The sequence below is a fragment of the Oryctolagus cuniculus genome, chromosome 4, assembly GCF_964237555.1.
Source record: "Oryctolagus cuniculus chromosome 4, mOryCun1.1, whole genome shotgun sequence".
Lineage (NCBI taxonomy): Eukaryota > Metazoa > Chordata > Mammalia > Lagomorpha > Leporidae > Oryctolagus > Oryctolagus cuniculus.
Window position 1 is genome coordinate 68,944,562 of NC_091435.1, and position 144,179 is coordinate 69,088,740.

General features: G+C 41.9%; 3 protein-coding genes across 13 annotated transcripts; 1 reads left to right on the forward strand and 2 right to left on the reverse strand.

Annotated features, from left to right (window-relative positions):
* Positions 1-4,457: 4,457 nt before the first annotated feature.
* On the reverse strand, positions 4,458-61,821 carry CD200R1 (CD200 receptor 1). Of its 3 annotated transcripts, XM_051858840.2 has the most exons (8): positions 61,067-61,821; positions 56,268-56,325; positions 13,341-13,406; positions 11,843-12,160; positions 11,482-11,730; positions 7,278-7,374; positions 6,692-6,737; positions 4,458-5,940 (listed from the first exon to the last, which is right to left on the reverse strand). In XM_051858840.2, the coding sequence occupies exons 2-8, from the start codon at positions 56,272-56,274 to the stop codon at positions 5,815-5,817; spliced, it is 909 nt and encodes a 302-aa protein (XP_051714800.1). In that variant the 5' UTR covers positions 56,275-56,325; positions 61,067-61,821; the 3' UTR covers positions 4,458-5,814. The 3 variants fall into 3 exon arrangements, with proteins under 3 accessions (XP_051714800.1, XP_008265165.1, NP_001315994.1); XM_008266943.4 differs by lacking the exons at positions 56,268-56,325; positions 61,067-61,821 and adding an exon at positions 39,556-39,852; NM_001329065.1 differs by lacking the exons at positions 56,268-56,325; positions 61,067-61,821 and adding an exon at positions 39,558-39,622 and having other exon boundaries at positions 5,815-5,940; positions 6,692-6,739; positions 7,277-7,374; positions 13,341-13,405.
* On the forward strand, positions 61,135-83,834 carry GTPBP8 (GTP binding protein 8). Of its 9 annotated transcripts, XM_070072110.1 has the most exons (7): positions 61,135-62,328; positions 65,480-65,578; positions 68,772-68,902; positions 69,795-69,894; positions 71,098-71,216; positions 76,814-76,920; positions 77,151-77,255. In XM_070072110.1, the coding sequence occupies exons 1-6, from the start codon at positions 61,987-61,989 to the stop codon at positions 76,869-76,871; spliced, it is 849 nt and encodes a 282-aa protein (XP_069928211.1). In that variant the 5' UTR covers positions 61,135-61,986; the 3' UTR covers positions 76,872-76,920; positions 77,151-77,255. The 9 variants fall into 9 exon arrangements, with proteins under 9 accessions (XP_069928211.1, XP_051675012.1, XP_008265163.1 ...); XM_051819052.2 differs by lacking the exons at positions 76,814-76,920; positions 77,151-77,255 and adding an exon at positions 83,602-83,834; XM_008266941.4 differs by lacking the exon at positions 76,814-76,920 and having other exon boundaries at positions 77,151-77,806.
* Positions 78,253-100,231, reverse strand: NEPRO (nucleolus and neural progenitor protein). The gene is made up of 9 exons (XM_002716700.5): positions 94,767-100,231; positions 92,132-92,286; positions 88,673-88,752; positions 88,196-88,327; positions 87,697-87,774; positions 85,834-86,195; positions 84,763-84,824; positions 81,013-81,269; positions 78,253-78,900 (listed from the first exon to the last, which is right to left on the reverse strand). The coding sequence occupies exons 1-9, from the start codon at positions 95,170-95,172 to the stop codon at positions 78,426-78,428; spliced, it is 2,007 nt and encodes a 668-aa protein (XP_002716746.4). The 5' UTR covers positions 95,173-100,231; the 3' UTR covers positions 78,253-78,425.
* Positions 100,232-144,179: the final 43,948 nt, after the last annotated feature.

A 144,179-nucleotide genomic window follows, 5' to 3' on the forward strand; every position in this document is an offset into this window, starting at 1 on the left:
AAAAAGACATTTTTCAAAAGAGGAAATTCAAACGGCCAAGAAACACATGAAAAAAATGTTCAGGATCACTAGCCACCAGGAAAATGCAAATCAAAACCACAATGAGGTTTCATCTCACCTGGGGTCAGAACGGCTTACATACAGAAATCAACAAACAACAGATGCTGGCAAGGATGTGGGGAAAAAGGAACCCTAATCCACTGTTGGTGGGAATGCAAAATGATAAAGCCACTACGGAAGACAGTTTGGAGATTCCTCTGAAACCTGAATATAACCCTACCACATGACCCAGCCATCCCACTCCTCAGAATTTACCCAAAGGAAATTAAATTGGCAAATAAAAGAGCTGTCAGTACCTCAATGTTTATTGCAGCTCAATTCACAATAGCTAAGACATGGAATCAACCTAAATGCCCATCAAGGGAAGACTAGATAAAGAAATTATGGGATACGTACTCTATGGAATACTACACAGCGGTTAAAAAAATGAAATCCGGTCATTTGCAACAAAATGGAGGAATCTGGAAAACATCATGCTGAATGAAATAAGCCAGTCCCAAAGGGACAAATATCATGTTCTCACTGTTCTGTGAAAACTAACTGAGCACCTAAAAGGAAGCCTGTAGAAGTGAAACTGGCACTATGAGAAACAATGATTTGATCAGCCCTTGTCCTGACTGTCAAGGAACAGCTTCCTATATTATTCTTTTTAGTAATTCTTGTTCTACTTAATACCATTGGTTGAACTCTTTAATTAACAAACAATTATTCTTAAGTGTTTAAATCCAATAGAAAATTGATCCCTGTTAAAAATAAGAATGGGAATAAGAGAGGGAGGAGATGTACTGTTCAACACACACTTCCTTGGACTTACCCATAAGGGTAAAGCTGAAAACTTGCCATGGAACTCCAAATCCCATTAAGTTGGCAGGTACCAATACCATCTTACTAGTTATAGTGATCAGTTTAAGTGTATAACTGATCAGAAAGATAGGATTAAGGGTCAAAGGTATCACATAAATAAGACCAAGTGTCTGTTAATAATAACTGATAGAATTAAAAAGGAGAGAATGATCCAACATGGGAAGCAGGACACACAGCAGACTCACAGAATGTCAAATGCCTTGAATAGCACTCTGGTCTCAGATTCAGCTCTTCAGGTGTTCGGATCCGGCTAAAAAGCCCATGAGAGTGTTTCAGGCATGGAAAGCCAAGATACTGTGCAAAAAAAAACAACCTAAATGAAAGATCTCTGTGAGTGAGATCTTGGTGGAAAGAAGGGGCCCTCAGAGAAGTAGCTACCTTTCTCTGAAGGGAGGAGAGAACTTCTACTTGATTATGGGCTTGTCTAAATAAGGTCAGAGTCTATGAACCCAAAAGGCTTCCGTAGCCTTGGTAGCTCATGGCAAGAGCCTCGGGTGATTACTGACGTCATAATAAGAGTGTCAATTGTTAAGTCAACAACGAGAGTCACTGTGCACTTGCTCTCCATGTAGGACCTCTGTCCTTAATGAGTTGTACTATGAGAATTAATGGTAAAACTAGTCTTCAAACAGTTTTTTATACTTTGTGTGTCTGTGGGTGCAAACTGTTGAAATCCTTCCTCAGTATATAAAGATAATTAAAAGTGAATCTTAATGAAGAATGGGATGGTAGAGAGAGTAGGAGGTGGGACGGGAGTAGGGGTGGGAGGGTGGGTATGGGGAGAAGAACCACTATAATCCAAAAATTGTACTTATGAAACATATTTATTAAATAAAAGCTTTCTATAAAAATTTGATATACTTAACAACAGACACAAAAAGTAGAGATTAAAAGGATTAAAAGAGGTAGACTACAGAAACAGTAACCAAGACAAAGCTCATTGTAAAAACAATGCCACGCCTGTAACAACAGGCACACCTAGGATCCAAACTGTGGATTCTATGCCATTTCCCAAGAAAAAGAACCAGGACTCTTGGGGAAATAGTTTCTTCCAGATTCGAGGCAAAGAAGGTACACAAGGAAACTGGAACATTTTGTTGTTTGGAAAAGCAACGAAAAATGAAGAACCAAATTTTAAAATGGGCAAAGGACTTGAAAATACATTTCTTCAAAGGATGTATACCAGTAGTCAATAGGCCGATGAAAAGATAATCAGCCTCATTAAGCATTAGAGAAACACAAATCAAACAGATACCAATTCCTACCCACTAAGATGTAGAAAAATTGGAACACTTTTGCACTGCTAGTTGGATTATACAACAATATAGTCATTATAGAAAGAGGTGTGCACTTTCTAAAAAAAAAAAACTGCAGTTTTCTTGATATTTCCCACTCTGGTGACCCAGCAAATCCACTTCTGGGCACATACCCAAAAGAACTGAAAGCAGAGGCATGAACAGATATTTGTACACCATGTTCATAGTAGCTTTATTCACAAACAGCCAAAAGGTGGAAGCAACCTGAGATATTGAAATAAAAATAGACATATAATGAAATGAAACACAGCAGAGAGTCTCTATAAATAGACCCACACAGGGGCTAGTGCCTTAGTGCAGTGGGTTAATCTTCCACCTTCAGTGCCAGCATCCAATATGGGCATTGGTTCTAGTTCCGGCTGCTCCTTTTCTGATCCAGCTCTCTGTTATGGCCTGGAAAAGCAATAGAAGATGGCCCAGATACAAGGGCCCCTGCACCTGCATGAGAGACCTGGAGGAAGCTCCTGGCTCCTGGCTTCAGATAAACGCAGCTCTGGCTGTTGTGGACACTTGGGGAGTGAACCAGAAGATGGAAGACCTTTCTCTCTGTCTCTCTCTCTCTCTCTCACTGTCTGTAACTCTGACTCTCAAATAAATAAAAAAAATTATTCAAAAATAATAGACCCATACATGTAAGTGCAAATGATTTTCAACAAAGATAAAGAGACAAATTAGTGATACTGAGATATCCACATATAAAGTCATTCATATGCAATAAAATGAACTTCAACCAATACCTCATCCATATACAAAAATTTCTTTAAAGTGAATCATAAGACTATGTATATAATCTAAAACTATCACACTTCCACGTTAAAACAGAGGACAAAACATAAACTAATACACAGTTTCAGAAGGCAGAGCAATAGTTTCCTGGGGAATGGTGGATGGGGCAACAAGAAGGGTTTGCAGACATGGCTACAAATAAGCATAAGAAAACTTTAAGGGACAATGGGAAAGTTCATTATTTTGTTTATGCTAATGGTTTCACAGGTGTAAAACTGTCAAACTTTAAGCTGTACATTTAAATATGCACAAAATTTAATAAATTGTAGACTTTACATAAGTAAGTTATATATTAATAAAACTATTTTACATATTTATAGATTAAAAATCTACTAATTATGTGAATTATAATGGATAAGTTTCAAATTAGTAGGTGTTGGAAGAGAGAGAAAGAATTAACAAATCCAGGAAAGCACTGAGGAAAAGCTAAAATGAAAAAGAGGGGCATAGTAAATGAGACATATAAAATAATACCGTAAAAACATGACCAAATACATAAGTAATCAAACAAATATGTGTGGTCTAAATGTCCTTATTAAAGAGAAAATTTTCAAATGACATAAAAATCAGCTACATCCTCTTAATTAAAAAGCTATAATTTTTAAAATAAGAGGTATGCCTAAAATGAAATGTCACAGAAGACTTGAAAATAAGGAGGCATAATGTAGGTGAGCGTTCAGTTTCCCATCAAGAAAAGACATATTCAGCTGGGAAGAGTGCAGGTAGCCGACGGCCTCCAGCTGAAAATGCCGTCAGGACCCATTTCAGCTTCTGAGCTGTGGCTGTGATCTTCCAGGGCATTCCTCAGCCAAGATCAATCTTGAAGGGGTATCAAGATTTCACCATCTATCATCTAAAAGACTATTGAGAAGCTATCTTTGTTCCAAGGCTCCGCAGTTGGTTTGGCCAACACTTGGACAGTTCTAATACTGTGATCTGAGATTCTTATTCAATCCTTTTACCCCCCTCTTTTGCTTTCAGATTCATTTCTGAACATCATGGTTGAACGTTTTTCCCTCCCCTACCCTGCTTCCTCCTCCTTTAATCTATCATGCTTGTTTTTGCATTGTCAAGTTAAGACATACTCACAGTTTTGTTCTTCAGTGATATTTAAACATAGAATTGGCCTTGCTAACTGAGCCATATCCCAACCACGGATATATGAAGGATTAACAAAAGTTCAAGGACAGGGTTAAAATGTCTGTTGTACACAACTTGATAATATTTGAATTATGTGCAGATACTTAACTGATTGGGTTTTTTGGTCATGTCAAATGGTTTGATCAAAATAATCATGTACCAACTGTGATAATATTATTTTTACATCTGAAATAAACTAAAAATCTCTTTCAGGATAAAGCCTACAATAACTTAAATGTCTGGAAGAAAGAAAAGATATTAATATAACAAAATAAACCAACTCAGACGGTATAACATGAATGGGTATTACTTTAATTTCCATCATAGTGAAAAAATACTAATGCTTTTCCTGTTCTAGAGAAAACAGATTCATTGTTCCCATAATTAGATATATTTTTCATGATATTAAAAATCCTCTGTATACATAAAACCAATCGTTTAGTCCACATAAAAATGGAGGAGAGAGTCACAGAAATTCCTGGCCACTCTTTTAGCACATAGAAACCAATTCCTCCACAGTGCCTAATTAGCTGCTTACATAGTCCATAGATATTTGTTAGTTGATAAATACATCAGAATAGAATGGACACCATAAAACACAATTCCAACTTGTCACATCTGCAAAACTACTGGCATTAAATATCAACACTTTTAGAGAGATGAATTCAGACAAAACTGACATCCTCACACATGCATTTTCTGTCTTACAAATGACAAAAATATAAACTGTTTTATTAAATAGTGTAATACTTATAATCTTACATCATATTTACTAACTAGTTGATTGAAAAGGGAAAGTGGAAACTGGAGATGTAGAAATAACAGATATTAAAATAAGAGTATAGGAAGAGGCACATTCAATCACTGTTGGAGGGAATATAAATTGATACAATTAGACATATCTTTCAATAATAAAAATACACACCCTTTGATCTGGCAATTCCACTCAAGTAAATTATCCTGCAGATATTCTCTAACAAATGTAAAGAGATAAATCCACAAGAAACATTCTAAGCAGTATAGTTTATAACACAAAACTCAAAACCATCTAAATGTCCAATCACTAGGACTGTGTTTAGTTAAATTATGACATAACCAGACATGGAATTTTATGTAGCGATAAAAAGAATGAGGTAGCTTTGCTTGTGTTGACATGAAAAGATACCCAAGACATGTTTTCAGCATTTTATAAATACAGAGCAACATTACAGTATGTCTCATGCCTGTCTTGGCAGGGATACGTATGTGCCTGTGTGTATGTGTATTATATATACATAAATAGACACATAAACACACCAACATACCATAGGCAATACACTGATCATATATATATAAAAATTTTCTAAAAGGTACATAAGAAACTGTTGATACTTGCTCCTGCATTGTTATTTCTTGAGAAAACTTGGTTTTCATTATTTACTGTATTGCACAATTTGAATATTTTATCATAAGCATGTGCTTTCTTTGTAATAACACGTTCTTCAAAGAAAGAGCTAAGATTCTAAAATTCCAATTGTATTAGGATATAAATGCAAATCCTTTAGAATGTCTTTTTCTTCTAAGGGACTGTTTTGCAATATAATGTTAATATAGATCTTCTGTTCTGGAACTATCCTGATTCATTTTCCCTGGTGCTAATTCCAATGACCTATAAACTATTGAGGCCCATGCCATCAACTTCACTTTGTAACATCTGAGACATCTTTGCCTTGTTTGCAGTATCATAGAGTGGATTGCTCTTCTCTGTGTAGCTGGCATAGGGCTGCATTTCATCCTAAAAAATAATTCAAAGTCAAACTCAGTTTGAAAAGATCAGAAATTGTTGCATAAAATACTTGTGTTTTGTTACAGAAGCTATTTGTGTTTTCCTAACAAGTGCCCAGAAGCTTTAGTATCTGCCCATAGTGCTTATACTTGTATTTTAGGACCGATATAAACATTAAAGAGCAAAGCTTTGTTCCAATATTTTACCTGCTCCCAAAAAACTGTTGTTTACTTAAGTCTCTATGTGAAGCTATAGCTGTGAGTAAGTGGATTGGAAAAAGAACAAAGTGAAATGAAAATTATTCCAAAGCAGAGTCAAAGACATAGTTAGCAGCTGGTTATAAAAGATCAAGGATCAGCATAGTTTTTAAGTCTGGGTAAGAGGGAAATGATGATGACACTATAAGAGGGGAGCCAAGAATTAGAGATCATTTCCTGGGGGAAGAAACATGAATTCAGTTTCTCCAAAGTTTGCCCAGATGAAGCAAACATTTTGTGTATTAGGCTACAGTCACGAAATGAAAATGTGGTTCTGGAATAGAGTATAAATAGTACTTGGTAGACAGCTAATTAAGAAAATGAATGTACTTGACTATTGTAATAGTTGAATCAGAATGTTTGCATTTTTCAACTAAAACATGAATATTGCCACAAATTAAAAATTGTGCTGTTATATTTTTCAGGCTATGTGGCTTAAAAGTTTGCAAATATTCTTTTTTTATTGTTCTTGTTTTTATTTTTGTTTTTTTGGTTGATCTTACCTCCTCAACAGCAGGAGTAGCTTCTGGTTTTTGCAACTTACATTTTCTATAAAAAATAAATTAAGCCCCAGTGAGTGCAGGAAAAACCACTGTTCAGCTATAAAATGAAAAATTAAATAACTACTGACAATTGTGCTTCATTTTGATAGAAGCCATACTGAACCAGAAATGAACTATCAAAAATGAATGAATACTGTTTGTGTTTAAAAAATCCAAATAAGAAAATTCTGGTTATTGGAAAAGAAAGTAAAATTATGCAATAGGAGCACTGTGCAATAGAATATATATGACATCGCATCCTTGGAACATAAAAGGAATTGTAATTACTTTCCCAAATCAAAACAAAATATCATACATCCTCTCAAATTCTTATCCTAAATTGCCTAATTTATCATTTTTGTATGTCTAAATAACCTAGCAAAGTCCCTCCCATCATTCAAAGTAATTCAATTCTGACACCTTCAGCATACTATTCTTGATTATGAGAGGTAGTGTTAGCATCCTAATCTACCCAGTCAAGTCAATATTTGCAACTCTTTTCTAGTTTAATAACACTAAAGAAGAAAAATGACTCATTAGTCCATACCTGTAGATACAGATCAAAAACCAAATGGTTCCTATGACGACCAAAAGAATAGGGAAGATGATATATAGAATATATTCATGTGATGTTCCTTTAGGATCTGTAATTATAGAAACAAATATATATATATATATATACACACACACAAAAATATATAGATTCAAATATGGTAAGTACAGATAATGAGATATCATTCAGTACTAAAAACAGATGAGCTATTAAGCCATGAAAATACATACAAAAACCTTAATGTATACTGCTATATGAAACAAGCCAATCTGCAAAGTTTACATACAGTATGCTTCCCACTATATGACATTCTGGCAAAGGCAAAACTAGGAAAAGAGTAAAATTTGACCAGCGGTTGCCAGGTATTGGAGGTAGAGGGGTGAACAGATAGAACACAGAGGACTTTTAGGACAGCAAAACAGATTTGTGTGATGCTATAAATGTGGGTGCATTGTCATGCTTATCAAAACCCATAGAATGTGCAACAGCAAGAGTGAACTAGACTTTGAATGATAACAATATATCAATATAGGTTCACCAATTAGCATGATATGTCTGTTCATGATAGACAAGATTTTGAGTTCATAGGGGCAAGGGTTATATGAGAATTTTCTGTAGTCTTCACACAGTTTTGCTGTGAATCTAAAACTTCTCTAAAAAATAAAATCCATTATATATAATATGTATAAACCAGATTATATATCTATATATAATATTGTTTAAGGATGTCTCACAGTACATTTCATTGCACATTAATTTCCTATCATTGTAATTTCTGTGATTTCATTTCAAACACTACTGATCAATAGTTCAAAAAATTATTATAATAGAATCTCTTTATCAATTCAGACTCTAGAGTTTCCAGCAAAACACCACCCTATGTCAGGATTTTGACTAAGGATATGGGAATGGTGAATTCCTATAGCATATCTGTGCAATTTAGATCTCTCTGTTAAAGTAAGAGCAAGGTGTTTCTCACTTCCAATATTCAGAAATAACTGAGTTACTATAAGAAAAGTAGTTGGGAAAAAAAAAAAAAACAATTCTGAAGTCATCTTTCTGCCAGGGCACTACAAAAATGAATGTATAGCAGCAACTCTAAAGCATCTATTAGCTGATGACCATAGTGTAAAGTCACTCTGATAAGCACACAAGTCAACAAAGGACTTGCCATCTCTGAGAGGCAGCGGATTTCAAACTGTGCTCCCGGCGTTCCATGTATGTGGCTTGGGGGCAGCAGAATATGGCAAAGTGGAGGCTGAGCAGCCTGGCACCCAGTCCTCCCACCTCCCTTCAACAGCTTATTTTGTTTGAAAAGGAAAGTTTGGTTTTACTGTTAAAAACAGCCAACACCACTGTTTCAAAACTCTCTCAAACTAAAGAGCTCTGCCTTTGGACGAGTACCACGCAAGGAAGACACAGGAGACCTTTGCACTTATGGGAGTTTAGTCTGTATGGTCCCTTCGATTCTGAGAGCCCCTAAGTATGACATTGTACTGTAATACAGGACAGCGGAATGTCAAACACCACTGACAGGATATTTAGTCTTTTTTCAAAGACAAAAAACAAAATACCACTTTAGGAAAGAATATTGAAAGCATTGGTTTAAACACATGGGTTTCATTTCTCCACCTTTTAAAATTACTGAAGAATTAGTAAAGAAAAATTATAAAGCATATACTACAAAGACAAAGAGAACATGGATGAAAATAAGAATAGATGAAAAATTTCCACTGATCTTTAGGTTAAAAATGAATAGAAAAACAAATGACTTACCCAGTGGAATATGGAAAAACCTTAGTGCTCACAGAATTCCAAAAAGTGTAGGAAATATCAAGTACTTAAAAATAGCTAAAAGAGGATTCTGAATATTCTTTCCACAAAGAAATGATAAATATGTAAGGTGAGAGATATACCAATTACTCTATTTTGCTCATTCTATGAGGTATACATGTTTTGAAATCCCTGTGTACCCCATAAATATATACAATTATATGTCAGTTAAAAATAAAATAAATTTTAAAAAGAAATGAAGTTTTGAGTGTCAGCCTAAATAGAGGTATTCAAGGGAAGTTTGAGCTCAGAAAAGTGGGGGGCACACACCAACCCCACATCCCCTCCCAAAACACTGACAGTCAGGCTCATCCCTCCAAGACACAGAAAGTTATTTTCTACAAAACCTGAACAGTCCCAGAGAAAAGACTGTCAGATACTAGAGTAGTTTAAAACATTTATGGAAATGTGTAATCAAAAGATCTAGTTTAGTACAAAAACATTTGAAACCCATACACAGTTTTTTCATAATATACACTGTCTGTGAACTTCTGGAAGACCCTTCACATGCATGGGTATTACCACTTCCTCATTGTGTTGAAGCTAATCAGGTGACAAGCCACACCATCAGATAGTAGGGCTTCCAAACAGCTCTTTAATGTTCACTTTGAAATGAATCAATAGCCAAGGATTACCAAAGCGCTGAAAAAGTCTGGGATATGAAAGAAAGAGATCAAAACAAATATTTGGAAGACAAAAGGAACTTACATTAAAGTAGACACAGGATCAAGCAGAGGATTGAGGCAAAGAGATTGTCCAGGACAATAGCTGTGCAGCAGGTCTAGTTAGCAACCAGGACAGAGTAATCCAAGAGCACGGAAAAACTCAAGAAGAGATGCCTTCAAGAAAAATACTGCAACAGACAGAACACCAAATAAATCTGACCATCTGGAAAATATTACTAAGAGACTCTCTAGCTTTGTCAGTGAGTTTAGTGATAATTCACAATTGCTATATACATTTTTTTTTTTGACAGATAGAGTTAGACAGTGAGAGAGAGAGAGACAGAAAGAAAGGTCTTCCTTCTGTTGGTTTACTCCCCAGATGGCCGTTATAGCCAGAGCTACACCGATCCGAAGCCAGGAGCCAGGTGCTTCCGCCTGGTCTCCCACACAGGTGCAGGGGCCCAAGCACTTGGGCCATCCTCCACTGCACTCCCGGGCCACAGCAGAGAGCTGGACTGGAACCCAGCGCCCACATGGGATGCCGGCACCACAGGCAGAGGATTAACCAAGTGAGCCACGGCGCCAGCCCTGCTATATACATTATTAAGGAAGTGAAATAAAAGCAAAGCAATAATGAAGTTCAAAAAAATCAAAAAGTTGTTCAAAAAAGAAAGCATGAAGTAATTTTTTATTTGCTACTTAATAAGACTGACATAATTCAAATTAATGTGAACACTGGCCATTTAACGAAAAATTGCTCTACTACTGCATATGAAGGATGAGACAAAGAAGAAAGTAATAATGTAAAATCCTCATCTACCATAAGAGGAAGTATATGACAGTGTCTAAATTTGATAAAGAAATAGCAATACGAGTACATTATTCAGAAAAATGGGATTCATTTGAGGAGTTGAATGAGAACAGAATGACAGGGTCAGAAAAACAAAGGCAGAGCTAATATTTTTCAATTAGAGCCTTACAGAGAAATTTGAAGTTAAACTATTTATATCATATTGATTAAATAATATTTAATTATTTTAAAATAATAGCAAATGAGAGTAGAATGCAAACACAGAGTGAAGGAACTAAACAGGGATAAAGTGAATCATGGATGTTATTATAAAACATTTAAGAAATTCCACCAGAAAGAACCTAGAGGAGAAAAGCTTCCCAGACTAGAAGTGCATGGAAGGCAATTTCAAGTGACTTTACCCTTCTAATTAAAAAATAAGTGTTTGTTTAAAATTATACTTTATCCTTTAATTAAAAACCACAAATATTATTTTAGAAGTATACATCTCGGGGCCAGCATTGTGGCTCCGCAGTTAAAGTCACCACCTGGGACACACACTCTCATATCGGTGAGTGAGTTCAAGTCCCAGCTCCCTGAATATGCACATGGGAAGGCAGTGGAAGAGGGCCCAAGTGCTTCAATCCCAGATACTCACGTGGGACACCCAGCTGACTCGAGTTCCAGGGTCCCAGCTTTGGTCTAACGTAGCTTTCACTGTTAGGGGCATTTGGGGATTGAACCAATGGATGGAAGATGCCTCTCCCTCTCTCTCTCTCTCTCTCTCTCTCTCTCTCTCTCTCTCAGGCATTTGGGGAGTGATATATCTCTACACACTCTTTATCCCCTCTTAACATGATTGTTCTGAAAGAATAAAAATATCAAATACAAAACTAGGAGAATTACTAACCAGGAAGTAGATTTTGGGATAAGCTCTTGTTGCCACACAAATGGGAGACAGAGCAGGTCACAGCAGACACATTGCTATCTGGCCAACGGCACGTACTCCAGACAGTCACTGTGCCATTGTCCCAATGTTCTTGCTCAGTGACACAGTCCCCTACTGGGGCCCAAGAGACCTGCGCAGCCGGCTTCCCTGCAACAGCCTTGCACACCGCGGTTCTGTTCTTGACGGGAGACAGCGTCACTTCAGGGCAAACTGCGGAGATTTAAGGAAAAAATCTTACCATCAGGGATATGCAATTTACAGAGGTATTTGTTTTGGTGTCAAATCTAGTGATCTGAAATGCTACATACATGATGTCCCTTACCTGACACTTGGAGGCGATACCCATGATCGAAATTCCCATTAGATGCTGCCATTTGACACCTGTAATAGCCATCATGACTGAGAGCCACTGGGTGGATCTGAAGTCCAGGGTTTACATCAGGTCTGGAGGCCCAGGTGATTCTCTCATCAGTACAGTTGTTTTTTGTGATCTCATTTGTTCCTCCCTTGTAGGATATTTTGCAGATAGGCCTGTCTCTGGGGATTATTTCCCATGTTATTAGCACCACATTTGTCAATGGGATAGGATGGCAACAGAGTACAGCCTTTGTACCCATCAGCACAGTCAGTGAAGTATTAACTGGACACACACAAAAGGAGAATGACAAAGAAAAGCTGTTATGATAAGGCACTTCATGTGCTAAGTTTATCTACAACATAGTACATGGAGCTGTACTCAAAGATTACTTTGCTGCTGACCTTATTCCAGAAATATTGGACTTACATACAAAAATAATATTTGCAAAATACATGTAATGTATTAAAATTAATCCAAACATTAACTAATCTTCTCTGTATTATCTTTGCATTATTACAAAAACAGTAAGTATTGTAACATATGTTGAAATTAACATAGGACTTTTAATATATAGAAATAAATAGGAAAGAAAACAGGATTCCAAATTCTGTTTTAGAACACCAAAGCTATTCCAATAAGGACAATCTCTGGTGATAGACACTATTAGATTTATCTAATTAGTTTATAATCCATGCTCTTCAGGATAAAATGTAATAAATAGTAACGGCATTGTCTCCTTCTAAATTTTGATGAGTGAAAAAAAAAATTGGTAACATCAAAACTACAAATGCCTGTCCCTAAGGGCAGCCTTTCAGACAAACATAAATTTGGAAAACATATAGTACTTTCATTGGAAGTAACTAAGATAGTATTCAAGTTGGGCTACTTAAAAATTTTTATTTTTTATTTAGATGTTACAATCTCACAAAATGAAAAATAATGATGCCTATTGATAAGATATTTTTGTAATATTTATTTCTGAAAAAGGAAGTGTGGTATATAATTTTTTTTAACTTTTTTTCCTCTTTTTTTAATTTTGTTTAAGAAATACAACTTTAGTCTACAGCCATACCACCCCGAACGTGCCCGATCTCGTCTGATCTTGGAAGCTAAGCAGGGCTGGGCCTGGTTAGTACTTGGATGGGAGAAATACAACTTCATGCACTCAATATATACAGATTTGGGAACATGATGCTTCTTCCCCCTCTACCTCCCTCCCACCCATTATACCCTCCTTTCTTCCTCCTTCCTCTTCATTTCCCATTCATATTTTTTACAGAGATCGATTTTCAGTTAATTTTGATACTCATAGGATTATCCCTATACCAGGTAGAGAGTTCACCAAAAACCCACAGGTCACCATATTCTTCAGCTAGTCACAGAGTGGCCTTCAGTTAATGTTTCAACAAAGTTCAACCCTCCATCCCTTCCGTGTTGGGCACTAGATCAGGAAGCACATCACCTTCTATAGGAAGGGCCGAAATGTTCTGTGTCGTCTGCTTTCCATGCATGCATGAAGTACTTGAAACTGGAAGTATTGAGAGAGGGACAAAGGAAACAAATGTCATGAGTTCTAATAGCGTAGAAGCCACTGTTTCTACATTAAGATTTATTTTCTCCTGGAGTTTTTCCATAGAAGAATTTTACCGCAAATGGGTGATATTATCTAATGTGTAGCCTTCGGATGAATTTCCCTTCCTTCCTGCATAGTCACACACATGTTCTCAGATAGTGCAGCTGTGAATTTTGCTCACAGATTGTGTTTCTTTTTTTTATTATTATTTTTATTTTATTTTTTTTTTGACAGGCAGAGTTACACAGTGAGAGAGAGAGACAGAGAGAAAGGTCTTCCTTTACCGTTGGTTCACCCTCCAATGGCCGCTGCGGCCAGCGCGCTGCGGCCGGTGCACTGCACTGATCCGAAGCCAGGAGCCAGGTGCTTCCTCTGGTCTCCCATGCGGGTGCAGGGCCCAAGGACCTGAGCCATCCTCCACTGCTCTTCTGGGCCACAGTAGAGAGCTGGACTGGAAGAGGAGCAACCGGGACTAGAACCTGGGGTGCCAGCGCCACAGGCGGAGGATTAGCCTATTGAGCTGCGGCGCCAGTTACAGATTGTGTTTCTGAACTTGCAATCTAATTATCAGGATTAAATTTTTAAAATATAGTAAAATTCATCTTTTGTAAAAATTAACCCCTGAAACTATAAGCATCATTTAATACACTTGGGTACTTCAGAAAGTTTATAGGAAATAGAATGAAAAGATAAGTTTATTTAGGGATTAAAAATTTTGAAATCCATGCACAGCTTTTTCAGAATATGCATTTTACATGTATCTTTTGAAGACTCTTCATAGAAGCCAACACTTTCCGCAAACTAATATAATGTGTTCAGGAATGTTAGTGGTTAGCTGAGAGATGGCTGGACCACCCAAGTCTCTGATACATCTCACTTGTTACAAAGGTGAATGTCAGTGACGTCATCACTTTAACATAACCAGCTACAGTGGGGGAACTTCATGTAGACGATGCTTGTTTCTGCTAAACTCCGTATTTAATATCTCTCCACACCTGTTCTAGTGTCACCTGTCTCTTCTACAATACTCGAACACTTGCATTTCTGGGCCAAATGAAGATGACACACTTAGATGATGAAAGAGGTAGGATTTCAATGCAAATCTAAGATGCAATTAAATCCATGCTCTTTCCACCACTCCAACTTGGCAAAGATTTAGAGGCAACAAAGAATGTGGCTTCTTTGGAGAACACCCAGAGACTGGATCATTCAGAGCGCCTCATAACAGTGCTCACATCACCATATTCTTCAACTAGTCATAGAGAGGCCTTCACCTGATGTTTCAACAAAGGTCAACCCTCCAGCCTCTCTGTCCTGGCCACTAGATAAGGAAGCACATTACCTTCCATGAGAAGTGCTGAATTGTTTTGTGTCATCTGCTTTCCATGCATGCACGAAATTACTTGAAACTAGAAGTATTTACAGAGGGACAAAGGAAACCAATGTCATGAATTGTAGTAGGGTAGAAGTCAGTAAGACTTATTCCATGTGATACACAGTTAACCATAGCTAAAATTACACAAAAGTCATCACAAAGCCAGCACAGGGAAAAACATGCTAATATCTTAAAATTTACATTCAAAGTACGTTAATTGATTTTCCATTTATGAGATACCACTCTTTGTCAATCATTTTCAAAACACAACTCTGGAGCTGGTGTTGTGGCACAGCAGGTTAAGCCACTCCTGCAACATCTGCATAACATATGAATGCCGGTTCAAGACCCAGCTGCTGTGCTTCTGACCCATCTCTCTGCTAATGCACATGGAAAGCCAGCAAAAGATGGCCTAAGTACTTAGGCCCTACCACTCATGTGGGAGACCCCAATGGAGTTCCAGTCTCCTAGCTTTGGCCTGTCCCAGCCCTAGTCATTGTGGGCATTTGGGGATTGAACTGGCAAATGGAAAATTGATATCTCACTCTCTTTCTCTCTAACTCTGCATTTCTTTTTTATTTTTTATTTATTTATTTTTTGACAGGCAAAGTTAGACAGTGAGCTCTGTATTTCTAATAAGTAAATAAACCGTTACTCTAAAAATAAAACAAAAACCAACTCTGCATCCACCCACCACCCCCTCTGCCCCAGTCATGGAAATTGGTCCACTATGGGTATCCCACATGAGCAGCTCTGATTAAACAGCCTTCTACTGATGTCACTCCCTAAGCAAAGATATTTAACCACATAGCAGTCACTTCACCCAGATGAACAGAGTAGAGCCCCTTCCAAGAATTTTAGAATCTAGGATGGGCATTTAGCACAGTGATAGATATGTCACTTGGAATGCCCACATCCCATAATGGAATGCCCAGTTCCAGTTCCAACTCCACCATTGCCAATTCAGCTTCTTGCTACTGTGCACCCCAGGAAGCAACAGATAGATGATGGCTCAAGTACTTGGGCCTTTGCCATTCATGTAGGAATCCTGGACTGAGTTCTGGTCTCCTAGTTTTGGCCTGGCCCAGCCCTGGTAGCTATAGTCATTTCAGGAGTAAACCAGCAAATGGAAGATATCTTTCTGTGTGTCTCTCTGTCTTTCAAATAAAATAAAAATAAATTTTACTGAAAAGAATTTTAGAATCAGAAATGAGAAGCATTCGCCCACCTCTTCCTTCCTTGTTTTTCCTACTCTATAAAAAAATGGGGAAATGACAAGAAGCAAACCGAAGAACAGAGATAAGCATCCTGTGTGCCTTAACTTTCTAATTTCAGTTTCTGAGACCCACATGCATTCTTCCTCCAGGTTCTGTAGAGGTTCTTAACAAGAACAAGGGTTACATCTGATTTCGAATTTGGTTTCTGAAAAATTACTGCATTGTAGATTTTTTTGAAAATTAATGATGCAGGGGACAGTAGGGAAGAATTGAGATTCTGTCATCAAAAAGTACTCACATTACCCATGAAGCAATGTAATGTTTTTTGAAAGTGAACTTGAGGGGCCATCGCTGTGGCCTAATGAGTAAAGCTGCTGCCTGCAGTGCCAGCATCCCATATGGATGCTGGTTCAAGTCCTGACTGCTCCACTTCCAATCCAGCTCTCTGCTGTGGCCTGGGAAAACAGTAGAGGATGGCCCAAGTCCTTACGCCCTTGCACCCATGTATGAAACCTGCAGGAAGCTCCTGGATCCTGGCTTCGGATTGGCACAGCTCCAGCCATTGAGGCAAACTGGGGAGTGAACCAGAGGATGGAAGACCTCTCTCTTTCTGCCTCTGCCCCTCCTTCTCTCTGTGTGTAACTCTTTCAATTAAATAAATAAATCTTTAAAAAACATTTTAAAAAATTTTAAAAAATGAAAGTGAACTTGAGTTAGTTGGAAATGTATGTTTCAAATTCTAGAATAATTACTTAAAAGTTAAAAAAAGAAATATAACTGATGTGCCAAGAAAGGGAAAAACTTGAATCCTATGAAGTGCTCAGTTACAACCACAAAAAGCAGAAAAGAGTGAGAGACAAAAACAGGAATAACAAAGGGACAAAAAAATGTAAAAAATATATCAGAAATCACTTTGAGCATGAATTGTCTACTTACAAACAGATTGTCCAGTAGATCAAAAAGCAAGGATCCAAATACACATCTAATACAAGAAATTTATTTTAAATATAAAGATACACATAGTTTAAAACTTAAAGGATAAAGGCCGGCGCCGCGGCTCACTAGGCTAATCCTCCGCCTAGCGGCGCCGGCACACCGGGTTCTAGTCCCGGTCGGGGCGCCGGATTCTGTCCCGGTTGCCCCTCTTCCAGGCCAGCCCTCTGCTGTGGCCAGGGAGTGCAGTGGAGGATGGCCCAGGTGCTTGGGCCCTGCACCCCATGGGAGACCAGGAAAAGCACCTGGCTCCTGGCTCCTGCCATCGGATCAGCGCGGTGCGCTGGCCGCAGCGCGCCGGCCGCGGCGGCCATTGGAGGGTGAACCAACGGCAAAGGAAGACCTTTCTCTCTGTCTCTCTCTCTCACTGTCCACTCCGCCTGTCAAAAAAAAAAAAAAACTTAAAGGATAAAGAAATATATGCCATGATAACACTTAAGAAAGTGGTAGTAGTGGCCGGCGCCGCGGCTCACTAGGCTAATCCTCCGCCTAGCGGCGCCGGCACACCAGGTTCTAGTCCCGGTAGGGGCGCCGGATTCTGTCCCGGTTGCCCCTCTTCCAGGCCAGCTCTCTGCTGTGGCCAGGGAGTGCAGTGGAGGATGGCCCAGGTGCTTGGGCCCTGCACCCCATGGGAGACCAGGAAAAGCACCTGGCTCCTGGCTCCTGCCATCGGATCAGCGCGGTGCGCTGGCCGCAGCGCGCTGGCCGCGGCGGCCATTGGAGGGTGAACCAACGGCAAAAGGAAGACCTTTCTCTCTGTCTCTCTCTCTCACTGTCCACTCTGCCTGTCAAAAAAAAAAAAAAAAAAAAAAAAGTGGTAGTAGCTTATTAATTTTGGGCAGAGAAGACTTCAGAGCAAGGAAAGTTATCAGAGATAAAGAGGGGCACTGCATTTCATTATAAGTAGGTAAATTCTCCAAGAAGACATAATTAATAATCCTTAACATGCATGCACCTAACAACACAGCATCAAAATATGGGAAGAAAAAACTAATGGAACAGCAAGGATCAGCCCCTATTACCCATAAGGGCGCCCAGATAGAGTTCCAGGCTCCTGGCTTCAGGCTGGCCCAACCCTGGGATTGTGCCCATTTGGGAAGTGAACTTGCAGATGGAAGATCTCTGTCTCTCCCACTCTCTCTCTCTCTCTGCCACTCTGCCTTTCAAATAGATAAACAAATGAGTAAATCTTGAAGAAAAAAAATAGGAGGAGGAGGAGATGGGGCCACCATTGTGGTGTTGAGGGTAAAGTTACTGTCTACAACGGCAGCATCCCATACGGGCACCAGATTGAGTCCTGGTTGCTCCACTTCCAATTCAGCTCCCTGCTAATACACTTAGGAAAGCAGCAGAAGTTGGCCCAACTGTTTGGGTCCTGCACCCACATGGGAAACCCAGAAGAAGTTCCTGGTTCCTGGCTTCAGCCTAGCTCAATCCTGAGCCATTGTGGACATTTGGGAAGTGAACCAGCAGATGGAAGACCTCTCTCTCTCTCTGTCTCTTCCCCCCCAAATCTGCTTTTCAAATAAATCAATATTAAAAAACATTAGGGGAAATATTTGCAATACTCATATCTAATAAAAGATTGCCATGTAGCATATGTGAAAAACTGATACAACTCAATAGTTTTAAAATTCAATTTTAAAAATTGGGCAAATGATTTTAACCACAATCACAAAAGAAAATATATTCAAGTGGCCAATAGATATATGGAAAGATGTTCAATTTTAATAATCATAAAGGAAACAGATTAAGAACAGTGAGCGAATGATTTCACACTATAATCATGGATAAAATTTAGAAGACTACTAAAAAGTACTGGCAAGAACTAGAACTCACTTATATTACTAGTTGAAATGTAAATGATACAATAACACTAGAGACCTTCTGTCAGTTTTTTTTTTTTAATTCAAATATGTGCTCACCATATAACCTGTCCATGCTAATAACATTTACCTAAGATAAATGAAAAAATATATTTGCACAAGACTTTGTTAAAAAAAGATTTATTTATTTTAAAGGCAGAGTTATAGAGAGAGAAAGAGAAGAGAGAGAAGGATCTTCCATCCACTGGGTTACTCCCCAGATGGTCACAACAGCCAGGGGCCTGGGATTCCACTGGGGCTCCCACAGGGGTGGCCAAGGTCCAAGCACTAGGGCCATCTTCCACTGCTTTCCCAAATGCATTAGCAGGGAGCTGGATTGGAAATGTAGCAGCTGGGACTCACACTGGCATCTATATGGTATATCAGCATGGCTGGGGGGGGCCAGATAAACCCACTGTTCCACAATGCCATCCCTGCCACACAAGATTTGTGCATGAACATTCTTAGTGACTTAATTCTCTGGAAATGATGACAATCCTTTCTACCCTGTTTGTGGTGACTATTCACAGGGGTAGACAACTTTATCAAACTGTAAATTTTAAATGAATGCAGCTAAGTGCACATGTTCTCAATAATGTTGAAAGGGGACATATAAAAATAGTATCAGAAACACCCAGTTTTATTAGAAGACACATCCACACAAATAAAACCAAAACAAAATATAAAAACTTAATACTGAAAATAATGCTACCAAAAAAAATTTCCACCTAAGCCAAAGTCATCAGTAGAAATAAGTATGTTTTGTGATGTTTACTACTAGTGAAACTTCTTACTCACTTGAAGCACCAGAAGTTTCCTCTCCCAAATCATCGTTGTCATAATTTGCCTGAGCAAGCACAAGCCACCCACGCCAGAGGCCTACTGGGCATGACTGTGCAAAGCCACATTCAGGAGAGGCTTCCCCCAATAAGGAAAAAAGAAAAGGCACATGATTCTCTTGTGATGGTCAACAATTTTCATGTACTGGAAAACGCTGTGCTCTGCATGAACTACTCTCTTAAAAAAACACCTGCCAATAGGCACTTCTGAAATTTCCCAATTATCGATAAAAACTCCCAATACAGTAACTGTGAACAACCAAAACAGAACAGAGCCAGGCCATAATTCAGTAATGAGTATTACTGTCAGTATTATGTATTACTTCCAATGTGTGCAGGTGCAAAACAAACACATGAAGATTCCCTGCCCTTTCACTCTTTTGTAGACTTTTGCAGGAATAGAAATAAAGAGGTTAGGAATCTGATACATGAACTTCAAACACACACCCTGAACTTGGCTCAAAATTGTGGGTTCAGAAATGTGGCTATGATTTAATAAAATAATCACATGGTTGCAAAAGATAGTCGTGGATGATAGTTTTGACATTTCTTTACAAGACGTGACCTTCTCTGTGCTAGAATAGAGCAAATTAGAACTCATTCTTATTTCTGGTAAGATCTTTACAACTCATCACCTTTATTGTTATTTAGCATTTACTAAATTTACTCCTTCTAGGGCCGGCGCCGCAGCTCACTAGGCTAATCCTCCGCCTAGCGGTGCCGGCACACCGGGTTCTAGTCCCGGTTGGGGCACCGGATTCTGTCCCGGTTGCCCCTCTTCCAGGCCAGCTCTCTGCTGTGGCCAGGGAGTGCAGTGCAGGATGGCCCAGGTGCTTGGGCCCTGCACCTGCATGGGAGACCAGGAAAAGCACCTGGCTCCTGGCTCCTGCCATTGGATCAGCGTGGTGCGCCGGCCGCAACGCGCCGGCCGCGGCGGCCATTGGAGGGTGAACCAACGGCAAAGGAAAACCTTTCTCTCTGTCTCTCTCTCTCACTGTCCACTCTGCCTGTCAAAAAAAATAAAAATAAAAATAAAAAAAAATTTACTCCTTCTAAAAAACAGAACACAAAATAAATAGTTGAAATCTGAAAACATCCTGACATTTCACATAAGGGAAACCTAATAAAATTATTTCACTCTTCATTTAGTGGTTCAGGCCTTTGGACTTCAAAAACTGTTTTCCCTCAAATTTCCATAACTCTTCAAGGTTCTTATAACATCTACAAAGCTGAACCATTAAGGATTAAGCACTAAATCATTCCTAAAAGCTAGGAAAAATGAGAGGCATGAGTTTTACTCCTTGCTTTGTTTCTTGTTTCCTGAATTTTTCAGGTAGTTATATGAATTTGCATGCTCTCATTTTGTCCTCTGCAAATCGTGCACTCTCATTCTTATCTACTTAAAAATAAGGAATAACTCATAGGGGTCAGTATAATGGTGCAATAGGTTAAGCCACCTCATACAATACCCCCATCCCTTATAAGAGAGCTGGGCCCTGCCATCCATAAGGCAGAGAGACCTGGACGAAATTTCTGGCTTCTGGCTTTGCCTGACCCAGCTCTGGCTGTTGGAGGCATTTGGAAAGCAAACAAGTGGATGGAAGATCTCACTCTGTCTCTCCCTCTCTCTCTGTTGCTCTGCCTCTCAAATAAACAAATAAATCTTTTTTTTTTTTTTTTTTTTGACAGGCAGAGTTAGTGAGAGAGAGAGAGACAGAGAGAGAGGTCTTCCTTTTTCCATTGGTTCACCCCCCCAAGTGGGCGCTACAGCCGGCACGTTGCGGCGGGGGCACAGCGCTGATCCGAAGCCAGGAGTCAGGTGCTTCCTCCTGGTCTCCCATGCAGGTGCAGGGCCCAAGGACCTGGGCCATCCTCCACTGCACTCCCTGGCCACAGCAGAGAGCTGGACTGGAAGAGGAGCAACTGGGACAGAATCCGGCGCCCCAACCGGGACTAGAACCCAGGGTGCTGGTGCCACAGGCAGAGGATTAGCCAAGTGAGCCACGGCATCAGCCAACAAATAAATCTTAAAAGATTAAAAATAAAGAACTCATAAAATGTATTCAAAGCACATTACAGACTGATATATTCAACCTGTTGAAATTAAGCTGTACATTTCTGCTAAAGTTTCAAGGTTTTATTTAAAATGAAGGCAACTTTATGATTGAGATCTTTTTTTAACATTTTATTGAAATACAGCATATATACCAAGAAATATATATGACTGAGATCTTACACAAAGATAGGAAGATTCAACTTATAGTACCAGAGAAAACTTTATCTAGCTACATTAAGCCTATGTCTTTCTCCAGTCATTATTATGATAAAAGCAATATAGTACAGAAGCTTTTTGCCATGAATCTCTTGCCTCTAAAAGCTCAAAATCTAAACCTGAACATTTTAGTTAGTGAGTATTTTTACTATGGTCTATAAATTGCATATTAAAGATATAGATTAGGTAGGAAAAGTGTTAATTTCCAAGACTTCTTAGAGTTATGAATGAATTCAATAAGAAGCTGTGTAATTGGATTGCCTCTTTATTGCAGAGGTCCTGAAAAATGAGATTAATTCTCATCAAATGGGTTAATTATACTCATGTCTCTAATGTAGTGGTTTTTGCAGTATCTGTGAAACAGTGGAATTCTTGATCACCAGCCAGAAGCTTTAGGGTCTTTTGGAGGACAGAGCCTGAATTATCATTTCATTCCTGATACATAATTAAAATCAGTATCACTCTGCAGAAACAACTGACAGTATCACCATATTTCCCCCAATGTTATTTTTAAAAAACAAACAGGGATGGTTGGATAAGAGATCTATATGATCTTCCTCTCTACAAAAGTAACCTGAGGATGAATTATTAGTTGTTTAATGTGTTTTATTTATTTAAAAGGCAGAGTTACAGAGACAGATAGACAAGATCTTCCAAGCACTGGTTCACTCCCCAGATGTCCACAATGGCCGGGGCTGAGCCAGGCCAAAGCCAGGAGCCAGGAGCTTCATCTGGGTCTCCCACACAGGTGTCAGGGGCCCAAGGACTAGGGCCATCCTCTGCTGCTTTCCCAGGTGCAAGGACAGGAAGCTGGACTGGAGGTAGAGCAGCCAGAACTCGAACCAGCACCTACCTGGGATGCTGACATTGCAGGTAATGGCTTAACTTGCTACACCACAACACCAGCACCATTAATTGTATGATAAATATTAAAAGTAAAGGAACTGCTTTATTTTATGCATCTAGCATAGTTACAAGGTTCCCACTGGTAATTTTCATTTGAATAGCACCTGGGTGACCACATATCCATTATATTAAATCTTTGGATGGAAAAAGGGAGGCTGGAAATGACACTAATATTCATTTAATCAATAATAATTAGATATTCTAGTTCTTCTGGCTTCAGTCTGGCCCAGCCCCTTTGGGAAATGGATTAGCAGATGGAAGATATATTTCCCTCGGTTTCTCTGTCTCTCTCTCTCAAATAAATTAAATAAATAATTCTCACTATTTCTAACAAATTAAATAATTTTTAACTCCATAATTATGTGACATTGCAATAGCAATAGAGAAAAATTATGGAAAATGTCCCAGGAGTTACTTATCCCAGAATTGAGATGTTTAGAAGGCAGCCTCTCAGCTCCCAAAATGCTTTCACTTTTGTAAACTGCCCTCCTCTTCAGTATGGACCTACCAACTCACTTCTAACAGAATACAACAGAAGTGATGGAATGTCACTGCTGAGCTTAGGTTATAAAAAAGATGATGGTTCCTGTATTCGTGTGCTCTCTCTCGTTCATCTTGGATCACTGCAAGATAATAAGTATTTGCTTGTGTGAAACTTCTTATAAGCAATAGATAACTAACATAAGATCCAGTGGATGAGAAGCAAAAAAGGAGAAAAAAGCATTCCAAACAAAAGCGCTATTATAAGAAAAGATCATATGGCTACAGGGACTATAAAGTATACTAGCAGTATAGGCTCCATTTTAAGACCCGACTGCTCCACTTCCGATCCAGCTCCCCCCTAATATTTCTGGGAGAGCAGTAAAAGATAGCCCAAGTACTTGGGCTCCTACGTAGCAGATCCAGATGAAGCTCCAGGCTCCTGGCTTTTGTCTGACCCAGCCCTGGCCATTGCAGCCATTTGAGGAGTGAACCAGCAGATGGAAACTCTCTCTCTTAATCCCTCTCTCTCTTTTTCTCTCTCTCTCTCTCTCTCTTGCCCTCTGTATCTGTAACTCTGCCTTTCAAATAAAAACTTTTTTTTAATCTTTAACCACACATACAAGGTACTAACTAAGATCTAAAGATAGGCCAAAGCTAAAGACTCTCAGTTTCTGCTGTTATACTGCCCTCATAAATGATTTCAGGACTGTTTTTTTCACTGGGACAAATGTATCTCTCAACAGAAAGGTAACAGGCAAGAAAAATAATTTGCCATTTGGTGATATGAAATGCAACAGAATTTTTAAAAATAAAACATGTCTTAATAGTCTTATGTTTCAGCTGTCATAAATCCTGGCTTCTAAAAAGGAAAGAAATTAAAATACTAAATATAAGATCTCTTATTTAAACTATTTTGTTATTTTTTTCTTCTTTTTTTTAAACTTTTATTTAGTAAATATAAATTTCCAAAGTACAGTTTATGGATTACAACGGCTCCCCCCCATAATTTCCCTCCCACTCACCCCTCCCATCTCCCGCTCCCTCTCCCATTCCATTCACATCAAGATTCATTTTCAATTATCTTTATATACAGAAGATCAATTTAGCATATATTAAGTAAAGATTTCATCAGTTTGCACCCACATAGAAACACAAAGTGTAAAATACTGTTTCAGTACTAGTGATAGCATTACTTCACATTGGACAACACATTAAGGACAGATCCCACATGAGGAGTAAGTACACAGTGACTCCTGTTGTTGACTTAACAATCTGACACTCTTGTTTATGGCGTCAGTAATCTCTCTAGGCTCTAGTCATGAGTTGCCAAGGCTATGGAAGCCTTTTGAGTTCACCGACTTCAATCGTATTCAGACAGGGTCATAGTCAAAGTGGAAGTTTGCTCCTCCCTTCAGAGAAAGGTACCTCCTTCTTTGATGGCCCCGTTCTTTCCACTGGGATCTCACTCACAGAGATCTTTCATTTAGGTCTTCTTTTTTTTTTTTTTTTCAAGGTGTCTTGGCTTTCCATGCCTAAAATACTCTCATGGGCTCTTCAGCCAGATCCAAATGCCTTAAGGGCTGATTCTGAGGCCAGAGTGCTATTTAGGACATCTGCCATTCTATGAGTCTGCTGTGTATCCCGCTTCCCATGATAAACTATGTTTGTTATTTACACTCCGGAATTTTTCCAAGAAGGAAAAACTATTTTGCAAGCATCTGAAATTTTAGGCTAAAAATTATCTAAATTCATCAATTACAAGTACAAACTTAAGCATGAATAAATCTAAAGTAGAATATTGAGTAAATGAAAAATGTTACCAAAGAATATACACAATGTGATTCCATATATGGATAACACACAAGAAGGCCAAATAGATTTTACTGTTCAGGGCTCCATGTGGCTGTGATAAAATTAAAGAAAAGCAGAGAATGGCCATCACTCCAAAGGAATGATTATTGCAAAAACTGATGGCTTCTTCTAGAGAAGAGATTGGGGAATAAAACAGGTAAGAACTGGCAATAATTTGTTTCCTAACTTACATAAGTATTCACTGTGTAATTATTTTCTTTGAAATTTAGTTATATCATTCTATAGTACAAAGATATACAAGTACAAATTAGTGCTTACTTTGTTATATAACATAATTTGCACAGTTGATCATGGCATATATTTCCTATTCTTGTATTTTAGGAAACTGATTTTCATCTTTAAAGACATTTTATACTAAACATCATCTAGATATTCAATGAACATTATCTTGGGTAAAGATACAAAATTTTAGCAAATACAAATATAGAAAAAACACCAAAATTAGAATAAGAAATAGACTAACATTTTAACTCTTCCATTTGTTATCTTTGTAGGACTGAACAAATAGCAACTTTAGTTGCTTTAGTAGCAGATACCACAGCTCTCTCAAATTCCTAAAGGATGATTATTTATATAATTGAAAATGTGTATTAGGAAAACTAGCTAGCCATTTGGGGAGGGAGATAAAATATGAAGTTAAAATAAAATGAAAAGGTTTAAATCAGAAATGAAAATAGAAGTACTGGAAAGAAGCATGAATGATTTAGTTTCTTTCATCATAAACAGATGACAGAGTGACTAACATCTCGATTTACCAGGATTTAAATATTTTGTGAGACATAGGACAGTCAATGCCAAAGTCAGGGAGCAAAGTCCCAGGCATAGTGGCATAGTTGATCCCTTTAAACAAAGAAACTTTTCTAACCCTGATATAAAACATCTAAACCATAAAGAAATATACTGAGAAGTTGACCTTGGAAAGAATTTAAAACTCGGTATGACCAGAAAAAATAATGATGGCAAGCAAAAACCTGAAGGATGTTTGCCACATTTATGACAAACAAATGCTACTTTCCCTCAAAAAATATATAGAAACCATACAAAACAACAAAAAAGAGATAACCAAAAAATGGGCAAAATATATGAACAGGCTGACAAAAGATTAATATCTTGAAGGTGACATTGTTAGTAACTATACTTCTACTTCTTAGATACAATATAGAAACAAAGATAAAATACCTAGATGGTTTATAAAGAGAAAATCTGAGTATATAAGAAAAGTAGCAAGTTCCAAAACACAAAAATTTAATAATTAATTCAATGGATAGATAAAATTTAGAAAGCAATAAATAATTATGATAAATAATAAATTTGATCCTAGTTTCCAAAACAGTATAATTGTAACAACTGTATCAGTTGGTTAGGGCACAAGGCTAACAAAAACCATTTTGCTGGACATACTTCCTTTCTGCTCTGCTTGTTTTGTTTCTTTGAAGCAGTTACTGTCACATAGTCCAAAACTAGTCCATGGAGACAGACGTGTTCCCTGACCTAACACACATGTTGTGCACACATCAGTCATCACAGGTATGTTCACATGTGCCAAGACATACGTACTAGAATGGTAATTCTAGCATTTTTTAATTCCACAAAAAAAAAAAAAAAAAAAAAAAAAAAAAAAACCTGAAAATAACCAAACAGTTGATCTATAGGGGACTAATTAAATGTTATAAGAGAATATATGTGAAACAGCTTTGAAAACTAAAATGAAAATTTCGTCTTCACTTTTGTCAGCATCAATAAATGTAGACACAATGCTAGGTAATTTATAGGCATCATTTGACTTAATCCTTACAGCTACTCCAGGCACTAGGTCAGGGATTTCAGATACAATGTCTCAATTTTATTATTAATTGACAGCTAATTCAAACTGAGAAAATATTACATGAGCAAACTAAGAGCGTCTGCAAGCCAGACTTAGCCTGTGAGCTGCCAAATTGCAATCTTTTATGTGGAAATTAGGGCAGAGGCCAAAACCAGAGTGTTGAAAACATTTATATTTAAGGCTCTGTTGGAGGTAGTAGATTCAGCAAAAATGATGAAGAAAAGTAGAAAGTAAATGCAGTGCCATAACGCCAGGGAAAGAGATTGCAAGATGGGAGAACTCAAGATCAAAACACGCAGGGAAAAGCCATCAAGTCAGAACTAAGAAGCTTTATGATCCGGTAACAAAAAAAGTCATCGTGACCTTTAAGAGGGCAGCTTTCATACAGAAGTATGAGCGGAAACCAGACTGAACTAGGCTGAGCCGACACAATCAGGGCAACAAGTGTAGGCTTAGTGTTCCAAGAATTCTGACCTTGAAAAAACAGGAGAAATGGTACACCTACTTTATCCCTTCGTATCAACCTTGAAAGAGAAAGATGGGGAGACACCTGGACTGAGGACTGAGAGGGTGCTTAAGAATCATGGAGAACGTAGCGTGTTTGTAGATAGAAATTGGGACCCCTGGAATTTAGAGGAATGAAGGAAGCTAACTGGTAAGTCAGGATTCTAGAGGTACTGCAGGAGAAGAGACAAAAAGCATAGTGAGGGGTTGCTTTTCAAAAGACGGATATTTCATCTCAGAGAGAGCACCAAAAGGGTCTGAATGGGTAGACACAAGAAACACGTTGTGCCCATTCAGGTTGCAAACATTTTTTGAGCATCTGTGTAGCATCAGGGAGCTATGCAGAGCTCTGGGAACGGTGGGGAAAATGAGACAAGGTCCTTGCTCTCAGAAACTTTACCATCTAGGGACATTAAAAAAGTCCTCACTGGATATTGCATAAATCAAGAGGCGAGAAGCCATCTGCTGAATATGAAAGACAACAAGGATAGATTGAATGATGAAGAAACTAAGGAAAACCAAGGATGATGCTCTTAGCCCTGGGTCCTACCAGAATCACCTGCAAAGCCTTGTGAAAATCCAGATGCTTAGGGAGTGCATTTGGCCTAGCAATTAGGATTCCAGTTGAGACACCCGCAACCCATATCAGAGGACACGGATTTGAGTTCCTGCTCCACTCCCAGTTCCAACTTCCTAGATAACGGCTCAAGTGGCTGGGTCCCTGCCGTCCACATGCGGAACCTGGATTGTGTTCCCTCTTGCCTCCAAGCTCTTGGCTAGCCTAACTCTGGTTGTTACAGGCATTTGGGGAGTGAACCAGCAGATAGGATTCATTCTCTCTCTCTCTCTCTCTCTCTCTCTCTCTCTCACTCACACACACACACACACACACACATTCAAATAAATGAATAATTTGTACTGTGCCCAGATACCTATACCATAGAAAAATCTGATTAACTAGGCTTGGAAGGAACCAGTATCTTTAATATTTAACACAGTATCTTTAATATTTAAAGTTCTGCAATCAATTCTGTCTGGAAACTATGTTAAGATTAGTGGCTTGAATCAGTCCTGGGGGAACTGCAAGAAGTAACCAACGACAGAATGGATAGAATGATTTCTTTTTGGAGAATAACTATGATTTCATTATAGGGATCTACCAATATTCTCCACTTGAACATATTTTTCAAAAAATTGTCAATACCACAAAATGGTTTGCATAATCAGATATTCTCATATTATGTAATGAAATCCCTCTGGGGAAACATAGCATTTGATGGTGAAATAACAAAATGGCAAGGAAAAAGAGAAGAAATGACTAAACACCTGAAAATTATATACACAGCACAGAACTGGAAAAACATTTTTACTGAATTTTCTCAAGTGCTACTCTTCAAACACACCCAGGTCCCCCTAACTGATGGGGGAAAAAATGGCTACCTGCTGCTTTCCCCTTGCAGCCATATTTCTTTCTCTTCCTTGCTATCTGATTTCTAGAATGAGTGATCTGTGCCCACAGCCTGTTTCCTCCCCACCCACTCCCTGCTCAATGCCAGCAATCTCTCTGCCCCCACAGCCCTGTTACTCAAACCGTCATTTTAAAACTCATCAGCCTGTTTGGCCTCTTTTCAGTGTTCCTGGGTTGCTTGGCAGGTTTTGAGACGATTAGCCATTCTCCTCTCCTAGAATCTCTCCCTTCCCTTCACATGTGCATTTCCTTCACTGTCCCCTTCCCTGTCTTCACTGCCTACTTGCGTGTCTTCTTAGCACGTGACCCTCCTCCTCCGGCACCTTAACGTGGGTATTTCCTCAAAGTCTCACCTGCTCCTTCTCATCACACCTTCTCCTTCGGGACTTCAACTAGACATCCACACAGGCCATTTCCTCTTGTTTCCCCAACTTGCTCAGACCCTCGCAGAGGCCCTGAGACCTGCTGGAATGTTCAGCCCACAACTCTGCTGCTTGCCATTTCTGCTCATTTTATCTTAAACATCACTTTCTCAGGAAAGCCTTCCCAGTGCTTTAGACCAGATTACATTTACCACTTACACATCCCTAGGTCACCCTAGATTTCTCTTAACCCACTTAACATTATTTAAGTATTTGCGATCATTTATTGAATAGCTCTCTTCCTGATACTCTAAGCTGCAGAGAACAGGATCTATGTCTCTCTTGACAGAGTCTTCCCAGCATATAGCACAGAAACCCATCTGGGCACTCCTTCAAGTCCCAGCTGCTCCATTTCTAATCCAGCTCCCTGCTAATGCACCTGGGATAGCAGTGCAGCATGGCCCAAGTCCTTGGGCCCCTACAGCCACGTGTGAGAACCAGGAGAAGCTCCTGGCTTCTGGCTTCAGTCTGGCCCAGCCTGACTGTTGCAGCCTTTTGGGGAGTGAGCCAGCAGATGGAAGACCTCTCTCTCCCTCCCTTGCTCTCGCTCTCTCTCTCTCTCTCTCTAACTCTGCCTTTCAAATAAATAAATCTTTTTTAAAAATGAAAGAATGTAAGGTGAAAGTTCCTAAAGTCCTTCATACCAGAAAACTCCATACTTCTCAATACTGCCTTACAGTTTCTTCATTGGACAAATGAAGAAATTACTGCCTAAAGACATTAAGGAATATCTTAAAGACAACATAGCCGAGGAGTTAAAATGACTTGGTAGACCATCCAACACGCGGTAGGCATCCAAAACAGAGATAAGTTTGTATCTAGAACTGGGGGAAGGGGAATGAGATTTCATTGAGAAAAGCGAAAAGCACAAAAACATTCTATGTGTGGATGATATTTAGAAAGCAAAAAGGCATTTAATAATTTGATGAATTAAATCTCAAGGACAAAGACAATATAACAAAGTCAGTAACGGCTGGTAATGACACTGTGATATTAAAAAAGAATGGATTAGAAGAAAGTTCCACATCCTCTCTGGCCAAGTAAGCTTCCACAGATAACAACTATAAAGTGACGACCAAAATATGAGAACAACTACTTGAAGCCACTGGAGGGTGAAAGAAGAAGGAAGATTCAGTGTTGACTCTTGAAAGAAGGAAATGGCCCAGAGTTGGGGGTGTAAGTTCCCGTTTTATTGATACTAGGCTCAGAGAGTGCTGTAGTTGGCACCACATTAGGCAGCTAAAACTCTGAAAGAAAAACCACAGTTTTACGTAGAACCAGAGGTCAGCTTTCAGACAAACCCTACACTGAAAAGTGAGAAAGCCAGGAAAAAAAACAGTTCCAAATCTTGCACATAAACTCCACCCGCATCTCTGCTAATCCTAGAAGCAGACCAGCCAAAGCCAAAAGAACTGTCATTTAAGATTCTCTACAGGGAGCGGGAGATGGGAGGGGTGTGGGTGGGAGGGAAGTTATGGGGGGGGGGGAGCCATTGTAATCCATAAACTGTACTTTGGAAAATTATATTTACTAAATAAAAGTTTAAAAAAAAAAGATTCTCTCCAACTGACTCAAATACTTTAAATATATGCAAATGTACTTCAAAAAGGTCATAGAAAATAAAATTAAAATGTTTATTTGATGCAAAAAATTTTGAAATCCATGCATAGTTTTTTCACAATGCAAATTTTCTATGAACTTTTTGAAGACTTCACATACACACACACACACACACACACATACACACAAGGATGCTTCCAAAAGTTCATGGGAAATGGAATTAAGAAAATTAGATCTTAATATTTTAATTAAGATAAGTTTATTTTGGGACAAAATCTTTTGAAATTCATGCATAAAAGGATCTTCAGAAAATTCATATTATGAAAAAATTATGCATGGATTTCAAAATTTTTGCACCAAAAGAAATAATCTTTAAATTTCATTTTTCCATGAACTTTTCCAGATTCCCTTGATGTGTGAGTATGTATGTGTATCAATGAACAAAACATAATCCAAGTAGCATTCACAATTCAAATACAATTATTCAACATACAGCCACAGAAACTAAGAAAAAGTGACCCGTTCTTTGGAGAAAAGACATCAAGAGAGATCAATCTCAAATTGACACAGATACTGGAATTATCAAGTAAGACTCTTTTTTTTTTTAATTTTTATTTAGTTATTTATTTGACAGAGTTAGACAGTGAGAGACAGAGAGACAGAGAGAAAGGTCTTCCTTCCATTGGTTCACCCCCAAAAATGGCTGCTATGGCCGGCACTGCACCAATCCGAAGCCAGGAGCCAGGTGCTTCCTCCTGGTCTCCCATGTGGGTGCAGGGCCCAAGCACTTGGGCCATCCTCCACTGCCTTCCCGGGCCACAGCAGAGAGCCGGACTGGAAGAGGAGCAACCGGGACTAGAACCCAGTGCCCATTTGGGATGCCGGCACCACAGGCGGAGGATTAACCAAGTGAACCATGGCGCCGGCCCCCTCAAGCAAGGCTCTTCGTGTACATATTAAACTGTGCTCAGTGATACAAAGGAGAATACACTCACAATGAATTAAAAAACCAAAAACTCTCAGCAGAGAAAAACACTAGTTAAAAAATAAACTGATGTACTAAAACTGGAAGCACAACATCTGAATGAAATATTCACTACAATGGACATATCAGAAGAGAAGAGAAAGGAGACTGTCGGTGAATTTGAAAATGCAGCAGTAGAAATAATCTCATCTGACAAACAGAAAGAAAAAATTGACAAATAAAAAACATAAGAAGAGATCTGGGGATCTGCAGTGAATCAGCCAAGGTTGTAAAACATACATAACTGGGGCTGGCACCGTGGTTCAGCGGGTAAAGCCACCGCCTGCAGTGCCAGCATCCCATATGGGTGCCAGTTCAAGTCCCGGCTGCCCCACTTCCAATCCAGCTCTCTGTTAGGGCCTGGGAAAGCAGTAGAAGATGGTCCAAGTGTTTGGGCCCCTGCACCCATGTGGGAGACCTAGAAGAAGCTCCTGGCTTCTGGTTTTGGATCAGCACAGTACCATAGTGGCACACTAGGGAGTGAACCAGAGGATAGAAGACCTCTCTCTCCCTCTCTCTCTCTCTCTCTCTCTGCCTTTCTGTAACTCCACCTTTCAAACAAATACATAAATCTTTTAAAAATATATATATAATTGGGCCGGCGCCGTGGCTCAATAGGCTAATCCTCCGCCTGCGTTGCCAGCACACCGGGTTCTAGTCCCAGTCGGGGCACCGGATTCTGTCCCAGTTGCCCCTCTTCCTGTTAAACTCTCTACTGTGGCCCAGGAGTGCAGTAGAGGATGGCCCAAGTCCTTGGGCCCTGCACCCCATGGGAGACCAGGAGAAGTACCTGGCTCCTGCCTTCAGATCAGCAAGGTGTGCCGGCCGCGGCGGCCATTGGAGGGTGAACCAACGGCAAAGGAAGACCTTTCTGTCTCTCTCTCTCTCACTGTCCACTCTGCCTGTCAAAAAAAAAAAAAATATATATATATATATATATATAATTGAGTTCCAGAAGAGAGGAATGAGTCATTACAGATAAAATATTTGAAGAAATAATGATTTAAGATTTCCCAAATTTAGGGAAAACTATAAGTTTAAATTCAAGAAGCTGGATTCCCAAGCAGGATAACGTTGAGCAAAACTACACACAGATCCATTGGATGAGCTGAAGTCAAACAACAAAGAAACAAAGAGCAAATGCTTAAAGTAGTCAGAGAAAAGAAATCAGCATATGCAAGAGTTATCTGCACCCCCATTTTTATTGCAGCTTAACTCACAATAGCTAAGACATGGATTCAACCCAGATGTCCATCAACTGATGATTGAATAAAGAAAGTATGGTTACATACACTATGGAATACTACTCAGTTGTAAAAAAACAAAAATGAAATCTTGTCTTTTGCAACAAAATGGATGCAAATGAAAACCATTATACTTAGTGAAATAAGCCAGTCCCAAACACAGATATCAAATGTTTTCCCTGATCTGGGGGTAGTTAATAGAGTTTCTAAAATATAATGTATTGGAGTGAAATGGACATTTTGAGATTCAATAATTGTTTACAGCCCTTATCTTTACTGTTGAGGAACAGTGTTATTTTCTTCATACTATTTGTTGAACTCTTTACTTAGTGTAGGGTTTATCTTATGAACTGAAAGTAGATCTTTGTAAAAATTAGGAGTGGGTATAGGAGAGGGAGGCGGAAGAAGGGTTGGAGTGTTGGTGGGAAGTATCACTATGTTCCTTTAAATCTGTATTTATGAAATACATGAAATTTGTATACCTTCAAAAAATTTTTAAAAAAGAAAATAGTCAGAAAAAAATAATAGATTATATCCAGGAGAACAATGGCTTGAGTGCCTACTGCCTTCTCATCAAGATGTTGAAACAAGTCCTTAAGGTGCTGAAAGAAGGAAAAAATGTCAACACAGAATTCTATTCCAGCAACAATGTGCTTTAAAAGTGAGAGTGAAATACTTTCATATATAAAAAAAAAAAAAAAAAAAACTAAGAGAATGCCTCACCAGCAGGCCTATACTATTTCACAGGATAAAAGAAACTATTCAAGCTGAAAGAAAATAATGCTATACCCAAATTCACAATGTCAAGAACACTGGAAATGCAACTCTGGAGAATATAGTATGTACCACCCAGAACTGCCTACAAGGAATGAGTCTTTGCTCCTGTTGCTAAGAGCACAGTCAGCAGACAGACTTCCGTTTTCAGCAAATTCGGGACTGCATAATTGCCTTGCCCAAAATCAGATTTTCCCCAGGCAGCCCACATTCAACGACTGAGGGAAACAGAAGTATAAAAGACCAGCCATCCTGATTCAGTGAGGGGCCCCTCCAAAAGAACATGCTATCTCCAGAGTTCTCCATGGGGCCAGCTGAGGGGGCCAGCTGAAATTGCAGATAGACTTCTGCTCAGAAGTAATTTTCTATATGTGAAACTCTATCCCAGAGTCTGATCCCAAGAGAATCTGCAACAGCATTATCATGCAAAGTAGCAGAGTTTTTTTAAAAAGCTTTTATTTAATAAATACAAATTTCATAGGTACAGCTTAATTATCTTTATATACAGAAGATCAACTCTATACTAAGTAAAGATTTCAACAGTTTGCACCCACACAGACACACAAAGTATAAAGTACTGTTTGAAGACAAGTTTTACCATTAATTCTCATAGTACAACACATTAAGGACAGAGGTCCTACATGGGGAGCAAGTGCACAGTGACTCCTGTTGTTGATTTTAACAATTGACACTCTTATTTATGACATCAGTGATCGCCCGAGGCTCTTGTCATTTTTTAAAGAAAAAAAAATCTTTCTTTAAAAACAGAAAAACTTCCAGTCTTGTTTCAATCCTGGAATTTTTCTACACTGCTTTCCTTAAATGCAAATAAGACTTAGATCTTAGAATGGGGTGTCAAGGGAAGACATTTGGTCTTGTGGTTATGATACTGATTAGGATGCCCTCATCCCACATCTGAGTGCCTGGGTTCAAATCTCAGCTCTGGCTCCTGATTCCAGCTTCCCGCCAAAGCAGACCCTGGGAGGCAGCATTGATGGCTCAAGTAGTTGGGCTTCCTACCATCCATGTGGGAACCTGGACTGAGCTTCCAGCTCCAGGCTTGCATTTGGGGAATGAACCAGAGAGTAAGACTCTCTCTCTCTCTCCCTCCCTCCCTCCCTTCCTCTCTCTCCTCCCATCCCCTCTCCTTTCCTCCCCTTTCAAATAAACTAAAACTCTTAAAAAAAAGAAAGAATGAAGTCTAGGTTTTTGTACCTACATGGTTTTAAATTTTAACCAAGAAAACTGTGAAATTATTTGCTTAGCATTAATGAACGAACAACATCATTTCTTTCTGGAAAACAAAATGAACTGACTGTGACTATTACATAAATTATGCTAATGCTTGATTTTTATTATCATTATTATTATTTTTAAAGTAAGAGTTACTGATTTACTTCTTAGGAGCTATCAGCATCACACAGTGCATGGTTATTTCATAACCACGGATCTGCTACCTAATTACAGCCAGGAGATATCAGTGTGACAATGTCAGCAATGACAAGGAAGACAAAAATGCAGTTATGGTTACTACAATTTAATCACCATAAAGATTAAGTGTTCAGATAAAACACGAAACCAAATGACAACTGGGTTATTTTATCAATGAGTACTAATAACTGAAATTAGTAGGAGGTAGCTATGTACTCTGAGCTCTCATTTTTTTCCCATCTCCTTATTACCACCTTCAACTTAGTAGCATCCCTATTTCTATTCATCTTACTCTTCAATTTCAGAAGATATTTTCTCCTATTTAAGGATAAGACCCCAATTTATATCCCATATTACTCCCTTCCCATCTCTTCTGAGATCATGCCCTGTTACGGACACAAAAGAGATCAACATGGCTCCTAGGACCCAAACCCAAACATCTCTAGGCTTTATTCTATTACTTTTTATCTCTATGTTTATTTTCTTTGTAGGATCATCCACTCCACGAGTGATAAATAATTTCTGTGATTTTGCTCTACTTCAAATACCCATAGGAATTTTCCCCCTAGGCATCCTCCCTCCCTATACTGAATATTTTAAAATATATATTTATTTGACAGGTAGAGAGAGATATATCTTTCATGTACTGGTTCACATTGCAAATGCCTGAAACAGCTGGGGCTGGGACCTGGAATTCCACCCAGGTGTCACACATAGGTGGCAGGGACCCAGGTATGTGAGCCATCACCTGCTGCCTCTCAGAGTAAGCATTAGCAGGAACCTGAAATCAGAAGCAGAGCTGAAACTTAAACCTACACATTCCAATAAAAGATGTGGGAGTCCCAAGTGCCCTCTTAACGACAGTGCCGACCCCTGATCCTGAATTTAACATCTTCCACAAACTCCCTTCTCAGCCACCAATGCCTCTCAGTACATCACAGAACTTTCTAAAATGGGAACTAGGCTACCAGCCCTTGACTCCTGCTTTAAAATAAATCCTTTACCAAATGACACTATCTAGCAAAAGGATTCTGTTGCCACATTATTCTAAAAAAAAAAAAATGCCTTTTTATATGGTTTTTCTGTTCCCTGTACAACAGATGGCTCCTCATTGTCTGCTACACAGTGTCCAGATTCCCCTATTTGGCCATCAAGGACCCCCGAAATCCAGCCTTTTTTCCCTGTTGTCATATAATACATGGTCCAGGGTTCTTTCTCCAAATCTCCTTGCTTCTGCTCATATTACACCTTCCCGCCTTTCAATTTCTTTCTCTGCCATCCCTCTTCGATGCAAACACATCATTCAACACCCAGCTCAGGAGTCATCTCCTCTGCACAGACTTCCCCAACAAGACTGGAATTCTACCTTTCTTTAGATTTTTACAAGTTTCATAGATAACTTCAAGATTCACTGATTTTAAATGTTGACCAATGAGTTCACCTTAGCTTTGCTCCTTAATTTAGATTGCTAATAACTTTTAGGCATTATTTTCTATACATGCACTTAAAAAGAGTTCTTATTAAGAACTTCTGATTAATTTATTCATTACTTAGCGGATAGTTAGAGGAAAACGCACCTATAAATCATAATATGTAAACTTGAAACTCTCACAAACTAGAAACGGAAGATAGAACTGAGATTATGAGAACAAACTCCTTCACAATTGCTTTTAATCTCTTTTTTCCATCTTCCACAAAATCTGCTTAGGCTTCCAAATAGCCCTATCTCGATTTTTCTCTCCTCTTCTTGTTACTGCCTGCCCTCTAGTGGAAGGAATTAGCAAATGAGTAAAAATTAGTCCAAGCACAGCAAAGGGGGGAGTCTCCAGTAACTCCTAATTGGAAAAAATCAGTAACTTTTATAAGGGTGAAGTGATTTTAATTGGAATAGAATATATAAGTGGAACATAAGAAAAAATTCAAGAAGACAATAGGTCTTGAAAAGAGAGGAGGGGTAGGCGCCGAGGCGCACTAGGTTAATCCTCTGCCTGAAGCACCGGCATCCCGTATGGGTGCCGGCTGAGTCCTGCCTACTCCACTTCCGATCCAGCTCTCTGCTATGACCTGGGAAAGCAGTAGGAGATGGCCCGAGTCCTTGGGCCCCTGCACACATGTGGGAGACCTGGAGGAAGCTCCTGGCTCCTGGCTTCGGATCGGCACAGATCCAGCCGTTGCAGCCATCTGGGGAGTGAACCAGCAGATGCAAGACTTCTTTCTCTGTCTCTCCCTCTCACTGTGTGTAACTACCTCTCAAATAAGTAAGTAAAGTCTTTAAAAAGAGAGAGAGAGAGAGAGAGAGAGAGAAAGTGGAAAGAGAGGGGAAGAATCAGGGAAGATGCCAGGTATATAGCTGGGAACTTTCCTCTGGAGTGAACAATTTTGGTTGTTTTTCTTTTTCCCCTTCAAATATTTTCTTAATAAATCTTATCTATGAACTGCCATATTGCTTGAAGTTACAGGCAAATCAGTTGACACAAAAGTCAATCAATAAACTGAAAAAAATGCTATGTGTAACACTGAAATATTGCTCTTTTGTGAATTTATGTTGTACAAAATAAGTTATTTCCATTTGAAAGTATTAATAACAAAATGGTTTTTGTAAAAAAAAATAAAAGGACAAATTCAGCCCTGAATTATTTTCTTCTCATTATTCTAAATCATTTCATGATAAATTTATTTTAATATTATTTTTCTCTCTCCCAAGAGTAATGGTGCAACTTGAGATAAACAACTCCTTGTTGTTACCCTGTCCAGCTGAGACCTGCACAGGTTTCTACAAGGGCTTTCTACAAGATCCCAACTAGTGACAGATTTAGATCACTTATGGTTTTTCTTAGTCTACTGAGTTTACAAGTAAGTACTGGACTAACTTCTTTTCAGTGATGTTATGAATTGCAGTTCTCTAGAGAAAAGCCTAATGGTCAGATATTGAGGAAATGGCCCAGCATGCAAATTGCTCAAGTGTTTCATGATGGCTACTGACATGCATTACAACTGAGGGTGACTCTGTCGCATACCAGTAATAGCTAACCTTGAACAAATCATTTCAACTCTCTGGGCCTTGGTTTCTACCTCTGTGAAATGCAGATATCTCCCATGCCTACTTCACTAGGTGGCTCTGTAGATCAAAGGAGAAAAAGCATGTGAAAATTATCAGCAGAAAGGCACAGTAGTAGCACATGGTCGCACCTCTTTGTGGGTGCTCACCGGTAAAATTAACACGTAGAACATAGATTGCTTTGGTGGAAGATAGACAACATTTTAAAGTCACCCAGAGGAGAGAAAAAAACACATTTTCTTCTTTCAATGATCAAACTGTGAAATTTAAACCCAACTATACTGTTCTTTTGCGGCTGCTCCATCTACTCAAAGTGAAACCTGAAAATGCCCTCCCACATCCACTCCTACCAACACTCTACAGTGAAACCAGGACGCCCCCACAGGAGCCCCAAGTTCTCTACGACTCCTACAGGAACCTAGACGTGTTCAGAGTATGCCCTCTAATTCAGAAAGTGTCTCCTAAAGCCCACACATCTTTGAGATAAATAGACACACATCACAGATGTGCCACCATGACTGTAAGAATATTGTGTTAGAAAAGCACCGAGTCATAGAAAATGGTAGAAAGCAGTAAACTTCTTGACTTGTAACACTAGCAGTGCCGACCTAAATGGCTTAGGGATGTTACTCCTTTTCTTTTAAGGTATGAAGATAAAGAGAACCCAGTTGACTTTGACCTACACTGGTATGATTTTAATTGTCCCTGCTTCATCCAAAACAAGGGTGGAAATAAAGTGGTGAGAGAGACAGCTTCTAGCGATGTGCATATTGTAGTAGGATAAAAATCAAATCAATAGAACAGAGAAGAAAATGAGGGTGATAAAATAAAATAATAAATCTTGGAATAACTCCCTATTGCTATGATTGTAATTGGCTCATGCTACCCCATAAGAAAGGCAAGGGAAACTCACAACAGGAGATGAGAACAAATCTTCCATCAATCATTTTCCCAAAGAGAATTCAGACTTACCAGCCACCAAAAAGACGGTTAAAATCAGTAGGAGCCATAAGTCAGAAGTTCTCCAAGGGCAGACCATGTCTGCTTTCTTTTTGTCAGCCCTTCACACGATACTTTTCCTCCATACAGGTGGAGAAGCAGCTGTGAGCATTACGAGGCTCCCTCCGGTCAACTTCTCAGTGCCGAATCCTCTTAGACCATCAGCAGTGAGGCACTCCCTTCCTTCAACACTATGTGTTTCAGCCTGATTAGTAACTTGGGAGAGAAGTAACTCTTCTGTGGAACTTGACACAGCAATAGATTTCCTGTACGAAGCACTGAAGCAAAGACGGAGGAAGCAGAGTGATTGAGCTGTCTTCCAGCTCATTGGTTCTCTTCTCATTTCTGCTGCATACAGATAAACTACACAGAGAGACACTGAATATGCCCAGGATAAACGGATTTGCCTAAACTTGCATTGAAAAAGAAAAAGGGAAATTTATCTATTTTGGTCCAATCCCTGTAAATGTCCCAATCACAGTAACTGCTAGAAGCTTTCTCCAAGTTAACAGGTGTACAACCTTAATGTCCAAGGCTGGATTAGAATATTTCCCCTTGAAAATGCCTTGTGAACTTGCTGTCTATAATGGAAGTCAGTACACACCTCTAGAAGCATTACAAGTGATTTTGTTTCTTATTGTGACTGAAACAAATTTTGTGGCTTTAGTGCAGCACAAATGTACTACCTACAGTCTGGAGATCAGAAAACTGAACTTGATCTTATGGGACTAAAATCAAGGTGACGGCAGTGCAGCATTCTTCCTACAGGTTCATGGGGAGACTCAGCACCTTGCATTTTCTACGAATCACAGGATGCCTGCATCCTTTGGCTTGTGGCTGCCTCATTCTGGCATCTGCTCCCTTGTCTCATCTCCTTCCCAAGAGGGAAGGCTCCTTCTGCCTCTCTCTTATAAGGACCCTTGTGATTCTATAGGGCCCACTTGTATAATTTAGAGTAATCGCCCAGTCTCAAGATCCTTAATTTAATCACATCTGTAGGGTCTCACTGGCCATGTAAGGTAACATATTCATAGGTTTCTGAAATTAGGACATGGACATCCTTTTAAAAAAAAAATGATTTGTTGTCTATTTGAAAGTCAGAGTTACAGAGAAGTGCCAGAGGCAGAGAGACAGAGACAGAGAGATCTTCCATCCATCATTGGTTCACTCTAAATGGCCACAATGGCCAGGGAAGGGCCAGGCCGAAGCCAGGAGCTAGGAGCTTCCTCCAGGTCTCCCATGTGGATGCAGCAGCCCAAGTTCTTGGGCCATCTTCTGCTGCTTTCCCACATGCATTATCAGGGAGCTGGATAGGAAGTGGAGCAGTCAGGATTCAAATCGGCTCCCATATGGGATGTGGACACTACAGGCAGAGGTGTAACCTTCTATGCCACAGTGCCAGATTGGACATCTTTCTCAGGGGGCCATTACCCTACCTACAATTCAGTACTTACTGCCATTCACCTTTGAAGAGTTAGACTGATCTTTTTAACGAGATTACAAATAAACACTCTGTAATTGCCACACCTCTGGAATTTAAACTTTCCAGAAAAATTTTTCTGTGATGTTACTAGTTAATATGCATTTAGATTACATTAACAGGATAGGAATCTCTTTATATGCTAAAAATTTCCTACCCCAAAGCAGTACTCTCCAGGAAGGGGAAGAAAACATTGCAAACAGGAAAAAGATTAAACAGCATGCATTTTTTTTTTCTAAGTTAGCAGTTCTATCTTCCCTCTTAAAAACCATTAGACTGTTTTCTCCTTCACCTTCTCAAGCTTTCCTTTCAGTGAATCAATTTGATTCAGACAGTGAAACCTGGTCCTTACGGGTGTAGAATACTGGGGAATGAGATCTGATAATGGATGGACTATAATAACATCTCTTCTGCCTAACGTTTAACTAGGTGTCAGAAAAATCAGGGAGGAGGAGATAGCATTTAGAATAAAGCACTCTGATTTCCATCACGAAAAGTGGTTAAGACCATGGGCTTTGATGTTCGATAGCTGGGAGACCCAGCGTTAAGTCACTGTGGGGCAATTACCAGGCTCATGATTCTGGGCAAATTTCTTAATCAACTGTACAACTTGGTTTTTCCACTTAATGTTACATTAGCATGGAACTTTTTCTCATCAAAGATTTGTTGATTGTCATTTACTTTATATATATGTTACATATAAATATGTGATATAATATGTAATATATGATATACTTTATATATCTGCATTTTAAATAAAATAAATAAGAATTTAAATTTAAAAAATAATATTCTTAAAATGGGATTGATTTTTTTAAAGGCTGGAAAAAAATATATCCCATGACAGTTAATGGTTATTTTTTATTTTTCATTATAATTTTGCAGATTGTGCAAAAAGAAAACTTTAGAAACAGTTATTTGAGGCTGGTGCCGTGGCTCAATAGGCTAATCCTCTGCCTTGTGGCGCCGGCACCCCGGGTTCTAGTCCTGGTCGGGGCACCGGATTCTGTCCCGGTTGCCCCTCTTCCAGCCTAGCTCTCTGCTGTGGCCCTGGAGTGCAGTGGAGGATGGCCCAAGTGCTTGGGCCCTGCACCCGCATGGGAGACCAGGAGAAGCACCTGGCTCCTGGCTTCAGATCAGCGCGATGCACTGGCCGCAGCGCACTGGCCGCAGCGGCCATTTGAGGGTGAACCAATGGCAAAAGGAAGACCTTTCTCTCTGTCTCTCTCTCTCTCACTGTCCACTCTGCCTAACAAAAATAAAAAATAATAATAAAAAAAGAAACAGTTATTTGAAACTAAATGTGTGCAATATCAAATAAGCAAATAAAACCAGGGCAGAAAAATCAGTAATTACATTTTTATTTTGCTAAATATCAATTCTAGATCTCAATGGCCATATTCATAGTAAATAATATTTGCCAATCTTTAAGCTAATACCCAGACTCTCTTCTAAGAAGTTTATAAATATTGCCTCATGTAGTTATTTGAAGAACCCTATAGTAAATACTATTATTGTCTTGTGTTGAGAAAATGGAATTCAGACAGGTTAGTTAAGTAGTGACAGAGACAGGATTCAAGCCTGAGAAATCTCATTCCAGTATTTCTCTCTTATGACTTGGTTATTTTGTCCCTCCTTTAATCTCTGCTTTTTAATTTTCTATCTTGTCTCCAACACATCACCCACACTCTTAACCCCTCCTAAATCTAATCATTTTTTCACGCACTCTTCCAGATGCACACTCTTACAACTGCATAAACAAATCTTGTGCTATCTCTAACCTATTTGCAATAAGATCACTGCCTGCTGCCCCCTGGAGGTAATTTGGTGAATTCAATACAAATCAATACTATCTAAAACAAATGTTAATGGATCTAAAGGGAGGCATAGACTCCAATACAACAGTAATGGGGGACTTCAATACCCCTTGCATCAAAGAACAGATCAACCAGGAAGAAAATCAAAAAAGAAATATCAGAACTAATCTACACTATGGACAAAATGGACCTAATTGATTTCTACAGAACACTGCATGCCACAGTTGAAGAATACACATTATTTTCATCAGTGCAGGGAACTTTTCTCCATGATACACCATATGCGAGGCCATATAGCAAGTCTCAGTAAATTCAAAAAAAATTGAAATCATGCTGCTTATCTTTTCTGACCACAATGGAATGAAACTGGAAATTAACAACTTAAGAATATCTGAAAAATATGGAGATTGAACAACACGTTCCTGAATGAACAGTGAGTCATTGAAGAAAGCAAAAGGGAAATCAAAAAAATAATCCTGGAAATGAATGAAGACAACAATACAACATATCAAAAGTTATGAGATACAGCAAAAACAGTATTAAAAGGGAAGTTTATGGGGCCAGCATTGTGGCATAGTGAGCTAAGTCTCCACTTGTGGCGCTAACATCCCATATGTGTACCAGTTCTAGTCCCAGCTGCTCCTCTTCCAATCCAACTCCTATTATGGTCTGGAAAAACAGTGGGAGATGGCTCAAGTCCTTAGGCCCTGCACCCATGTGGAAAACCCAGAAGAAGTTTCTGGCTCCTGGTTTCGGATCAGCTCAGCCCCAGCCGTTGCAGCCATTTGGAGAGTGAACCAGTGGATGGAAGACCTTTCTCTATCTCTCTCTCTTCCTCATTTTGTGTATAACTCTCTCTCAAATAAATAAATAAAATCTTTAATAAAAAAGGGAAGTTAATAGCAATTAGTGCCTACATCAAGAAATTGAAAAGATATCAAATAAATGAGCTATCAATACATCACAAGAACCTAGAAAAACAAGAAACCAAACTCAAAATTAGTAGGAGAAAAGAAAAATTAAAATTAGAGAAGAAATAAAATTGAAACCAGAAAATCAATACAAAGGATCAGTGAGATGAAAGCTGATCTTTTGAAAAAATAAACCAAATATACACACCATTGGCCCAACTAACCAAAAAAAAGGGGGGTGAAGACTCAAATCAATAAAATCAGAGATGAAAAAGGAGATGTAACAAAAGTTACCATAGAAATAAAAAGAGTCATCAGTAATTACTACAAATAGCTGTATGCCACAAATTGGAAAATCTAGAAGAAATGGATAGATACCTGGACACATAAAATCTACTAAAATTGAGTTGTGCTAACACAGAAAACCTAGACAGACCATTAACCAAGAGAGAGATGGAGTCAGTAATAAAGACCCTCCAAACAAAGAAAAGCCCAGGACCAGATGACTTCACTGCTGAATTCTAGCAGACTTTTAAAGAACTAATTCCAATTCTTCTCAAGCTATTCAAAACAACTGAAAGGGAGTGAATCCTCCCAAACTCCTTTTATGAGGCCAGCATCACCTTAATTTCAAAACCAGAAAAAGATACAAGAAAGAAAGAGAATTATAGACAAATATCCCTGATGAACATAGATGTAAAAATTCTCAACAAAATACTAGCTAATTGAATCCAACCACACATCTGAAAGATCATTCACCTGGACCAAGTGGAATTTAATCCTGGTATGCAAGGATGGTTCAACATACACAAATCAATCAATGTGATACATCACATTAACAAACTGAAGAACAAAAATCATACAATTATCTCAATACATGCAAAGAAAGTATTTGATAAAATATAATATCCTTTCATGATGAAAATCTTAAGCAAATTGGGTATAGAAGGAACATTTCTCAACACAATCAAAGCAGTGTATATGACAAACCCACAGCTAGCATTCCCACTAGGATCTGGAACCACACCAAGATGCCCAGTCTCACCCTTGCTATTCAATATAGTTCTGGAAGTTTTAGCCAGAGCCATTAGGCAAGAAAAAGAAATCAAATGAATACAAATTGGAAAGGAGGAACTCAAATTATCTCTGTTTGCAGATAACATCAATCTGTACATAAGGGAACCAAAAGACTCCAATAAGAGACTACTGGAATTCATAAGAGAGTTTGGTAAAGTGGTAGGAGCAGGATATAAAATCAACAGACAAAAATAAATAGTCTTTGTATAAACAGATAATGCCATGTCTGGGAAAGAACTTCTAAGATCAGTCCCATTTAAAATAGCTACAAAATACAATCAAACTATGCACACATACATACCTAGGAATAAACTTAACCAAGGAAGTGAAAGGTCTCTATGATGAAAATTACAAAACATTAAAGAAAGAAAGAGAACAAGGCACAAAAAATGGAAAAATTTTCCGTGTTCCTGGATTGGAAGAATTAATATCATCAAAATGTCCATACTACCAAAAGCAATGTAGAGATTCAATGCAAGCCCAATCATACCAATGACATTCTTCTCACATCTAGAAAAAACAATGCTAAAATTCATGTAGAAACACAAGAGACCCAAAATAGCAAAGGCAATCTTAAACAACAAAAATAAAGCCAGAGGCATCAAAATACCAGATTTCAAGACATATTACAAAATAGTTATAATCAAACTAGCCTGGTACAAGCACAAGAAATAGACATGTAAAAAAAAAAATAGACATGTAGACCCATGGAACAGAATAGAAATCCCAGAAATCAACCTATGCATCTACAACCAACTTATCTTTGACAAAGGAGCTAAAATCAATGCCTGGAGAGAAATGACAATATTTTCAACAAATGGTGCTGGGAAAATTGGACCTCTGCATATGGAAGTAGGAAACAATAGCCCTACCTTATACCTTATACAAAAGTCATTTTAAAATGGATCAAGAAACTAAATCTACAACCTGATACTATCAAATTACCAGAGTATAACATTGTGAAAACTCTGCAAGAGGTTGGCAGAGACTAAGACTTCTTGGAAACACCCCAGAAGGCAATCAAAGCCAAAACAGAAAATGCGATCACATCAAGCTGCGAGGCTTTTGCACTACAAAAGAAACAATTAGCAAAGTGGAGAGACAATCTACAGAATGGGAGAAAATATTTGCAAACTATGCAATTAATAAAGGATTAATATGCAAAATCTATAAGGAGCTCAGGAAACTCAACAACAACAAAACAAAGAATCTAGTTAAAAAAGGAGCAGGGACCCAGTGCTGTGGTGTAGCAGGTAAAGCCACCACCTGCAGTGCCTGCATCCCATATGGGTACCTGGCTGCTCCACTTCCAATCCAACTCTCTGCTGTGGCCTGGGAAAGCAGAGGAAGATGGCCCAAGCCCTTGGGCCCCTGCACCCACATGGGAAACCTGGTAGAAGCTCCTGGCTCCTGGCTTTGGATCAGTGCCAGCTGTTGCGACCAACTGGGGAGTGAACCAGTGCATGGAAAACCTCTCTCTCTGCCTCTCCTCTCTCTGTGTAACTCTGACTTTCAAATAAATAAAAAAATCTTTAAAAAAAAGGGGGCAGGGGGAATGACTTGAACAGGCATTTTTTCTAAAGAAGAAATTCAAATAGCCAACAGACACTTGAAAAAATGCTCAGGATCTCTAGCCACCAGAGAAATGCAAATCAAAACCACAATGAGGTTTCACCTCACCCCAGGTAGAATGGCTCTCATGCAGAAATCAGAAAACAATAAATGCTGGCAAGGATGTGGGGTAAAGGGTACCCTAATTCACTGTTTTGGGGAATGTAAACTAATACAACCATTGTGGAAAACAATATGGAAATTCTCAGAAATCTGAAGATAGATCTACCATATGACCCAGGCATCCCACCCCTTGGACTTTACCCAAAGTGAAATCAAAATATGAAAGAGTCATCTGTACCCCCATTTTTATTGCAGCTCAATTGAAAATAGTTAAGATATGGAATCAACCCAGATGCCCGCCAACTGATGACCGACCGGATAAAGAAAAGATGCTATATACACACTATGGAATACTACCCAACTATGAAAAAGAATGAAATCTTGTCTTTTGTAACAAAATGGATGCAACTGGAAACCATTATACTTAGTGGAATAAACCAGTCTCAAAAAGACAAATATTGTTATGTTTTCCCTGATCTGTGATAACTAATAGAGTATTAAAAAATGTAATGTATATGAGCAAAATTGATGTTTTGAGATTTGATTATTATTATTTATAGCCCTTGTGTCTACTGTTTTTTTTTCCTTCTTACTTTTTGTTGAATTCTTTACTTAGTGGAGGGTTCAGCTTATAATTATAAATAAACTGAAAGTATGTCATTGTAAAAATTAAAAGAAAGAGTAAGAAGGGAAGGAGGAAGGAGGGAGGGAGCCTGGGCAGGAGAGAGGGTGGGGTGGGAAGTCTCACTATGCTTCTAAATCTGTACCTATGAAATACATGAGATTTGTTCATCTTATATTTTTAAATTAAAAATGTTTTAGTTATAAATTAATTATTATTTATATATAATTTATTTATATAATAATTAAATTATTAGTCATAATGATTGGATTATTATTTGATTGGATTGGTTGTAATTTTATTGAAATGATTTAACCCCAAGCAAAGCATCCTAAAGAGAGGCAAGTATCATCTGATCACCAAATACCTTAATTACTAAAGTCACAAAGGACCAAAAATTACAAAAATAAATATTCCATGATGACTCAAATGCAAGTACCTGAAATGACTCAGGCAGCATTAATAAATCAATGAGTTTTTCGTAAGTTTCTAGTAAGAGAATATGAAACATGAAAGTCATATCACTCATAGAGTCTAATATCTGCCGGTAATTTCATTCAAATTTCACCATGCCTTTCTCAGGGTAACGACAAATGTTCTATTGAGATATCATGCTTTCTGGGGCCGGCGCTGTGGCTCACTTGGTTAATCCTCCGCCTGCGGCGCTGGCAGCCCATATGGGCGCCGGGTTCTAGTCCCGGTTCTCCTCTTCCAGTCCAGCTCTCTGCTGTGGCCCGGGAAGGCAGTGGAGGATGGCCCAAGTGCTTGGGTCCCTGCACCTGCATGGGAGACCAGGAGAAGCACCTGGCTCCTGGCTTCGGATCGGTGCAGCGCCGGCCATGGCAGCCATTTGGGGAGTGAACCAGCGGAAGGAAGACCTTTCTCTCTGTCTGTCTCTCTCACTGTCTATAACTCTACCTGTCAAATAAAAAAAAAAATCAACCATTGAGGTTTATATCAGAGTATTAGTCTGTTTAAAAAAAGAGAGAGAGATCATGCTTTCATTATATCATTCTTTAAAGCTTTTGTTCTCATATTACGTATTTGACATGCTATCCATCTTTTGTGAGTGATGTCTTCATGTGTTTTCTGATGTAAATAATACGATACTGAAGATTGAATGAATTATAAGGAGTGAGGCTTACTTTAGCTCCTGGTTCTAGCTCAAAGTCTAGCAGCTGCATCTGGTGCCAGCCTTCTTGAGGCAGCACAAGGCATCGGGTAGTCGGACACAGGGTGTGTGAGGATAACTCAGCCAAACTGGCTCCTCTGGCAGATCTTTCTTAGATTAACCTATTAATCACATGAAAAGATGAATTCATTCACTAGTGCAGAACCTCTTAAATGTTCCCCCTAGTCTCTTCTTCTAATATCTCTTAATAGGGATTAAATTTCAATGAGGTCTGGAGGAAACAAACCATGATCAAATAACTGCAGAATATACAGTGTTTACAGTGAGTTATTGGAAAATAATGTAACTTGGTTGAACTCCAATTAGTTAATTTTAAAAGAACATCTCAATTTTTTTCCTAGTTTTGAGAATAGTGCTGTTAGGACTATGGATCCTAAAGTTGAACTTCCTGTATTCAAACTTCAGTTCTGCTACTTGATTTTTTGGCAACTTTTTTTCTGTTGTAGAAGGTCTATTTGATTCTGTTTTCAAATCTACTGTCATTTTTATATTTTATATTTCCAGGAACCTACAAGTGTTAGCCATTTTCAATCACCTAATCCAATTTTTTTTTTTTTTTTTTTGACAGGCAGAGTGGACAGTGAAAGAGATTGAGACAGAGAGAAAGGTCTTCCTTTTGCCGTTGGTTCACCCTCCAATGGCCGCTGCGGCCGGTGCGCTGCGGCCATCACGCTGATCCGAAGGCAGGAGCCAGGTGCTTCTCCTGGTCTCCCATGGAGTGCAGGGCCCAAGCACTTGGGCCATCCCCCACTGCACTCCAGGGCCACAGCAGAGAGCTGGCCTGGAAGAGGGGCAACCGGGACAGAATCCGGCTCCCCAACCGGGACTAGAACCCACCTAATCCAATTTTTAAGGACTCCCATGTTTCAGGACTTCAAGGGACTCAAAGCTAGGTTGCCACCTATACAATAAGTGATACTGTTGTCTACCTCCTCACCCCCTTCCCAAGGGGCTATCAAAAGCCCTGCTAACCTTTCAGCAGCTCTTCTAGATCAGTCAGCAAACATGCTAGGGCAAACTGGTTCCAAGTGCCAGACTAATCAATCATTCCTTTTTCTGGATCCTGACAAGGTAATTCCTTTTATTAAGATTTGTTTATTTATTTGAAAGTTGGAGACAGAGAGAGAAGGAGAGAGATCTTCCTTCTGCTGGTTCATTCCCCTGGTGGCCACAACAGCAAGAGCTGAACAAGGCCAAAGCCAGTTACCTGCTATTCCTAAATGCCGGCCCCCAGGTAATTCTTCATGACCTTGTTATATTGCTGATGTCTTCCAGAAACTTTTTTTTTTTTTATTAATCTAGCTTTTCTACTTTCCTTCAATGGAAGAACTAGTCTAAATTTCTTAGTCTGACATCCACTTATATAAAAGTGTCCTCTTTTAATTCTTTACTTTGCCTTCTCTCTTATTTTAACTCAACGCTCATCTGCAACTTTTTTGTTGTTTGTTTGATTGTTTCTCCTTTAAAATATTTATAGAGGAGCAAGTTTAGAACACCGGCATCTGATATCACAGTGCCTGGGTTCGAGGGCTGGCCACTCCACTTGACATTCATCTGTTAATCCACACCCTGGGAGGCAGTTGGTAATTGATTTAAGTACTTAGATCCCTACCACCCCCGTGAGAGACCAGATTGAGTTCTCCGATCCTGGCTTTGACTTGAGCCAGCTTCAACTGTTGTGGGCATTTGTGGAAGGAAGCCGCAATGGTAGATATGTCTGTCTGTCCACCTCCTTTTGTCTTTCTGCCTCTCAAATAAATCAAAATCTCTAAAAATAATTAGATAAATTAAATATTTCTAGGATTTGGCCATTTCACACAATCTCCATGACATTGGACTAGGGGAGAAATGAGGAGGGATGGAATAAAGACACAAATTCAAAATTATAGTTTTTAAAAAGAAATCACTGTGTAGTATAACTTGAGGGCAGTGGCAAAAAGATAACAGATACCAGAAGCTTAAGAAGCCTTGGGTTTGGATGCGGTTCCATTCATTCACAACTTTCTTCAATCTGTTTTAGTTAAATCTTTATTCTAGTCAGTTGTATCACTGATTAAGTTAATGAGACATAAAAGATCTATGTTCCATGCATGAAATTTAAGAATATTAGAAATCTGAAGTCCTTTACTATTTTTTCCATAAAGTAATTTATTCTGCATTAACATCTAAGTTACAATTTTTTCTTGTCTGCTTTGACTCTTAATTCACATGCTACCAATAATTTTAGAGAGGTTTAATGATGATTTGAAAGTGTATCTAGGGGAATTTTCTGACGATTACTGTTATGATTATCTCACCTTGGGAAAAGAAGAAGTTAGGATTATGAAACTGTTGAAAATGTTTAGATGTTGCATGTTCGGTATCGAGAAAAGGAAGTAGATAAGATCTTTCTTTGATTTACTGTTTCTATATTTTACTTGGCTGAACATGATCAAGCAATTAAACCTATAAGTAGTAGTGCTTTTTCTAACGAATTTGCCCTATGTGTAAATAAACCAATTAAAACTGAGCTCCTGCAGGTGCTCTTTTAAAAGCACATGAGGGCAGATAAACCAGGGAGAAGCTAGCACCACAAGTTGCTCTGTAAACCCTGCTTCTTCAAAATGAGACCTCAGAGCCAATGGCACAGGAACCACAAGCAGCCTTTGGTCTTCAAACGTAAATCACTATTATGATATCCACCACCAGGCACCTCCATTCAGAGGGAGGTAAGAGGGTGTCTTGGGAGGCACTTTTGGGAGAAGGGATGTGGGCAGTGACATAAAGGACATCAATCTTTTGTCTCTGTCCACTGTACATTTATTAAATAAATCTCTTTTAAGAAAAGGTGTTTGTGGCTGGTGCTGTGGTGTAGTGCTCTAAGCCTCTGCCTGCGGCACCGGCATCCCATATGAGCACCGGTTTCTGTCTCAGCTGTTCCTCTTCCAATCTAGATCTCAGCTAACGGCCTGGGAAAGCAGTAGGTAATGGCCCAAGACTTTGGGCCCCTGCACCCACGTGGGAGACCTGAAAGAAACTCCTGGCTCTGGCTTCAGATCGGCTCAGCTCCGGCCATTGCAGCCATCTGGGGAGTGAACCAGCGGATGGAAGACCTTTCTGTCTCTCCTTCTTTCTGTGTATAATTCTACCTCTTAAATAAATAATAAAAATAAAAAAATTAAGATTGCTGGGGCTAGTGTTGTGGTGCAGCAAGTTAAGCCACCACCTATGATACAGAAAAGAGAGACAGAGACAGAGGGAGGACAAGAGAGAGAACAAGAAAGGAAGAAAGAAAGAAAATGTGTTTATAACTGCTTAAATTTGGTTTGCCTGTGTGAGAGGATTTTAAAGAGAGGGAAATAGGGGCCGGCTCTGTGGCGGAGCTGGTAAGGTCACCTCCTGCAGTGCCACCGTCCCTTATGGGTGCCAGTTCAAGTCCCGGCTGCTCCACTTCCAAAACAGCTCTCTGCTAGGGCCTGGGAAAGCAGTGGAGAATGGCCTGCATCCTTGGATCCATGCACCCACATGGGAGACCCAGAGGAAGCTCCTGACACCTGGCTTCAGATCAGCTCAGCTCCAGCCATTGCTGACATTTGGGGAGTGAACCAGTGGATTGAAGACTCTCTCTCTCTCTCTCTCTCTCTCTCTCTCTCTCTCTCTGCCTCTGCCTCTCTGTAACTCTGCCTTTCAAATGAATCTTAAAAAAAAAAAGCAGGGAAATAAACTACCATTACTGCTAAAGAAATTAAGCTTTCCTAGGAACATGCTGTCAGGTACTTAGTATTTATCTTGGGCCCATTTGAAGCAAATAACAACTCATCAATACTGGGACAACAGTACTGATTAGTAAGACTCAAGACACAGATTGGACTTTTTTGGGGGAGTGGCACTAAAATACTTTCTGAGCATTTTTTTACCTCGAATACAATCATATATTCCACTCTTATTCTTTCTCTGAAAGATATTCCCTCTCTTAGAGTATAAATATAAGGCAACTCAATTATTCTGTGAATACATAAATGTGTACATTTATTATTATAAACATTATTCAGTCATTTATTCACTCCCACTTCCTAGATCTCCTTGTTCTCCTCTGGATTTATTCCTCCAAACTTGCTTTAAAAAAAAAAGATTTATTTATTTACTTGAAAGTCAGAGTTACACAGAGAGAGAAGGAGAGGAAGAGAGAGAGAGGTCTTCCATCGACTGGTTCCCCAACTGGCTGCAATGGCTGGAGCTGTGCCGATCCGAAGCCAGGAGTTTCTTTCAGGTCTCCCATGTGGGTGCAGGGGTTCAAAGACTTGGGCCATCTTTTACTGCTTTTCCAGGCCATACCAGAGAGCTGGAGCAGAAGTGTAGCAGCTGGGACTCGAACCAGCACCCATATGGGATGCCGGCACTGCAGGAGGCGGCTTTACCTGTTATGCTACAGTGCTGGCCCCCAAACTTGCCCTTAAAAATGATTCACTATTGCCTTATATGTTTATGGCTCTTTATTTTATCATCATAATTAAGCAATGGCTTATTTATAAAGTTCTAGTTCGATCTTCATTTTCTTCAATACTTTATTCTTTTCTTATACATAGTATTACTACTCAAAAAACCTAATCTAACTGTTGGTGCTTTGTAGATGACCAGCATCCACCCTCTAGAAGCTTGAAGCATTTGCTTTTCACTCTCATCCTCTTAAATGTTAATTTAGTGTGTCTAGGTGCCAGGTTTCTATTGTCTAGTCTGTTGTATGAGCCCTTGACACCAAAGTCTTCTATCTTTAATTCTGTAATTTCTCAGTAATTATTTTCTGAAATATTTTCCTCCCTCCACTTATTTTAAGTGACTCCTATCACATTGATACTAAAATTTCTTTTTTTTTCATCCATACAGCTCTTAATGTTTTCAATCATCAAACAATTTCTTGGAATATATCTAACCTAATCATCCAGCTCATTTTGTTTTTTGGATAAATTAATTCTGCTATTCAACTATTACATTCACCCACTACTTGATTTTATTTTAAATTCTTTTTCCACCAGAGGCAATCACCCTGATTTCTTCTAGAATGATTTACTTTACCTTTCTGTTACCGCACCTGTAGGTTCATATAATGTGAGTCCAGGAGATCATTTCATAATGGTAGATCAGCTACCTTGGCAAATAACAGATACTTGGAGAGAAGAGTGAAAGAGTGAAAGTCTGAGCTCTGACTTGTACTAGGCTAGGCATTGCAAGGGTGCATCAGAGCCTGCGAACCACCCGGCATTGCATTCAGTCCCGATCATTCACGTTCCCTCCATCCAGGAGATCTTGCTTATCAGCCAGCCGCCTAGCACTTCTATACCTGGCATCATTCCTTTCTAGAAAGAAATCACAAGAGACACTTTGTACTTGATTGCCCAGTCCATGGAGGAGAGTTGTTTAGAAGGTTGGAGATGTTCCAGGATCTAGCTGCACCCAGTTCCAGCTAAATAATCCAGGGTTCAACCTACAATGTGCTGTTCACACCAGGTCAATCACTACATCCATGGCCCTGCTTTTCAGAGGCCCTGTACTTCACCTCAAGTGACTAAGGCAGCCGCTTTGATTACCATCTCATGCAACACATAGAATTCAAGTTCTCCCATGCTCTACTGAAATGACTGGAACAGCCCTGTGGTACTTTTATCAAAACTCTTAAGAAATCATTTTATTTAGAACAGAACCTGTAATATAACTTTACTGTAGTTGATAAACATCTCATTTTTAAAGTGTTTACCTTGTAATCTCATGTGCAGAAAAAAGCTAACATAGCAGGCCAGTGACTACTGTCTTTGGAAAGTTCTTTTTACAAGATTGGACCTGGGCTGGCTCCTGAGAACTCGACTGGTAAACAGTTCCTACACTGATAGATAACTTCACCTAAATGTTTAAGAAAGGCTCACTGTGCCCAAACCGTACAAACAATGTAGTTGATACTGAACTTCCTTCTGAGAATCTGGAATTTCGTGACTACAGTCAGTCACATGGGCACCAGTTGCCTACATGACCAGCCTGAAATGGACACGTGTTCTCCTAGGCTCGGCTGAGCTTTCCTGGTAGATAACATTTCACATGTGTTGTTACCAGGGAGTGCTGGCAGAATTGTGTCTTTTGCAACACCATGCTGAGAGGACTCTAAACTTGTGCCTGGTTTCCTACAAACTTCTCCTTGAACACCTTTTCCCTTTGCCAAATTCACTTTGTAACCTTTTACTGTGGTTATCATGGATCTCCATGAATACAATGAGATGCTAAACACTGTGTATTCTCCTGGCATATTATCCAATTTGGGAGCTTGTCTTGGAGAGACCTGACATATACAACCTGTGAATGAGGTTGAAATCTGAACAGATATCAACATAGGGTACCTATTGTAGACTGCTGCTGCCTCATCTCTTCAGCATGACAGAGAGTACACCATTCATTTCCAAAATGACAATGAGATATAAGTTAGAGGTATACAGTAGTATCTGTGGTTTCAATTTCCATGGTTTCATTTATTCATAGTCAACCATAATCTGAAAATACTAATTGGGAAATTCCAAAATTAAACAATTCATGTTTAAATTATATATTTTTCTGAGTAGCATCATGAAATCTCATGCTGTTCTACTCTGTCCCACAAAGAATATAAATCATCCCCTTGTTGGGCATATCCAGGCTGTATATATTACCTGCCAGCTAGTCACTCAGTAGCCATTTTGGTTCTTAGAACAATTTTTGGGGTACAGAAGTCATTGTGTAAATAAGTGACCCTTATTTTACTTATTAATGGCCCCAAAGTGCAAAATAAGTGAGTACAGAAAAATTCGAATCTGCCAAAAGAAACAAGAAAGTGATTCCTTTAAATGAAAAGGAAAACATTTTATCATAGGCATGTATGTATACTCATGGTTTCAGGCATTCACAAAGGGAGACTACTATATTTTAAAGTAAACTTGCCTACCAAAATAATTTCGCCTAATAGGTAATAAGAATTAAAATTTTAATTGATCAGTCAGAACAGCAAAATCCATGCTTTTTCCCAATGACATTTAAAAAAAAATACCTGACATAAGGAGTGAGCGTTTAGCCTAGTAGTCAAGAAATTGTCCTACACTGAAGTGCCTGGATTTGATTCCCAGCTCCAGATCCTGATTTCAGTTTGCAACAGTGCAGACCCTGGAAGACAGCAGTGAAGACCCAAGAAATTGAGTTCTTGCCTCATTTGGGAGAGATCAGGACCGAGTTCCTGGTTTCCAGAAATGGGAGTGGGAATTGCTGAACCAGTAAATAGAAGCATTCTTTTCTCTCTCTCTCTCTCTCTCTCTCCTGCTAAAATAAGTAAAAAGTTAAAAAGAGCAAGGTATAAAAACTGATAACTGTAACTAAAATGAAAACCATGAACTGGGACAGGTATTGTGGTGCAATGGGTTACGCCACTGCTTGGTATACCTACATCCCATATCAGAGTGCCTGTTCAAGTGCTAGCTCCTCCACTTCTGATCCAACTTCCTGGCAATGCAGATGGGAGGCAGCAGATGACGGCTAAAGTACGTGAGTCCCTACCACCCATGTAGGAGGCCTGGATGGTGTTCTTGGCTCCTGTCTTCAGTCTGGAATCAGGTATTTGTGGAGTAAACTAACAGATGAATGATCCCCATCCCCTCTGTCTGTCTCTGTTTCTTTCTGTCATTCTGCTTTTCAAATAAATAAATAAAGCTTTTAAAATACACACACATACAAAGTTAATGTGGTAAAGAGTGTTCTAGAATATTTTAATAGCCCTGGTATAGTAGAGACTCAAATATACAATTACAAATGAGAAAAATTAAGACTACTTAAAGCAATTATTTTCTCTCTTTTGATAAAAAAAAACAACCTGGAGGGAAGTAAATCTTTACTCCTCCTCCAGAACCCAAATATTTTAAGAACTCACCTCTCATATATGAGTAATGTCTGATAGTTGATCTACAAATCTCTTTAGAGAAAGGTTCCTAGAAAAAAAAAAAACAACTAAAATTGAAGATATTCTTTAAAGATATGATATAAATAAAAATAATATGTAATAATAAATAGTATATAGTAATAGTATATAATAAAGATTAATGAGATACAAATGAAACTCAGTGATTTGATGAGTTTCCAGAGAAGACCATGGGAAATATGTCTCTGCTACTTCTTAAGTAAATCTCAATAATAATGACCTACACCCTAATAAAGAAATTTATTATGGACAAGTCATAGGTCATAATATATGTGTGCCACAAATTTGTGTCAATGTGCGAGGTGCTGTGTAACGTAAATTTTTACAAAATGTTTCACAGAAAACTTGAGAAAAATAAACTAAATGCATTTTGATTTTGTTATTACAAGTTATTACAATAGAAGAAATTTAAGTTATATGTAGAAGGTTCTCACGTGTCACCTTCACATAAAGCCTATTCTTGCTTCCTTTTCTTCTTAATACAAGAGTTTGGAGTTTCAATCTGAATGTGAATAGTTTATCCCTAGTGTGCAGAGCAACTCTTGGCAAAGCAGGTACTCAAAAAATGTCAATTACTGTTGTTAAGACAGGAGGAAAGTGATGGTAGGAAAAGGGCTTATATAAATTGGCCACTGAAACCTAAACCATTACCTCTCCCTACATCTAGAAATAAGTTTTCCCAGTATTTCTGCCCTTGCTTCTGTCAGAGCATTCAAATCATGTCTAGGCTATGATGACAGTTAAAGCTGTGTATATGCTGTGCTTGCTGACTTCTGTTGTCTGCAATTCTGTCTACCTAGCTAGGCCTGAGCCACTTCCTTCATGTCTTAGTTGAATTTCCTAAACTTGACACCTGTAGCACTTGGATACAAACTGGAAACATCCTGGTTACAATGGCCATTCATTACTAGTGGTAGATATCACAAAAGGAACAACTGAGATGACCCTAATGGTAAGGTGTCACTGATCTACTTACCTTTTTCCGGTTCTCAATACCGGAACATGACAAAGGAAAACTATGGCATTTATGTCAGATGAATTTTAGCAATAACACATCATTTCTAAAACCTGTGTGTGAAGTATGTTAAACTTGTTCAAGTTGTGTTGTTTAAATTTGTTAAGTTTGTGGTTAAACACCTCCTCATCTGTCAAACTAGAAGGCACCTTTCTCATAAGGATGACTGACCACAGACACTACTGAATGGTAGAACATGCCAAGGGATTATCAGAGGAAAGCATTCCAGACAGAAGTGTACAGACAGTGGCAGCACAGTGTATGGCTTGTTTGAAAAACAGAAAGGAAGCCAGTGTGGCCACAATGGAGTAACCAAGGAAGAGAACAGTAGGCAATGTCAGATAAGTAAGGGTGGGAAGAGCATGATCATGGAGGGCCTTTCAGATTAGTGCAAGGATTTTGACTTTTCTGTGAATGAGACAGGAAGCTGTTGAAGGTTTTAAGATTATGTTTCAACAAGACCATGGTTGCTGCCGTGCTGAGAAAATACTAAAGGAGTCAAAAAGCAAAGGTATGTGACCAGTTTGGAAGACACCAGGTGGGAGACAATGGTGACTTAAGTCAGGGTGGTAGCAGAGGATGTGCTAAACAGTGTCAAATTCAGAGCATGTTTTGAAGGAAAAGCTATCAGCATTACTCATGGATTGAATGCAGGATTGAAGAGAAAGGAATCGAGAATTGCTTCCAAGAGTTTTGGGTTGGATCAATTAGATAATGGAGTTGCCTTCATTAAGATGGGAAAGGCTGCAAAAATGACAGATTAGTGGAGAATGAAAAAATACCAAGAATTCATTTCGCACATGGTAAAACTGAGATCTCTATTAGCATGGCTTTCTAGTCCATGGTCCTCACTTTCCCACCCTAGGACTAAAACTGCTCCCAATCTTAGCTCTGACCTAGCCCTGATATAGGAGGCTAGATCCTGACTCCCAGTCTATATCTATTGTCTGGGGTCCTATTGAAACTGTGGACAATAGCTGGCGCCGCAGCTCACTAGGCTAATCCTCCACCTAGCAGCGCCGGCACACTGGGTTCTAGTCCCGGTCGGGGTGCCAGATTCTGTCCCGGTTGCCCCTCTTCCAGGCCAGCTCTCTGCTGTGGCCCGGGAGTGCAGTGGAGGATGGCCCAAGTCCTTGGGCCCTGCACCCCATGGGAGACCAGGATAAGCACCTGGCTCCTGCCATCGGATCAGCGTGGTGCGCGGCCGCAGCGTGCCGGCCGCGGCGGCCATTGGAGGGTGAACCAACGGCAAAGGAAGACCTTTCTCTCTCTCTCTCTCTCACTGTCCACTCTGTTTGTCAAAAAGAAAGGAAGGAAGGAAGGAAGGAAGGAAGGAAGGAAGGAAGGAAGGAAGGAAGGAAGGAAGAAAAGAAAGGAGGAAAGAAAAAAACGGTGGACAATAAAGCATCCTCCTCCTCCTCCCCTTGCCCAACAGCAAGTTTCCCTTACCCACCTTAAGTACTAACAACCCCTAATAGTTATTCACCAGCATGTTGCATAGTAACCTCCTGCCCCATAATCGTTGTCTTTGCCAAATTTCTTTTTTTTTTTTTTTTTTTTGGGGACAGGCAGAGTTAGTGACAGAGAGAAAGGTCTTCCTTCCATTGATTCACCCCACAAATGGCTGCTATGGCCGGTGCACCACACTGATCCGAAGCCAGGAGCCAGGTACTTCCTCCTGGTCTCCCATGCGGGTGCAGGGCCTAAGCACTTGGGCCATCCTCCACTGTACTCCCTGGCCACAGCAGAGAACTGGACTGGAAGAGAAGCAACCAGGACAGAATCCGGCACCCCAACCGGGTCTAGAACCCGGGGTGCCAGCGCTGCAGGCAGAGGATTAGCCTAGTGAGCCGCGGCACCCTCCTGTCTTTGCTAAATTTCTTCTGAGCTCTTAGGAGGGTCCCTGATTAAAAAAAAAAAAAAAAAAGCCAAGAGAGTAACCTCCTTGATCTGCTCCAAGATTGACTCAGGTGGACCTGAGGGTTCCCTTATGGCCCATGATACTGCTAAACACAGCCCTAATGATGTCGTGGTAGCCAACATTGAGCCTGTAGCATATGTAGAAGCACGGACTGTGAATGTGCATGCCCAGGGGACTCTGCAAACCCCCTTTTTTGCCCTTCCTACAGTGTCCCATCACCTGGTTACAACCAATTATGTTTCATTAAACCAAACACCATAAACTCCCCAACCCTTTTTGAATGAGATCTATTAGGGCCGTCCTTAATCTCCTTATTTGGCTACTTTGTAAATAAAGCTTCTTTTTCCCACTCTACTCCTCTCCGCGCCCCCCAAAAAAAGTGACTCCTGGTGTTTGATTCCCTGTGTGCAAACAGGGCAAGTCATCGCTCAGCAACATTTGTTCATAAAGACAAGACCCCCAGGAACCAAGAAACTGCCCACAACCAGACAGATTCAGAGGATGGCAGAACCCAGAGTCCTATGACAACATCCATCTACCCCACTTGAGACCTTTCCATACTGATTTGGTGGATTTTGATAACTCCCTTTAAACTCTACAGTTTCTACTGCAGCTCTGCAGTAGGTTAGTTCTCTTAGGTAATTCCTTGCAAGTCTAGCTTTCCTTTCTCTCACTCGTAGATCTCGCTGCTATCAATGTTTCATCTTTGGCCTTCTGCCTGCTTCAAAAATTAGAGAAGAATTTGATTCCATGTGTCCAAGGAAAACGTAGGCTGTTATTGACTCCAAACTCTTCCTGAACTTTTGTATACCTGATTTTTACATAGGTGCCTTTAAAAATGAAGCAAAACGGGGGAAAGATAAATAAATAAACTACTAAGCAACATTACTAGTCATATTTGTTTCTAGGGGACTATCTGTCTGACTTCCCAATCTTTGCATTACAAAACAATTTATGTTGCAGAAACTGTCCTATCAAATGATTCCAAAATGATTTGTCCTGTCAAACAATATTCAAAATGACTCATGATTCAAAGCTATGACTTACAAAATGAATACTATGGTGTCCATTAATCCCTCACCACCTCTAAAACACCTCTCAAAATTGCCAGAAGTCCTTTACCATCTATTTTGTTTCCAACCCTGGGGCTCTATGTTCCAAAAAATAAATTGGTACATATAAAAGCACTTCCAATGTTTATTAATTACACAATAATATATGTCCCCCAAACTCCTGGGTGTACATAATGTGTTTTATTATAGGGGAGTAAAACTAGGGAATGGAGGGGAGGCTCAAAGCTTATTGAAAAATAAGCAAAATTAGTTAATCAGCAGCAGATGAGGCTGCTGTATTAGTGCCCCTCATTAGTTCTAATCATTAATTTTCATCATTGTATTTATTCAATAATTGCCCTGTTTAATTATTGAACAACCTGGGAAATTGCTCAGGAAGCCATGAGTTACTGTTCCTTTTCTGTTTGTTGCTGTTTTGGAAGACAGTATTTTTTTCACACAGTACTTCGTGGTTTTTTTGTTTGTTCTTATTTTTTTTACATTTATTTCCCCAAAGAAACCTTTTATTTAAGGAATACAAACTTCATGCATTTCATAAGTACAACTTTAGGGATATAGTGGTTCTTCCCACCATACCTGCCCTCCCAACCTTCCTCCTCCTCCCTCCCATAATCCCAATCCCGTTCTCCACTAAGATCCATTTCCAATTAACTTGATATAGAGAACAAGTCTATACTAAATAAAGAGTTCAACAATTTGCACAAAAAAGAAAAAATAAATAAATAAAAACATACATACATACCTGTTCCTCACCAGTCCAGACAAGGGCTGTTCAAAGTCATTGCAACTTGAAGTTAATTTCACTTTTTTTTTTTCTTAGAAAATCAACTTTAAAGAAGCACCCAAGAATGATACATCTTTTGCGAGCACTTGGACATGATTATAATACAACTCTTGAGGACAGAGGTCCTACATGAGAAGTTAGTGTACACTGACTCCTGTTGTTAATTTAGCAATAATACTCCTATGTATGACGTCAGTGATCACCAGAGGCTCTTGACATGAGCTGCCTAGGCTATGAAAGCCTCTGAATCCATAAACTACACGGTACTTTGAATTATTCATTTCACCAAACGATAAAATTCCAGCATTGATCGGCTTAAACTGCCAGGAGAATAAACTTTTGAAGAATGTCATTATGGAAAATCCATGAAAACAATTCTGGAACACCTGTGCAAAAAACCGTCTTGCCTTCCATTTGCAAGAAATCCTTAGACATAGTGAATTTCCTGCAGCTAGGAAGACTGATATATGCACAGATCTAGGGATGCAGACGAATGACAAACATAAATGTTGAGTAAGACCACCAGAAACTATAAAGATAAAATGGGCATGGAATCCACCAACGTTTCACACGTTTACTCCTTCACTTGACACTCCAGGGCCAAATAGGTCTTTCACCTCCGAAAACCGTTCAACACCCTTCCAACATCGAGGTATTTTCAAGCTCACGGTCGGTTAAGCCCAAGGTGTTAAAAAAAAAAAAAAAAAAAAAAATACAGTGGCTTTTCCTTGAGTCCCGCCGGCTTCCGTTTGTCTCCCACGCACTGAAAAGACTAGGCAAACAAAGACTACAATTCCCAGCAGGCGTCGCGGCAGAAAAGTTCACGCACGCGCATCCCCGACCCTGCGCAGGCGGTCCCGCCGCGGGGTCCCTGGGAGATGAAAATGGCAGCGCCGGGGCTGCGGCATGGAATGCGAAGACTGCTAGAGGTGTCGGCGGCGCTAGGGCGCGTATGCCGAGCTTACAGCACGTCTCAGGCTTTTGCTGAGGTGCTTCGGCTGCCGAGGAGACAGCTGACGAAGCTGGTATACCCGCTGCAGGATCTCGAGCAGCACCTCGCGCCAGACGCGAGGTCGGACTTGTGCCTGAGGGTCTTCGATCCGAGCCTGGAGGACTTGGCGAGGGCAGAGAGCTTCTTCACGGCCAGCCCCCGGAACCGCATCGAGTACCTCAGCTCAGCCGTTCGACTGGACCACGCCCCGGACCTCCCCCGGCCCGAGGTGAGAGGGCGACTGCTCACCGCAGACCCCGAGCCCGTGGCGGCTGGCGCGGGCATCTGTCGCCAACGAGAGAGATCCCAGTTTTGTGCGGCTGCGTAGATTGCGCTAACAGAATAAATATATGTATCATTGTAATTACTCTGATCACGAATATAGTACATTTTTCAAGGTTCTGAAACCCAAACTAAGCCTTCCAGGAAGTCCATTTACTATCATTTTATTGTTTAATTGAGCTAGGGAAAACCTGCGGAGAGAATTTAGTCAGTGAATGGTAGGAACATGCAATAGTTGAACAAATGAGCTCATTCTTACCACCATGTGACTTTCACCCAATCTAAATTTCCTGTAACGTGCAAAATTGATTATATGTGTGCCAGTAATGTGAAAGTCTTTTTATTAATGAAACTCCGTGAGTGCATTTTATGGATAATACACTATTTTGTTCTAAGTCTCCTTAAAGGACGCTCAAATGTCTGCCTTTTCCCCAAGCTACACCTTTACCCAAAAGTATTTTCTTCTAAATATCTGTAGAACTGCTATAATAATTTAAGTAGTCAGTACTCAGGAATACATAAATTATTTAATAATTTTGTAATGCCATCGCTTTTTGATTTAAACTTACCCATTAAAGAACTTTATGTCTACTGTAATTCATTTTATATATATGCATGCATTGGATTTACTCTGGTGAGAGTATTTGAAATTTTTTTTAAAGATTTATTTATTTGAAAGTCAGAGTTATAGAGAGAGAGGAGAGGCAGAGGGAGAGAGAGAAGTCCTCTATCCAATGGTTTACTCCCCAGATGGCCACAACGGCCGGAGCTGCGCCGATCCAAAGCCAGGAGCCTGGAGCTTCTTCCAGGTCTCCTACACAGGTGCAGGGCTTCTACTGCTTTCCCAGGCCACAGCAGAGAGCTGGATCGGAAGAGGAGCAGCCAGGACTAGAACCAGTGCCCATACTGGATGCAGGCACTGCAGGTGCCACCTTTACCCACTACGCCACAACACAGGCCCCAAGAGAATTTGAAATTTATGCAGGACTCTGATTAATTTATCTTAAACTACTAACCCTGGTTTTGCAAAATATATAGAATGCCTGGCCTCTGCCCACTAAGTACCCCCTAATTGTATAGATAACCAAAAGTGCCCTTACAAATCTCCAAAATGTCTCCCAAGGGATAGAAGTGACTTCGTTTAGAAAAATAGGTTGGTGGAGTCTCCCCTTCAGTGCCCTGTTAAAAAGCAAAGCCAAGTATATTAGTGATTACTATCAAGAATACTTTATTACTTTACACACTGCCAAGGAAAAAAGCTTAATTGGAACAAGAGAGGTCAAGGAGAAAAGAACACCTTAAATTTCAGTGGTGTTACAGTGTACTCTTGGAGTTCTTGAGAAAATGCCGTTGCTCCATAAATGGAGTTCCTAGTATGTCGTACTTTTGAGCCAGTTTTGTTGAAACATCTAGTTTTTATTTCAAAAAGCTTTGTAAATATGGAATATTTAATAAAAGTGGCAGATATTCTTGGGTAGCATAGTGTAATTAAAAACAAAGGTTCTGGATATAAATATTGCAAGTTCAAATCCCAGTCCTTTCACTTTATACTGTATAATTTGGGGCCAGTTATGTTTTCTCATCTGTAATGGTGATAATATTACCTACCTCATAGAGTTGTTGTAAAAAAAGAATAAGAAAATATGAGGAGTCTTCAAGAAGTTTATGGAAATGTATATTATGAAAGAACTATACACAGATTTCACATTTTGTTTTACACCAAAGCAAACATACCATATCTGACCAGGATCTAGTAAGTGGAGTAAACTTTGAGTTTGATGGATGCCAAAACTATTATACCCAGATCATCTGTACATAGTAGTAAAGCTTTCATTAAAAATTTTAAGCAAGTGAAATCAAGTTCTTGAAGCATTTCTTCGAGGAATTTTAACAGAAGATCTAACATGGTGTTTCCACTATTGTCCTGAAGACATAGCACAATCAAAGCAATGGCACCAAGTGGTAGAGTGGTTTGGTCAAAGCAGGAGTGGACGGGTTGAGAGCAACATCATGGCAACAGCTCTTTGGGATGCTCATAGTATTTTACTTGTTAAGCTTCTGCTGTGCTAAAGAACCATAACATCTTATGAGAGTGATTTGAGAAAGTTAGCCAAAGCCTGAGCAAGAAAAACAACTAGCAAAGCTTTGGCAAAGTGTTTCTCCTCCACAACATGCTCTGATCATTTCTCTTAGCAAATGAGCAATTTAGGGAGAATTTCAATGGGAAATCATTAAGCATCTTCCCTACAGTACTGATTTGGCTCCTTCTGACTTCTTTTTGTTTCTTAATCTTAAAAAAAATCTTTAAAGGGGGCCGGCGCTGCGGCTCACTAGGCTAATCCTCCGCCTAGCGGCGCCGGCACACCGGGTTCTAGTCCCGGTTGGGGCGCCGGATTCTGTCCCGGTTGCCCCTCTTCCAGGCCAGCCCTCTGCTGTGGCCAGGGAGTGCAGTGGAGGATGGCCCAGGTGCTTGGGCCCTGCACCCCATGGGAGACCAGGAAAAGCACCTGGCTCCTGGCTCCTGCCATCGGATCAGCGCGGTGCGCCGGCCGCAGCGTGCCGGCCGCAGCGGCCATTGGAGGGTGAACCAACGGCAAAGGAAGACCTTTCTCTCTGTCTCTCTCTCTCACTGTCCACTCTGCCTGTCAAAAAAAAAAAAAAAAATCTTTAAAGGGAACTCATTTTTCTTCATTAGTAATGCTAAAGACTACATTGACTTCTCAGGATCCTCAGTTCTTTAGGAGCAGGTTAAATGGCTGATAATCACCACTAATAACAAAAGTTCTGAGCTTGATGGAGTTTAAGTTGAGAAATAGTTTGTGGGGTGGTTTTTTTTTTTTTTTTTTTGTATTTTAATTACATTTTCCTGAACTTTTTGAAGTCCTTTTGCAAATGCTGAGTGCTTAGAACAGTACCTAACATATTGAAATCATTCAATAAATGTTAGCTGCATACTAGAATTCAGGGTTTGACTAAACATAAGTCTATTTTATGTTTTATATGGCTTAACATGTCTGACTAGTTCAACAGTTCTGCAGTGAATAAAAAATTTTATACTTATATTAACCAGTACTCAATTTTGTTTTTTCTTGTATAAGGTGTGTTTTATAGGCAGAAGCAATGTTGGAAAATCCTCCCTAATAAAGGCTTTATTTTCATTGGCCCCTGAGGTTGAAGTCAGAGTCTCCCAAAAGCCGGTATATTAAAATTTTATGTTATCTAGACTATATCTTGAATTGACTAAAATGAATAATATTGGAAGGTACAAGAAACTGTAATTGCTAAGTTGCTAGAGAAATGTTCTTTCAAACGAGTAATAAATATATTTTATTGATGCCTTTGTATATCTGAAGAAAATGAAGTGTGGCTGGATTTATTTTAGTAGTCTGGCTAATATCTTGCAGAATTCTTCTGTTGTCCAAATTTTCCAAAGAGTTGCCAAATAAACTGTTTTATTGTTATTCTGCATTTCCTTTTTTAAGAGTGATCATCTGGCCAGCGCCGCAGCTCACTAGGCTAATCCTCCGCCTTGTGGCGCCGGCACACCGGGTTCTAGTCCCGGTCGGGGCGCCAGATTCTGTCCCGGTTGCCCCTCTTCCAGGCCAGCTATATGCTGTGGCCAGGGAGTGCAGTGGAGGATGGCCCAGGTGCTTGGGCCCTGCACCCCACGGGAGACCAGGATAAGTACCTGGCTCCTGCCATCGGATCAGTGTGGTGCGCCGGTCGCAGCGCGCCAGCCACGGCAACCATTGGAGGGTGAACCAACGGCGAAGGAAGACCTTTCTCTCTGTCTCTCTCTCTCACTGTCCACTCTGCCTGTCAAAAAAATAAAAAAAATAAATAAAAAAGTGTGATCATCTAGTTCTACATTGATTTTAGGGGAACCAGCCTTAAAAGGCTTTGCTTTTTGTTTTTTCTCCTTACTGACTCATATACACACACATACATGTTAGGGCTTTTCCAGAGCAAGTCTGTACTTGTTATCCCAGCCAGACTGCTGTAATAGTTTTCTGTCATTATCTAGTTGCCTCCACTTTCTTCTTAATAATACAGACTCTACCAATATCTAAGATACCCTTTCCTCAAAACTCATGGTTCTTTCCGTTCTTTAACCCTCTCATCCTCCTGCCCTGTCTCATAAAATAAACCAAATAAATTATAACTTCTAAGTAGGGTGATCCTCTTCCTTTTCGGAGAGGGAATGTATTCTTGACATTCACAATCTTAATTTTTTAAATAATTTTTAATTTAATATTTATTTATTTATTTGAGTCAGAATTACAGAGAGGGAGAGACAGAGAGGAGAAATCTTCCATCCACTAGTTCACTCCCCAAATGGCAGCAATGGCCAGAGCTGGGCCAATCTGAAACCAGGAGCTTCTTCCAGGTCTCCCATGTGGGTGTAGGGCCCCAAGTACTTGGGCCATCTTGTGCTTCTTTCCCAGGTGCATTAGTAGAGAGCTGGATCAGAAGTGGAGCAGCAGGACTCGAACCGGTGCCCATATGGGATGCCCACACCAAGGCAGGGGCTTTACTCGCTATGCCACAGTGCTGCACCCCCTCCCCCAGTCTTTAATTCTAAACTCATTTTGCTACATGTGGACAAATAAGCTGACTGGGAACTTAATCATGATTTATAAAAATTTCACTTTGATATTACTTAAGATCCAAATAACTGGCTGCTTTTTTAAATTGTCAGTCTCCTTTTCTGGTTAATAATGTTACATATGTTGTGGGCCTTTAGCCCAGCAGTTAAGTTGCCACTTTTGGATGCCCCCATCCTGTACTGGAATACCTGGTTCCAGGGCCAGCTCCTCCACTTTGGGTCCACCTTCTTGCTAATGCACATTTTGGAAGGAACAGATGTTGACTTGGGTCCCTGCCACTCGTGTGGGATACTGCCTGGAGTTCCAGGCTCCTGACTTTGGCCTAACTCAGCCCTGGTTGTTGTGGGTATTTGAGGAGTGAACCAACAGATGGAAGATTGATCAATCTCTCTTTCTCCCTCTCCATTTCCCTTTCTCTCTGCCTTTCAAATAAAAATGAAAACAAATCATAACAAAATTTTTAAATATTCCATAGACACAAAAGCATGCATAAGCCATATTTTAGCATTTTTATTTTTTACACAACTATAATTATAGTGCTATGTATTCTTTTTTTTATATAAGATTTATTTATTTATTTGAAAGGTAGAGTTACAGAGAGGCAGAGGCAGAGAGAAAAGTCTTCCATCTGCTGGTTCACTCCCCAAATGACTGCAACAGCCAGAGCTGGGCCAATTCAAAGCCAGGGACTTCCTCTGGGTCTCCCATATATGTGCAGGGGCCCAAGGATTTGGGCCATCTTTTACTGCTTTCTCAGGCCATACGAGAGAGCTGGATTGGAAGTGGAACAGCCAGGACTCGAAGTAGCACCCATATGGGATGCCAGCACTGCAGGCGGTAGCTTTACCCACTACGCCACAGAACTGACCCCCATATGTATTTTTTTAAAAAAATTGTTTATGGAGAGCACTAAAACCTACCTAATAAAATGTGCAAAACATCTTGAATTTAGGGAATCATTAGTCTAAATAAAAGAAGTACCAAGCTTTGGATCTAGGTTTTATGAAAAGCTATGTGACTGATGGCATCATTTTAATCTGTCGTTGGCAAAATTCATTTCTCTTTAAAGTGGAGATGCATCAGAGAATACTGACTAATGCAGTCATACAGTGTATGTAACAGGGTTACCTTCTTCAAGAGTTAATGAAATAGGAAAGACTCAAATATTTTGCCTACATATTTCTAATACAGTATAAAAAGTTCTTCTAAAGTCATAAGATTCTGTTTTAAAAAATGAATTCGAGGCCGGCGCCGCAGTTTACTAGCCTACTCCTCTGCCTGCTGCACCGGCACCCCAGGTTCTTGCCCTGGTTGGGGCACCAGATTCTGTCCCGGTTGCTCCTCTTCCAGTCCAGCTCTCTGCTGTGGCCCGGGAAGGCAGTGGAGGATGGCCCAAGTGCTTGGGCCCTGCACCCGCATGGGAGACCAGGAGGAAGCACCTGGCTTCTGGCTTTGGATCGGTGCAGTGCACCAGCCCTGGCAGCCATTCTGGGGGTGAACCAACAGAAGGAAGACCTTTCTTTCTGTCTCTCTCTCTCACTGTCTAACTCTGCCTGTCAAAAAAAAAAAAAAAAAAAGAATTGGAGGGAAGAATTCTGATCTTAGCCTACCTATCTCCAGCTGCTTCTCTTTATCTGCTTTTCCTGTGTCATCATCATCATCATCATAGCTAGAATTAAATACCTAGGCTTTCAAAAGTATTTGTTGATTGACTAGAAAGCATTTTGCAATACATAAAGAACATATTTTAAGACAGCTTTTATTTTCCCTTCTACTTTGTCAGGGGCACACAAAGAAAATGAATTTTTTCAAAGTTGGAAAATATTTTACATTGGTCGACATGCCAGGTTATGGCTATAGAGCACCGGAAGATTTTGTTGATATGGTAGAGACCTATCTAAAAGAACGAAGGAAGTAAGAAAAAAATTTTCTTATAATAGTTATACATTTAACTCCAAAGCACATTTTCATCAAGAGAGTATTCAACACATGATGAACACTTTAGTTTTATCAAATGACTTAATCTAGAAGGTCCGTTTTATTTTCACAGTGTTCTACAATACTATATTTAGGATGAAGGTATGTGTTGCTTGTTGAGTTTCTGCCTGTTGGTTAGCTTACTCTTAACTTCAAGTGTTTTCCTAAATTGAGACTATAAAGATAACATCAGCAGCATTCAATAATTTTTTTTAAAAACCAAACTCTCAGCTGGCTAATTTTGAAAATGAAAAGTGTTCGTTAATGTGGTATTCAACAGACTTAAATACACTTCAGTAGATTCTGATCACTCTTAAAATAACCTCATACATCATACCCTCTGAAAAATCTTTATTTTTTTTGTATCCATAGGTAGTCAAATAAGTTCTATATTTCAGGAATTCACAATCTATAGAAAAGTAACGTTAAACTTTTGAAGTGTAAAAAAGTTTATAAGTATCTTGCTTGTAGCTTTACACAGAAACTAAACATTCTACAATAACTTATATTAATTGGGCTTGTGTCTCTTTCTCCCACTAGAGTTAAGCTATTATAGAAAGGGGCCCACTCATCTTTGTATACAACCCAAAGCAGGTTTATGTCAATAGATGCTTATTGAAATAAATTAATATTTAGTGAATTTAGTTATTTAAAGTAAATGATATTGACACCTGCTGGACTGTGGAATGAACTCCCAAGGAAATTTTTAAATTTTGAATTGAAAATTATTCAAATGGAAATTTCATAGCATAGTTAAGGTTCAGAGAAGGGGAAAAATGAATGGGTATATTTTATATTACTATTAATCTTCTTTTCTACATTCTTATAGTTTGAAGAGAACATTTTTATTAGTGGACAGTGTTGTTGGAATTACAAAAACAGATAATATTGCTATAGAAATGTGTGAAGAATTTGCATTACCTTACGTGGTAAGTATTTCCTTGAAATCATGGTTGTAGATAGAAATATCAGTTTTGTGTGCATGCCCTTTTAATGAATGTACTGGTCTCACCTCCTTAAAAGATAAAGGAGAATGCCTTTTGAATAATTTTTTCAGTTATCAGCCATTAATATTAAAATCACTTGTCCAGTACTTTTATTCCCTTCTCCTCTCAGCTAAGTTTTTAAAATTATGGTCAATATAAAAGTTTTTTTGACCTGTTCATTTAGTGATCCTAAGTACTTTTCTTTTTAGTATACATATGTGTGTATTTTTTTTGGCAATATAAACAGAAGCTTGGCACATAATACTTACCAGAATGAAAGTAAAATAGCAACTAGAAAACTGCTAACCTAATTTAGAATTTAAAAATTGTTTCAAGAATGTAGGAGTTCAAGCATACACATATAGTATTTTTATATTCATAAAGAAAACAAAAATGAATTTATAAATTTCAGCACATTTGCCTTTATGAGGAAAGGATACTATTTATGGGGATTCATAAGTCATTAGAAACCACAGAGGTTCTGCTTCTCATTCCTTCTTCTCATTACCATTTTTCTAATTAAAAAGCATAAATTATTCTTCATGAATTTTCAATTCATAGAAATTCCCCAAGAAAATATACGGTTTTACTTAATTGATTTTGTAATCACTCATGCCTTGACCTTCTTCCAGCATGTAGTTGTATTTGGACAAGTAAAATTCTGTAATTACTTGGAATATAGCTAGAGTAGATAAAAACAGCTTATAAATACTCCTTTGGGGAATTATTTATGAGGATAAAGCATTGTGTAAGTCAAAAATGATCATAAGTTTGCAAATCTATGTGGAGTAACCTAATAATCATTTATATCTTAGTCCAAAAGATATAATGTGATCATATCAAACAGCTTATGGCAATTGAAAATATGGCTGCATGGTCCTTCTCATTTAACTTAAATCCAATATATTACAGCCCTGTGTAGTTAAAGCACCATTAGACAACAGACACAAGGTATATACTTTATACCTTCAAACATTAACTCATTCACTGTTCACAGCATCTCCTTTATGAGTAATTGTATTTTACAGATGAAAAAATAGATCCAGAGACTGAGAAATCTGCAGAGGGTCATATATTTATAACTAAAATGTGTAAAACTGTATATTAAGAAATATTTCTAATGCATTGAATTTTATTTTCTTGTAGATGGTATTAACAAAAACTGACAAATCTTCCAAAGGACATCTTTTAAAACAAGTGCTTCAGATCCAGAAGTTTGTTAACATGCAAACCCAAGGATGTTTTCCTCAGTTGTTTCCTGTAAGGTAAGCACTGAATTGTTTTTATAACCAGATGTACTAAAAACCTCTAATATCCAATCAGTGTTTCTTAAATTGCTGTGTCACTTGTAAGTAGAGGCATGTGGAAGCCCGCACGTAGTCATGATTTGTTGGTCCAGTCCGTCAGTTTCTCTTCCGTCTGTCGTTTCTTTCTTCTGCTCTTCCTTGCTGGATGTTCACTGCAGGCACTTCCTTCTCTTTCTGCCTCAGCCTACCTCAGCCCCAGACCACAACAGAAGTAAGAACGTTTTACCTTTTTAAATCAGCTCAACAGCCACAATAAAGAAGCTACCAACTGAATTTCAAATAAAAACAGCGTATTTTTATACTAGAAAGCTCATGCAGGACGTGAGGAATAAAAAATTTTCCTTTAAAGGACTATAACGGAAGGAAAAATGTTTCCTGCAAGTTAGTTAGAATTACACACTGATAGCAAACAGAATGCTTATTTGCTGAGCTGTTTTTTGTTTTTTGTTTTTTTTGTTTTTTTTTTGTTTTGTTTTGGATACTTTGATGTGGTTTAGTGACAAGGCAAGAGTTTTTTTTTTTAAGATTTATTTATTTATTCGGAAGGCAGAGTTAGAGAGAAAGAGAGAGAAGGGGGGTGAGAGAGAGAAAGAGAGAGAGAGAGATCTTTTGTCTGCTATTTCACTTCCTAAATGGCTCAGCCAGAACTGGGCTGAGCGAAAACCAGGAGCCAGGAGCTTCCTCCGGGTTTCCCACATGGGTGCAGGGACCCAAGGACTCGAGCCATCTTCTACTGCTTTCCCAGGCCACAGCAGAGAGCTGGATCAGAAGGGGAGCAGCCGGGACTCAAACCGGCGCCCGTATGGGATGCCGGCACTGCAGGTGGTAGCTTTACCTGCTACACTACACCACAGCGCAAGCCCCCAAGGGAAGAGTTTATATTTTCGTTGCATACTTGCGTGCAGTAAGCAATGTGTACTGGGGCACAGAGGGTGCCACTGCTCTCTGAGTGTCTGACTCTGACTTCTTTGTGAAAGCATAATTAGTTATTATGAGGAAATACTAGAAGTATCACTTCGTTGTATAGAGATTGCCCCATTTGAAATGGCAGTCATTTTACTATCAATCTTGATAAGACTTAAATTGTAATTAGCAAGGTGTCTGTTGGAATCCCTCTTCCGTCAGTCTGACAAAACGCTCTTCTGTGACTTCCACGCAGGTATTATTTCGCTTGTTTGTCTTTGTCCGCTGTACACAATGGAAACTCCTAAGGTTTGGGCTCAAGTCCTAGTCCTTCTCAGAGTCCCGAGCATTTTTATATAGAGACAGCCATCTCTTTTACTTGTTTTTGAAGAAGGAAGTGAGACTACAGCTACACAGGAAGCACGAATAGGAGATGGGCAAATTGTGCCTTACCAGCATTTGTTGAAAAAAAATTGTTTTAGTTGACTGTAAACTGAGTTTGAAGTAACAGTATATTGAGGTTGGGGAAAAACTGTTTTCCTGAGCTACATTAATGGAATTATGGAGTCCAAAACAAGGTTATGATTAAGCAGTAATATCCAATGCTATGCAGTCAGATTGTGGCTTAAGAACTTTCTGAAAGCAAATGGTCTGGGGGGAGTTTTGTCACTAGATAATTCAAAACATTTAATTGACCCTCAACAGTAAACATCCTATTAAAGTTGCAAGTCAGAGAAGTTGAGTGAGTTGCAGGGGCCTGATCTGCGTCATAGCAGGTAAAGCTTCCACCTGCAGCACAGGCATCCCATGAGCACTGTTTCAAGAACTAGCTGCTCAACTTTGACCCAGCTCTCTGCCTACGCACCTGGGAAAGCAGTGGAAGATGGCCCAAGTCCTTGAGTCCCTGCACCCCACAGTGGGAGATCCGGAAGAAGCTCCAGGCTCCTGGCTGTTGCAGCCATTTGAGGAATGAGCTGGCAGATGGAAGATTTCTCTCTCTGCCTCTGCCTCTCCCCTTCTGAAACTCCGACATCCAAATAAATAAATAAATCTAAAAAAAATGGAGTTGCAGAAAGGTAAGAAGATACTTCACGAAGTTTATGGTAGCATGGAATAAAAGATAATCTGTATTTCCCATAAGCTTTTTAAAGACCAAGGCACTGCAAAAGGTCCCACAGCACTTAGAATCTACAAATCAAGACATGGGAGCCCATTGCCTTCAAGAACTTCACCATTTCCTATACTGCAATTGGAAAGGGAGGACATATATACTTCTTGCTCTGACTTGCATGACCAAGCCCCAAGCCATCCCCCAAGCAGGGAGTCTGGTCTACTCAGAAATGGTTCTTATAAAATGTCACATTCTGTTTCCTTCTCTTCCTGTATGCTTGTGGTAGGTGAAAGTAAAGTGCAGGGTAGATATCTAGTCCAGTAAGGTTTGGCCTGTGAGCCTGTCGGCAAAAGTCAAGTGCTAATCTTCATGTCTGAACTCTGTCCTAGCAGCGGAGAAAAGTAGAAATGGTGAAAGGCCCTAATTTAAGGGCTGTTGCTAGAATCAGTCTGTTTTATAAATGGTCTGATATAATTTCCTCTGTGCATTTCTCTATATTGATTCCAAGCAGATGAGCATGACTCTAAGGATAGAGAAAATACTAGGAACTGATAGAAATGTTGCAAATGAGTTCAAGGTGCCAGTATAAAAATCATTGTGGGATGTTTTCAAGGAGGCAGTTTTAGCCAAAAAGTCTAAAGTGCTGTACTTTATAAAGAAGAGAATTAGCAATATAGCAGTCGTTTCACCTGTATGGAACTTCCTAGTATATCCATGCCTGTGAGACCATGTGGTTAATTAATTTCTGTATGTATGGCTGGATGAATGGATAGTGGAAGATAAATATAAGAGACACAGTAATGGTAATGGTAACTTTAAAAAAACAAGTCAAAACCTCAAAAACGGTCTAAATTATTAAGATGACTTTCACAAAAAAAAAAAAAAGAGAGAGAGAGAGAGAGAGAGAGATAAAGACTTACTTTGGGAAATAGAAAGGAAAATACAGGATATGGCAAAATTTTTAGAATCACCAAGAAAATGGATCAGATATTAAATGAATTCAGATCTGTTACTACCTCTGAAGTAAAAAAGAAAATTATTTTTCTCTTTTTACAGTGCTGTGACCCATTCTGGAATCCATTTATTAAAATGCTTTATAGCAAATATAACAGGAAACCTTGACTCACAGCTCCCAGTTTAGCTGAAGATTCAGAATTCTTCATACCAACTGAACATAAACACTAAAAGAATCAACATTGTTTTTAATGTGTACTTGTAACATGGAGGAGGCTCACTGCAGCTTTAAAACCTGCATCTAGGGGCCGGCGCTGTGGTGTAGCAAGCTAAGCCTTCACCTGGGGTGCCGGCATCCCATATGGGCGTCAGTTCGAATCTCAGCTGCTCCTCTTCTGACCCAGCTCTCTGCTATGGCCTGGGAAAGCAGTAGAGGATGGCCCAAGTGCTTGGACCCCTGCACCCGCAAGGGAGACCCAGAGAAAGCTCCTGGCTCCTGACTTCCAGATCAGCCTAACTCCAGCAGTTGTGGCCATTTGGGAAGTGAAATGGAAGAATTTTCTCTCTGCCTGTACCTCTACCTCTCAAATAAATAAATAAATAAATAAAGATTTCTCTGTCTCTCTTCCTCTCTCTCTAATTCTTTCAAATGAATAAATTTTATATAAAAAAAAAAGCCCTGCATCTTCCTCCAGCAAGAATGAATTTGTACCTGGGAGAAAAAGGTTTATAAGTAACTGAACTATGCAGTTCATTAGAATAGATACTAGCTGATTTTCCTACTGTAACAAATCCACGAACAAGATACAAAAGTTCATAAAATAGAAACCTGTCACTATGTAGGTAAGGATTTGCCATTTCATTTATTGGGCTTTATCTTTTAAATAAGCTTATCAAGTATCTTTTTTTAAGTATAAAAATAGACTTGAGTAAAGGGATTGCTTTGCATTAAGCATTTAGAAGTAAGCTGAAAGATAAATGCCCCCATAGAAGCCTATTATTAATCTTTCTCCAAGTCCTTACTTGAATATTAAAGAATTACTCCTGATCAGATTTGTCAGTCTACATTGGAACCACTAGTCATTTCAGGCAGGACACAGGATTGAAACTTAGAAGGTCAGGATGCAAGTTCCAGGTCTAATATACAGTACCGGTTGCACCTTCGGAAAATTACTTGATTTCTCTGGATTTTATTCATAACTGTGACCTCATAAGCTATTAATTAAAATGATATTATGAATCAATATATATGAGGACAGTGACATATTTGTGAAGCCAGACCAACCAAATACAGCAAAATCTAGTTATCTGTCAAAAAAAAAAAAACCATTTTGTCATAGAAGTAAAATTTTCTCTAGTGAAAAGCCAAAACACAAAACTAGCATTAAGTGAAAAAATTTGTTCACGAAGGGCAAGAGGAGGCTGGTGGGACAAGTTCAGAATTGGTTCGCTGAAGAGTCAAAATGGCAAGATAAAAGCCTTACTTTAAACTAAAGTTAATGCAAATTGCTTTTATGAAGCTGACTCTACTTATTCATTTAAGTGGCAAAGCTTTTCAAAGCAAGACGTAAAAGGTTATAGTTACAGTGCTGAGTGAAAAATCAAAGCAATAAAACAACTGTGTAGCCTTTTTGGAAAACCCAATTCTGAATATATTTTCCAATTTTTTACGGTTGACAGAATTTGTCTTTTATTCTAATCAGTGTCTTAAGTCAAAAAAAGTTTAATATACATACTCACAAACTAAATCATATGGTGACAAAAGATTTATCTTAGAAATTGTTCTGCTGGCTCCGCCTGTGGCACCGGCACCCCAGGTTCTAGTCCAGGTTGCTCCTCTTCCAGTCCAGCTCTCTGCTGTGGCCCAGGAAGGCAGTGGAGGATGGCCCAAATCCTTGGGCCCTGCACCCGCATGGGAGACGGGGAGGAAGCACCTGCCTCCTGGCTTCGGATCAGTGCAGCGCGCCAGCTATAGCGACCATTTTGGGGGGGGGTGGTGAACCAACGGAAGGAGGACCTTTCTCTCTCTAACTCTGCCTGTCAAAAAAATTAAAAAAAAAAAAAAAAAAAAAAAGGTTGTTCTTCTACCTGCTACGGTTACTTTACTGCCTGTCCAGCCTTGGTTCTCCTAAACACACAGCCTAAGACAAATGCTTGCGTGCAGTTTATCTGGGAAATGATCCCAGGAGAACACAAGTGGTGAAATAAAGCAGAGGCAGGAAAGCCCATCAAGGATGCTTGATCTTGAGAGACTTTCTGAAGAGCCTTAGAAACGTGCTTCGGCTGTCTTTGAGGAGAGGGGACAGCCCATTCTTCTACCATGTTATAACTGCCTGAGTGCCAGGCATTCCTGCAGCTTGTCAAAAGCCCAGGGGCAGGAAGCGAGAGGCCCCTGGAGCAGAAGGCAAGTTCCGGCCCTACTTAACGGATTGCCAAAGAAGTGACTGAATAAGAAAGCCAAGAGGATTTGAAGTGACATACAGGAAGTTTACACTGCTCTTAAAAATGACCTCAGTGCCCTGATACCACCACAATAAAATTGGTACTCTGTGATGAACCTGATATCATTCCTAATCTCATTTACTAGGAAAGTTATGTGGCATATTGTACATTTCATTGCTCAAAGTTTAAGACATTGGATTTAAATTATGTTTGGAAGAAAAACTCATAGAAAACGCCATTCCTTATAAATACGTAAGTTACCATTTTGTGAAACCTTTTACTATTTTCCCAGAGTTGTAAGGGGTAGAGATGAAAAAAGAGAAAATAAAGATGTTTGCTCCAAAGACACATTAATGGAGTAAAAAAATGCCAACCTGATCCATACTTTATATTAGTCAACTTCCTTAACTTACTTAAACATTCTGGTTTTTCCAACAAGAGTTTCAACTATTAAAGTTTATAATTCTTTACACACATTTCAGGTGCAGAAACCTGCACTTAGGAAAACTACCTCGCCTCAGTGGAACCATGTGAAAATAGAAGCAGAAGCAAGCCTAGACTGTAACTCTCCTAAGTTAGAACATCTAGGAGCTGGCGCTGTAGCACAGCCTGCAACACTAGCATCTCATATGAGTGCCACTCCCTGCTAATGTGCTTGGGAAAGCAGCAACAGATGGCCCAAGTGCCACAACATGTGGGAGACCTGGATGGAGTCCCAGGCTCTTGGCTTTGGCTAGGCCCAGCCTTGGCCATTGCAGCCACCTGGGGAGTAAACCAATGGATGAAGGATCTCTGTTTCTGTCTCTCCCACTCTAACTCTGCCTTTCAAATAAATAATTTAAAAAAAATTGAATTGTATTGAACTTCACATGATTATTTAAAATACATAAGCTTTACCTTCAGAGCAATTATATGAGCAATGTACAAATATGGCATCAACATCAATTATTAATTTGTGTCAGCCACATTCCTGGGTCTATTTTGTGTCTCCAACTGTATTTTTTCATTTATTTTCTCACCTACTTTATTATCCCATTGTATTTAATATCTAACCATAAGCCACCTTATATCCTTTTTGGAAAACGTTACTTGGAATCAGTCATTGGCATCCAAATAAACACAATTAACAACAAGAAAATAACCTTTTAGAGAACTTCAAAAGCATTTTCTTACCTGCTCCTATGATAAGGTGAACAAATGAGAAATAACCATGACCAGTCCCCAGTACAAAACTTTTGAGAGTCCCTTTGAAGATCCTTTCTAATATAAGCCAGACACAAGCACAACCATCAGAAGCTACAGATTTTGGTACTTAGAGGTGGATGTACCTATGATGAAGCTGGTAAGGCTTTTTAGGTAGGCTTTTAGGGGCTTCCTTGCGATGCCCCATTTTCTTTATGGCACAAGAGTTTTTGCAAACTTAATTACTTGGGTATTAATTCCCTGAGAAATCATAAAACTATTGAATTTTTCAGTGACCTAACAGCCCCAGCCAAGCAATTACATCAGCTTTCAAAGGCCATCTATGGCAGATTTTTCATTTTAATACCTGACACTTAGGCAAAGTCAAATAAATACTTGATAAAGTGACACACAGCTACCATGTTTATTGAACTAAAGTGAACTCCTGTGCATATTGCACAAATGCATCTTCTCCCTGAGTGCCTCCAAGCAGTACTAAAAAATTTCAAGTTATACTAAAATAGCAGGATATTAAATGAGCTTTTTAATTGTTTAAAAGTCTCATGTATGAACATCTAAACCCCCATTAAAGCAAAAATATCATCAATGTCATCTGTCTCCTTAGTGGTTCCTGGTGCATTAGGTGTGTTTATTTGCATCTTTCTCCATGAATCCGTTTCCTGTTCACTGCTTCCCGTGAGGTTTTCATGAGTCTGTTTCCCTGTGGCTTGTAAGGCCGGATTTAAAACTCTGCTGCTCAAGGGTCGCACACTGTCAGGATCAGGGGAGAGTGCAGCGCTGCGAGCTGCATGGTGTGCCAGTCCCCGCTTGGCGCTGGCATCTGCAGCAGTCTTCTGAGTCCCTTGACTGAACTGCTGAATTTCCTTTAAAAGATCTGACTGCACCTTCCTCTGTGGTTTCCTTTGTCTTGGTAAAAGTGTATTCTGTGATCTCCTTTGTCTCGGATAATGCTTTGAAGTTTTGATACCCGAGCCACGAAGAAGGCAGTTGCAGATAGATGTTTTTATGCATTCGAGTTTCTTGGGCAAACTTCAAGGGACAGAGAAGGGAAAAATGTGCTCTTGTTAAAATGCAGAAAAACATTCCCAAGCACTAATAATGTACATTCCTTCTACCAGCTTCCAACAGAAAAGTGTACAATCCCAGAATCAATGAAAAGGAAATAGAAGTTTCAACCCAAATCTGCATTTTCACAGCATAACTTCCCTCTAACTCAGGTTGCAGGTAGATGTGTCTGGCTGTCAAAGTAAACTTCTACAACTGCTTGGCAAAGCAGCTGAATAACAAAGGAAATACCACCACACATGAGTGCCAAAGAGTCTCCCTCACAGCTGCTCATCTGTTCACAATGTAACAGGAGTGGAGATGGAAAATGTCCCAAGTGAAAAACTCTGCCCCTCCATATTCACTCTATATCTGAATAAGCAGTTTCATGTCATGGTAGGAAACGAACAAAGAATCTGAATACAGGCGAAGAGGGGGTTTTATATAAAAGAGTGAGAAAACAGGTTTCTGGCACAGATGAACTGAAAGCCTGAACTACCCTAACTGTGCTTCTATTATGCCATCTTCCGGTCTGGAAACTGAGAACTCCAAACAGCTTCCGAGTCGAGCGCACCTAGCACAGAGTTCATGAGTGCCTTGCTGAACTGCGCAGCTTTTAAAAGATCAGCACAGGTCTATTCTCGCTACCCCAGAAGCCTCCCCACTTCCTTTTGAAACATAGAGAACTTTGAGAAAGCCCATGATAATGAAGTAATTCCTGATCTTTGGTTTCAAACCATTTTCTCATCTTACTGTAAGTGGTGACTTTTCAAGTGGGGAGGTAGATAAACCTCCAAGTTGAAAGAAAATGAATTTATAAAAAGAATCAGAAAACCTGAATTGAGATCTAGATCTCTAGTTCTAATCCTTCATTTCCACATATATGTAACAGGAAAAATACTGTCTACCTCAGAGAATTATGAAGGACATTAAATAAATGGTAAAATGTACTACAAATAAAACGTATTAATGAAGCAGCACTATATTTTAGGTAGTACAGAATAATGGTTTCGTCAATAAACACAAGTTTGTTACCCGTCTCATTAACTTTTGATCTAAAACCCAGTCTCGACCAAAACAACTCTGTCTTGGGCTGTTTCCAACAGAACGGATCCCTTTGGATATGTACAGGCCTTTTGGGGTACCTAATGTAAAAACCTCCCCAGCAATTCATCCCTTTGGAAGACAAGGGTTCTTCAAGAAGTCTGTGGAAAATGGAACTAAAAGATAAGTTTCTTTTAGTGGAAAAAACTGTGAAGTCCATACATACAGAGGGTATTCCAAAGTTCATGGAAAACCCATATTATGAAAAATCTACACACATACTTAAAAAATTTAGGGTACCAAAATAAACTTATCTTTTAATTCCATTTTTCTGCAAGCTTTTCATGGTATCCTCATATTCAACAATGTCTCTTGTGGTTTTTATTCAAAACTTGTTATATACCAAATACATTTTCCACAATTTTTAGAATAAAATATAACAAGTTTTAGACAGCTGAAGTGGTTTCTTCCACAGGACTCATTATGAAGCTCTGAATAGGTCCTTCTTTAACTACAGATAAGACATTATATGGCATGCACAGAATATTTCTTGAAGGATATATTTTAAAAAACTAGAGTAACTGCATGTATGAAGAGAAACTAAGGACCTTCATACCCCTTTGTGACTGAAATTGTCACCACCGGCATTGGTTTTTTTTTTTTTTTTTTCCCCAATAAAATATAAAGCCCTGAGTGGGACTTCCTGTATGCTTCAAGAATTCAGACATGCACAGGCCAGCTCTGGTGCACACTGCCTCTGCCTGGACCAGCAGTCTGGTAAGGGCCTGGTGGGAGACAAGCAGCTTCTGCCCTGCTCTCAGACTCCTCCACAGCGGTCTTCAGACGGCTGCCCGCCCACCAGAGCAGGAGCTCCCTAAGGACTCTGTCCGATGCAGCTGTACCCACAGGCTGAGCACACCAGTCACTGAATGCTTTCCTGATGAAAGCAGCAAGAAATGAATGCTGGACATCCCACTTTAAAGTGCAGTGACTTGCATGGAAGCACTTTCACCCTGCCCAGCAACAGGAGAGGAGTTTTTGCAGTAGACTCACCTGTAGCCTTGGGCTTCCACATGTTTGAGCCGGTTACTTTTAAGAAGTTTGCTACCCAGAAAGGTGGCCTGAGCCCTGAGCTTTTTGCTCTTGCACCATATAATTGCTATTTGAATCTCTTCAGAAAGTTGTACGAAAGTCTCGGCTTCTCGGAATCTCTGCACAAAACTTTTGACACAAGGAGTTGCTCTCACTCTCTGAGAAGAACGTTTGGTTGTCTTTAGTTTGGATTGAGAACACTGGAATGCAAAGCTGTTCTGAAATGTTAAAGGTAGGGAAAATATTGAATAAGTTATGTTACTGACTTACAGATATATGACAAGAGAAAAAACCAGTCACAGTCAAACCTTAAAGTCTTTCTTTAAAAGAAGGAATTTTAGGTTTTGTTCACTGAGTTTTCCTTTTATCTTAAAAAACTTAACTTTTTAACCACTGCTAATACAAGTAGATAGTTTTTTTTCCTTCTGTACTAACACAAGTCCATCTGCAGTTGAATCAGAAGTAATCCAAGATACATACCTATTTATCATACACACAAAAATAAAATTCCACATGATTGAATACTGGCAAAAGCCTAATGGAGGGGGAAAATTGCTGATGGGGCTTCTCAACTATATCACTGGACCACCACAACCTGTTTTCCACTTATTTCCATTCCACGAATACCCTCCTCAATGATGGGTCATTAATGTTACTGCAAACACCTGAGGACAGGGAGCATGTGAGGCCTCACCCAGCAACCAGCACACTACTCCCATTAATCAGTTAACAAACGTACATTAAAACAAACTGAACAACATTTCTAATTCCCCTCCAACTACCTTCTGGCAAGGGTCCTTTGTTTCTTTAACTCCTTTCTATAGGATGTAAAGTCTGAATTTTGCTAGCTTTTACAGTATCTTTATGAAAATATGCCACCTGCCAGGTCTGCTTCTATCCTTCATTCACTCTGCTCACCTACTTCTAAATTTCCCACACTTAAAGAGGAGTTTGAAAAAGTAGAAAACAGAAGAAGCAGCTATTGGTAGTTTATGTCTGGTGATGTAAGAAGTCTGCAGTGGGGGCCGGTGCTGTAGCACAGTAGGTTAAGCCCTGGCCTGCAGCGCCGGCATCTCACATGGACCCCAGTTTGAGTCCCAGCTGCTACACTTCTGATCCAGCTCCCTACTAATGCGCCTGGGAGAGCAGCAGAGGATGGCCCAAGTCTTTGGGCCCCTGCACCCATGTGGGAGACACAGAAGAAGCTTCTGGCTTCGGATCAGCTCAGCTGCAGCTGTTCAGGGAGTGAGCCAGCAGATGGAAGACTTATCTCTCTGTCTCTACCTCTCTCTGTAACTCTGTCTTTCAAATAAGTAAACTAAATCATTTAAAAAGAAGAAGAAGAAGAAGTTTGCAGTTAAGACACTGCTTGGGATGCCATGTGCCAAATTGCAGGGCCTGGCTTTGAGTCCCAGTTCCACTTCTGATTCCAGTTTCTGGCTAATGCACACCATGGGAGGAGGCGGCAGGTGATGGCTCAAGTACTTGGGTCCCTGACAGCCATCTGGGGGACCCAGGCTGAGTTCCAGGCTCCTGGCTTCAGCCTGGCCCAGTCTCAGTTTGGCAGGCATGTGGGGAATGAAACAGTAGATGGAAGATACCTGTCTGTCTCTGTCTCTCTTCCTCTCTGCCTTTTAAATGCAATGAAACTAAATAAATGAATTTTAAAAGGTATTTTAACAATGAGCTTATCAAAAAAAAAAAAGTCTCCTCTAAAAGCAAGCTGAGGGGGCGGACACTGTGACACAGCACATTAAGCCACTACCTGAGACGCCCACATCCCATATCAGAGTGCCAGTCTGTGTCCTAGATACCCCACTTCTGATGCAGAGCCCTACTCCTGTGCACCCTGGGAGGCACTGAACGAGGGCTCAAGCACTTGAGTCCCTGTCACCTGACTACATGGGAGATCCAAAAGGAGTTCCCGGCTCCTGACTTCAGCCTGGCCCGGCCACGGCTATTACAGCCATTTGGGAAGTGAACCAGGGGATAGAAGGTATCTCTCCCCAGAGCTCACCCTATAACTCTGCCTTTCAAATAAATAAATAAATCTTAAAAAAAAAAAAAAAAAAAAAAAAAAGCTGAGCATACTAGTGCTAATTACTAAAAGTATTCCAGTGATTCTTCTTGAGTAAGAGGGACACTGACCAATCTGCTTTAAATACAGCTCATTTACAAACAAGTGGATAGCTTGAAGGAGTTACAAAGAACCATAGTTCTGCTTGGGATGCAGAGTTGAAAAAACTATTCTTGGGACTGATGTCGGGATACAGAACAGAAACTATGAAACCAAACTGCCTGCACTGAATGCCCAGCTCTGCTCCTTTTTCATGGTGCAGCCCAGGCAAGTTTCTTGGCCTTTCTGTGCCTCCATTTCCCATCTGGAATATGAAAACAGTAGTAAGCGCACCTTTTTCATCATTCACGGGCCACACAAAATTATCAGTTTAGGGGCCAGTGTTGTAGTATAGTGGGTAAAGCTACTGCCTGCAGTGTTGGCATCCCATATGGGCACTGGTTTGAGTCCTGGCTGCTCCTCTTCCAATCCAGCTCTCTGCTAAGGCTTGGGAAAGCGATGGGAGATGGCCCAAGTCCTTGGGCCCCTGCACCCACATAGGAGACCTGAAAGAAGCTCCTGGCTCCTGGCTTTGGATTAGCCCAGCTCTGACTGTTGCAGCCAATCGGGGAGTGAACCAGAGGATGGAAAACCTCTCCCTCTCTCTCTGCCTCTGCCTTTCTGTAACTTTGCCTTTCAAATAAATAAATAAAATTTTCAGTTTAAACGTGCTATAGACTTACTGAATTTCAAGTCCCACAAGTGGTTGCCTTGGCAGGGCCAGAACAAATGATTTTGTAGGCCTTACACAGTTCATGAGCTGGACATTCCCCACCTCTGCTGGAATCTTATGGACTGCACAGAATACAAATACAGCTGGAGTCCTTGGAAAAGTAAAGACAGCAATCTGACTTACTAGAAATGCTGAATAAGTCTTAAATAGAAGAAATCACCCAGGAAAGAAAACAGAAGAAAGCTATTTTCCAAGACAGTGGGTAATAAATGCCAGAGTGACTGAGGGAAAGAAGGAGACACTGACATACTTATCTGTTAGGGCCAGAACAAACAGAATTTTCAGACTACTGACAAGGGGAGTCATGTCAGGGTTTAACCCTCAACAAAAAGAGAGGATCAGAAGCTTCAAGACAAATGATGAGGCAGGCAACAAACAATGATGACCAGAGCTAACAACATCAATCAAATGCTTACTATGCTTTAGATTGCCGAACACTGAACGTGCACTAAAACCAACACAACCTTATGAGTTACATACCAGTATTATGAAATGGAGATATGGGCAGGTCAGGAAACACACAAGGCCACACAGCTAAAGCCAAAGCCAGGACTCAAACCTACTGTCTGCCAGCAAAGTTCACACTCTTAAGCTGCAGTACAATTCATACTTAGGATGGATTTTACTCATTTTAAAATTTTATGTAAACTCCTAAAACATTTCTGAAGACATCCTATTAATTGAATTCACTGCAAGCATTAAAAAAAAATCCCCAGCCTCTACTCAGAAGCCCACACTGGAAGTAAAAAGGTACTAAGCTTAGAGCTAGGGATAAAAAAGACAAGACTCCTGTCCTTAGTAAATAGAATCCTTTACAAATTATCAAAAACTAATCAACTGTATTAAATTAAGCCAGACAGACCTGGGTAGCTTTGTGTTTCAGCTGTTTGCAGAAACTTCTCACATCAAAATCTGATGACTGCTCTGTGGAGATGGAAAAATCAGACACAAAACCTTAGTCATACACTTTCAGATTTATAACACATTGTTAAGTGCATGACATTTCTTGTCAAATTGCTGCAAAAGAAATAAAAGCTTAAAAAAGAAAAGCAAAGAACTATGACACAATAACAAAAACAAATAACTCTAAGTGCTCGTTTAGAAAATGCAAGCATCCCATACCCCTATTTTTATTTTTTTAAGATTTATTTATTTGAAAGGCAGAGTTACAGAGAGGCAGAGGCAGAGAGAGAGTCTTCCATCTGCTGGTTCACTCCCCAGATGGCCACAATGGTCAGAGCTGTGCTGATCTGAAGCCAGAAGCCAGGAACTTCTTCTGGGTCTCCCACATGGGTGCAGGTGCCCAAGGACTTGGGCCATCTTCTAACGCTTTCCCAGGCCATAGTAGAGAGCTGGATTGGAAGTAGAGCAGCCAGGACTCAAGTCGGCACCCACATGAAATGCTGGCACTGCAGGCAGCGGCTTTACCCACTACGCCACAGCACTGGCCCCTACCATACCTCTCTAAAGATAATCCACAATCAGAGCCAGTAGTGTGGTGTGGCAGCTTAAGGTACCACTTGTGAGACTGTCATCCCATACAGTGCCAGTGCAAGTCCTGGCTCCTCTAATTCTGATCCAGCTCCCAGCTAATTTGCCTGAGAAGACAGCAGATGATGGCCCAAGTACTTCGGTTCCTGCTATCCATGAGGAAGACCCACAGAGAGCTCTGGGCTCCTGGCTTTGGCCTGGGCCAGCCCTAGCTATTACGGCCACTGGGGGAGTGAACCAGCAGATGGAATACCTGACCCTCCCTCTTACTTTATCATTCTGCCTTTCAAATAAATAAATAAATAAATCTTTTTTAAAAGCAAGGGATGGAAGATAATCAATATGGATTGAAATTAAGAAGGGAGATGTTTAATTTCTACACAATGCATGTTTTTTTTTTTCTTTTTTAAAGTAGAATATGTGCTACCTGCAAGCAAATTACCTTTGGAGACTCTGTTATTCTTCACCGGCTGCCCAAGATCCACATTATGCTGTGTATCAATCTTCATTTGTTTTGCTTTTTTGGAAATTTTATGTAAGGTTTCTTCACTAGAGCTTGGTGACTGCGCTTTTGTTAAAAACAGTCTATTCAGCAATTTAGTTACTCCTTTAGCTGCAAAAGCTGTAGGTATTTTTTTCTGAAAAATGTCAAAATATGGCTGTCCTAGAAATTCAGCAATATCAGAAGGAAAGGTAAAATCTTTGAAGTAAGGCATTGGTTGAATCCTGGAGATCTGCTGAAGCAATCCAAACAATGGTTCATATAAGGAAACCAACCTTTTTAAAACACCTTTGTAGAGAACCCTAGAGAAAGAAACAGGAGCTATGAATCACCCAGCATTAAAATACACAAGATTATTATGATTAACTGCATGATAAAAAGACAAAAATAAATGACTATCAAGCTCTTGCACCACAGATTTTTAAAAACCTACAATACGTACTTGCAAATAGCCAGCACAAACAGAAACGTCAAAATAGAAATGTTACTCAACAAATACAGTATTACATGAAGAGGCGTGTCAAAGGATGCACAGCAATATTCTAGGGTGGTGTTGTCTATACGGTGAGATTTTAGGCAAATTTCTTTTTCTTCATATTTTTCATTTTTAATATTCTAAATTAATCACATTATCATCAATAATTACAGTTATTTTCATTGCAGAAAATAGCAAAGTTTAGTATTTTTAAATGATCAGTGATTCAAACAGTTTTACTTCTAATTAAAAGTAAGCAAAATTTTAAAAAGCAAGAGGATAGCAAACATACTTAAAATATCAAAGCAAAGTTTTCAATCTTGGAAGGCAAAAGAATTTTCTACCCTTGTACTTTCTTCGTTTTCTTTTCATTTTCTCACATTCAAATTAGAGATCCTAATTGTCTGAAATAGCCACAACAGATCTCCTTATAAACAGAGACAGATTCCAAGTGTCACTATCCATCAGACCAGTTTCATGATATATACCAATACATGCAGTACAGTGTCTGTACAGTCTGCAGGTATTACCAGAGTTCTTTATAACAACCAAATATGCTTCAAAAAGTAAAGGTGCAGGGCCGGCACTGTAATGGGTAAAGCCACCACCTGCAGTGCTAGCATCCCATATGGGTGCCGGTTCGAGTCCTGGATGTTGCACTTCCAATACAGCTCCCTGCTACTGTGCCTGGGAAAGCAGCAGCAGATGGCCCAAGTACTTGGGTCCCTGCACCTACATGGGAGACCTGGAAGAAGCTCCTAGCTCTTGGCTTCAGATTAGCCCATCTCTGGCCATTGCAGCCATTTGGGGAGTAAACCAGCAGATTAAAGATCTTTCTCTCTCCCTCTCTATCTAACTCTGCCTTTTAAATAAATAAATAAATAAATCTAAAAAAAAAAAAAAAAAAAAAAAAGCAAAGGTGCTTCCAGCAGAAGAAATTAGTCTGGAGCACATGGGAATGTCAAAATTGTATTTGTCACTGCCATTGCAAATTAGAAACCAAAGGTCAGAAACAAACAAGGCTACACCAGCCCATCATTTTCAATAGCCTTTTACAATATGATTATCCCAACAATTTCTTTACTCCTAGTCCTAGAAATACATCGTTTAGTTGTTCTATGGGTTGATCTCGTGGCTTCAAATATGAAGCTTACATCTTTGATATTACTCTTATCACTCAGCTTCCCAATCTACCTCTGCCAAATAGAAAAGGAACTCACACACCCACTCTATCCCATGGGAAAACAAATATGAAACTACTAGTAAGAAACCTAGGCCGAGGTAGAGAGAGAAAAAAGCAATGAAGGAGTTCAGAGGTAGATACGTACCATAATCTGCTCACCAGCCCAACCATCACAAGGTTTAATATAATGAACTCTTCCAAACCTAAATGCTTCACAGTCAAGCTAGAGAATGTGTTAAGGTGGGAAAACAAAACCAAAGTAATTTGGATTTCACAGTTTTTTTTTTTTTTTTGAAACTATGAAAGAAGAAATATATTCCAAGTAATAAGAATCTTTTGGAAAGCATTAAAGCCTTAAAAAATGTTCTATTTAGCTCATGGAAACTTAAAAATATAGTAATATATACTCTGCTACAGTTGTGATTATTAAATTTAGTTTCTGAGGTTTAGTTTCAAAGATTAAAAAGTTCTAGCTGCCCATGTTCTTAGGATAAACATACTCGATAGAGACAGGCATTCTTGGCAATGGCCACATCAGGCAATTCCTGGGGAAAGGAGACCAAGAAGCAAAATTCTAAGAATTTCCACAGGCTAAACCTCCCGCAGAGCCCAAAAAGAAGTGATTTCATTAGATTCGAGGATACAGAAATGTCTTGCAGCAGCGGTCCAACAAGCGGAGCAATAACTTGCAGGCTCCCAAAACCTTCAGCAGCACCAGCTCCACCACCGGTTGGCTGGGGAGCACGCATGTTTTGGTAGTGACAGGCTGATTTTCACTTGACAAAAATAGAAAAATACATTACTTTCACTTTTAAACACAGCACATTTCTCAAGGGATGACTTACTTGAAGTTCAATTTCAAGTTGCCACATTCAGTAACAACCCACTGATGTTTCACTATAACCTACCATGACCCAGATTTCAATTTCATTCCAGTCTCTCCCACAGACCAGCACAGGGAGATTTACTACCACAAACCCTAGGTGCCCTATATAAATATAAAATATGTACAGCTGAGGTATAATTGATTATACTCCAACAACATGTAGAGAAAAGTCCAAAAGCAGGTCACGAAAGTGTCAAATTTCCAGCCCACATCACAATGCACCTGGACCACTTACTTAGAGGAAAACGACTCAGACAAATCTTGAATAGAACCCTCCAAATTCATGTTTTTCAAACGTTTTAAACATTGTTCAACCTGAAAGACAAAGAGTAGCTCAAATTTATATATTTATCATGCAGATAGGGTCCCTTATATGACCAAGAAAACAAAAAGATCCAGATTTTCAAAGTATAGGGATACCTTAAATACTGCAGAGTAACTTTTTTGTGTATGTAAAGAAATTTCAAGCCAAAGCAATTGCTTCTGGTTATAAACCTGGAATTTATCCAGCCAAACAAATTTATCAAATCAGGCCATTAGTAAGTGTAAGATTATTTTCAAGATTATAATTTTGCTGAGGCAGTGCCATTTTTAAGAGTAAAACTATTAAAACAAGGTAGTAAATTATTAAATTCAGCAGTCTGTAAGTACCACAGAGATGAGAACAGTGGGTTAGTCGCTGGACAAATGTATACTGAACATCTATTACCTGTAAGGCAGACTGAGGAATAAAAAGGTATTTAAGACAATTCCCTATCTCTAGTTGGTAAAAATTAAGGAGTAAAAATAAAAGGATGTAGAAAACATTTAATACTAAAATAAAAATAGGTATATCTTATTTAAAATATAAAACTGTATTCCTCCTTCTGGGCTTCATAGCACTTATCACCATCTGACACATGATTAATTGTGTTTCTCTCCCAACAACATGCCTCACAAGGACCATATATTTTGTCCATTCTGTTCACCACCATTACCCAGTCCTTTGAACAGTGTCAAGAAGGCACTCAATAACATTTTAAATTTTTTGTTTTTTAAAAAATGTTAAAGGGGCCAGTGCCGTGGTGCACTAGGTTAATCCTCTGCCTGTGGCACCGGCATCCCATATGGACACCAGTTCTAGTCCCCCCAGTTGCTCCTCTTCCAGTCCAGCTCTCTGCTGTGGCCTGGGGAGGGCAGTGGAGGATGGCCCAAGTGTTTGGGCTCCTGCACCTGCATGGGAGACTGGGAAGAAGCACCTGGCTCCTGGCTTCGGATCGGTGCAGCTCCGACCATTGCGGCCATTTGGGAAGTGAACCAATGGAAGGAAGACCTTTCTCTCTGTATCTCTCTCTCACTGTCTGTAACTCTACCTGTCAAATAAAATAAATAAAATCTTAAAAAAAAGTCAGGACCAGCGCTATGGCACAGCGGGTTAACGCCCTGGCCTGAAGCGCCAGCATCCCATATGGGCTCCGGTTCTAGTCCTGGCTGCTCCACTTCCAATCCAGCTCTCTGCCATGGCCTGGGAGAACAGTAGAAGATGGCTCAAGTCCTTGGGCCCCTGCACCCACGTGGGAGACCCAGGGGAGGCTCCTGGTTCCTGGCTTCAGATCGGCACAGCTCTGGCCATTGCAGCCAATTGAGGAGTGAACCATTGCTGGAGGACCTCTCTCTCTCTCTCTGCCTCTCCTCTCTGTGTAACTCTGACTTTCAAGTAAATAAAAATAAATCTTAAAAAAAAATATCAACAGCCATACATTTGTACAAAATTTGAACAACTCTGTAGTCCTTAGACCACGAAGGGCATACACGCAACTGCATCAGACTGAAAAATGTAAAGATCTTGAGGGCCACAACAGTATCTTGCTGGAGCTACATCTACTATACAAAAAAGTGAATCCAAGTTCTGAACTCTAACTTAATAGCATAGTCCTTCAGAACAACAGAGACAACAATCCTGAAATTCCCTTATCTTTAAATTTTTAAGTCTGGACACCACCTTAGAGAGCTAGTGACAAACCAAGACAGTAAAGTACTTGGAAAACAGTAAGATAAGAAGTGAGACATTAAGAAGCAACTATTTTCTGTGCTCCATTTAGGGGAATGTTAGAGAAAGGATAATTCCAATACTGAACTTTTGATGGCAGAATAAAAAGTAAGTCTTACAGTACATAAAGCTGTCTGCAAACTGTAAAATGTGAAGCAGATACATGTAGAAATAGCGGTGGTAACATCAACTGCAGAAGCCACAGCTGCATAGGACATGCTCCGTTCCCTACCTAAGGAATCTCAGGGAACATAAAACATACCACAGAAATAACCATGCTACAGCACAGGCTCATTAAATGTTTTATGAAAAGTATAAACAAGAGGGCCAAAAACTGAGGACTTCAACTTCACTAATATTCAGAAAAATGCAACTTAAAATGGGATTACCATTCGACACACCTTGGAAATGTTACACCTTGGAAACAGCATTACTGTCAGGAAATGTAAAACGGGAGTTAGAGGAAGGCCCTCAAGAGGAGACATGGAGAGGCCGCGTAACTTGAATGTACAGGACTAGGTAGCCAGGAGTCTAAAGGGGAAGCCAACATGGTGAACCTTTAGACTCATCACAAATTCAGGCTGGCTGGAATGGAAGATATCTGAAGGTGAGAGGGAAATCCAAGTACAGAAGCCTGAAGAGGCCAGATCAAAGAAGATCTTGTAAGACAAGCTAAGGAGTTTGGTCTTTATGCAGAACACAGTAGAGAACCATTAAAAATCAAAGTTGTGTTTTAGGATAATCAACTGGGCTTTGCTGTAGAGAATATGCCGAGTGTAGGAAAGACTGGAGGAGGAAACCTCAGTTAGGATACTGAGACAACTATAAGCTGACAAGGTCTAAGAAAAGAATGGCAGCCAGAATGAAAGAAGGAACAGACGCAGAGAAAAGTCTGACCTCTCAATTAACCAGATGGGAGAGCTACATGAGAGGAAGAAACACAGACCACAGAGCATCAGATTTCTAACACTGGATGATTATTCACAACCTGAAGTCCATCAGCCAGAAAGCATGAGTCTGTAAGGCTGAAGACCGGGCTATATACGCACCAGCACCAAGGACAGTGCAGTTTAAGGTGGCTCTGTCATACAATAGGTAGCACTGGACTTCTGACCTGCAGCATTAATAAGGAAACAAATGAATGAGTATATAAGGAACCCAGATTAAGACACTCTACTCTGTGGTACTGTCCCTTGGCTAGAGAACCCAGTTTTACCATAAGCTCCAAAAATTACGTGAAACCACTTTACACCACAACTCACTGAAACTCCACCCATTCACTCCAACACACTACTGATTAGTTTATGCATAGTGCAACAATAGACTGTGACCTTGTTCAAAATTTTTATGATTTTTTTCAGGAAACTTTCATAATGTCTAACACTCTATATTGATCAAATCACTGTATCTTTGAACTGGGCAAAGGCACTGTTATTATAAATCACATATAATGAAGAACATGTTTACTTACCCACTAGAAACAAGACCTGCAAAGAATGAATCTAAACATCATTCTTTTCTAACAAAATTATTTTCGTAATGCTTTTAGGAAAAAAGACAGCCTGTATGTAACTGTAAGTCATCACACATAATTTACTGAGACTTCCGGAAATAACATCTGCATCAAGAAGCAGGCTGGATCTGAAACACAGGCTTGCTCCTCACCTGTTTGAGAGCTAGATGGGGTTTGTGACGGCCCATTCTGTTGTGATGGCTATAAAGGATTGCACATAACACATCTGCTTCAGCATCTAAGATTTGACTCCTTAGAGACAGTGTGACAAGACGGCATTCTCTGATGACAGCTCCGATGCAATGGTCTAAGACAAAGACATTTAACAACATTCAGTATGTATTTCTACATTACACGTATTATATAAAAATAACCAAAAGAAGCATCTCTCCGTATTTGCTTTAAAGGAATCAAGAACAAATTAATGTAATCAGCCTCAACTGTAAGAACACAATTCATGGTTCTAAGTACATGAGAAGTTGGACAATGGTGATAGATGGTATAAAGTTCAGAAATCACTAAGACATCAGTTAAACAAGAATGTTGATTATCACATTTTATCAGGACATTGCAGTCAGTCATTTGGTGTATTTACATATGTATCTTGAAGGTGGGACCCACAAGTATGCTTCTCTGAATCCGAGTCTTATTTTGCAATGCACATAAGCAAGACATAATAAATTCAGAGCCTGCAAAGTCAAAGGAACTGTAGTGTAGCAGGTTAAAGCCCCAGCCTGCACTGCCAGCATCCCACATGGGCAACAGTTAGAGTTCTGGCTGCTGCACTGCTGATCCAGTTCCCTACTAATGCACCTGGGAGAGCAGCAGAGGATGGCCCAACTCCTTGAGCCCCAACACCCACCTGGGAGACCTGGAAGAAGCTCCTGGCTCCTGGCTTTGGATTGGCTCAGCTCCAGCCATTGTGGCTATCTGGGGAGTAAACCAGTGGATGGAAGACCTCTCTCTCTGACTCTACCTCTTTCTGTAACACTTTCAAATAAATAAAAATAAATCTAAAAAAAAAGTCAAAAGAAACTGAATTTGTATGCCACTTGAAGAATTCACAATTGTGGACCAGCACTGTAGCAAGCACTGTAGCACAGTGGGGCAAGCTGCCACCTATGACTGGCTCTGGCAGTCCATGTGGGTGCAGGCTGGAGTCCCAGCTGCTTTCTTTCCAATCCAGCTCTCTGCAAATGTGCCTGGGATAGCAGAGAAAGATGGCCCAAGCACTTGGGTCCCTGCCATCCATATGGGAGACTGGGATGGAGTTTCAGGCTCCTGGCTTTAGCCTGGCCCAACCACAGCCATCACAGCCATTTGGGGAGTAAACCAGCAGATGGGAGATCTCTCTCTCCAAAACTCTGCCTTTCAAATAAATAAAATAAATATTTAAAAAAATACACAGTTGGCCCTTTGTATCCATTGGTTCTGCATCTGTGGATTCAACTAACCATGGATTGAAAATATTTGGGAAAAAAATGCCATCTGTACTAAATAGGTATATACTTTTTCTAGTCATTATTCCCTAAACAATACAGTATAACAACTATTTGCATAGCGTTTACATCCCATTAAGTATTGTAAGTAATCTAAAATTGACAAAACCACGGAGGAGAGGCAGGCATCTGGTTTAGTGGTTGGATCACCCTTGGGAAGCTCCAATCCCATATCAGATGGCCTGGTTTGAGTCCCAGTTCCCTGCTTGTCTTTCAGCTTCCTGCTAATGTGCACCAGGGAGGCAGGAGATGATGGCTCAAGTGCTGGCCCTGCCACTCATGTGGGAGACCTGGATGGAGTTCCCAGCTTTTTTTTTTTTTTTTTTAAAGATTTTACTTATTTATTTGACAGAGTTACACAGAGAGAAGATGAGTCGGGGGTGGGGGGGGGGTCTTTCATCCGTTGGTTCACTCCTCAATTGGCAGCAATGGCCGGATTTGCGCCGATCCGAAGCCAGGAGCCAGGAGCTTCTTCCTGGTCTCCCACACAAGTGCAGAGGCCTAAGAACTTGGGCCACCTTTCACTGCTTTCCCAGGCCATAGCAGCGAGCTGGATCGGAAGAGGAGCAGCCAGGTCTCGAACTAGCGCCCATATGGGATGCCACCGCCACAGGGGGAGGATTAACCTACTGCACCATGGCGCTAGCCGATTCCCAGCTTCTTGCATCAGCCTGGCCCACCCCTGCCTGTTGTGGGTATGTAGGAAGTGAACCACTAGATGGAAGTTCTCTCTCTTACTGTCCCAACTACATGAAGAACTGGCTGCCTTGGGATGGGTTGGTGAATTGCCCATGCCTAATGGGAATCCTTACAGAATTTTTGGATAAAGGAAAAGGCAATTTAATTTGTAAGCTGCGTCGAGTGGACAGATAAAGGGACGCGATGATATGACAGGTTCTAAGTGTTTAAATTATGCTGTCTGAAGTGCATGGGCGATGCCCCATCTGCTGGGAGGTCGGGACACGGCGGATCCAGGCTTCTGGCGGCCTGAGAACATTGCGTTCCCACGCAGCACTTCTGGCGTTTCCCGTGTGAGCCTCTCTCCTCGGCGCAGGAGTTGGCCCTTGGCCTTTCATTGCTCGCGCGAAAGGGCTACGAAGCCACAGCCCCTAAAAGCGCCCTCAGCACACTCTCCCCAACTCCAGACCCGGCTCAGTCCCGGGCGCCCCGCGCCGCTTCCCAGAGTGCCACGGGCTCCGGAAGTCCCACCCCTGCCCCACGTGCGCCCGCCCCGGCTCCGCGGCCTCCTCCGGAAACGCCTGCCTTGCTGGCCCGGCGCCGCACTCACCCAGGTCCGCGCGGGGGTGCTGCACTGTCACCGTGCTGCGGCTCCCCGCTTTGGGGATCCTCACGCGGTTCCACGGCTCCTGGCCCGGCAGCATCGTAGCCATCTTGCGAGGTGGGGGAAAGGCCTGGGAAGGGCGAGGCTGGACCAGACCAAGTGGAGCCACTGCAGGAGGGGTGGATGAGACCAAGTCCGGGAGGAAGCGGGGGTAAGGGGCGGGGCCGGGGCGGGGCCAGGGGCTGGGAGCGAGGTCGCTTCCGGGAGTGGACGCGCTGGTCAGAAGCAGGGCGAGGAAGCCCGGGCCAAGTGCCGGAGGTAGGATGGACCCAAACAGCTTCCCGGCCCGCTTACTAAGCCCTGGCTGTGCATCGAAATCCCGGGGAAGACTTGAGAGACGGGGAGAAAACATCCCCGTACGACTCAGTCAAAATGGGCGCGCAGGGCACAACCAGGTTTGCAGCTGTGTGCTTTACATACATGGAAATTGAAGCCGAGATACACTCTCAATTTGGCCTCACGCAGTAGGGAAGAAAGAGATGAAATAAAGGTGCGTATACGTGTTGTGGCAGTTGCAATGAAGATGCGATGTACTCTGGATCAAGGGAGGCTTTGTCTTAACCTCGGGCAGCGCAAAACCGGGATCACACCAAAGAATCCCGGAGGTCGTCGGACTGTCCATCACCTCTGTCCTCTGTCAGTGTTCAAGGGGAGATGATATTCCAAGCGCTGCTGACCGTTCCTTTATTGTCTTTATTATTTATTTTGTTGGGAAGGCAGAGACTGTGTGTGCAATATCTTTCTAATAGTTCAAATATACTCCGCCACACTAATGCACCCTAAAGCACTTAACAGTGCCCAGTGTATTGAAATTAAAGATGCAAGTGGTAAGTTTGGGAGACAGCCTGCCAAAGTTCTAATTCTAGCTGCCCTGGATACTAGCCCTATGACCTCATGGGTCAAGTGAAGAAGATAATAATAATAACATTTACCTGATCCGATTGTAAGTTTCTTTAGACTACGTGGCATACAACATTTACTCTTAACCATGATTAATAATGTGGGTACTACTACTATTTAATGGAACCTTTCTGTGCTCTGTGCACCTCCGCACATAGTGCTTCCCCTACCTGGACCATGGGAATCCAGTCTCCCTGCCTCAGCTCCGGGGTCATTGCCTTCTGTGATTCTTCCTGAACACCCGTCCTTACTCCCTAACTTGATATAGAGACCCCTTGAGTGTATCAGCACAGTGCCCTAGGGGCTGTGTATTAATTCCCTGTTGCTGCATTACCATTGACATTACCACAAATGTAATGGCTCAAAACAACACAAAGCTATATTGGGCTTCTGGAAGTCGGAAGTCTGAAATCAGTGTCGTTGTACTAAAGTTAGCAGGGCTGGTTCCTTCTCAAGGATCCAAGGACGAGTTAGCTTCCTTGCCTCTTCCACCTTCTAGAGCCTGCCTTCATTCCTAGCTCGTGTCCCAATCCTGTGCCTTCAGTGTCAGTAGCACAGCATCGTCCAGTGTCCCCTCGCCTTCCTCTGCCTCACCCTCTCCTTGCCTCCCTCTAATCTTGATGTGAATGGAAGGGGAGAGGGAGTGGGAAAGGGGAGGGTTGCGGGTGGGAGGGACGTTATGGGGGGGAAGCCATTGTAATCCATAAGCTGTACTTTGGAAATTTATATTCATTAAATAAAAGTTAAAAAAATTTTAAAAATAAGATAAAATAAATTACACACTGAAAAAAAATACCCTGATGTGTACATTTGGCCCATGGAGTTACCAGAAGAATCTCTGTCTCAGAATCTAACTGCATCACATCTACAAAGGCCCTTCTGCATGTAAGGAAACAGTCACAGATTCCAGGGATTAGGATGTGGACATCTTTGGGGGAACCCTTATTCAACCTACCACAGCCCCACAGAACTTAACCCACCGTTAGATTGAACTGACTATATTGTACTTGTAAGTTTATCCAATGACGTGAAATACTGAAGGCAGTACTATCAGTATGCTCTACTGGCTGTTACATCTCACTGCTAAGCTCAGACCTCAAAAATGAGAGATTAGGTGATGCTCAAAATAGTTTTTCAACGATAAATAGGAATTTCCAAGCAGTTAAAAGAAAAAGGATATTCCTGATGGAGAGGCATTAAAGAGTATGGAGTGAAGAATCGCTGTGGGTAGGTGTTGTTGAAGCAAGATGTATGCAGCCAGACGAAGCTGGGAGCGCTGATGTCAGATCATGGCAGAATTTAAATTTTTACCCTGAAAGCTAGTGGTTCCCAAAACTGACTGGTTGTTGAAATTAGCTGTAGCTGCATAGCTTTTGAAAATAGATTGCAGGCCTGGCTTTGGAAATTCTTACTCATTACTTCTGTGTAGGGCTTTCATCTGTGTTTTGTAAAAGATCCTTGTGATAGTCTGGGTTGAAGTGCGCTCACTGTGCCTGATAAAGTAGTCACTCATTGAGTCTAAGGTAGTACAATTTTGGTGGCTTTGCATCAAAGGAGGAGCACTGGAGAAGAGGCGTGAGGAGAAAGAGCTGGAAGCAAGGAGACCAGATAGGAATTTATGATGAAAGCTGAGGCCAGAAGTAAAAGCCTGAGCCTTTAAGCATTGTTTCTGGAGAAAGAAAGTAGACTTTACTTAGACGTCTGCTATTTAGATATTTGAATGTCCAGAATGACTTCAGGATTTTTGCCTTGAGTTTGAGATGGGACATTCAGAGCAGCAGATTTAGATAGGCGGCAGGGATAATGAGATACACTGAATTTGAGATTTCCCATGGGCTACTCACAAGAAAACATCCAAATCACCAGGTGAATAAATGGGACCATAGCTCAAAGGTGATAGCAAAAGGAGGAATTAGAAACAGTGACTGCCGGATAATGTTTCTAGATGTTTACATGAGAAGGGAAGATGAGAGTTTATGTGGTGACAGATGCAGGATCAAGAAGGGTATTGTTTGGTTTTGCTATGGTTTGAAGGATGGTGACACAATCAGGATCCCAACAAACACCAATTGGACATATAAAGGGATTTATTGGGGGAAAATGGCGTATGCAATTGTAGGGGTTGAATAGGAAAGCCCAAAACCCATAGGGAAGACTGAAGGCTCAAGCAGGAGCTGAAATTGCAGTCCACATGTGGAACAATTTTTGATTATACATCCGGGTGGTTTTTTAAGCAGTTTAGAAACTGTACACTGTGATCTCATGAAAAAATCCACATCCACACAGCAAGGGAAAGGTCTGGATGAATTGAAAAATATTAACAGTGGCCATCTTTCCTCTTCTATGAACTTGGTTATATTTTTCTACAGAAAGAAGGATGAGGTTCCAGCATCGTGGCATAGTGGGTAAAGCCACCACTTGTGACACTGGCATCCCATATCGGCGCCGGTTCAAGTTCCAGCTCCACTTCCAATCCAGCTCCCTGTTAACATGCCTGGGAAAAGCAGCAGAAGAGGGCCCAAGTACTTGGGCTCCTGTACCCATGTGGGAGATCCAGATAAACCTCTTGGCTTCTGACTTCAGCCAGGCCTAGCCCTGGCCATTGCAGCCATCTGGAGAGTGAACCACCTTTGGAAGACCTCTCTGTAACTCTGAAATTAAATTAAAAAAAATCTTTTTTAAAAAAATGAGAGAGAAAGAAGAAAAATATTGTTACTGTTAGAAAAAGAAATTATTTTAATGCCAAAATACTGTGTACCAAAATCTTGAGAGGCATGTGTATATGTGTGTGTGCATGTTCACACATGCACATGTGTGCACATGAACCTATATATTCAGAGACATAAATTTTTGACCCATTTACCTATGGCCTTTCACCCCAGTCGGGGGCGGGGGGTGCTTCTGTTATTTGTTCTGTGATGCTGGAACTAGAACTCAGTAAGCTACATTGTCTTTGCCGGCTGGTAGTTTTACCAAAATTGGCCACCAGAGGGCGGTGGAAGGCAATTAGAAGAGAGAAGGTACTTTCGTGCTCTCTGATCCCTGGCAGTGTTGACCCGAAGAGTTCTTCAGTCCAAGTGATGACAGTTGATTCTGACTGTTTCTGACACACTCCCAGAACTATCCTCAGAGGTATGGTAGCTCCAGATGGTGCTGTCTCAGAGATCTGAGTCCCCATGGCCAGGTCCCTCTCTGCGGGTTTAAATTCTGGTAACTCCAAATTCTTGGCCAGCCCTGGTGGCTGCGATTGCTTCCAGGGGTTATTTTTGTGTTAGCCCAGTGTTTCATTTTTCCCCAATTCTTATATTCCTTTACCTTTCTCTGCTGAAATAGATGTAGTGTTCTGGCTTACTGATGGGCTCTGACATTATGCCACCAGAAGTGGTCCCAGAAAACAGCCCTTCAAAAATGATATACAGTAGTTTGGTGATTTCCTTAGCTTTGACCGCAGTAACGATCTCTTTATCAAGGGAAAGTGGGGTATGAGAAACCCATGGTTTGTGTTTAATTGCCCAAGGTGGATTGTGACGAGGCGCCCTCTGAAGTCCTTGGGGACCCTAGGAGGATTGCAGAGGCAGCGCTGCCTCTCAGAGCACTGGGTAGTCTACGGGAAATGACAAGCTCGGGTCTTCAGTTCTTAGCTCAAGTCACAGAGAATCAGGGAGCTTCTAGTAATCCTAAAAGAACTGTTTTTATCTTCAGGACTGACCTTGACCCAAATTTAATTATGTGGGTTGCTGAATTACAACCCGAATTATAAATTCGTAGACTCACAGTCTTATGTGAAAGAGTATTGACTAGTGAGAAGGACTCTGGGCCTTGTAATAGGAACCAGCCAATTGGGCTCTGGGAAAACTGGGACTGTGCAAGCAGCAGGCCTGCCCTCCTGTGTCTCAGGAGACTTGGGTGAAGGTCTTGCAACAACCTCACAAACCACCCCAACCACACTCATCACTTCTAAAGTTACAATCCCCAGCCTCTGGTTTGCCAGCTTTGGTTAACTTGCTGTGCTTTTCTCTTGATAATCTCTTGTTAAAGGGGTGTCAGCCATGAACCTTGCAATGGATAAGGAAATGATACTACTTTTTCTCCTCTACAATGTCCATGTGTCAGTTATCCATTGCTGGTGAGCAAGCAATAGCCTGGTAACCTAACAGTCATTTTAATACTCAGTGTCCTGGGGCCGGCGCTGTGGCACAGCAGGTTAACTCCTTGGCCTGAAGTGCCAGCATCCCATATGGATGCTAGTTATAGTCCCAGCTGCTCCACTTCCGATCCAGCTCTCTGCTATGGCCTAGGAAAGCAGTGGAAGATGGCCCAAGTCCTTGGGCCCCTGCACCCACGTGGGAGACCTGGAAGAGCTCCTGGCTCCTGACTTGGGATCAGCGCAGCTCCAGCTATTACAGCCATTTGGGGAGTGAACCATCGGATGGAGGTTCTCTCTCTCTCTCTCTCTCTGCCTCTCCTCTCTCTGTGTAACTCTGACTTTCAAAAAAATAAATAAATCTTTAAAAAAATACTTACTGTCCTGTGGCTCAGGAATTTAGGGCTCTGCAGGGATGACTTATCCATTGCTCCTTCACGTGATGGTATTGGCTGGGGTAGCTTGTCTGGATCTAGAGGATCCAAGATGGCTTCACTTGGGCAACTGGTATCCCTTCTGGAGTGGCTCACATGGCTGAGAGTGCAGTGGAATGGCTAGGTCTCCCTCTTCTTGGGGCATTAAATGGGCTCACACTCATGTCTGAGGCCCTAGTGCACCTCCATGTGGCTTCTGTCTCCAAGTGGTTTCACATCTTGTAGGACATACCTTTCCAATGAACCCTCTCTCCAATAGGACTCCCTGTATAGTAACTGAGATCCACGCTGAGCAAAAGCAAATGCCTCCTAAGAGCTCAGAAGTCCTCAAATGCCACTTCCACCACACCCTACTGGTCAACATTTCTGATTCATCAAGTTCAGCTCTTGTTGGGGAAAACAGTAAAGACACATTGCAAAGAAGCATAGGGATAGGGAAACATGGTTTGTTTACTCATTGGGAGCCATTTATAATGACCTACTACAGTTTATGAAGCATTTCCTCTTAAAATGCTGCTTTGTAAATAACACCCATAGTATAAAAAAGAATAAGATACCAAACACTCTAGAAATACCAAAGAGCAGCCGGCACCATGGCTCTCTTGGCTAATCCTCTGCCTGTAACACTGGCACCCCGGGTTCTGGTCCTGGTTGGGGCGCTGGGTACTAGTCCCGGTTGCCCCTCTTCCAGTCCAGCTCTCTGCTGTGGCCTGGGAGGGCAGTGGAGGATGGCTCAAGTGCTTGGGTCCCTGCACCTGCATGGGAGACTGGGAGGAAGCACCTGGCTCCTGGCTTCGGATTGGCTCAGCGCCGGCCATGGCAGCCATTAGGGGAGTGAACCAACGGAAGGAAGACTTTTCTCTCTGTCTCTCTCTCACTATCTCTCTCTCTCTCTCTCTCTCTCTCTCACTGTCTAACTCTGCCTGGCAAAAAAAATAAAAATACAAAATAAAGAAATACAAAAGAGCTCAAATGCAATTGCTCTTTTTTCCTCACCCACATTGTCTTCATTATATTGTCATTCAGAATTTTGTGCTCTTTCCTTCGTGTAATCTTGAAACCTCCTTGGGCCCTGTCATTATCTCTATCCAAGCAGCTATGAGAAGGGGGAACAGGGCAAGTATTTGACGTAGCAGTTAAGATACCACTTGGGGCCGGCGCCGCGGCTCACTAGGCTAACCCTCCGCCTAGCGGCGCCGGCACACCGGGTTCTAGTCCCGGTGGGGGCGCCGGATTCTGTCCCCGTTGCCCCTCTTCCAGGCCAGCTCTCTGCTGTGGCCAGGGAGTGCAGTGGAGGATGGCCCAGGTGCTTGGGCCCTGCACCCCATGGGAGACCAGGAAAAGCACCTGGCTCCTGCCTTCGGATCAGCGCGGTGCGCCGGCCGCAGCGCGCCGGCCGCGGCGGCCATTGGAGGGTGAACCAACGGCAAAGGAAGACCTTTCTCTCTGTCTCTCTCTCTCTCTCTCACTGTCCACTCTGCCTGTCAAAAAATAAAAAAATAAATAAAAATAAATAAATAAATAAAAAAAAGATACCACTTGGGATGCCCATATCTCATATTGGAGTTCAAGTCCTAGATGCACTTCTGATTCCAGCTTCCTGTGAATGCACACCCTGAGAGACTGTATGTGATGCCCAAGTAGTCAGTCCGTGCCACCTACATGGGAGATCAAGGTTGAATTCTGAGCTTCTGGCTTCAGTCTGGTGCTGTTTCAGACATTTGGGGAATGAAGCATCAGATGGAAGATCTCGCTTTCTTGTGCTCTCTCTCACTCTCACACGCACACACACAGACACACATACTACTTTCTGTCGCTCTGCCTTTCAAATGAATAAATCTTTAGAAGAAGAAGAGGGGGAAGTAGGGGGCACTTCCTTTCTCAAGTCCTGGCATCAGGACTGCCTCTGCCTGACAGGGTGAGGGCCAGGGGCACAGGAAATGCTGGGTTCAGCCTGGGGCAGGGGTTCCCATCAGCGATGATCACATGATACCCAGGGTCCTGAAGAACTGAAGAGTGGTGGGCATGGCTTTAGGTTGAAGAAGATGATCCAGACTCCCAGGATGGGAAAGAGGTGTGTTCCTCATTCACTCCCCCCCACTTCATCTTAGAGACCGGATCCTCTCCATCCCACCCCCCTTCATCCCAGGAGCTTCGTTGTCCTGTCTCCAGTCCCCTTCACATCCACTTCACTTCATGCACTCTCAAGTCACGTACCAGTTCTCCCTGTCAGTCAAAGGTGTTCTGTCTCTGAAATCATCAATCCAGACATTTCTCTGTCAGACAGTAGCTTCCTATTTGTCAGCTTTCTCACTCAAGTTACCCCTTACACATTTGCCCTTTTTTAAAAAAAAAAAAAGATTTATTTATTTATTTGAAAGAGTTACAGAGAGGCAGAGAGAGAGAGAGAGAGAGGTCTTCCATCTGCTGGTTCACTCCCTAAATGGCCACAATGGCAGGAGCTGAGCCAATCTGAAGCCAAGAGCCAGGAGCTTCTTTGGGTTTCCCATGTGGGTGCAGGGGCCCAAGGACTTGAGCCATCTTCTACTGCTTTCCCAGGCCACAGCAGAGAGCTGGGTCAGAAGTAGGGCAGCCAGGACTCTAACCAACACCCATATGGGATGCCAGCACTGCAGGCAGTGGCTTTACCCTCTGCGCCACAGCGCTGGCCCCCACATTTGCCTTAAGCCTCATTGAACCACCAGTGCCCAATCCCCTCTTCTTCCTCACTGGTACATTTCTTTCCTGAGCCTCAGACTTCAAAGTAGGCCACTGGAGTATCCACCTGCATCTGATGATCCTGAAGCACCTCCTAGTCAGGGTGAACCCGACTGAGCTCCCTCTACCCCCTCCCCTGAAAACGTGCACCTCTGTCTGTGTCCACTGAATGACATACTGGCCACCCAGCTATCCAGTCTATCACCCAGGCATTCTCTTTCCTAGAGCATGACTTTCCTCCTGCATGGTCAATGCCTTCTTAATAATGAAGTCTGTGCTTCTTAACATGGTTTACAAAGCCTACAAGACTTGGGTTAAATACTGCCTGCTGTTCAACAAGATCCACGCTCTGCCCTTTTTCCTAGGTAGGGCGACTTTTCCCAGCTTCTCTTGAATAACAGAAGGCAAATGACTTGATTCCAGTCAATGGGTTCCATTTCCTGACCAGCGCTTTAAGAAGCAGCTGCCTCTTCCATGCTCTCCAGTTGCCCTTCAGCAGGGAGGAAGGAGCCCTATAGAATGATCATACCACAAGATGGAATGGCTACATGGAGGAAAGCCAGTGTGGGTCAGGAACACCTGCTTGGGCTGTCTGTGAGCTAGGAGTATATTTCTACCAAAAACTGAAGTGCCAAGAAGTTAAATAAGTAGCCCGAGTTTGCATGGTCTGTATTTAATGGAACCCAAGTTCGAGTTCAGGTTGCTTTGCACCAGAGGCCAGGTTATTGACCTTTGTAGTATATTGCTTTTCTTATTATACATTAAGAATTTTCATTCTATCTATTAACTGCCTCCAGCCAGTAATTAAAAAAGAAAGAAAGAAAAGGTCCATACGCACTTGCTAAGTGTCACCTCTCAGTTCCTAGCAGACTGAAGAGGTGCACAATAACTATTAGCAAATGCTCTGATCTGAATGTTATGCTCCCCAATTTGTAGGTGGAAATTCTAACCCCAGGATGATCTGGGCAAGTGATTACATCACGAGGATGGGACCTGTGGCCCTAAAGGAGCTCGTCTGGCCTCTTTCACTTGCCAAGCCACAATGAGCAGTCACCGTCTTTGAACCAGGAAACAGATCCTCCCCAGACACCCAGTCTGCTGGCACCTTGATCTGGGATCGCCCCATTCCCAGAACTGAAAAATCAGTGTTTGTTGTCTATAGCCCGCCCAGGGAACCGTGGTTTTGTACGGCAGCCCAAGTGGCCAGAACATCATGTGAATAGCATCAGTGGCTGAAGGAAACACGGACAAAGAGTAAATAAAATGATTATTCCTCCTCTCTCGCTTTACAGCTTTGGGGAGGGGAGGGGAGGGAGGGAATTACATTTCCTAGAAGACAGAAATCTTCTCATATGTGATGGACAGATGTGAATCAAGAATTGCTATTATCTGAAATATCATTAGTTTTCACATTTCAAAAGGCACCAAACAGGACAGTCACTTATGTGGCACTTAGTGGTTTTCTATATTTTATATCCCTGAGAGAGTAAATTCATAAATTTCTGCCACGTGGAATGATTTTATGTGCAAATCCTTTTCATCCTGTAAGTCCTAGCTCAGATGTGCCTAGCTTCACCTCCCCCAAGGCTGAAACTGACATAGCTCCTCTCTGAGCTCCCACCTCATTTGCCTTCTACCCCTTCCTGGTGACAGACTGTGGTCTCTCTCGCTCTTGAGACTGATGCTAAGTTCTGCAAGCGCCTTCATGCAACTGATGGCTCTCTGTTCCTCAGAGCCGGTGCATGGGTGCTCAGTAAATACTGCTGAATCCATGCTGAGTAAGTGAATTAATCCACAAGTGAGAGAAGTCTTCCAGGATGAGCCAAGGACTAGTCTGGTGTTCAGAATTTCTACATTCAAAAACATTTGAAGTCAGTCATGCATGATGTATAATGTGTTAATACCTCCTCTGATAGTCTCCAAAAATTTTTCCTGATTCTAAAAAGTAAACTGTGGTACATTTCAATAAAAAATCCATGTTCCCATTGGGATGCAATTTTTGAAAATTTTGTCATTTCAAGTTTAAGAATAAAAAAATATATCAGGGCCGGCACTGTGGTGTAGCAGGTAAAGCTGCCGCCTGCAGTGCCAGCATCCCATATGGGTACCCGTTCCAGCCCCGGATGCTCCACTTCTGATCCAGCTCTTGCTATAGCCTGGAAAGGCAGCAGAAGATGACCCAAGTCCTTGGGCCCTTGCACTCTCTTGGGAGACCCAGAAGAAACTCCTGGCTCCTGGCTTCAGATCAGTGCAGCTCCAGCCATTGTGGCCAATTGGAGAGTGAACCAGTGGATGGAAGAACTCTCTCTCCCTCTCCCTCTGTCTCTCTGTCTCTCCTCTCTCTCTGTAACTCTGACTTTCAAATAAATAAATAAATCTTAAAAAAGATACACTTTGGGGGGCCAGCACTGTGGTGCAGTGGATTAAAGCCCCAGCCTGCAGTGCCAGAATCCTATATGGGTGCTGGTTAGAGTCCTGGCTGCTCCACTTCCAATCCAGCTCCCTGCTAATGCACCTGGGAAAGCAGTAGAAGATGGCCCAAGTCCTTGGGCCCCTGCACCCACATGGGAGACCCAGAAGAAGCTCCTGGCTCCTGGCTTCGGATTGGCTCTGCTCAGGCTGTTGCAGCCGTTAGAGGAGTGAACCAGCAGATGGAAGACCTCTCTCTGCCCCTACCTCTCCATAACTGTCTTTCAAATAAATGAAACAAATATTTTTTTAAAAAAAACTGCATTTTGTTTTGCAATGTAATTTGCAAAAAGTATTGGGAGATAGCCTCACTTGCCTGGAGGCCCTCTCAGGAGTTCTGAGTCTGAGATATTTCACTTGGATTTCTGAAATGAGTTTGGTTTTGGAATTTCTAGAAGAACAGGTACAAATCCTAGCTAAAATCTAGAGTGCTTAAGAATTTCAATTTTCCATGGCTGGCACTGTGGCGCTTTAGGTTAATCCTCTGCCTATGGCACTGGCATCCCATATGGGTGCCAGTTCTAGTCCCAGCTGCTCCTCTTCCCATCCAGCTCTCTTCTGTGGCCTGGGAAATCAGTGGAAGATGGCCCACGTCCTTGGGCCCCTACTCCCACGTGGGAGACCAGGAAGAAGCACCTGGTTCCTGGCTTCAGATCAGTGCAACTCCAACCATTGTAGCCATTTAGAGAGTGAACCACCAGAAGGAAGACCTTTCCCTCTGTCTCTCCCTCTCACTGTCTGTAACTCTATCTCTAAAATAAATAAATAAAATCTTTAAAAAAAAGAATTTCAATTTTCCTGGGTCAAATACTGATTCTGACTTTCTGGAAATGTTTAAAGACAAGAATCTCATAATCAACTCAAGATACAGGAGATGATAGTTGAAGAAAAGAAAGGTTTTGGAGAGAGAAACAAAAAATGAAGTGCCCAGCAAACAGAAAAAGGGAGTGACTTAGATTACCTGTGCTAGGGAGATCAGACCTTCTGAGAGGCCCCCCAATGCAAGTGAGGCTATCTGCTCAATACTTTGGTTTGCAAATTATATTTCAAAAGAAAATGTGGGTTTCCTTTTTTTTTTTAAGATTCATTTTATTTATTTGAAAGGCGTTTGGCATAGCAGTTAAGGTACAGGCCGAGACACCTGCCTTTCATTTTAGAGGGCCCGGGTTCAAGTCTCAGCTTCTCCTCCTCAGTCAGCTTCCTGCCAGTGTGCACTGTGGGAGGCAGCTGTGGTGGCTCAAGTAGCTGGATCCCTGCCACCCCGGTGGGAGACGCAGACTGCATTTCTGACGCCCAGGGTTGCAGGCATTTGGGGAGTGAATCAGTAGGTTTGAGATCAATCTCTCTGTCTGTATCTCTCTGTGTTGCTAAATTAAAATTTTAAAAAGAAATTGAAATGTGTTTTAAAAAATAAAGTGCCCAGGGCTGGCACGGTGGCATAATGGGTAAAACCAACACCTGAGGCACTGGCATCCCATATGGGCACCGGTTCCTGTCCTGGCTGCTCCTCTTCTGATCCAGCTCTCTGCTATGGCCTGGGGAAGTGCTTGGGCCCCTGCTACTCATGTGGGAAACTCGGACAAAGCTCTTGGTTCTTGGCTTCAGTCTGGACCAGCCCCAGCTGTTGAGGCCATTTTGGGAGTGAACCAGCTGATAGAAGCTCTCTCTCTCTCTCTCTCTGTAACTCTACCTTTCAAATAAATTAGATAAACCTTAAAATAAATAAGGTGCCTGTTGCTGAGGAGTCAGACTATTGCAGAATTTGATTTCATTCTATTCACTTAATGTGTCCCTTACATTCAAACTCCATTAATTTACTGTATATTGATTGTACAACCTTTAGATGAACATTTTAGTGTTACCCCTGCACTTTTTTTTTTTTTTTGACAGGCAGAGTGGACAGTGAGAGAGACAGAGAGACAGAGAGAAAGGTCTTCCTTTTTCCGTTGGTTCACCCCCAGTGGCCGCTACGGCTGTCGCACTGCACTGATCCAAAAGCAGGAGCCAGGTGCTTCTCCTGGTCTCCTAGGAGAAGGGTGCAGGGCCCAAGGACCTGGGCCATCCTCCACTGGACTCCCGGGCCAGAGAGCTGGACTGAAAGAGGATAAAATGGGACAAAATCTGGAGCCCCGACCAGGACTAGAACCCAGTGTGCCTGCGCCACAGGCGGAGGATTAGCCTATTGAGCGGCAGCGCCGACTTCACTGACACTTTAATGGCTTAGTCTTGAGAAGTCAAAAGTAGCTATGGCTTATTCAATACCCCTCCTTTCCACCAGAGGGCAGTAAGAGGCTATGCCTGGATCACCGGCTGTGAGTTGGTGGTGCCAACTTCAGTTACAAGCCATGCACAGGAATCTCATGTGCGTTCTTTCTTGCCACAGAATCACAGCTCCACAACCTCAGACACAGTGGAGACTAGTCGATTTGTGCCCGGCAGAGGAGAGACACATAATCAAAGGAACACCTCGCAGTCAAAGCAGAGGCACATGACACCCCTCCCCCCCAAGAGGCCGATCTTGTGACCCAAGGACCAAGCTTTGGGCCATTCTGGCCTAACCCAAATTGATTTTCAAGGAGCAGATTTGGGATTCCAGGGTCGGCTAGACACACACACACACACACACACACACAGAGTTGATAATCTGATAATTGGATGTATTTTCTCTCCAGTGAAGACTAAGCGCCCAAGAATTGGAGAAAATGAAATGATTTCTATTCTTTGACAGCCTTAAGGCAAAATTTCGAAGTCAAATTTATAAGGTGTGTAGGGATTTGGTTGCTTGTTTTGCTTTCTTTTCTCTCGCCAGTTACCTCCTGAGAGCTGGGCATGGATCAGTAAGATCCCTGCGCTCCGGGCTGGGCTGCCAGCAAGTCTGTGCCTGATTTGGCTGCTTTCTGAAAAGGTACCAGTGCCTCCTCCCACAGGGCCCCTAATGGAACATAACACCCTGGAACTGTGCCAAAGCACAAAGCCAAGCCACGTTTCAGTGTCTGCCGCGGAACCAAGCTCTGAGCAAGAGCCATCCTTTCTGCTCCAGACGTTGTTACTGGAATCTTTCAAATGCTGGTTTTGAGGGCTACAATGGTCAAGAAAGCTGGTCTCTGTACATGCAGCAGGTTCAAGATCCCCATCCATCCATGTGTGAATGCCAAGAGCAAAAGTGCTTAAGTTGGGACAGCCATGCTCCTAAAAGCTTTCTCTGTACACCAGTTTTTCTTGCTACCTATTCTCATGGAATCTACTATAAAAGAAGCTGGCATAGCAAGAATTGTGCATCAGGAGTATAAGACAAAACAGGATCAGGGCAGTAAGCAGGTGCATTCCAATAGTGACAAGGTATTAAAGTGTGGTAAAAACCAGCAACATATGGAGTCACATCTGATTGAGGACAACTCTGAGATATAAAATTAGCATTGAAAATTTTCCCCTATGAGCATAAGGCACAATGAGAACAGACATGTTTAGTTCTTTCTTTTATCCTGAGTACCTAGAACATTTTAGATGCTCAAGGAATATTAGCCGGATGAAGAAAAGACTTAAGGAATGTACCACACCTGAGAACAACATGCTATTGGAAAATCCAGTTTAGACACTCTTTCTAAACCTGCCAGATGGTGATTTCTTCAGTCCAACATGAGCTGAAATGTTCCAGAGTTACAAGATATGCCCCCTCTTGGTGCAGGTGACAGAACAAATGGAAGATCCTCCACCTCTGGAATAGCGTTGCCAGATTTAGCAAATTAAAAAAAAAAAAAAAAGGTGTTCAGTTAAATTTGAATTTCAGGTAAGTGAACTTAGCTTGGGAAAAGCTTACACTAAAAAAATACTATGTTTCTGAAAATCCAAATTGTTCTGTTTTATCTGGAACACTGCTATGGGGCATAGACTTTCTGAGCTGAAGGGCAGGGGGTATTGCCTGACTTTTTAAATTGTGATTGATGGGCACATGGCATCGGTTATAGCACTTGAACTTCAGTATAGCAATGCCAATGTAGTACCATGACAACAATGGATTCCATGTCATCCTCTCAAGTGTGAAATCAAAACTTCTAGTATTTTTTAAAAGATTTTTAAAAAATTATTTGAAATGCAGAGTTACAGAGAGAGAGAGAGAGAGAGAGAGAGAGAGAGAGAGATCTTTCATATACTAGTTTATTCCCCAAATGGCCACAGCAGCCAGGGCTGGGCCAGGCTGAAGCCAGAAAGCAGAAACTCCATCTGGGTCTCCCACATAGGTGACATGGGTATACTTAAGACATCTTCCACTGCTTCCCCTGGCGCATTAGCAGGGAGCTGGAGCAGAAGTGGAGCAGAAGGGAATCAAATCAGCACTCTCATGGATGTCGGCATTGCAGGCAACAGCTTAACCTGCTGTACCACAATGCCAGTGCCCAAAACTCCAGTGTTTTAAAATGCTCCTTGAGTTCAAAGATTTGCAAACCAGCAGTATGCGGCCTTTAGTAAGTAGTCTTATTGGATCTGAATGACGTGTGTGTTCTATCACCGTCTTCCTCTGTCCGCTTTGGAAAATGATTTCAGTGTACCTTGGTTTAGCCTGTTGCAATTTGTAGCCTGTTGTATTTCCTCAGCGACTCCCGGCCAGTTATCAACCTCTTCATCATAGAGCAGAGCTAAGACCCAGTTTTGAGGTAGGGCAGGGGTTCAGAAAGGAAGTGTAGGGAGTGGGGAAGGACTGAATTAAGTGTTGGCATTAGGTCAGCTTTCACAACATAAATACAGCTTAGAAAGTGATCCTCAGACTTCTGTTCCCATATATCCAGTGTTGGAAGACCAGAGCCTGTCTTTCCTAAGAGCCTATTCCTGGTAGTGACCCTAAACAAACCCTAAACCAGTTCCTGGTTGTAATTCCAAAGGGACCAGGTCCACACTCACCCTGAGCTCAGCCCTGGGCTTCCTGGGCAGCACCAGAAGACTCAGTGGGTAACCCTGGAGCCCTGGGTGGGAGTGGGATAGGGCAGAGGGATATGAGTCAAAGCTTTAAGCTACATCAATTACTCTATTTCCTAAAGGAATATATGAATTTTAGAATCTATCGAGTGGACTAATTTAGGCTCAACTAGACCCATTTTCCTCACCTGGAAAGTGCTACTCTCATTTCTCCCTGTCAAAACCCTCCTCAAGTACCACCTCTGCTTTTTTTATTTTTTTTTAAGATTTTTTTTTATGTATTTCAGAGGCAGAGTTACCAAGAGATGTAGAGACAGAGAGAAAGATTTTCCATTCACTGATTTAGTCTTTAAATGGCCATAAGAGCTGGAGCTGGGCCAATCCAAAGCCGGGAGCTAGGAGCTTCCTCCAGATCTCCCACGTGCAGGTGCCCAGTCATTCAGGCCATCCTCTGCTGCTTTCCCATCTGCATCAGCAGGGAGCTGGATTGGAAGTGGAGCAGCCAGGACTCGAACTGGCACTCATATGGCATGCTGGCACCATAGGCAACAGTTTTATCTGCTACACCACAGCACCGGCCCCTCCACCTCTGCTGTTTGCAACCGTAGGCTCACACACATACACACAACACACATATGCACACAGCTGCATTGACACACACACACTGACCTCTGCCTTTTGAAAGTAGAATTTCTTTTTTCTCATACTTTCTAGCTTCCTCATTCTCCATCCTATCCCCAAAGGTCTTCTCCTAAAGTTGGAGCTTACTACTTAAAGGCAAAGACTATATCTTCCCTTTTTTGTTTCTGAAGCTCCTCCAATGTGTATGAGTGGATCATACATATTGGCTACAGAGTCAGCACTTATTGAATGGAATAGAAAAATCAGAGGTTTTCTAAAAAACACTGTTAATATTCAGAGACAAAATGTGGATAAACACAGAAGGGAAAAAGAGGTTGTGACACCATGTGAGTGAAGCTTTAGAAAATGAGTTCATGTGGTTTGGGAAAGAATGAGCATGCACGCACTCCCTGGGCATCCACAATAGCCTAAGGGGGAGGTAAAACCACCACTTTTATAATAGTAAATATGGTAGAAATCATTTCAGAGTAACATAATCCAGGATCTGTTCCTTTAATTGGAAATGGGGCAAAGGAAGAGAGGAATGAGGAGTAAACAGTGTCATTCAGATCCTGAGTCTGTGGCCTGGCATGAGCCGATGGTCTCCCTCTCCCAGATATGAAGGTGGTGGGAGAACACAGCAAGGTCAGCATCTGAACTGACAACGAAAGCATTACAGCGGCTGGCACTGTGGTGCAGCGGGTTAATGCCCTGGCCTGAAATGCCGGCATCCCATATGGGCGCTGGTTCTAGTCCCGGCTGCTCCACTTTCGAACCAGCTCTCTGCTATGTCCTGGGATAGCAGTAGAAGATGGCCCAAGGCCAGTTGGGGAGTGAACTGGTGGATGGAAGACCTCTCTCTCTCTCTGCCTCTCCTCTCTCTGTGTAACTCTTACTTTCAAATGAATTAATAAATCTTTAAAAAAAAAAAAAAAAGAAAAGAAAGCATTGCAGACATGGTTGGAAATGGAAATCTAGGGTTCCAAGACGCTGAGGAATGCAGAGACAGGGCTTGGGGGTTGGTAACAGGCCAAGGATGGCTGGGGCAGTAAGGGGGGAGAGGATGTGTAGCCAGAGAAGAGATAGGAGCTGGTGGGAGAGGCAAGCAGGAGGCAGAGGGAAGCTAGGGATACAACGCTATGGTATTGGAGAGGGAAAAACATCTCAAGAATTTTGGCAGCTTAGGGGTATACATGATGCATGGGTTTGTGAGAATGACAGCTGGCAACAGGCCTGTGGATCCGTTGATAAGGAAGTCTGTTGATTTTTGAGAGATGAGACTTAATGGGGAGGAGGGGCTGAAAGCCAGGCCATTAGGAGGTAAGGGCTGAAGGAGCAGAGAGAAACTAATGCCCAAGATGGAATAAATCAATTTCCTGAACAAGTGTGTAGTAAAAGGAAGACAGTCAGTACCACAGTAGCTGGCGGGGATAACAGAGTTCAAAACGGGTTTGTTTGTCTTCAGACTTGAACTTGTTTGTTGACAGAGGGAAAGCAGAAGAATTTGAAGCCACGAACGTAGTAAGCGAAGCATTGGGGAAGGTGGATGAGACTGGGTTTCCCGAGGAAGGGATGTAGGGACATCTTCCTCCGAGAGAGAAGGAAACACAAGGGTAGGAGGAAGCGCCTGGCTAAGGTAGGGAGGAGAGGGAACCTCACCTCTAGACATTCTCACTCGTGGCCCGAGGCCTACAGGTGTATGGAGCTGCCGTGCCATGCACATGATCCTAGATGATTGCTTTGGGGGAATTAACCAGAGATGGTTAATGGGTTGCAAAGCATCAACAAAATCCTAGAACTCCTTTCAGGTGGATATATATATTTTCCTGGAAAACTCCTAATTGCTCTTCAACACCCAGCTCCAATATTCCCTTCTCTGTTTCATCCAGTGGAGATGAACTCATGGGAGTCATTCTCTTGCCTTTACATCCGCAATCTGAACACAAACATTGACCTTGTTGTACTTGAAACTTTTCTGCTCACTCATTTGTTTCCTCATGAGTTCTTAAGCTTCTCAGAGGTCATCATTCTTGAAATCCCAGTGCCTAGCAACACAGCTAGGGCACACAACTGGCCCTCCATATCAGCAAGCTCCACATCTGTGGATCCAACCAATGGGAGGCTGGACACTACACCTGGGCTGAAGATATATAGACTTTTTTCTTGGCATTACTCACTGATCAACAGTCAAATAAGCATTTACATTGTCTTAGGTATTATAAGTAACACAGAGATTGAAAGACTACAGGAGGATATGCATAGGTTATAGGCCTTTTATCCAAGGAACGTGAGCATCCAGGAAGCTTTGATATCCACATGGGTCTGAGAACAAATCCCTCCCAGATACTGAGGGGCACCTGTATTACAGGCTCGAAAGCAATGCATGATTGAAAGAAGGAGGGGACGAGCATATGAATGAATGATGTTTACCCCCTGGGTCAGAAGCTGCCTTCTGCTTATAGCATCATTAAGTAGAGCAGAGAGCCTCAAAGCGGCTGCTCCTCTGGCCTGGCTACTGAAGATGAGCGAGAAACTGCCCCTGTGCGTGCATGTGAAGCAGAAGCGAGTAAGAGCAATCGCAGCCACAAAATGCAAGTGAAAAGCAAATGGTTTCCTCAAGACTCACATGCAGTCCCCAAGAGCAGGAGGCAAGTGCGAAGCTGGGGCACTGAGGTGAAAAAACGCAACAGGCCCACGAGACGATTTTCCACTGGGTATGGAACGACTTCCTAAGATGTAGAGTGTGTGGTCCAGAAAGCAGTGCACCGCAGACACCGTTACTGTAAAAAACCCTCACGACTGGTTTTTGGGGAAAGAAAAAGAAAGTCTGTTTAGAATCTGACTCTCTACCATAATCTTGCCTGTTTGTCACAGCTCCATGAAACCTGTGTGGGGTGGACTTCAGCTGGATGCGACTCTGGCACCTGGCAACCCTGAAGGTGTTGTTTAGTGACCTCCTACTATGCGCTCTGCAGGTCTGTCTGTATTTCTCACAGACTTCTTGCTAGACACACAGGAAACTAATGCAAGGAGCAGATAGGTGAGGAACCTACACACTGGTAGACAGGGCCCAGATTAAAGACCAAGTTTTCCTAACTGCAAAGTCCACGTTCTTCCCACTCTCTTATGCTCCCTCAAGTGTGATCAGAAAAGGAGTCTTGGGAATGCACAGAATCAAGGCTTGGAGGCCGGCTCTGTGACCCAATGGGTTAAAGCCCTGGCCTGCAGCACCGGCATCTCATATGGGTACAGGTTCCAGTCCTGGCTGCTCCACTTCGATTCCAGCTCTCTGCTGCGGCCTGGGAAGGCAGTGGAAGATGGCCCAAGTCCTTGGGCCCCTGCATCCATGTGGGTGACCCTGAGGAAGCTCCTGGCTCCTGGATTTGGATCAGCGCAGCTCTGGCCATTGCAGCAGCCATTTGGGGAGTGAACCAGCTAATGGAAGACCTCTCTCTCTCTCTCTCTCTCTCTCTCTCTCTCTCTCTGTGTGTGTGTGTGTGTGTGTGTCTACCTTTCTCTGTAACTCTGTCAAATAAATAGAATAAATCTTAAAAAAAAGAATTAATACTTGCTCCATGGACATGCTGCCTTGTTTGGGCTTATATAGGACTCCACTTTTATTTTGTTAAGGTTTGTTTATTTATTTGAAAGAGTTACAGAGAGTGAGAGAGACAGAGACAGAGAGAGAGGCAGAGAGAGATCTTCCATCTGCTGGTTCATTACCCAGATGGCCACAACAGTCCAGATTGCACCAGGCTGAAGCCAGCACCCAGGAACTCCATTTGGGTCTCTCAGATGGTTACCAAGGACCCAAGGACTTGGAACAACTTCTGCTGCTTTCCCAGGCAAATTAGCAGATGGCTGGATTGGAACTGAAGCAGCTGGGGCTTGAACCAGCATTCATAGGGAATGCGGATGTTGCAGATGGTGATTTAACCCACAATACCACCCGCCAAGAATTCTACCTTTAAAAGGGCCTAAAGCTTGGTTTATTATTCTTCTGTTGCTAGCTTAAAATTCTTAATAAGTTTTTAATCAGGGGTCCAACAATGTTCATTTTGCGTTGAGAATCACAAATTGCATGAACAGCCCTGTCTGGATTGTTGGAGCTGGAAGGGCTTTGAGAGGTAATCCAGTCCACGTCCACCTGTGTCAGAGATGAGGAAGCAGGGGCAGAGAGGGGGACTGGCTACCTTTGATCCCACAGCATATTAGTGGCAGGCCAGCAATAAGACCCTGGTCCCCAGGGTTCTTGCCTCTTACAACAGTGTCCTCACACGAGCCTGGCAGTGGGGAAAAGAACATTTCCCCTTTGATACAGAGCCTATCTCTGGCCAAAATAGCATTTGTGGCTGAGCTAGGTCAACTCATTACACTCCTGGGCAAATGGCTCTGGATTTTTCATAAAACCAAATGCACATAAACCTGAGTGTGATTCCAGCAAAGCCACAAGTCTGCTCTGTGGTCAAAGAAACCTTCAGCTAAATGTCTCACCAAGTACTTCTCTCCTGCCCAAGCTTCCCCAACCTGCATTTTTTATGCTGGGGAAGGCGCTAAGGCACTCAGCCAGCATAAGGCAAGGACCAAGACCAGGGTAACCAGACGGAGGTCAAGCTCAAGGCCAATGCTGGGGCTCCCACCACTGCTGACTCAGAGAGGAGCAAGCATTGGGCCCAAGATACAGATACTCACTTCTGCTCAACTGATGTCACATCAGCCTCCTTCAGCAGCGTCTCCAAGAGCCATCCTCAGGTGGTTAAGACAGATACTCAAGCAATAGTAAGGGTCAGGTTCACTTCACACATGCCCACCTATTTGGAAGTTACAGTAGTGAGGACGTGGGGCTCTGATTTCCAGCCCAAAAACATGCATTTGGCTCAGACACACCTGAGCAGGTGACCATGGTTAGAGGAGATCTGGGGCTGTGATGGACTTCATTGTGTTGAAGATCCTATGTGTCTGCCACAGCCCAGTGGAGAAAAGTGTGGTGTATATATGTTACCAAGGAAACTTGGTTGTGTTTACAAATCTTCTCTAGATTTCCTGGAATCGTGGAAAGGTTTTGCCTGCAGAAACAGCATGAAAGTTTCCATTCTCAGCTAATCAAGGTGGTGTAGACATACATAACGACACTTAACATAGACACACCACAAGGACAGGGAACTTGACTTTCATCCATTCATGTGTCACAAGTACCTGAACAGGAACTGGCACATAGCTGGTGCTTAGTCACTGTTTTCTTAGTCAATGAATGCTGCCTATGATTCTGAAGGCTTTTTAAGATATCAGGACAAATGAATGGGAAGTATAGTGTTACTGATTTTCCTCTTTGGTTTTTAAGGATTAGTTTATTTATTTGAAAAACTGAATGACAGACAAAGGGAAAGACAAAGACAGAGAGAGAGTGAGTGAAGAGAGAGAGAGAAAAGGAAGGGAGGGAGGAAGGGAGAGGAAGAGGGAGGAATGGAAGAAGGAAGAAAGAGAGAAATCTTCCATTTGCTTGTTCATTCTCCAAATACCCACAAGGGCCAGGGCTGGACCAGACAGAACCCAGGAGCCAGGAACTCCATCGGGATCTCCTACATGGGCAGCAGGGACACAAGTACTTGGTTCATCATCTGCTGCCATCCCAGGCACATTGGCAGGAAGCTGGATCAGAAGCGGAGAAGCCAGGACTTGAACTGTCACCATGATATGGGATATGGGTGGCCCAAGTGGCCACTTAACCACTTCACCACAACACCCAGCCCATACTGATCTTCAATCTAAGATGACAAGCAAAGAGGGGTATTTCAGGGACTCTAAGGAGGTAAGTGGGTCCGCTATGCTCTGTGATCCTATGTAAGAATGAAAATTTGTGACCTTACACTGTTCTTTCACTTGTACTGATATCTTAAGGATCCCTTTGGTAAGGTGGGCAAGATATTAGAAGTTACCATTCCATTTGTTGCACTATTCTCCTATGGCTCTAGGGGTTTAGGCTGATCCTAGTAACTCTATCAGATGACAGGGGTAGAGGATGTCGAGCCCTCATCCCCTTCCCTTTCTTTCTGGGGACACTGTCTTTCCCTTTGTATACAGTTTTGATGAAATTGTAAATCGAAATGCTAAGTCCTCCTACAGCCAAGGGTTGGCCAATGATTCGAGAGGAGCCCATCATATGGCTACTAGTGGACCCCCAGAGCTTCACAAACAAAAGGCCCCAACAAGTATTGTGGGTAGGAGCAGCCTGGGATACTCAGGGTCTCTTCCCACCTCTACTCTGGTGCTAGCCCCAGATGGGTCAAATGTCATAACATATTTAGTATTAGAGGACACAGGCAAAGCAGCCAGGGCCATTGAAGACCCTAGCTTCTATATGATTAACTTTACCTTCCACTCTAAAGGAATCACCATGCTCAGAACAGCCCAGGGTCCCATGACCTATGGGCTCTTCCCTGGTTTTAGCCTTGAAGGTAGTGATATTTCAAAAATCTTTACCCTTTTGCTTGTCCCTTAGTATCAGTTTTAGGCTTCTGACTGAGACACATACAGATGGCTCAGAACTATGACTCTCAATGCTGGTCATGCCTTCAAATTACCTTGATACCTTTAAAAATACATTTACCCATATATGAATCCATTTCAGATGTTTGGGATTGAGACTCAGGGACTTTTATAATTTTACATACATATGTATATTTAAGATGTATTTATTTATTTGAAAGGTAGAGTTAGAGATGGAGAGACAGAGAGCTCTTCCACCTGCTGGTTCACTCCCCAAATGGCCCCAAAGACTGGAGCTGAGTAGGTCCAAATCCAGGACCCAGGGGCCTCTTCTAGGTCTCTCATGTGGGTGCAGGGGCCCAAGCACTTGAAGCATCCTCTACTGCCCTCCCAGGCACATTAGCAGGGAGCTGGATCAGAAGTGGAGCAGCCAGGACTCCAACCAGTGCCCAGATGGAATGCTGGCTTCACAGATGGTGGCTTTACCTGCTATGCCCCTAATTTTATATTTTGAAAAAGCTTTAAGTCAACAGAAAAATGGCAAGAAATTAATCCTTCCTTCCTCCCTTCCTTTTAAGAGTGTAGATCTTTTCTTCTCCAGGGTGATCCTCAACAGAGATCAGGCAGAGGCTTCTTCTGTCATAAGCCTTGTGTCTTCAGCAGCTAAGCCAGCACAGTGGTGCAGTGTGCTTCTCAGTGTGTCACATCTGGAGGCTGTAAATCACCTGCCCTGCTACCGGTGATGCTGACCTTGAGCAGCTGGCCCAAACTGTGCCTGCCAACTTCTCCCCTGGAAGGTCACCATTGTTCTTTGTATTTGTGGAGAGATCTTGCAATATGACACCAATATACTACTTCTCATCAAACCTTTGCTAGCCAGCTTACTATGCATTCATGACCTGCCTATGCAACCATCCCTACAGTGACTGCCAAGATTATCTGTTGCCATAAGCTAATAACTAGTTTTCTACTGTAACAAAGAACGTTTCTTCCCCTGCATTTGTTTATTTGTATATTCATTATTTACATCGGTGTGGGCTCATGGATTTTTATTTTATTCATTAAATTTCAATGAAATATTTTAATTATTTATCTCTATGGTTTTTTTTTTGTCCTAGATTTGGTCACAGGAAAGTCATTCAAGCTGACTTCTACTGCCTACTGACACATCCCCATCATTCTTTGAGGACTTCTTCATTTTCTGTCCCAAGATCATCCAGATTCACCTTGTTCTTTCCTTGCCCAAGCCTTAAAATCAGCTATTTCCCCTAAAAAGGCATACCCTTCTTTCAGTGAAGGAGATATTTAGAAGTCAAAGTCGGGGCAGCTGTTGGGGTGCTGTGGATCAAGCTGGTACTAGCCCACACCCTATATTGGAGTGCCTGGATTTGAGTGCTACCTCCTCTTCTGGTCCAGCTTCCCACTAAATGTGCACCCTGAAAGATAGCAGATGACAGAGACCAAGTACTCAAGTCCCTGCCACCGGTATGGGAAATCTGGGTGAAGTTCCTGGCTTCTGGCTTCAGCTTGGCTTAGCCCTACTATTGTGGGTATTTGGGGAATGAATCAGTAGATGCAAGATCTCTCTTATGCTCCCACTCTTGCTCCTGTTCTTGCTCTTACTCTCTCTCTCTAGCTCTGCCTTTAAGATAAATACATCTTTTAAAAATCCCAAATCGAATGTGTTTGTCACTACTTGTTTCTATACCTGTTTATAAATCTAAACATTGTGAGTTTACACCAATACTTCCAGTTTCAATATAACCTCTCAGAATCTCCTTAGTTATTCCTATTTCCGTGTTTCTTTTTTTATTTTTTTAATTTTATTTGACAGGTAGAGTTACAATCAATGAGAGAGAGACAGAGAGAAAAGTCTTCGTTCCATTGGTTCACTCCCCTAATGGCCGCCAAGGCCAGTGCTGCGCCGATATGAAGCCAGGAGCCGGGTGCTTCCTCCTGGTCTCCTATGCAGGTGCAGGGACCCAAGCACTTGGGCCATCCTCCGCTGCCCTCCCAGGCCACAGCAAAGAGCTGGACTGGAAGAGGAGCAACCAGGACTAGAACCTAGGGTGCCAGTACCACAGGCAGAGGATTAGCCAAGTGAGCCACAGTGCCAGCCCTCTATGTTGCTCTTTAAAAAATGTTTTATTTATTTATTTATTTGAAAGTCAGAGTTACAGAGAGAAAGGGAGCGACAGAGACAGGGGGAGAGAAAGAGATCCTCCATCTACTGGTTCACTCCCCAGATGACCACAACAACCAGGGCTGGGTCAGGCGGAAGCCAGGAGACAGGAGCTTCTTCTGGGTCTCCCACATAGGTGGAAGGGGCACCATCTTCTGCTGCTTTCCCCAGGCCATTAGCAGGGAGCTGGATTGGAAGTGGAATAGCCAGGATTTGAACAGGTGCCCATATGGGATGCCAGTGTCACAGGTGGTGCCACAATGCCAGCCCATATTTCCATGTTTGTACTCTTAGATAGTGTGATCTGTGAAACTGACTATTCTCAGTATATCTACCTATTTGCTAGATCAACTAACTTCTTGTTAAAGCATGTCCCAAGTGATTCTAAATATACAGACAAATTTGCACATCACTGAACTAGAGGTACAAAATAAAGGCTACATTTGCACCTAAACTGGAGGCCCCAAATTTCAAATTCACCATATAACAGTCTCCTTTTTAAGAAAGGATTCACTGGGGTATGGTGCTGTACACAGCACCTTGAGCCACTGCCTGCAATGTTGGCATCTCATATGGGTGCCAGTTAGAGCCCTGGCTGCTCCACTTCCAATCCAGCTCCCTGCTAATGTGCCTGGGAAAGCAGCAGCAGATAGCCCAAGTGCTTGGGCCTCTGCCACCCATGTGGTAGAACTTGCAGAAACTCCTCGCTCTTGACTTCAGCCTGGCCCAACCCTGACCATTGCAGCCATTTGGAGAATGAATCAGTGGATGGAACATTCTCTCTCTTCTCTCTTTCTCTCTCCTCCCTCCTCTCCTCCTCTCTCTCTGTAATTCTGCCTTTCAAATAAATACAGAAATATCTTAAAAAGAAAACAAGCAAAAAATAAAGGATTCAGGGTCTGATGGTTAAGGATGAAGTTGGAAGACCCCGGAAATGGTGGGGAGTCATAAGACTTCAGAAAAACAAGGCAATGTGGTGCCTCAGGCAATGCCAGATTCTAAAGCACATCACAGCACACAGGTGACTTAAACAACACACATTCATTTATCAAAGTTCTGGAGGCTAAGAAGTTCAAAATTAAGGTGCCAGCAAATTCGGTGTCTGGCGAGAGCCTGCTTCCTGGTTTGCAGATAGCCCGCTCCCCGTTACATTCTCAAATGATGGGGGGCAGGCGGTAGGAAGCTCTCAAGTCTCTTCTTATAAATCCTTTATTCATAAGTGGTTCGTCACCATGACCTAAATACTTCTCAAAATCCCCCACCTCCTAATATCAGCATATTAGGGTTAGGATTTCAACATGTAAATTTAGCGGGGGGGATACCCAGACACTCAGTCCATAATGTGTAGTAGAATAGCAGAAGCAGGGGATATCAACAAAATTCCATAATTTTGCTTCCAGCTGGCCCTGACTTTTTCTTCTTAAAATTGTCTCAGTTGGCCCCTTTGGAACGTGCACCTGAGTGGCTACTGCCTAATCTAACCTAGAGTCAACCTTCTTTGATTCTTAAAATCTTTGAAGAAAATAATTTGCTGAAGGTTGCCCTCTATTTCTGGGGATCTTGTATTTTTCCACTTTGGAGAATTGATGGCACTCCTGGTAAAGAAATAACCGGTGGCTATACAGTTTCGTCTTGAGCTCATCTCTGCCAGCACCTCACCCTTGACCTATGATGTCTGTTCTTGGACATCTCAACCTTGGACCCTCACTCTGCAACCTCATTGCCTTCTTTTTTGGTCTCTGCCATATGGCCTGGTAGGAATAATAAACTCGACACTAAACTCCACAGGCAAGAAGGTAAAGCAGTAGAAATCCACCTGAGCCAAAGTTACTGCATTCCCTCCTGTTCCCGAGGAATAAAGAAATTTGCCAAATATTTATTCTGGAAGAGAAATTAAAATCAAGTTAATAGGAAAGGAGGGCCAATGATTGAATCCTGTAATTGCCTTTCCTGGCTCTCTCTGTTGTTGGAGAAAACCATAAAACCTTATTTGTGCTGCTCATTTTCATATTTTCATGCTTACATTATAGCTGAAAGAAAAGTCAGCGCTGGCTCCGGATGAAACAGTTCTTCCTGGAAAAGGAACACTCTGTCCCAAAGCCACAACTGGCACAGCTCTGCAAAGCAAACTTACACAACAAAGTTAGGGCTGAAGTTAAATAGGAATTGAAAGGAGAGAGGCTCTTTAGGTTATTAAAGCTTTGAAAAAAGGTCCACAGGCCATATAATGAAAATCTGACTTGCTGGTAACAGCAGGTTGGTCTCCAAAGTCTTCCCCTAACCTGTCAGTTCCCAGCAGCCACCAGGAGACTGAATTTCGAGAGGGAATCTCTAAGTAAATCGTAGACTAACGCGGGAGAAATTCAGTGAGAGATGCAGTTCATGCTGCTCCAAGCTTAGCTTTAGACACACTTTCTCATTGTTAACCTGAAAACAGGAACGTGCACAGGTTATTTTGTTTCCGTGTGTGTTAAAAATCAAAGTATAGAAGAAAATTTTAAAATACCATGAGAGGAAAGAAACAGAAATAAAAAACAAACCAAACTAATTTGTAATGTGAAAACAATACCACAACAAATAGAATAAATTAGGGCCTGGAGCCAAGACCAGACAATTATTTCAATTACTTGCCTTAAGAAAGATTATGAAAGTAAAGATTATACAAATCGAGGCGTGAGGAAGCTCAATCAAGGGCTTCACTTGTATTCCTACTGTGTGCACAAAAGTGTGTTGACACCACGGAGTGATGAAAGGAGTGGAAAGTCTACTTCCTCTTACAGTCTATTCCAGGCTGGTGGTGCACTACAGTTGGTTAGATGGGCTTATGGAAGTAGATTGTTAAATATTCAGGGAATTCTTGAGAAGTCCTTAAACTATTGTTGGCTTGAAATGGCCACAAAAGGAATATTTAAGCCATGAAAATAGGCAAATGTGACAAATCCCAACTAATTTCAGAAAGCCAACACATTGCTGCCAGGCAACATACAGAAATACAAACCCAAGGTTGGAGATGGTAGTTAGAAGGAACGTGAGGAACAATATTAAAAAGGACACAAAGCTCCAGAAGAGACAAAACAATGGGTGTCATAGGGAGGCTCCTGTTGCAAGCAGGTCCTGAAGAAACCAACATCCGTTTTCTCCCTAGGCAGCCTCAGTCACCATTCCCACTTCAGCCCCAACCTAGGCCATCGCAGCAGGCTAATCCATTTCCAAGGAAAGGCAGAAAGGAGCACACACAAAAGACAGGGAAGGCAGTAAAGCTGCTGAAGCATAGAATCCACTGGCTGTTCATGGAAGAGCCTTGACGGGTACCTAACCAACCTACTTACTTATAGTTTTAGATATAGAACCAAAGAGGTAAAATGACACCAAGGTCATATAACTGGTTAAATGACACAGCCAGGCCAGAAACCTAGCCTCATTCACTTTCACTAGTACTTGTCAGATGTCTATATTGGTTCCTAATCCTGGCTACCCTACTGCTATCTCAATATGAAGTAGGGTGGAGTTGAAAGAACTAAAGCTGATTAATAATCTCTTCATCCCAGTCAGCACATTGAACACATGTTGTTAATTCCCACTGCTAAGGACATAGTGACTCAGAAAAGGGGTGTAAGACTCAAGAACTAATAATGAAGACACTATACCTGAGCATCTGGTGTAACTGGGGAAAAGTGTCATTTGTCTTAAATTGAGTCACAAGTCATCATTTCTCAAATAACTACCTTCACTCCCTAGGAGACTACCAAAACACGAGATGGTGATTTCAATTCCTTCCAGATGGAAAAATGTTGATGTCATCCTGAGTCTTGCCTCTGTGAGGGTCATTTTGTTCTGCCCAACAGCCAAGGCAGAGGTGTCAGAGCTGGAATGAGTCCCTGAGACCAAACAGTCCCCTCTAGAGCTATTTCCTACCTGTCAGTTACGCCTCTCAGATTGGAAAGAAAAACTTGTGCTGTGGCTGTGCCAGCCGCAGCTTCTCAAGGAACAAAAGATTTGATTCTGCCAACTCTTTTCATTGGCATTAAACTCCCATTATATTTCAAGAAAAGAGGTTCATATGAAACCAGGTGATATAAAGCTTTCGTGCGAAAACAACTCCCTGCTGGTGCCCATAGGGTTGGGTGGAATGTATAGTTTGATTGTCTCTCTGCCTCTGATTGTAGTGATCACGCCAATAGGAGAACAAAGGAGAAGCAGGACCATCTTCTACCATGGAGACTTGCCTTGGCAAGACAGTTTTAAAGGCTTTCTTTAAACGGTCATTTTAGGAGCTAATCTAGGGGAAGAATTAGTTAATTTTTGCAATTCTTCCTTTGTGTCTAATAATTAATTATAGCTGAGATGATTTCAAGGACCAGCTCATTATCCACAGAGATGTGCACCAAACAGATGGTAACTCCCACACAGCTGGGAAGAAGTGGGACTATATAGACACAGAGCAAAAGAAAACTGAAAACATGTGCTACCTACTTATGTTCTGACCACTCACTCACCTTGCAACAACTCTATCTGGGAAGGGCAGCTATTGCATGATGGGTGAGCTTCCTAACACCTCCGCTGGGTTAGGAGGCAAATGACCTTCTGCCCCCATTTGTCTACAATGCTGAAATCTAATTTCAAAATTACAGTAGTCTGGAATTAGCCAAGAATAGTTGTTAACACCATTAAATCTCAGTTCCCACTTTCTTTAATTCCCTAAGAAGTTGAGACTCTGGATATGTGCTGTGGCGTAGCAGGTCAAGCCACCACCTGTGACATTGGCATCCCATATGAGCTTTGGTTCCAGTCTTTACTTGTTCACTTCTGGTCCAGCTTCCTGCTAGTGCACCTGGGAAAGCAATGGAAGATGGTCCAAGTTTTTGGGCTTCTTCCACCCACATGGATGGAGTTCCTGGCCCAGCCCTGGCCAATGCAACTATTTAGGGAGAGAACCAGTGGATGGAGGATCTTTCTCTCTGTCTTTCTCTCCCTGTAACTCTAATTTCAAATAAATAAATAGATCTCTTAAAATAAAGAAGTTGAGAATCCAAGAAATTAAGAAACTTGCTCAATATCATATATTCTCAGAGGGAAGAACCTGAACTTTATCCCACTCTGAATTCAAAGACAAGATTTTCCTTACAGTGGCCTTTAAGGAGATTTAGACAGTTATGTGTTACTAAGCAATGGAACAAGTTCTGAGAAATGCATCACTGAGCAGTCTTGCCATTGTGCAAACACCATGGAGTGTACTTACACAAACCTAAATGGTCAATCACGTAATACGGCCTCTCGATTGAATCAAGAGATGCAATAAACACGAGATGGACAAGTACGAGGCTACTGGCTGTGTGACACAGCATACGGTTTTATAGTAAACTTAATTTTTTATAAGTAGAAGGCATATCCTCTAAAATAATGATTAAAAGCATAGTAGAGTATAGTTAATGTGTAAACCAGTAACATAGTCATTATGTACTACACGTAATTGTATGTGTTGTACTTTTATGTGACTGGCAATGCAATAGATTTGTTTACTCCAGCACTACCACAAACACATGAGCAATGTGTTGTGCTGAGATGTTACCATGACTACAGACCATTGGTGACAGGGATTTTTCAGCTCCACCATAATTTTAGGGCTCACTGGCGTACATGTGATCAGTCACTGGCTGAAACAATGCTTTGCAGCTCATGATATCCACAGAGAAAGACATGAAAATATTAAAAAGGTTATGTGTTTTCTTGTAGCCCCTCCCATTGGAGAACATGTTGCAAGCAAACATCCTTAAAAATGAGGTCTGGCTGAGGAAGGGTTCCCAAGTTTCCTTGGGAAGGAAGCCTGGAGAACTCAGAGCTTCCTAACTTTCACAAGATGCAGTTTCTGATCAGGAAGGCTAGGTCATGAGGAGGGAACCCTCACATTTCAGTTTTCCAGTCCTGGTTTATTCCTGCTGTTCTGAGGAACATTAGAGTGCTCCTTTCACTCAAAAAGATCCTCATTAAGATGATAAGTTAGATGATCCTCCAAGCCAAGAAACTTACCGCTGCGTAATGGAAGAAGCATGTTATATAATATAATGTTATATAATGGAAAGAAAAAAAAAAAAAACACCCTTTCTGGCTAAGTAGTTGTGGGAAGAGGGAAGCAAAGGTTAACAGAGGAAGGATCCAGCCAGACAGTGGAATGCTGGAGCCGGATGTCCTGGACAGCAGAGTCTCGTTTTAAATATTCACAACTTTTCTGAGAAGGTTGTTTTTTTTTTTTTTTTTTTTTGACAGGCAGAGTGGACAGTGAGAGAGAGAGACAGAGAGAAAGGTCTTCCTTTGCCGTTGGTTCACCCTCCAATGGCCGCCGCAGCCGGCGCGCTGCGGCCGGCACACCGCGCTGATCCGATGGCAGGAGCCAGGAGCCAGGTGCTTTTCCTGGTCTCCCATGGGGTGCAGGGCCCAAGCACCTGGGCCATCCTCCACTGCACTCCCTGGCCACAGCAGAGGGCTGGCCTGGAAGAGGGCAACCGGGACAGAATCCGGCGCCCCAACCGGGACTAGAACCCGGTGTGCCAGCGCCGCTAGGCGGAGGATTAGCCTAGTGAGCCGCGGCGCCGGCCTCTGAGAAGGTTGTTAAATCACTGGTAGCTTGAAACCAGTCATGAAATATGTATACTACAGAAATGAGCGACCTCTACAAACTGGGGCCTTTTAGCCCAAAGATATTGGTGGCTACCTTAGACGTTCCCCCTCCCATCTCTCTCTCTCTCTCTCTCTCTCTCTCTCTCTCTCTCTCTCTTTCTCTCTCTCTCTCTCTTTCCCATGCATATATTGGGTTGGGTCTTCAGAAGTACATAGAAATATATATTAGGAAAAAAACTATTCCTGGATTTCAAAATCTTTTTCACCAAAATAAATTCATCTTTTAATCTCACTTTTGCACAAAGCTTCTGAAGTACCCTCATTTATACACAGGCCATGAGCTAAAAATGTCAGAGTGTTCTAGAACTACCAGATCAAGTCAAGCGCATTTTGAGGAGAGGAATTTTAGTTCTGGCTCTTCAGCTGGGGCTCTAGAGAGATATCATCTCCTATGCTGCTCTAAGATCAGAGTGCAATGTGTTACTTTTATGTAAACCTAGGGTACAATGTAGATAAACAGAGAAAGGCACATCAATGTGGCTTTTCTAAGTCACTTTCAGTTGCCCATGGAGCACAGAACTCAAATTTAGCTGAGAACCTCTCTGGAAAACTTGCCAAAGAGGGCCAACCAACCTGGTATGTCTCTCATCAGAGGGGACCACCAGGTTCAAAGCCAAATATCTAGTAAGTTCTTGGCTCAACTTCTTTCTTTTTTTTTTTTCTTTTTCTTTTTATATTTATGTATTTGAAAGGCAGAATTACAGAGAGCATAAAAGAGATAGAGAAAGATCTTCCATTCACTGGTTTACTTCCCAAATGGCTGCAATAGGTGGGGCTGGGCCCCATTGAAGCCATGATCCTGTAACTCCATCCAGGCATTCTACATGGATAGCAGGGACCCAATTCATTGGGGCATCTTCTACTGCTCTCCCAGGACAATAGCAAGGAGCTAGATCCGAAATAGAGCAGCTGGAATGTCAACCAGCACTCCAGTAATGGGATGTTGGCATTGCAAGGGCCAGCTTAACCTGCCACACCACAGCACCAGCCCCTCTTGACTCAATTTCAGAGAGATCCACAGGTGAGAGAAGAGTCGTTAATATCCCTAGTGGATACAGAAGGGATCTGAGTAAGCATTACGCCAGCCACTGATTTCAGCTATGAATGTGAGCAAGGCCGGTGGTGACCAGCTGGACAGAGGATATCATTGTGGGTCCCTGAAGAGCAGAGCATATGTAACAGTAGGCACTTAAGTGTTTGCTCTCTCTCAGCTTCTATTTTTCTTGCCTGACTATTGGGTCCAATATCAGACACAGAGCAGTAAACTTGAATACACTGCTTACATAGCTATTGTAACTGTCCAGGGTCTAATCCTTGTTAAAAGTTCTTTACATTTCTTTTTATCTTGCCTGTCTTATCAGATCCTATTTAATAAAGAAATTGGTATTAGAACTGGCTTTAAGAATCATAGCCTTAAGAATGCATTCTTTGAACTGATTTTGGGTTTTCTGGAATTGTTACTCTGATAGGATTAGATTTAAGACATTAATTACCCTATTGCTGGTAATTACAGGGAAAACTGGTTGTCCACTGCATGATGAGGCAAATGTACAGTATCATCTATCACCTACAAGCACATGTCATCAATTGCCAATAGACCTAAAGGCTTCTTCATGACAAAGACGCTGCTGCCATAGAACATTTTAGTAAAAATATGAAGTAAAATCGAGTTAGTTGGATGGTTCTTAGAATTTGAGAGAAAAAGGGCCTGTGTTGTGACACAGCAGGTTAAGCCTCTGCCCGTGACACAGGCATCCTGCGTGGGCGCTGGTTCAAGACCCAGCTGCTCCGCTTCTGATCCAGCTCTCTGCTAGTGTGCCTGGGAATGCAATAGAAGATGCCTCTGCACCTACATGGGAGACCCAGAAGAAGCTCCTGGCTCCTGGCTTCAGCCTGGCCCAATCCTGGCCATTGCAGCCATTTAGGGAGTGAACCAGTGAATGGAATCTCTCTCTCTCTCTCTGTAACTCTGCCTTTCAAGTAACAAAAAGATAAATCTTTAAAAAAAATAGAACCTGAAAGAAAGAAAATTATAAATTCAGGGATTAACATTTCCAGTTTACCTTTTAATGAGGACATATGGGCAAATTATGACAAAGCTGCGGACTTTAACCCCCTAAATTCTATTGCATCTTCTTTTTTTTATTCTTCTTATTAATAAGAAAGGGGAGAGAGAGAGATCGATCTTCCGTCTGCTGGTTCACTCCCCAAATGGCCGCAATGGCTGGGTCTGGGCCAAGCCAAAGCCAGGAGCCAGCAGCTTCCTCCAGGTCTCCCACATGGGTGCAGGGGCCCAAGGGTCATTCTCTGCTGCTCTCCCAGGCACATTAGCAGGAAGCTGGATGGGAAATGGAGCAGCTGGGACTCGAACCGGCGTCCATATGAGATGCCAACGCTGCTGGTAGAGGCTTAGCCTGCTACACCACAGCACACGTCTGCATCTTCTTTTTTTAAAAAATATTTTTATTTCTTTTTTATTCATTGGAAATGCAGAGAGAGAAGAGAGAGATGGACTTCTTCCTATCTATGTGGGAATCACCATCTGTCTGGTACATGTATCTATGGAGGATGAACTGATCTTTAAAGACTTCTCAGTCTTCCCTTTTGCTTCTGCCCTATTTCTGCCCTCATGGTCCTTGTCTGTCCATCCAGTTACTAGCAGGTCTGTCCCAGATGGGGAGAGGGGGGTCTTCCATATTTAGAATTGAGAAGATGCAATCAATGTTTTCTCTTAATCAACCATAACTTTATCGCTCCTCCCAAAGTAAAGCTGTCTCATAAGAATCTTCCAAGTTATGCCAGGACTTGTGCGTCCTGCTGTCGTCTTCCCATTCATGTGCCTCATCCCATTCATGAACAAGCCAGTTCACAGAAGTAGCTCAGGAAATGCATGCTGAGCAAGTGGGTGATTGTTCATTCTCAATCTTGTTGGATCTGAGTATTGAGGTCAGTGCCCAGAGCACCTGAATACTGCCTTTCCATACCACATATGAGAAGATATAGTACATGCCTGGGTATACAGAAAAGCATTTGCCTAGGTACACAGAAGGCTAAGTAATCCCAGAAAACAGAAGTATCCACCCCAACCACTGGGTGCCTCAGTAAAAGACCTCCATAATGTGATTTTTTTGTGTGTGTAGCTAAGAATGTATCTATTTTTTTTTTATTTATTTTTTTTTTGACAGGCAGAGTGGACAGTGAGAGAGAGAGACAGAGAGAAAGGTCTTCCTTTGCCGTTGGTTCACCCTCCAATGGCCGCCGCGGCCGGCGCGCTGAGGCCGGCGCACCGCGCTGATCCGATGGCAGGAGCCAGGAGCCAGGTGCTTTTCCTGGTCTCCCATCGGGTGCAGGGCCCAAGCACCTGGGCCATCCTCCACTGCACTCCCTGGCCACAGCAGAGGGCTGGCCTGGAAGAGGGGCAACCGGGACAGAATCCGGCGCCCCAACCGGGACTAGAACCCGGTGTGCCGGCGCCGCTAGGCGGAGGATTAGCCTATTGAGCCGCGGCGCCGGCCCAAGAATGTATCTAATGATCAAATATTTTCATTTGAAGTATTTTTAAAGATTTTTTTATTTGACAAATAGAGTTAAAGAGAGAGGGAGAAACAATGTTGTCTTCCATCCCCTGGTTCACTCCCCAGTTGGCCTCAATAGCCAGAGCTGGGCCGATCCAAAACCAGGAATCAGGAGCTTCTTCCAGATCTCCCATGCAGGCGCAGGGGCCCAAGAACCTGGGCCATCTTCCACTGCTTTCCCAGGCCATAGCAGAGAGCTGGATCAGAAGTGGAGCAGCCAGGATTAGAACCGGCATCCATATGGGATGCTGGCATCATAGGCTAAGGCTTATCTCACTCTACCACAGCATCAGCCCTTGAAGTATTTTTAAATTTTTTTTAATTTTCATATACTCCTTGACTTACAATCGAGTTAAATCTCTCAAAACCCATCAAAACTTGAAAATATCATTAAGTATTTATACAAAAAAGTATTTAATACAAAAATTTATTTAATATTACCTGACCCACTGAACATCAGAGCTTAGCATAGCTTATCTTAAATATGCTCAGAACAGTTGCATTAGCATGCTATTGAGCAAAACCATGTAACATAAAGCCTATTTTATAATACAGTGTTGAATATCAAATGTGACTTATTGAGCACTGCACTGAAGGTGAAAAAAAAACAGAATGCTTATATGAGTGTACTTTTGCACCATTATAAAGTCAAAAAATCCGAAGTCAAGCTCTTGTAAGTCATGGACCATCTGTTCTGCTAATTTACTGTGTATTTTTCTTATAGCAAATGAAAATGTCATATCCATAACAAAAATGTATATTATATTATCTGTGTTATATGTGTGTGTATGTATATGTGTGCTTTCTTAACCAGAACCTGTTGTACATAATTCACTATTATTTTGAATGATGAATTATGGCTACTGACTATTAAACATGGTTTAATGTAATTCAGTTCCTGAGGCAAATGGATATGTCTTCAAGTTAGTCAAGAGTGGGAATCTGTCTCAAAGAATAAATCCAAAGCTAGACACTGGGGTAGACTAAATGTTCCCCTTCTTTTTATGTTTGGGGAGTAGTTCAAGAAATCTGTCTATTATATGCCAACTTCATGCCAGGCTCTGTGCCAGGGCCCAGAAAGCTTGCAGGCCTCATGGAAGTTCCTTTAAGAAACAGGATGAGACGGTGCCCCTGGAACCTTCCCCTTCACAGCCAGTGTGTCCTCTCTCGTCCAAATTGAATTGTGACCAAGTGTCTTTTCCAAGGTTCCTTTTCATGGCTTTATTTTTCCTGGAGAAAAAGTTTTTGTGTCAGCAGCAGCAGCAGCAGCAGCAGCAGCAGCAACTCTTTCAATGTGTTGAGTACTTTTGCTAATCAGTGATCTGGCCCCAGTTTACTGATTCTTTGCTCTGATTATTTATTATTTATAGAATGTGGTAAGTGCAGATGGCATTTTGCAAAGCATGGAACTCTGAGAATGAAACCCTAGCCTCAAGGCGTTGACTGTCTGATTTAGACATAAACAAAACACTGACTAAACAGTGAGACATCTAGTTGAGTTGATGTGACTGCAAAGGAGGAAAAAACCAAGAGACCCAAAGAAAGAAGAGAGTTTTAGGGAAGAATTTGAAAAAGGGAAAAGGAACATGAAAAAAGTGAAATGTTTCAAGAGGCATACAAGAAAGGTTACCAAACCAAGGGGTTAAAAAGGAAACAAAAGGAGTATTGAGTAGAAAGTCCCAAGAAAAGAAAGAACTCAATGAGATTTTCTGCTTGTGCCTTTTGGCTGGAGAGCTGAGAGGCAGTGGTGTCTGGCTGAAGAAAACCTTAATGACCATAGGCGAAGGTGACAGGATCATGCATGAGTGTCCAGTTTCTGGAGAGGAAGAGAAAAAATGGCAATTGGGAATAGGAGAAGACTGAGACAAAGTCTGAATGAGAAGAGAGGAGAAAAATGGAGCGCTCGAATGAGGAGATTTAGACATGGGCCAAGGAGCTGGCTGATCACTTCTGTTAGCTGGGCCATCCGCACCTGATTTCAAGTTTTTAGATTCAGAGAATTCCGCTTAGTGAGTCATCCAGCGTTGACTCTCAAGATCTTACTCAAACTAGTGCAAGTCACAAAAGTCCGTTCTCTAAACAAGACTTTAGTTGACTCAGAGTGGGTAACAAAGGTTGAAGGTGACTGAGTAGGAAAGATAAACCAGGCACGCAGTGAGTTTAAGAGGGGCCAGACCAGCTCTATTGACTCAGATAAAATACCTTTCAAAGTGCATCACCAATGACAGAAAGTAATATTTCACAGTGAGAACTGTGAAATTACCAAAATGATCAAGGAGACTGTTTATCAAGAAGACATAAAATAATGAGTACGCTTGCATCTAATTACCATTTCAAAATACATGAAGCCAAAATATACAGAATTGGGGCCAGTGTTGTGGTGTAGCAGATAAAGCCACTGCCTTCAGCACTGGCATCCCATATGGATGCTGGTTCGAGTCCCAGCTGCTCCACTTCCAATCCAGCTCTCTGCTAATGGCCTGGGGAAAGCAGCAGAAGATGGCCCAAGTGTTTGGACCTCTGCACCCATGTGGGAGACCTGGATGAAGCTTCTGGCTCCTGGCTTTGGGTTGCCCCAGCCCCACCAGTTGCAGCCATCTGGGGACTAAACCGGCAGATAGAAGATTTCTCTCGTTCTCTGTCTTTCCCTCAGTAACCCTGACTTTCAAATAAATACATGGATCTGTTCTTAAAATGTACAGAATTAAAGAAATAGAAAGCCACCACTGGTGATTTTCACACTCTTTTCTCAGCAAATGATAGAACCAGATTTAAAAAAATAGCAAAACTACAGTGATTTGACAGCACTATCATCCACCCTGGGTTAACAAATTAAAACACTTTACTCAACATCTCTATAACATATTCTTCCCTAAAATGGGTGGTATCTCTAACCTCAAAACACCTGAAAAAATTATGTTCTCCCAAATGGTAGAGCATGCAGACCCTGCATCCAACTTATACCATGGTATCTTACGTCTGTTTCTCCTTTCTGATTTTTAAGTTGTGATTCTAGGTCTCTTAGTAAGGATTGAGGAACAACCCCACTCTGGCAAACCTACACATTTTCCTGGAGGGTGAATCATCTTCACACTCTGCTGCCGGTGTTAACTCCTGGGGTAAAACAGGATGTTTCTTCGCCAGCCCTCCTCTTCAGCACTGGCACAGAACATTCTGGACTGGGGTCAGAAGACAGCACTCTTTCTGTTCTGCCCCCTACATCTTCCTCATGTGTTTCTTTGGACATGTAACATCTTTCAGCCCTGGTCAGTTTCTTTATTTGTGTAATTCTTAGGACTGTAGTAAATTTCAACTGAAAGGCTATTTGGGGACGGGTGCTGTGGCGCAGCAGGCAAGCCTCCCCCTGCAGTGCTGGCAACCCATATAGGCGCCAATTCGAGTCTCAGCTGCTCCACTTGCCATCCAGCTCTCTGCTGTGGCCTGGGAAAGCAGTACAAGATGGCTCAAGCCCAAGCCCTTGGACCCCTGCACCTACATGGGGAACCTAGAGGAAGCTCCTGGCTCCTGGCTTTGAATTGGCACAGCTCCAGCCATTGTGGCCAACTGGGGAGTGAACCAGCAGATGGATAATGTCTCTCTCTCTCTGCCTCTCCTTCTCTCTCTGTGTAACTCTGACTTTCAAATAAATAAATAATTTTTTTAAAAAAGAAAGGCTATATTAAACCTTTTTATAGACTATGAAGCACTTATACAAATGTCACGCAGTGATAGATATTTTTTTCCTAATTCTGGTTCTGTGATCCTGAGAAAGCAGAACTGAGACACATATCCTGCTTTTTACTCCCAAAAACAAGTGCATCAAACCTGGTATGAGTAGAAATTGCATGGTGGCATAATAAAGTACAGGTTAAGAGTTTATTCTGCTCAGCCAGAAGCTTAAATTTCATACCATATGACACCTTATAAAAGGAGGAATGAGCCCCTTTGAAAGCTTGCACAAGAAGGAGACAAGGCAAAAGGTTGGACATAGAAGAAAGAAGCTTTTGGGAACGTGGCTGGAGAACATACTGGGCGATGCTGATCTTACAGGAAAGCAGGAGGATTTCAGCCTAGGAATGATGAATTTGGGACGTCATTCTACCGTGCTGAGTAAATTTGTTCTAGAGATTCAATGTCCCCAATCCTGTTTCCTCAACTGAAATATGAGAATAGTAATAAGCTCCACCCACCACTGTCCCAAGGCTGAATTAGCATCGGCAAATGCTTTGAGTCATCTGAAGGGACAAGGTTTTTATGAATATAACGTGCTAGTTAGCACGAGAGGACCCGATCCAAATGTCTCCCCCTATGTAGGCTTTTATGAGAGTCTTCTTTTTGTCTTATAAGGCAAGAAAACCAAGTCAGCAGATGAGCAATCCCACAAGCTCATCTCTCCCCTCGGTGTCCTCTGGACACACTCGCCTCCAAAAGGAGTGTGTTGGAACTTTGTCATTCAGATTTCTCATCAGTATAAATACATTCTTTCCTAGAAATCTGATCACGCAAGATGAAGGCTGTGGTTTTGCAAGGCGCTGGCTGTGGGCCCAGCAGGCAGATGTGCAGCCGCTCTGCCTCTGCCTCGGACCTCGGGCAAATCTCCGTGCTGCTCAGCTTCCTCTCCTCATCCGTACGTGGGGATAAAAACGCCACTCTCTGGGCGGTCAAGTGACAATGAATTAGCTGTTTGCTGGAAGTTCATCTCCATGGATATTTCAGCACTCTGTAGTCATTAGTTGGAACAACACTTCTAGACACTGCTACACCCCAAGACCACAAAACTTTGCATGGAAATAAATATGAAAGGATCTGGAAGGCTTACTAACCCCTGAAATTGGAGGATCCTGGTGGCACTTCCCAGGCTTTATATTTTAAAAAGGCACAAGAGACCTTTGCCGAAGTGACTGACCCCTTTCAATTAGACATTTCATTAAGAACTTCAAAAAACAATTTATCCCTCTCTTCTCTCTTTGTGGTTATTTGTCTCTTAATCTGTGTTTTCCTCTCTTCATTCTCTCTCTCATTTCCCTAAGATTCAGCAAACTTGTGAAATACAATCCTGCAGTAGCTACACCTTGGAGCCCTGCTAGAAATAAAATTATTTCAGCTACCGGCTGGCATCACCCCCATGAGTGCCCGCCTCCCTCGCCTCCATCCCATTGGGTCACTAACAAGTTACAATGTTTTCCTTTTCCTTTGCAGTCTCCCTTGTTGGAGGTTTTGTTCTCTTCTTCCTCATTTCTGCCTTGCTGTGGCCCATCTTAGAAGCTGGGTTGCCCCCCACAGCCACCGCTGCCATCAGTCCCCAGCTGACAGAAAGGCTAAAATGTCAAAAGATGCGCTGGTTGCCTCCAACAAAGGCACAGATCAGCTCTGAAAGGGGATAAATATGATAGGGGGCACAATAATAACAGGGTGCACTTGTTAACTACAAAAATCCAGCAGGAGCTGGGGGCAGGGCGGGAGGGAATCCTACAGCATAGAAGCTGCCCAGGCAGGAGCCCCCGGGGTGGGGTGGGGTGGGGAGAGGGAGGGGAGTCCACCATCAATTATATGGGCTGGTTTTGTTTTGTTTTGTGAGGTCTGAACTGGGGCTCAGCTGATGGGGCAGGGGTGGTGGTGGGTGAATAAGGGATTTTACCCAAACCAGTGACTCTGAATGGAGGTCTTGGGCTCCGTTGAGGGGGCCTCTGCAGTGAGAGCTTGAAAAGAGAAGGTCTTTGGGCTCTTCCAGGGAAGGGGGAGGTGGGGCTTGGGTGGGGGCTGGGGGAGCATTTTGAGGTGGGCGGGGCAGGGGGATGGAGAATAGCACAATAATGGGAAAAAGGAGGCCAGCTTCTGAGCTCTCATTGCTCACAATGAGTCCCATGTGGTTCTCTTTATCTCTCTCTTTCAGGAGTCAATAGAGGGAGCTTTTTAATTTTCAACTCTAAGTATAGGGCCACCCCACCTCCCCAACACACTCACACACACACACATACACACACACATGCACATACACACACACGCGCATACACACACACCACCTGTAAATTGTAGGACAGTGAGCAAAACCCTAGAAATGCTTGCAACGCTGTTTGCTCGGAGAGAATTTCAGGTATTCCCCTCTACGTGCTAGGTCTACACTGCCAGGACATTCACTGCACCAGGCCACTCCCCACCTCAGCTCTGCTGTCTCCCTCCACAGCCCCTACCCAGCTTCTAACCCCCCTTGCCCTGTTACACATACCCCTCTCTTCTCTGGAGAGGTGGAAGGGGCAGGAAGGCATGAGTCCCATGGGGACAGGTGAGGCAGACAGCCATGATGGAGTGATGGAGATCTGTAACGAAAAAGAGTAAAACTCAATGAGCAGCCCAAGCTTTAATTCAGAGTGTTTAGAAAAGAACAAACACAAAAAGGCTTTTTTGGGTAGTGGACGTCTCTGAAATGTTAGGTTCCCAATTGGACAAATCCCTTTCAATTCCTAAGTCTGTGATTAAAGCAGACACCATCTCTGAACTTACCCAGCTTGATAGAAGATACTTTGCTTATCTTTTAAAAAATATTTATTTATTTCATTTATTATTTGTAACACAGGGAGACTGACAGCTCCCATCTGCTGTTCACACACCAAATGTCTCCAGTGGCCAGTGATGGGCCAGGCTGAAGCAGGAGCCACAAGCTCCATCTGGGTCTCCCACATGAGCGGTAGGGACTCAAGTCCTTGAGCCATCACCTGCTTCCCTCCAGGTTGTGCTTTGGCAGGAAAATGGAATTGGGGAAAAGAGCCAGGACTCAAACCCGGGCACGCCAATGAGGGCTGCAGGTGTCTCAGGTGGCATCCTTCACTGCTGCACCAAATGCCCACACCTGTCTATTTCCCAAACAATATTGCTAGACATTCCAGAGGATGCCAAGTCTCAATAGGCACAGCATTCTTTTATTTTATTTATTTATTTATTTATTTATTTATTTTGACAGGCAGAGTGGATAGAGAGAGAGAGACAGAGAGAAAGGTCTTCCTTTGCCGTTGGTTCACCCTCCAATGGCCGCCACGGCTGGCGCACTGCGGCCGGCGCACCGCGCTGATCCGAAGGCAGGAGCCAGGTGCTTCTCCTGGTCTCCCATGGGGTGCAGGGCCCAAGCACTTGGGCCATCCTCCACTGCACTCCCTGGCCACAACAGAGAGCTGGCCTGGAAGAGGGGCAACCGGGACAGAATCCGGCGCCCCGACCGGGACTAGAAACCGGTGTGCCGGCGCCGCAGGCGGAGGATTAGCCTATTGAGCTGTGGCGCTGGCCAGCATTCTTTTATTTTTTTTTATTTTTATTTTTATTTTTTTATTTTTATTTATTTTTTTATTTTTGACAGGCAGAGTGGACAGTGAGAGAGAGAGACAGAGAGAGAAAGGTCTTCCTTTGCCGTTGGTTCACCCTCCAATGGCCGGCGCTGCAGCTGGCGCACCGCGCTGATCCGATGGCAGGAGCCAGGAGCCAGGTGCTTTTCCTGGTCTCCCATGGGGTGCAGGGCCCAAGCACCTGGGCCATCCTCCACTGCACTCCCTGGCCATAGCAGAGAGCTGGCCTGGAAGAGGGGCAACCGGGACAGAATCCGGCGCCCCAACCGGGACTAGAACCCGGTGTGCCGGCGCCGCAAGGTGGAGGATTAGCCTATTCAGCCACGGCGCCGGAGCATTCTTTTATTTTTAAAGATTTATTTATTATTTATTTGAAAGGCAGAATGACAGAGAAATAGAGTGAGAATCTTCCATTCACTGGTTCACTCCCCAAATTCTGGCAACAGCCAGGCATGGACCAGGCCAAAGTCAGGAGCCAGAAATTCCATCCAGGTCTCCACATGGGTGGCAGAAACCCAAGTACCTGGGCTATCATGTACTGCTTCCCAGGCACATTAGCAGGAAGCTGGAACAGAAGAGGGGTAGCCAGGGCTGGAACTGACACTTCAGTAGCTGGGCTTAGCTCACTGTACCACATTGCCCGCCCCAGATGTCACATTCTTAACCAGGGGCTCACTCCTCCAAGATTCTGACTCAGGAGCTTTGAATGGGGTGCACGTGCATGCGTGCATGTGTGTGTGTGTGTGTGTGTGCATGACAGAGACAAACATGACGAGGGATCTGAAAAATCTGAAAATCGAATAAGGTGTTCCCCCGCAGGTGAAGGAGCAGGGGGACGGAGAATAGCATTAATTAGTAACAGTCACCAGTCTAGTGCGAGGCAAACGGTTGAATGCTTGAGCCAGATCCATCTTTGCCCTCCAAGACTTGTGGCTGCATGAAAGAAATCAGAAGGATAAAATAAGCATTTTTCATTGCCCAGAAATGAAGATAAGGGGAAGGTAAGAGTAAATGAACATGGCAAAACAGCAAGCAACAGCTTCCTGCCAGCCACCTCTCCCCCAAGGATTATTACTGCACTGGGAGGGAAAGGAGGTTCCATTGTCCTGAGTGACTTGCCCGATTCACACACCTGGTAAGGGGCAGGGCCGGAATTCCTCTGTGGGCTTCAGTGATCTGGGTGAGCATCATCAACCAGGCGCAAGCCCCGGATCGGGAACAGGAGTGCAGGAGTAATCCAGAACCAGACTCCCCACAGCTGGGGGAGTGCCCCCAAGGGTGACCTTGCTCAGTGAGCCACAGGGTGGCTCCGGAGGGTCGCCTTCTCTTCAAGACTGTGCGCTTCTCCTTACCTCTCTCACGTCTTGTTTGCTTGTCCTAATTCAACTTACTCCGGGGAGCAAAGTGCCTCCCACCATGTGTGGAAGGAAGATGGTTGCTCTCCTACAGTCTCTGAGCAGGAAGATGATACAGCTTTCACATACAGCTCTCTCTCTCACACAGGCGACAAAAGTTACCTTTTCCTTAGCTCCATTTCCAATCTCTTGAGAGTGCAGCTGTGGAGTTTGGCTGTAAGGGTTGGGCAAGATGGAAAGAGGGCAGCGCCGGCACTCTGGGTTCTAGTCCCAGTTGGGGCACCAGTTCTGTCCTGGTTGCTCCTCTTCCAGTCCAGCTCTCTGCTGTGGCCCAGGACAGCAGTGGAGCAATGCCCAGGGCCTTGGGCCCTGCACCCTTCTCCTAGGAGACCAGGAGAAGCACCTGGCTCCTGGCTTCGGATCAGCGCAGTGTGCCGGCCGTAGCAGCCATTTGGGGGGCTGAACCAACGGAGGGAAGACCTTTCTTTCCATCTCTCTCTCTCTCACTGCCTAACTTTGCCTGTCAAAAAAAAAAAAAAAAAAAGAAAGAAAAAAAAAGAAAAGAAAAGAAAGAGGGGAGGAATGAGGATGCCTCCCATTCTGCATTGCTGCCAACTTGTCCACCAGCCCTGCTCCAGCCGGCTACTCGCAGCCTCTAGAGTCCTATCTCTGCTGTACAAAGTGGCTGCTCTTGTGGGGTTCGGGGGTGCTTAGCTCTTCTCTGTAACTCCACTGAAACTCCTCAAGGCCAGGAACACTGCCTTCTACTTACTCTCTGTACCCAGCATGTTCAAGCCTAATGCCGATGTGGTGTTCAGTAACTTACTGTTCTTTGGTTGGTACACAAGTGCTTTTTGGATTACAGTACTCAGGACTACAATACTCTCTCAACTGCTCTTTGTCATCATCTTAGAAAAAAATTGGGGGGAGGAATAGGAGACTGAGAGAGCATTCCCATCTGCTGGTTCACTATCCAAACCCTGACAATGGCCAGGGCTAGGGCAGGATGAAGCCAGGAGCTGAGAACTCAACTCAGGTCTTCCACATGGGTGACAAGAACCCACTTACTTGAGCCATCACCACTGCCTCCCGTGGTCCGTATTAGCAGGAAAACAGAGCCAGGAGACATAGCTGAGAATTAAACCTGGGCTCGCTGATGTGGAAAACAGGTGTTTTAACTTGTGTCTTAACCACTGTTCCCAACACCCGCCCCTTGGTGACCATTCTTAATCATCCTCCTCCTGTTGAAATGCTGTGTGTCTTCACTCTTCAAATGTAGCTCTATTAACCCCATGTGAACTCTGACAGCCTTCTGGAGCTGCCTTCATCAGCAGTTGGCATTCTGCTGCCCAACTCATTCCCCAGTCTGCTACGTTGGTTCCACGCCCCTGAATCATGCCCACTGTCAATTCTCCTTAGCTCTATGTGTGTACTGACCTTGGTGTTTAGAAATTATTTTTCTTCCCCTTCTGACAATTTCCTAATACTCTGGTCAGTCCCAAATCCTCCTTTCCATCACTTTGTTTCCAATTTCCATCCATTTTTCCTTTTGTAACACCCTAGCTTTGTTAGGGGTGATTGTTCCTCTCTCTTGTCATCTGGTTTCCACCCTTGCACTCTGTACTGTCCACACTGGAAAAGGCACTCACAGCGTTAAGGAACCTGTCTCTGATCTCATCTGCATGCTTTCTCTGCGGCCTTTCATCCGGGGTGGGGGGTGCTGCTCAGCCCTGACACCCCCTCTTCCCTCTGCTTCTTTGATATCGTGTGTACCTCTGTTCTTCTGCTCTGTCTCATCCAGGGCTCACATAGTAAGTGTTATGCAAGATTCAGTCTTTGCATGCTTTTCTTTAGAGAGGGTCTTTCCTCCCATGGCTTCAGTTAGAACCACCTGTAAGTAAGCAAGACCCCACTCCTCAGCTGTCTACTGGATTTTTCCATGTGTCTATTCTATGGTTACTTAAAATTTAAGCCATCTCTAAAATTGTTTCTCTTATTCTGCTTACTTCAAGCTTCAAGGTCTCGGCCCATTCACTAATTACAATATGCATCAGTCATGACAGTCTACAATTTCTTTAGATCTACTCTCTGTACTATCTATTAGACTCCCTCTGCCACTATCCTGATTCTGGCCCTTATCCCCCACACACAGACTATTGAAATACCTTTGTTAAAATGCACTCTTCTATTCAAAACATTCAATAGTTTACCATTATTTAAAGAATCAAGTATTACTCAGGCTAATACTTTTTTTTTTTTATTTGAGAGGCAGCAAGACAGAGCTCCCATTGGTTCACTCCCCAATTGCACACAGTGGCTGTGTCTGGGACAGGGCCAAAGCTGGAAGCCAAGAACTCAATCCAAATGTCCCACATGGGTGGCAGGAACTCAGTTTCTTGAACCATCACCACTGCTTCCCAGTGTCTACATTAGTAGAAAACTGAGGCAAGGAGCCAGAACCTGACATCAAACCTATGTACTCCAATCTAGGACAAGAACATCTGAACAGTTAAGCTAAATGCCCACTTCTTAGGCTAACATTCAAGATTTTCCTTAACCTAACCTCAGCTTTATCATTCCCACTATTTCTCCCTCTATCATATTTGCCTTAAACAAATAAATCACTCCGGCAGAACTTCTGGTCATAAGCTCCCAAGCACATTTAAAAAAAAATCATTTATTTTTTTGAGAGGCAGAGAGACAGCAATAGAGAGCTTCCATCTGCTGTTCCACTCCCCAAATGCCTGTGACAATTGGGGCTGGGATAGGTCAAAACTAGGAGCTCAGAATTTACAACAGTCTCCCGTACAGAGGGAGGGAGGGACCCCAGTACCTGAACCATCACCTGCTGCTTCCTAGGGCACACATTGGCAGGCAGCTGGAATGACAGCAGAGACAGGACTCGAATCAGGCTCTTGAATACGAGCTATGATGTTCCCAGCAGCACCTTAATCAGTAGGTCAAACGGCTGCCCCTCCCAAACACTACACGCTCTCTTCTCCACACAGTTGTTCACCCCTTCTGCTCACCTGATGTATTCATCGCTCCTATTCCCATCTTGCTCAGCTTTACCATCCCTCAAATTCCAAGTCAAGTCCTACCTTTCAGAAAACCTTCCTTGACCATCTCAATCTAAGTTAATCTCTTCTTCCCATAAACTTTCTTTAACTCTCATAAATTCCTGGCAATTTATGAAATTACATAAATTAAGTTGATATGTTTAATTACTGCTTAATTTTTCTTGTTATCTTCCTACGTAGATTGTTTGTTCTTTTTGACTCTGGATCCCAAGTGGCACCCAGCATGGATTTAATAGATGCTACCTGTTCTTCTTTGAGTTTCTATGTATTTATAAATACAAAATTTTCTCTTTAAATTGAGTCCCAAGGGGCCTATATTTTGGCACAGCAGGTTAAGCAGCATCCCGTATGAGCACCCGAGAGCCCCAGCTGCTCCATTTCCTATTCGACTCCCTGCTAATGTGCCTGGAAAAACAGTGGAAGATGCCCTAAGTACTTAGGCCCCTGACACCTATGTGGGGAGAACTGGATGGAGCTCCAGGTTCCTGGCTTCAGTCTGGCCCAGCCCTGGCTGTTGCAGCCATACGGGGAGTGAACCAAAGGAAGGAAGATCCCTCTCTGTCTCCCCTCTCTTTCTAACTCTGCCTTTCAAATAAATAAGTCTTAAAAAAAAAAAAAGTAGAGTCCCAAGCCTGTGTATCTATGACAGCGAACACCTGGTGCAGGATTAACCATGCAGATGTGCACATGTTATACTGCTTTCCAAATAAAATCTTGTTTATTGGCTGCTCCACGTCTTAGTCCATTTGCGCTGCTATAAGTAGCTATCACAGATGGAGTAATTTATAACGAACGGAAATCCATCAGCTCACCGTTCCGGAGGCTGGGAAGTCCAGCACCTGGCCAGGGCCTTCTCCTTCCATGCTCAAGTGGCAAAAATCATCAGATGGTAGAAGGCAAAGAAGAGAAGGGGGCCAAACTCTCCCTTTTTTAATGCTATTAATTCTTCCAGGAGGGCAGAGCATGTAGGTGCTGACAGGTCAACAACATCAAGTGGCTACAGTTTGCACCCTGGAGTCCTGCTCTGAGCAGTGTCCCCAGCCCCACCTGCCACTGGTCCCAGTAATGCCCCAGCCTGCAGGAGCTGGCAGATTCATGCCTACAGTCTTACCCTTGGGCTCAGGAAATCCCTCCAAGATTCGCTCTCTGTCTGCCGGTCCTCCTTTGTCTCCACCACACTGCCCGCTTCGTGGGTCTCCCCTCTGCCTTCCCACGGTGGTCTTAATGGGATGGGATGGGAGCAGCTCCCTGCTGCTGCCCTTGGGTGACCCCTCTCAACACCCTGTACCAGGCCAGGCTCCAGGAGGGGAAGGAACTGGAAATACATAGAAGGCCGTCACAGATTGCCTCATGGTATTTTTCTCTAGTGTGGCATGTCCTACTATTACTCTGTCATCTTTCTCAATCCATCTGGGAAAATGGAATCACTTAAGCAGTGTTTGTTTTTTTGAAATTTATTTAGTTTATTTACTTGAAAGGCAGAGTTACAGAGACAGAGAAGGAGATTGCCGCAACAGCCCAGGATGGACCAGAATGGGCCAGGGCAAAGCCAGGAGCCAGGAGCTTCTTCTAGGTCTACCACATGGGTGGCAGGGACCCAAAGAGGCCATCTTTCTGCTCTTTCCAAAGGCACATTAGCAAGGAACTGGATTGGAAGTGGAGGAGCCGGGGCTCAAACTGGCACCCATATGAGATCCTGGCTCTGCAGGCAGTGACCTAACCCACTGCACCACACTACTGGCCCCAAGCATTACCAAATATTAATTTATATTAGCATCATTATTTCCTATGAGAGTTTTCCTAAGTGTATCTTTGTTTTGAATCATGAGAAAAGCCTGGCACTCACACAAAAGAATAAGGACAGCAAACCAGCTACAGGCAAACCATTCTGATGCAGTGCAGGGTCCTCCCTCAGTCTGATAGCAACCAACGGCACTGCATTTTTAAAAATTCCTTCATTTACCTTCAGCAAATATTGAGCTCTACTTATGCCCATTACCATTCTATGAAGTTCAAATACCTTGGTGAACGATGCTTTTCGGCCTCATGAAGACTCATCAAGATGATGAGGAGGTAGTCAATAAGCTTATGAATATAGATAAAGAATATTGTTTCAGACAGTGAGTCAGACCAGGACGGGAACAAGATAGAGTAAGGGAAAAGAGCAACCGGGCATGAGCTGTGACCCCTCTAGCGCGCGAAGTCAACGGGGGACTGGGCTTTGGCATTGGAGCTCAGCTATAAACGATGAGAGGGAGGCAGTCATTCAAATGCCTAGGACAGGTATTCCAGGCAATGGAGATAGCAAGTGCAAAGGCCGGGGAGGTCTGGGTGGCTCAGGAAGGGGAAAGAGAAAGAAGCAAGGTAAATAAAACCAAACCCCTGGCCCCGAGTCCCCAGAGTACGTAGAACGATGCAGGCACGGACAGAAGGAAGGAAAGGAGGGAAATGTTGGAAAATGGAGGGGAGACCAGC

Excerpts from the sequence above, each read along its gene's own strand:
- CD200R1 (XM_008266943.4), bottom strand. The coding sequence starts at position 39,622 with ATGGTCTGCCCTTGGAGAACTTCTGACTTATGGCTCCTACTGATTTTA. Across the intron at positions 12,161-13,340 it reads TTCGGCCCTTCCTATAGAAG|TTAATACTTCACTGACTGTG; the intron begins GTGATGTGCTTC and ends GTGTGTGTCCAG. Across the intron at positions 6,738-7,277 it reads TTTTTGATCTGTATCTACAG|AAAATGTAAGTTGCAAAAAC; the intron begins GTATGGACTAAT and ends TATTTTTTATAG.
- GTPBP8 (XM_002716702.5), top strand. The coding sequence starts at position 61,987 with ATGAAAATGGCAGCGCCGGGGCTGCGGCATGGAATGCGAAGACTGCTA. Across the intron at positions 62,329-65,479 it reads CGGACCTCCCCCGGCCCGAG|GTGTGTTTTATAGGCAGAAG; the intron begins GTGAGAGGGCGA and ends TTCTTGTATAAG. Across the intron at positions 65,579-68,771 it reads TCAGAGTCTCCCAAAAGCCG|GGGCACACAAAGAAAATGAA; the intron begins GTATATTAAAAT and ends CTACTTTGTCAG.
- NEPRO (XM_002716700.5), bottom strand. The coding sequence starts at position 95,172 with ATGTTTTCTCCCCGTCTCTCAAGTCTTCCCCGGGATTTCGATGCACAG. Across the intron at positions 87,775-88,195 it reads CGCTGCTGCAAGACATTTCT|CTTGACTGTGAAGCATTTAG; the intron begins GTATCCTCGAAT and ends CACATTCTCTAG. Across the intron at positions 81,270-84,762 it reads TGAAACACAAAGCTACCCAG|AACAGCTTTGCATTCCAGTG; the intron begins GTCTGTCTGGCT and ends TTAACATTTCAG.